At 54.3% G+C, this 102,038-nt stretch overlaps 1 protein-coding gene across 1 annotated transcript; it reads right to left on the bottom strand.

Annotated features, from left to right (window-relative positions):
- Positions 1-7,902: 7,902 nt before the first annotated feature.
- Positions 7,903-70,198, bottom strand: LRRN2 (leucine rich repeat neuronal 2). The gene is made up of 2 exons (XM_045787550.2): positions 69,772-70,198; positions 7,903-10,986 (listed from the first exon to the last, which is right to left on the bottom strand). The coding sequence occupies exon 2, from the start codon at positions 10,747-10,749 to the stop codon at positions 8,611-8,613; it is 2,139 nt and encodes a 712-aa protein (XP_045643506.1). The 5' UTR covers positions 10,750-10,986; positions 69,772-70,198; the 3' UTR covers positions 7,903-8,610.
- Positions 70,199-102,038: the final 31,840 nt, after the last annotated feature.

Raw genomic sequence — 102,038 nt, 5'->3', positions numbered from 1 at the left:
CGCACTCCACACTCGCGGGCTTCGGTCCTCTGGGGTGGAGCCCAGCAATCTGGGTTTTGACCATCCCCCAGGTGGTCGAGAGCGTGCTCAGTTCTCCATGAGGACCAGGGTGAGGTCCTCATTCACAGCTGGGGTGCATGGTACCCTCACGAGTAAGGATCACAGCGGGGATCCGAATCCAGGTGTATTCCTCTGTGCAGACCTGAGCGTCCTCCCTTTTACATATGCGCCTCTATGGTCGATGCCAAGACACACCGCACGGCCTGTGGGGAAGGGACTGGGGTCTCCTGCTAGCCCTGGGTCGATTCTTTCTCCTCTTCCCTTGGTGCCAATATGCGGCTCCGGCTGGAGCCCAACTGCTCTTGCCCTAGGGAAGCAAAGGGCAGTATACCCCAAGATTCATTCTAAAACGGTTTTATTAGGTGCTTCAAATAGCTTCCAGCAGTTGGTGTGTAGCATGGGGGACTGGAGCAGAGCTGCAAGTGACATTTACAAAGCTGGGTGTGTTGGTGCAAGCACACGCATGGGTGCATGTGCACACAGCTGGTGTGTGTACACGCAGGGTCGGGAGGGCTTGTCAGAGACATTGAAGAACCGTGGATGGGGACATACAGGAGAAGTAGAACAGGAGGAATGGTTCTAATCTGCCTAAGATTAAAGAGAAAGGCTCGAGACTGGCTTTCTCAAGGCACCTGGGGGAATCCCGTGCCAGCCATGGGCACACAGGAGCCAGGAAGGTGCTGACTGGCTGAGGGATCTCTAAGGTGGCTCTTGGGGTTGGGGAACCCATGGAGTTGGCATGGGGCTGAAGCAGAGTTCCAGGAGGCTTGTTGATTTTGATGAGCTGAGAGCCTGAAGTTGATTGAAGGTTAGGGGCAGACACGGGAGTCCCTGCTTTGCAAATGCAAACGCTGGGAATTAATTTTCTTCATATTAAAGGAAACGCGTGTCTACGCGTGTAAATCCGGATCCCATTTGGGTGCAGACATAGCGGATGCTCGTCAATCGGGTCCTCCCTGACCGGTGGGGGTGTCCCTGTTTCCCCTGGCAACTCCCCGCGGTACTCCTAAGGCTTCGTACTTGTGAGTGTGACTCTCAGAACTTCTAATGTGGTAATTCTTTATTTTTCTGGTTTTGGACCCATTTCAGAGTCCAAGGTGTCCTCACTCCAGAAAATTTCACCATCACATGCACAGAAAAATTTGTCAGCAATTCATAGGAGCCCATGGACTCTCCAAGTCCACCTTTGAGCCACTGGCTCTAGGGGAGGGTCCCAGGGAGGGTGGATCAGCCCAGCCCTGCCCTGAGCCAGGACGCTAGAGTGCTAGCTAGTTCCCTTGCACCCCTCGCTAGCTAGTTCCCTTGCACCCCTCGCTGTGATGCGAATGGAGATAATGACATTGAAGCCATGAGAAGGCAGGGGCCTGAGTCGGATGACTCTGTGGTTTCAGCTGCAAGAATTGGGACTTCAGCAAGTGGTAGCCGGTGGCCACCGAGCTCTGAAACTAAGACCCGCCGCAGCTCACTCTCTCTGTTGAGGCTCCTCTGCGCGGTCAGCTCCACTCCCACGAGGCCTGGGGCTCTTGCTCCTGTCCACCACGCACGCCTTCCTTTCATCCTCGCCAGTACAAGTGATCGTGTCTTCTTTTTATCCTCTGTAGTTAGTGCCTGATTATGGCCATCTAGCACCGCAGACCCCTGAGAGGAGTGTACTCCCCTCACTTCCTTGTTTTCCATGCAGAAGATGGTGTGGGTAGGTGGACAGAGCATGGGAATTGGGAATTAGCATTCCAGCTCTACCCTTATCAGTTGTGTGACCTTGGGTAAGTTATTTAAATTGTCCAAGCCTCAGTCTCCTTACCTGTAAAATGGGGATACTAGTCTTATCTGTGCTGTCTAACTCCTTGAGTTATTTCTAAGAGCAGAGGAGAAAGTAGATATCCAGGAGCTTACTAATGGGCCACAACAGGCTGCACATTATTCTTATCATGAGCTTGAGCCTGAGCTCCTTCTTCCCTCCTTATGGGCTGACCACCTGGCCCTTTTTGATTTCCGACGACGGCCATGAGGGGATGAAGTACAGCGCCTTAGCACCACGTCAACCTACTAGTGTCCTCTTGTTGCCGAGGGAGCTGCCATTTTTCAATGATGGCTCTTTAGAGCGCCAAGACATCCTCCAGCAAGACGACCTCTGTCTGCACAGCGGTGCTGAAAGTGGGAGTGAGGGACCGTGGGGATTGGAAATATCTACAAGCAAGGCAGAGCGGAACTCTGGGGTCCTTGGTGGGGGGCTGCAGGAAAGAGACCCTGGAGGGACACAAAGACGCTGAGTGTGTGCTGGGGACAGAGTGGGGTGCTGATTCATGACTGTAGCCGGGCCATGGAAGGTCACAAGCAGCAGAACCAGCTTTTGGAGGAAGATAACAGGAGAATGGCTCAGGCGAGCATTGTGGTAGGGCAGTGATCCAGGCCACTTGGCCAGAAGGAGGCCACGGGGACCACATTTTCTAATCGATGCGATAACATGGGTGCGAAGGCCAGATGAAGCAGCGACGGGTCCTCCTGCCTTCTCGATACTTGCTTGGTGCATTGCTGGGCTCAGTGTTGAGTCTGTGAAGAGCTCCTGACTGGCCCAGCTGCCATCTGGGCTCAGAAGCAATGGAAACCCACTGGCAAAGCTGCTCCGGACGTAATTCTGACCGACAACAAAGAACTGGTTGGCGAGGGGGGAGATCAGACCCCCTGGGCGAAGCCACTGTGCAGTTCTAGAGTTCACGGTATCTAAGGAAGGGAAGGATGAGGGGGCAAAGATCAGACACACGCCCCCTGACTTCCATGAAGCATGTTTCAAAATTCAGAGAAAGGAAGCAAAACTATGATTCTCAAGAGAACGGAGTTCAAGAGATTTTAAAACTGAAGTCCTGACAATGAAGTCACAGATTATCCTGAGTGTAAAAGAAAGAAAGAAAGAAAGAAAGAAAGAAAGAAAGAAAGAAAGAAAGAAAGAAAGAAAGAAAGAAAGAAAAAGAGGGCAGCATCTAAAAATAAAGGTGGCCGCACAGGGGAGCTCTTCAGTGCACGCAGATTTTAGAAGTTCTCATGTTCTCGAAAAACTACTGACATACTTTTAAAGTATATGAATTTGAAAATAGTCGAGCAGGGTGGTTAAAACCGAGCCCTGGGATTCTGAGTGTGAATCCCAACTCTGCCACCTACTAGCTGTGTGGCCTTGGATGAGTCATTTAACCTCTCTGAGCTCTGATTTGTAAATCTGTCAATTTGTAAAATGGGGGTAGTGGTATCCCCTCTATAAGGAAATGACATGAAAGGGGGCATGTGAATGCTGATCAGAGGGGCTGGCACCGAGGAAATGCTTAGTAGCCACAATTATTCGCGTTCTATAAAAAATACGGGAGGTGCTCCTAACCAGGGGGCAACTGCAAAAGGATCAGGCCAAAGGGTTGGAATTGTATGGGGAAGGTTAAAGACAGGTTGATCTGACACTTGGGAAACCTCTGTGGGACACACCAGGGTTCTCTTGGGAAAGTCATCAAGAAGGAAGGCAGACGTCAGGCCTGGAACAGCCAATGCACTGTCAGTTGCCAACAGAGGAAGGGCAGGGTAGGGACTCCTGCTGTCCCTGCAGCTTCTCAGAGGGACGTGCCTGATAACAAACACGAGGTGGGACTGAAGGCCAGTCAAGGTCATTCCTCACTCCCTTGAAGGAGTCCCACTGGCTGTTGCAGGCAGGGCGCTGACAGAACCCGCACTGCTGGTAGAGCTCCTTTGAAGAATCACCTGGAAAGCCGAGGGGTCAGGAGTCAGCTACAGTGCCAGTGTGGCTTTGATTTTCAAACATGGGGAGGATAGATTTAGAAAACACAGAGGTGCACTTAGTGGCCATACCCGGCAGAGTTCTAGAAGGGGTGACGAAGTGGAGGGGTGGGCCCACCTGGCCTCTCTGCTTCTGCCCTCTGCCACCGCACACCCATGCTCTTCTCAGTGTAGCAGCCAGAGGGATCCCCTCAAGTCCAATCATGCCATGTCTGCCCACAACCCTGCTGTGGCTCCCCTTCTAACTGGAGGAAGAGCCCAAGCCCTTCCAGGGGCCCTACAAGGCCCCACCTGACACCCTCCACCCTCCCCAACCCTGCTTCTTGTCTGAGCTCAAGTCTCACGGTTGTCTTTCCCTCTCTTGCCGTGGCCACACGAAGCTCCTCGCTCTTGGCCTTCACCCTTACTGTTCTCTCTGCCTGGATCACTCTTCCCCAGACAACCGCTTGGTTCCCTCCCCCAAGGCTTTGCTCAAAATTCAGCTTCTCCGTGAAGCCTTCCCGGAGCACCCCATGCAAGGCCCCAGCCTCCCACCGATCCTCTTCCCTGACTTGCGTTTTTCTCCACGGTCCTCATTGCCACCCTACGTACTATAGATTCTTTCTCGTGGGCCCTGCTCACCAACTCCCTCCACTCGCGAACATGCAAGGTCCATGGGCTCAGGGATTTGTACCTGCGTCCCCGTTTCCTGCCCCTGTGCGGCCCACATAGTTATGTTCATTCACTATTTGTTGGTTGGGAAGGAGGGAAGGAGAGGAAAGGAGGAAGGAAGGAAGGGAGGGAGGGAAGAAGGAGGGAGGGAGGGAAGGAAGGAAGGAAAGGGAGGAAGGAAGAAACAGGCCACAGTGAGAAAGAGGCTGCTAGACTAGGGTGACCAACCATCCCAGTTTGTCCAGGACTAGGAGAGGTCCTGAAACAAAGGGTTTTCGGTGCTGAGACCAGTAACATTCTAATTGGTCACCTGCACTCACTTAGCCAAGTTTACGTCTCTGATGCGGGGACTAGGCTGCTAGCTCCCAGGAATGCCTCCAGCTCACTCTCTCCGTGTTTCACACAGCCTCCCACAAAGTCTGTCTGGGGGAGGACGCAGAAACGTGGGTTGCAAGATAGTGTGTTTGCGCAGTGTGTAGTTGGCCGAGTGGCCATGCCAGACGTGCTGATTGATGGAGCCCGTCGGGATGGTGGGGAGGCTGCGCGGTGGGCCACGGAACTGTGTCCCGGCTCCGCAGTCTGAGCCGTGGATGAGCACGTGGAAGGCCGGGGACTCTCGAAGGGGCATGTACTAGGGAGGAAAGCTAACATGCTCAACGACTGGGCCGGGTTTTGAAATCGGCTCGATAGTTGGAAATGACAGGCCCTATGTAACAACTTAAAATGTAAAGGGAAAGAAATATTGCTTTCTACTTAGGGTTAAAAAAAGGGCCATCTTAAATGTACAGAAGAGACCAGGCTTAATAGCTGTTTTGTTGGTTTTAGACCCAGCATGTGAGATGCCCACACACTCGGTCCAGTGTGAAAGCGGCATCTCCCCACAGAGACAGTGGCTAAACCGTCTCGGCGGACTCCTGTCCTCCTGCCGGGCCCACGCCCCTGAGCCAACTATCCAGCTCAGTACCAGGGGAGAGGCTGCTTTCGCTCTTTCGCGTGGCTTCTAGCTATTCCAGGACACAGCGCCCCGCAAAGCGCACCACTTCCTTCCTTTCCCCAGTCGGCTATGGCCCCGCGGTGGCATCTGTGTGACAGAGAAGGGACCACTCCCTCCCTCCTCTTCCAGCTCACCTAATTTCTCTGGGATAGCCACATGCTCAGGACTGGGGTTCAGCTGAGAGATAGGTTCATGTAACTGCAACTGTTTCTCCCCCCAAGAAAGAGGGATGCATTGTCAAGGGTGCAAGCAGCATAAGCCCCATGGCAACCGGGAGGCAGCAGTGCGTTGAGTCCCAGGAACTGTGAAGACGGAGCCAGGACCTCATCCCCTTTCCCTGGGTGGGGAGCTCACGGCTCCCACCATTCCTGCAGGGCTTCCTGCCTGCCACTGAGAAGGCTGTGCGAAAGGAAGGTTGCGAAGAGGTCTTCTGCCTTCCAACCTCAGACACGGTTCCTGGTGTTCTGAGCTGCCAGGTCGAAGGCCCTGGGCCCCAGCTGGGCAGGCGACCGCTCTCTGGGTTGCTAGGACCCAGGCGCAGGGCTGGTAGGAAAGTTCTTGGGTGGCGGTGGAGGTGGTGATGGGAGGGGGCTGCAGGGCTCCCCAGGCTTCCCAGGGCTCTGGGGGCTGATTTAGGGGAACTGCACCTTCATTCTTCATGCCACGTGGGCCTGTCAAGAAAGGCAGCCAGGGCCCATTGTCCTAGAGGAAAGGGAGAGGCATCGATTTCCGACTCCCCTTTTTCGTGCTCAGCACAGGCCCTACCCCACGTCTTCCCCACAGAGCTCTGCATCAGGGTAACCCTCACCAAGGGAGAACAAGCTAGAACCCACAGGCCGGCTCCAGTCAGTGGGCCGGGCTGCCCGGAGTAGCTAACAAGATCCCAAAGTTCATCAGGAGGGAACACCTTGGGGCATTAGGAGTGTTGGTCATGGGTGCCCAAAGGGGAGGGGGAGCCAGTGGGTCCCGTCTCTGCTTTCGCAGCCCCCTCCCCTAAAGAGCACATGACTGGCCCATGGGAAAAAGCAGGCATGAATGGGGCCTGCTGACCTCAGGGCAGAGGGAGGTCATTTCATTACGGGGAGGGGGGCAGGGGGGGGGGCGGCGAGCAGCCCACCCGTGGAGGGGGAGGGGCGGACACACCATCCTCCCACCCCTTTCCTCACTCTCCCGGGTCAGAACCTACCCATTACCCATAAACTTGCCGGGGGGCCTGCAGCGGAGGGAGTGAAACATTCCAGCCCCCACAGGCCAGACTCCAGGTTCTCAGAGGGTGGTCCCCGGACCCACAGCATCAGCGTCCCCTGAACACTTCTTAGAAACCCAAATTCCCAGGTCCTCCCAGATCTAGAGCGGAGAGTGGCGGTGGGCCCAGCCACCTGTGTTCTGCTAGCCCTCTGGGGGTCGTGACGTGGGCCCATGCGGGAGCCCCTGCCTGACAGAAAGAAGGCCTCTAGACGAGCTGCCACCGAAGGACTGCGGAGGGGAGCCCCGCCTGCGGGCTTGGGGTGCGTGTCCTCTTTCCAGGTTCCGTGGGCCTGGCGCTCTGTCCCCACCTGTGCGCACACTTGCCATCTCCACTGTGGCTTGGAGCCGACTCGCAGCAAGTCCGCATCTGTGTCTGGAGCGCACGGGTGCTCAGCCTCACGTGGGGCTTCTTCAGTCTCAGGAGACCCGCGGCTGTTCCAGCTCCTTCCAGAAACAAGAGCTGTGCCCCAGCGGCCTCTGCTCTGGAGCTGCCGCCCCCCTGACCAGCCACAGCAGCCCCTTCCCCTGGGCTCTTCTGACAGACGCTCCTCTTCACATTTGGTCCTAAGAAGTCAATCTGTCCTTAAAAAAAAAAAATACTGCAAAAGCAAACTAGGCTCATTGCAAATGATACTGAAACGGACCAGAAGGATCAATGCAGCAATTTCTTTCTCGCACGGTCCTCCCCTCCCCAAATCCTCTATCACCCCCACCCCCTTCTGCCCCAGTGAGCCGAAGTTCTCCCTGTCTTGATGATTTGCAATTCTCTGCATGACTCTGCCTCTTGGGTTTGTTTAATTAGAAATAGGCCGGGAAGTGCTTCCTAGGCACTGGCATGTTAATTGCTTATCAGGGAAAGAGAAGGGGTGACAATGTTTGGTGATGGAAATTTCCACTCTCTCCACCTCTCTGAGCTTTTCTCCGTTTTCCTCTCCCACCCTCTCCTTGCCTCCTGTGATTCCTCCCTCTCCCACTCTCTGCCCTTCTGCCCCCAGCTCTCCCGTTCACAGTTACAGGGACTCTGGGGAGCAGGCCCGGATTCAGACCTCCCGGGAACACCTGTGCCCTCTGTCACCATCTCCCTCTCCCCTCCGGTCCTGTCCCAGCCCCTCCCCCTGCCAGCCTCTGGGCCTGCAGAGATCCCAGAGCCGGGGCTTTACAGGCACACTTAGTATTCAAAGATGACATTCCTTTTGTTTCCTTTCCCCCCTTATTATTGTTATTCTTGTTTATTTTTATTTTTTACAAAACAGGAGAAAAGAGTGAAGTCGGTCGGGGGGAGGTGACACATTTCTCCACAAAGGTACAAAATTGCCTATAGAAAGTCAACTTCGCAGTGCCCACCTGGGCTTGCCAAGATGAGGCATCCCTGGGCATCCCTCTCCCCAAACGTCTTTCAGATCCGGCTGGGACCCACCGTGGGAGCGGTCCCCCAAGGTGGGGAGGAGAGGCCTCCCTCAGCCCTTGCCCAGGAGGGGAAAGAGCAAGCAACTGAGACTGTACAAAGGAAGAGAAGAGGAGGGGGCGCGTCCTGTGGGCCAAGGGCCTGGGAACACAGGCAGGGGACATCCAAGCAGAGGCCCAGGAACCTCTGGGCGCACAGACAACTAGGGAGAGGGGAGGCTCCAGTCAGAGTCCTTCCTGTTCCTCGGAGATGCTTGTCAGAATGTCAGCAGACAGGCCCCCAGAAGGTAACGGTGACTTTTTGGAGGCGGTGGGAGCAGCCCCTGGCGCTACAAAGCCCCGTCTGTCTTGGTCCGGCTGCCAGGCCTCAAGCACGAGGGTCCGTGTTGCTTCCCCGGCAGGGCATCTGGCCCAGACTGCTTCTCTTTCAGTAAAAAGGAGTCCTAGTTATTTGTCTACTGCGGAGAGGAGGCTGAGCTTCAGGAATTTTGTAGCAATGGTGGGGACAGTGTTTCCCCTTCTGAAGACCTGGACAGCTTCCTTCCTGGATTCCAGGGCAGGACGAGGGGCGCAGACACCACTCGGACCGAGGGGGCACTCCAGCCCCAGAAAGCCCAGGCCGGAAGGAGAGGCCGCCCACCCACCCCCTGCCTGGGCTGACCAGTGCCAAGGTGGGCGGCTAGCCCGGCTGCCAGCAAGAGGACAGCAAGAGCCAGCATGGCTATGAGCCCGGGCCGGTCCCCTAAGGCTCTGTGGCAAGGAGCGGCCTCCTTAGTCCTGGTCCATACGCATGCCAACTGGGTGTGGGCATCAGCAAAGGCCACTTGCAGGCAGGCCCAGTACTCCGTGGCCTGAAGGAGGCGGGTGATGTTGTAGCTGTGGGTGCCCCTTGGCAGGCGGGCCAGAGCAGGGGTGCCCTGGCCCCGGAGGGAGGAGGCGCTGGACCAGGTGAGGTTGGTAGAGACTGTGTTGGGTGGAGGGACCCAAGACAGTAGGATGTGATACGGGTGGGTCTCCTGCACCCGGAGCTCCAGCCCCCATCCCTTGTGCCGGCCTGGCTGCAGGGGGGCCCGGGCAACCACCACACTAACGGTCTTACTGTCAGCCCCCACCAGGTTCTGGGCCACACAGGTGTACAGCCCCGCCTCCTCGGCCGTCACCCTCCGCAGCTCGAGGGTCCCCTCGGGGTACACCCGGTACTTCCTGCCAGCACGGGCGGCCGTTAGTCGAACCCCGGCCGGGGTGACCCAGTAGATCTCGGGTTCCGGCTCGGCCAGCGCCCGGCAGTGCAGCACCAGGCTCTCTCCGCTGGCCACCTGGACGCTGGGGGGGAAGCTGCGGGGGGAGATGAGGGGCAGGCAGCGGTCCGTCATCTCCCGGAAGGGCACCTCGCGGACGGGGCGGCGCTGCAGGTCCGGCGGCTCAGCACACAGGGTAGACTGTGGCTCGATGAAGCGGACACGGGTGCCCGTGGCGTTGGCCCAGCGGATGACGCAATCGCAGCGGATGGGGTTGCCATGGAGACCCACCTCCTGCAGGTTGGGCAGGGACTCCACCGTCTGCTGGTGCAAGGCACTGAGAGCGTTGTTGTTGAGCATGAGGGTCTCCATCTGGGGCAGGTGGTGGAAGGCGCGGGGGTGGATGAAGGACAGCCGGGGGTTGTTGGTGACGTCCAGCTTGGTCAGCTCGGGGAGGTTGACCAGGGCGAACTTGTCGATGGAAACCAGCTCCTCCATGTTGTTCAGCCCCAGCTCCTTGAGGTGCAGCATGTTGGCGAAGTCCCCGGGCCCCACCCGCTGGAGCGGGTTCTTGTTCAGGTCCAGGAACTTGAGCCCGGGCACCTGCTCCAGGGCGCGCCTGGGCACCCGGGCCAGCTGGTTGTCATAGAAGGAGAGGCTCTCCAGGCTTTGCAAGCCCTCCAGGGCGTAGGCAGAGATCTCCCGAAGGTTCATGCCGGCCAGCACCAGGCTGCGCAAATTGGCCAGCGGCCGGAAGTTCATGTCCAGGATGGCGTCCACCCTGTTGCCACCGATCATGAGGATCTCTAGGCTGGGCAGCATCTCGAACCAGCGGCTGTCGATGGCCCTCAGCAGGTTGGAGTTGAGGTGCAGCCGCAGCAAGTTGCCGAGGCCGGCGAAGGCCCCGGGGGCAATGCGGTAGAGCTGGTTGTGGTTGAGATAGAGTTCCTGCAGGCTGGCCAGCCCTGCGAAGCTGTGGTCCTCCAGCTGGGTCAGCTGGTTCTCCTCCAGGTGCAGGCTCAGCAGCTGGGGCAGGGCCCGGAAGTCGCAGTCCCGAGCGTCCGAAAAGCTGTTCTGGGACAGGTCCAGCTCTGTGAGGTTGGCCAGGTAGTTGAGCTCACTCTGGTCCACGCGGACGATGCCGTTGCTCTGCAGCAGCAAGGTCTGTGTGCCTGCGGGCAGCCCGGGGGGCACGGCTGTCAGGAACAGGTCGTTGCAGTCCACGGTGGTGGCCTCGCGGTAGGATGATCGGGGCGTATACCAGGGCCGGATCTGGCAGGCGCACTGAGGGGGGCAGGGCACGCGCCAGGGTACCACGGGCACGGCAGCGGTGGCGCCAGCCACCCAGGCCAGCAAGAGGGGGGCCACGAGGAGCCTCATGATGGAGCTGCAGGCTAGGGGACCATCCACAAGGAGAGTCTGGGGTCCTTGCACTCTGAGCAGTTCGCAGGCTGAGGGTCAGCAGCCCTGCCAGGGCCTGGGGAACCAACCTCCCAGGACAGTCATTCTACGTGGGGATGCATGGGCATCGCTTCTTACCCTCCCTGGTAGGGCTCTCCATCCTTGTCCGCTGGGGCTGGGCCGGCTCATTCATTGCCACGCCCCATCAGCACAGCCCTGGAAGAAGAGGGGGCAGAGTGAAGAGGTGGCGGAGAAGCGGAACCCATTCCCTCCGCCCGTGTCACCCGTTTGACTCTAGAGGGCAAAGGAGCTGAGATAGGTGGGCTGGGCCACAGCCAGGGCTCCTGGGTTCTGTCCTACAGCCCTCAGGCTTTATTTTATTTTTTAAAACTTATTTGTCAGAGAGAGAGAGAGAAGAGAGAGAGCTCACATAAGCAGGGGCAGCAGCAGAGGGAAAGGGAGAAGCAGGCTCCCGCTGAGCAGGGAGCCCGGTTCGAGACTCGATCCCAGGACCCTGGGATCATGACCTGAGCCAAAGGCAGATGCTTAACTGAGCCACCCAGGTGTCCTACTCTTAGGCTTTAGTGTCCTTTTCTATTATCTGCTGGAGGAGTGAATCTTCATGGAAGGAGGGAAAGATTGAAACAAAAAGCTTCCAGGATAACTCAGGAAGGGGTGTATGTGCATGTGTGCGTGTCTGCAGAGGAGAGGGGATGCTGGCATTCCCTCATCTTCCCAGTCCTTCTGAGCTGAGACATGTGGGAAAGATTCTCCGACCTTTCTCACATCTCCCCGGCTCCCTCCTTGGCTCACCGGGTAAATGGGTAAATGGAAAATAAAGCGAGAGCTTCCAGGCATCCCCCTGAGCAGTGTGGGTAGGGGGTGGTGGAAACAGTACAGATTCTAAATTCAGGGTGGATTCTCAGGACTCTGGAAGAAGAAAGGCAGTGGTCCCTGAGCCCACACCCAGACCAGCTGGGGAAGTAGCTGGTCCTGCCTGGGGTCTGCTTGGGCTCTCCTCGTGCATGGCTTTGGTTTTTTCCCACTCTCCCTGCCCAACAGCCTGGCTGAGATCCCCGGAAGGAGGAGGGAGTTAAGAAGCCTAGGTCTGGGCTCCTCAGTGCTGCAGGTAAGGTACATGATCTGGCCCTAGCCCATCTCCTGGCTTCTCTTGCTGTTCTCCCACTTATCCACTGTGCACAACACTTTTGAGCTGAAGTTACCCTGACACGCCCCCCTTCCCATGTCTCCTCACTGGCTCCTAGACAAGGCCTTCTTGTTCTTCAAGCCTCAACTCAAGGTCAGTCACCTCCTACAGAAGCTTCTTCCAAACCTCCGCACCCTTGGCGGGTCTAAGGGGCCCTCCCTATGCTCTCAGAGCGCCCCATGCTCCCCTCTGCCCTAGCCCAGACCACATCTCATGGAAATGGCTCCCCAGCTGTGAACCTGTCTTGGTCATCACTGCGTTGGGAGCACATAGCAGGTGCCCAGTGAACGCTTACTGTATGAATCAATCTCTGTGGCCCCAGGGCCCAATCCCCCAGGAGGTCTCCCCCACCCCCAGTCTAGAATCTAAGCCACTGCTCTTTCCCACCTCCCAGGTATGGCTCATCCAGGCTCTCCCACAGACCCCAAGGCCAGGCGGCATTGCCCTGGAGGCAAGTCCAGCCTTGGCCTACAACCAACATGGGGGAGAAACCAGGGGGCCTTGCTGGGCCCGGTCCCCTCCGGAGCAGAGGTCCCATTTAGGTCATCTTCCACATGCGGGTGTCAGGGAAGCAGCCCAGCACTTGCTGAGCACCGGAGATCCGCCTGGACTCTTCGAAGACTCTAAATATCTTATTTTGTGTAACCGTCATAACGAGTCGGCAAGATGAACATTAATACCCCCAGTTTGCAGATGAAGAAATTGAGGTTCAGTAGAGGTTAAAGAACTTAGCTCAAGACACATAGCTGGTAAGCGGCAGGAGACGGGAATCTACCCAAGGCCAGAGTTTGGGCCATTTACACCACACTTCCTCGTCCACAGGCCTGGCTGCTGGGGCGGGAGGCTGGGTGCCCATTCTTGTCCCCTGGGGCAATGTCTGCTGCCACCTTCTAGGCAGGTGCCTCTCGGCTGGCCAGAGGGGCTCTGTGCCACCTCACCCTGATTCCAGGATGCTGGGGCTGGGGAGGGGAGCAGCTGGAGGCGGGATCCCGTCCCCTGAGCAGGAGAGCGGTTTGCCTGTTTACGTTGGACTACTTCCCACCTTCCTCGGCAGCTATTTCTGAAGGTGGGAAAACAACCGTGACTTAAAATGCACAGAGGTTTTGCGTGGGGGCGTGTGTGCCCTGACGCATAAAACTCAGAGCAAACAAACACACGTGTACACACGCATGCACGCCCGCATACATGTGCGGAGGGGAGCTCAGCGCACTTGGCCACCCAAGCCAGGGCCCGGAGGGCAGGAAGAGGGTAGGGGATTCTGTAGTCTGCTGTGTGGGTGGAGAGGCACAGGAACCAGCTAAGATCCAGGACGGCCCTGTCACGGGGCTGGACCTAGGCCAGTGGTCCTGCCGCACATACATACCAGAGGCCCCTGCCTCCTGCCTAGACCTGGCACGAGGGAGCAGAACCCACCAGCAAAGAGCTCTTACTATTACTTAGCCCTTCCTACCAGGGCACGCTGGGAAAAAGTACTGACTTCTCAGAGCATCTGCTCCTTATGTCTAAAATGAGGTTGTCATTAGGACAAGGGAGCTGAGTTTGGCACACACAGAAAGAGCTCAATAAATGCGAGTTCTTGTCCGGCTCCAGTCACCCCCGAGGGCTGGGAGACTCTGCAGCGACCGGACTTCTCAGGGGCAACACAAATTGGATCCTGTTGCTGAACGAGCCCCTACTGACCCTGCCCACTGTGGCCCAGCGTGGCCGCCAGGTGGCATGGGGAAGCAACGAGCAGAGATAAACTGTCACGTCTTTACAGGGTGACACCCCCCCCCCGCCCCTGGGCAGGACTGAAAAATGCAAAATGATCAGAAGAGCCCAGGACAGTCCAGAAGCACAGAGAAGCCTGCAGGGGGTGGGGAGGGGTCTTCCACGAGGCCGGAGCATCCTCCTGGCTTCGAGGCCACTGACTGAGCCACAGGTGTCTCTCCTCCAGCACCTTTGTTCTAACAACACCTTTGTTCTACAGATGCTCAGCTGTGTGCAGGGGATGGAGGAACCACTTAAAACTTAATTAAAAACCTCCCGAGACCCGCCTTTCCCTCTACCCCAGGCATCACCCTCCTCCTCGCCCCCGCTGGCTGGGCAGGGGGGTGAGGCAGAGTGCCTGCTCCTCAGCCAGGAGTCCAGGACTGGGGTTCGGCACCCAGAGAGAGGCAGTGGCTGGATGACTCACGTTTGGCCGCACCTCTGATCCCAAGGCTTGGCAAAGGCCCAGACAAGTTCTCCCTGTCGCTGCGGAGCGTGCAGCCCCTTCCAGGGAGGAGCACGGAGCTGCCCACTCACCTGCCAACACGGGTTCAGGCCGTCTTGCACATGCCCACTCATGCCCACTCACGCCAGCTGATTAGCTATCTCTGCTGGGAGCTGCAGAGAAAGCTAATTATCTTTTACCTATAATCTGTGGGGTGAGTAGGAGTTCAGATGAGTGTGTGGACATTTTCCCCAACTGGATTACAAGCTTCCTGCGGCAAGGGCTACGTCTTACACGCTTTTTGTGACCCCAAAGCACCGAATGCAGGGCTGGGCACGCAGAGGGTACTTGTAAATGACACCAGCGATGAAAACAGATGACCCTCCCATCAGCCCCGTGTGGAGGCGGAGAAGGGATTATTCAGTCCGGTCCTGCAGTGGAAGCACCTGAGGCTCAGAGGGCTTACGGGACTTCTCACAGTTTACACAGCTTCCACGGGTCAGAATTCGAACCTAGGTCTAGGATTCCAGAACCTCAGCCACCAGCCCGGCCAAGGCTTGCTGCCTGGCGGATCCGAGTCAGCCTTATAAGGAGCAGAGCGCAGGGCAGCCCGGGGCGGGGAGGGGGGGCTGCCTCAGGTGCAAATCCCTTCAGAGCTGACCTGGGTCCTCAGTTCCTCCTCCCCCACAGCCACCTGATGCCCCTCCCTCCCGCAGACACCACTCCTCGATTTCAGGCTAAGAGTGACACCCCCTCCCCACTTGGACAGTACGGGGAAGACACTGTCCCTGTGTGAGTGGGGCTGGCCCTGGCACCACAGGGACAAACAGAGCCATCAGGCTGCTCATGGACCTCTCAGCCTGCCTTCTGATTGGGGACTGGGGGCTGCTGGCCAGCCTTGGCCTTCAGAGATGGGAGACTGAAAGTCCTGGGGCCACAGTCAGGGAAGCAGGGCTATCCACTCCAGGGGCAAAGTTTCCCTTGCAAAAGCTGGCTCTGCAAGCTATGTGGGACCCACCTCCTCCAGGCAGCTGCTCTGGATTTAGTATTAAGTGTGGAATGGTCCCTTACATTCCCTATTAAACTCAGACCCTTGGCAAAGCTCTGAATGAAGAGTTTGGGAGAAGCTGTTGTCAAAGGCTGCGCCTTCTCCCGCCCCGCCCCCCCCCCCCCCCGCTCCGTCCCGCCCCGCCCCCGGCTCCGTCCCGCCCCGCCCCCCGGATCAGTCCCGTCGGGTCCCCAGCTCAGTCCCCGCGCTTTTGCAGGTTGTGACAGTGCGCTCCTCCAGGTGGTTAGTGGACGCGGAGTCTCTCCCTCCCCTCCCTCCTCTCCCCTTCCAGGCAGTCTCCACCCAGCCTCCCAGAGCCAGAACCAAGGGTCCGGAGGGAGGAGCGGTGGTGGTGATCGATGGCCTGGCCTTCGCCGCTTCAGTGCCAGGTCCCCCTGAGCTACGGAGACAGATGGGCAGCATAATTGAGTGTAGCGTTGATAAACTCCGGCCTCCTCACCGGCAGATAAGCGCTGGGTGGGAGGGGCGCGCGGGCAGGGAGGCCGGCCCTCCATCTGCGCACCTGGCCTCCTGCTCCTCCTGGGAGGTGAGCCGGGCTCCTCACTCCCACCTCTCACTGAATCACAGACAAGCAGGACCTCAGAGCCGAGGAGAACTGAGCGTTTATCTTGCCTTGCAGAGTCTGAATTCCATAAATAACTTATGCAAAGGAGGAGCGGTGGAGCGGAAGGAGCCTGGGCTTTGGCATCAGAGTCTGAGCCTGGCTCTGCTGCTTGCTGTGTGACCTAGGGCCAAGCAGGCAACCTTCTGAGCCTCAGATGCCTGAGCTGAGAAGTGGGGGTAACACGCTCCTCCCAGAACCGCTGGGAGGAGCGCAGGAGGTCAGGTGTACAAAGCGCTGTTCGTTCCCTTCGTTCGCCCCCCTCCCAGCTGCCTCTCATTCCATCTTACCACCTACTTCTCAGCTCTCACCTTTTGTGATAAACTTAAAAAAATATTTTGAAGTGTAACATATGTACAGGAGAGTGTGTACATGGCACTGTCCCAAGCGCACAGCTCCATGAATTTCCCCATTAGTAGGTACCCGACAGCCACCGAGCAACACAGGTGTAAAGATTTCCACCGCTCCAGAAGGATCCCAGGGCCCCCCCCCAGTCAATATCCAGCCCCCACATGCACTTAACCATTGTCCTGACTTCCATCACCATCAATCAGTTTCATCTCTTAAACCCAGAATTCCCCTTCCTTCTCCATCACAACTTGGGACCTGGGTCTTTGGGAACGCTTGACTCGGGCTTTAGGGAACTCCAGAACTTCAGACCTGAAGTTCCCTTACGTCATCTTCCTGTGTCAAAGTGGGCTACGTTTCTCAAAGTCTCACACTATTCTTTTTTTTTTTTTTTTTTTTAGGGAGAGAGCGAGAGAGCGAGCACATAGAGTGTGCATGCGAGCAAGCAGGGGAGGGGCAGACGGAGAGGGAGAGAGAGAATCCCAAGCAGGTTCTGTGTCCAGCGTGGAGCCCAATGCGGGCACAGGGTCTTACACTTAATCAGCCATCCCCAGGAAAGCAGGGAGCCTGCTTCCTATTCCCCTTTCTTGTTCTACAATTCCCAAATCTGGATATTGCTCTACACCTTAGGTCCCCCACTCCGGTTGAGTCCTCAGGGCCGGGCCAGTGAGTGCCATGTGCCCAAGGCAGGGAAGATTGCAGGATGATGTCCCGCCCCACGCACCCCTGGCCGCCCTGTGCCTCTCCTCCAGCCTCCCTTCCCCAAAGCCCTGCAGGGGTGGCCCTAATGCTTCATTTCCACCACCAAACTCCTAGGTCTTCTCTTTACAGAGAGTGTGGCACCAGCACGAGGACAAATGTGGGGATGGCCAGGAAGGAGAGGCCCAGACTCGCTGCTAACTGTCCCCGGCCCTCTTCCACTCAACTTGTCCCACATCCAACTTCCACCTTCTCCTGCTCTAGCTTCTGCCTTCCCACGTCTGTCCCTCAGCACCGCCGTCCAGCAGTCTCCAAGACCGCACAGCTCCACCACCTTGACCTGTCCCTCTCCCCCACCCGCCACAGTGTCTGCGCTTACTTTCCCCTCTCATTTCTTGTTGTGACCCTTACTTCAGCCTCTTGGGGTGCCTCCCATTCACCTCTCCGCGGCTGTCCCATTCCCAGACACCCCATGCTCCCAAGAAACTGGACTTGCTGTTTCCTTCCACACGCGGGGGCCCCTCACTTGGCAAAGCCCTTCTCCAACTCCAACTGTGAGGTCCTCTTCAGCCATAAAAGCCCGTCCCCAATGCCGCCTCCTCTGTGACACTTTCCACAGGTTTGACTCTCCCACCGCACCGCAGTCCCCGAGACTCTTAGAATAGACCTCCTCCCGATAGCACCCTCCTTACGGTCAGTCTGTGAGTCTGTCTTCCCAGCCCGGCAGTGAGCTCCTGGAGGAAAGGGGGCTTTGTTATAGGTTCATGTGTCCTCGGAGCCCCGTGCGGGGCACACGGTCCCTGTGGCGGTTGGAGGTGTTCTACCGGGTGCACTGTGAATCTCAACCCGTGTAGTGGATCAGGAGAACAACTGAAAGTGAGTCACAATCCGCATTAAAAAAAATGAAATACTATAGAAACTATCATTGAATGTGGCTAGACTAAGCACTGTTTTGAGAAGTTTTATCTCTGTTTTACACGCACACACCCACGCTTGTGCAGAGTCAGGAACATGATGCAAAAACATGCATTTTTTTGCCCTTGGGTCACCGTGATAAAACCTGGAAAACCATTATTCTCCTGAGCATCTCTCTTCGGTAAGGTGAGTCCCTTCCGCTCTGGCTGATGCCGCTGGAAGGAGGACATAAAGCAGAGTCTCGGAAGAAAGGTGGGACATTCCTGAGCACCCGCTCTGTGCCAGGATTTCTAGCGGCTCCCAACAACCTGAGCGCTGGGTCCTGGACAGACCGGGAAGTTCAAGCTCGGTGGAGCTGTGGGGTCCGACCAAGGCCCGCAGCTGGAATGTGGGAAGCCCAGAGGGGAATCCAGGGGGTCATTGCCAGCCCTTTCTATGTCTGTGGCTCTGGTTCCAGAAGCTGATTTCTGAGAGTGGGTGGAGGAGGGTAGGGAGGGAAGTAGGAGGGCACCTCCCTGGGAAAGGATGAGGGGCTCTCTATTCCACCCCTGCCCTCCCCTCCCTCTGCAGTGTGAGGAGTCAGCATTCCAGGAAAAACCCCTCCCTGGCCCTGGCCCTTGTCCCAGGCCGCCTAAGTCTCTTCATTCCCCGTCTCCTGGCTGGCCTGGGCAGAGGGTGCTAGAATTCTGGTGTCTGGAAGGGTGCCTGCCTCGTTCTTTCTTAATTAGCAGCGGAGGGTGCCAGGAGGTAGCGCGTGGCCATTGCTGTCTGGTTGCTCTGCACTGCAGGGGAGCGGGTAGCAGTGCAGGCTGAGTCTGCCACCACCCTGTGCTGTCCGGTTCTGCTGATCAGCTGCCCACCCACAGGACGCCTGCTCTGACCCCTTGACCCCTCTCCCGGCTCCCACGGTGCCCCAGCATCCCTCCATCACGCACTGCTGGTTCCCTTCAGTCTGTCTCTCCCACCAGACCATGAGCCCCTGGGGAGAGGGTGCTGTGCTCTGAGTTGCCGGTTCCTCCCACAGTCTGGCCCACAGTAGGAGCTCAGGGAGCACCTGCAGAAGGACAGCAAGAGGGAGGGCAGGTGAGGCAGAGCAGGGGGAGAGGGCGGCTGCTTGCGCCAGAGCTCCTGGAGACCAGGCCGGTCAGGGTCTGCGCTTAGGCCCTTCTGATCTCCTTTCTCGCCACCGGGAAGGAGACGCACGCTGCTGCTGGGGTCTGTATTCGGCACGCACCCTGCCTCCCCTGCCCCTGGCTTGGGCCATCCCGTCCCTTCGGTGGAGAAGGCGCTTCTGTCTGCCTCTGGATTCGGCGTGATCCCACGATGATCCTCGCCCTTCTAGAGCTCTCCCAGGCTCCCCCTCCGGAAATCCTGGGGACTCCACCAAGCTCTCTGAGAGCTTAGGGTAGTGGTTCAGGGTGGGCTTTAACGCAGCTCTGCACCTGAATCCTGCTGCTGGCTGTGTGACTTTGAGCATCGTCACTCGGGTTCTTCCTCTGCGCATGGGGAGAGAGCCTACCGCAGGGGGAGCCTGAGAAAGATGACGTCTATAAAGTGCCTAGTGTTCAGTAGAGCCCGCCTTCCTGTTTTGTCTACCTCAGTTTGTCTGAGGCCCGGTCCCTGGCTTCTAGACCATCTATGCACCAAGCCAGCGCTGGACTGACCCGTCGGTGGTCGTGTGGCCTCTAAGGCAGGCACCCTCTCCTAGGGACCCTTCCACCACAGGCTGCCTCTCCTCCCCTGTGCAGCTAGCTGCCCCCACCTGGGGCCTCCAACTGGGGTCCTGTTTCTAGTCTCCAGGACAGCTCTGGGACTCAGCTCATTTATAGGTCGCTGATGTCTGACACAACTCTCACCCAATAAACAGTGTGGGTCCTCCTGGCTTAGAGGAGCGGTGCCTCTGTTTCCCCCAGATGCTCCCTGGAAGCTGGGAGAGGGCCCCTCCTAGCAGCAGAGTTCTAGATGTCCCAGCCTGACAGCAGCCCATGGTCATTCCACACTGGCTGTGGATCCTCACAAGTCAGAGGGGTGGCCAAGCCCAGCTGCTGACCCATGAGCCTCTCCAGCCTCCCTCCCTGTCGTTCTCCTTGGCCCTCCTACAATCAAGTGGGGGTGCTGGGCAGTACTTGCATGCTCTGGAGAGGCTCCCCCCACCCCCTCGCAGCCAGGGCCCCAGAACATCCCAGTAGATCCGTGGGAGCTAGGTGCAAGGACAAGGGGAAGAGGTGAGGGGGGGGAGGGGGGGGAGATTTCCAAGAGATGCAAGCCATTCTCTCTCCTGCCCCCGAGCCTTTGCACAAGCAAGGACCTTGCCTGGAAGGCCCTTTCCTCACCTGTGTACCTTGGAACGTCCTTCCCATCCCTGAAGTCTCCCCTGACTGTGACCTCTCCTACAAATATATCAGTCCCTTGCTGCTTCCCCCATCCTGAGAACTCCCACCTCTTCTCTCAGGCTGTGAGCTGTCCCAGCGCAGCTCTGTGGCTTGTGGCCCCGGAAAGAAGAGAGGGGATCAGCATTGTCCGAGGCAAATGGGGAGCTAGACGAGGAGGTTGCTCTCTCCACGGTGTTGGGGCACACTGGGGGTCAGGGGAGATGCCCAGGGCGGGGTGGGGAGGGTTTGGGGCCCGGAGAAAGGGAGAGGAAAGGGAGAGGAAAGGGGGGGGAAAGGGAGGAAAAAGGGGAGGGGAAAAGGGAGGGGGAAAGGGAGAGGAAAACGGAGGGGAAAGGGAGAGGAAGGGGAGGGGAAAGGGAGAGGAAGGGGAGGGGGAAAGGGAGGGGAAGGGGGGAAAGGGAGGGGAAGGGGGGGAAAGGGAGGGGGAAGGGGAGGAGAAAGGGAGGGGAAAGGGAGGAGAAAGGAGGAGAAAGGGAGGGGGAAAGGGAGGAGAAAGGAGGAGAAAGGGAGGCAGGGTGAATGGGCAGCAGGTCAGTGAAGCAAGGAGAAAGTCCAAACCTTCTAAGGGAAAAGGAAAATGAAATCAGCATGAAAATTGACGAGGCGGGAAAAGGAGCCTCATTTCATCAGCAGGTTCGCCAGACGAAGCTGGGAGATAAATCACGCGGCGGAAGGAGCCTCGGTCCGGGAGCGGGGCTCGCCGCCTTCCCCTCTGTCGGCTGCCTGGGGCGGCCTGCGGGATAAATGGCTGCGGCTGAGGCCCCGCCGGTGGGTGACAATGGCCTGTAGGCCTCAGCACCTCCTGCGGGTCCCTCCCCAGTGCCCCCGGCCTCTCCCTCCGCAGCCCCGGTCTGGCCCAGGAGGAGCGCTTCTCAGAAGCTCTACCCAGCCTTCTCCGCCCCTCGCCCATGTTCTCCGAGGCCCGGAGCAGGGAGCAGAGGTCAGGGCCCGGGAACCGGTGGTAGAGGACACAGGACAGGAGCGGGCTGGGTTCTAGTCTCAGCTTGGGGACAGACCTTGGGACAGGTCCTCTCACTTCTCTAAGCCCGGGGCTTCTCATCTGTGAAACGAGGTGGTTGGGTTGGGGCAGCGGCTCTCCACCTGGGGTCCCCGGATGGGCCGTGGCAGCGTCACCTAGGAACTTGTCACAAATGCGGGTCCTTGACCCCAGCCCAAGGAGGGCTACAGAACCAGGAGCTCAGAGGGTGGGCCCTGGTAACCCAGGACTGAACAAGCCCTCCGCCGGGTGATTCTGACGGATGCTCCTGTCCGAGAATCGCTGGGCCGGATCATCTGTAAGGCCCCTCCAGCTGCGATCAGAACCCCATAAACAGGAACGGCGCAAGCTGGGAAAGCTCAGTTGCAGCCACGTGGATGACGAGCTTCTTATCACTACACTGACAGTTAAGACTCGGGTATCCCAGACCCCCTCACCCTTTCTGTCCTGGCTGCAAGGAAACGCTTTACCCAGTGAGCATTAATAGAGCCCTGACTGTATGCTGGCGCTGTGAGGGGTAGGGATGCAAGGTTATGGGAAGGGCAGGCAGAGAGTCACAGATAAAAAAAAAACAACCCTGATCTACGAACATTCGATAAAAGCGGTCACAGATGTATATACTGAGAGCAGGAGGGGCACAGCCTAGAGGAGAGAACACGATTCTGCCGCATGCGGGAAGCTGGGCAAATGTACTCAAAATCACTGAATTGTACATTAAAAATAGGTGGAGGTGATGGTATGCAAGTTGTATTTTAATAAGTTATTCGAAGCAAATTCACAGAGCCAGCGTGGCCCGCATCGGCAGGTCAGGAGACACACAGATGGTGGGAGGCATTCTATGCCCATCGGGGACACCAGGAGCTAAGGTCCTGGAAGAAAAACATATGACGTGGATTCCAAGAATAGCGTGGTCCCCCTTAGGGCCTGAGAAGGTGGGTGATGTGGCGAAGAGGCTGGAGCGGTGGGCTGGAGCCAGAACGTTCTGGACGTGATACTGCACGCAGAGTATGGCCAAAGGGGCACCCAGGCAGCGGCGGCCGGGCTGTCAATAATGGTCTGTCAGGACCAGATGCCCCTCGCAACCTCAATTCTTCCGTATTTGTGATCCTGTGTGATTCTCACTATAGCTCTGGGACGTCAGAGGTGTCACTACCCCTTTTTAAAAAAAGATTTTATTTATTTTAGAGAGAAAGAGCAAGAGCAGGGGAGGGGCAGAAGGAGAGGGAGAGAGAATCCCAAGCAGACTCCCTGCTGAGCATGGAACCCAACGCCAGGCTCGATCCCATGACCCTGAGATCACGATGTGAGCCGAAATCAAGAGTCAGCTGCCTAACCGACTGAGCCACCCAGGAGCCCCGAGTCATTACACCGTTTTGCTGGAAAGAATATTAAAGGACTCGCCCAAGGTCACAGAGCGAGGAAGTACTAGAGCCAGGGCTGGAAGATACACTGTGCTTCCGAGGCTGGTCCTGACTTTCCCGGTGGGACAGCAACGCCGCTAATGGCAGCTGTTGATTGAAAACTGACTGTGAGCCCGGCCTCGAGCCAGCGGCCTGACGTGAGCCTGCGCTGAGGGCTCGGAGGCACACTATGAGAGAGGGTTAGAGCCCCATTTCACAGATGTGAGAGGGTAGGGACCCTGCTCAAGAGACAGGACTCAGGCGAGGTTCTGGCTGGTGCCGAAGCCTAAACTCTGCTCTAGAACTTGTGCTCTAGACCCTGACCCCACATCCTCCTCCTCCACCCCCCACTGCCCAGTTCTCCGAGGACCCAGAATGCAATGGGTGGGGGAGATTTCCAGTGACTTCTTTTTTTTTTTTAAAGGTTTTATTTATTTATTTGACACAGAGACAGCCAGCGAGAGAGGGAACACAAGCAGGGGGAGTGGGAGAGGAAGAAGCAGGCTCCCCAAAGAGGAGCCTGATGTGGGGCTCAATCCCAGGACCCCGGGATCACGCCCTGAGCCAAAGGCAGACACTTAACGACTGAGCCACCCAGGCGCCCCAATTTCCAGTGACTTCTTTTTTTTTTTTAAGATTTTATTTATTTATTCGACAGAGATAGAGACAGCCAGCGAGAGAGGGAACACAAGCAGGGGGAGTGGGAGAGGAAGAAGCAGGCTCATAGCAGAGGAGCCTGATGTGGGGCTCGATCCCAGGACCCCGGGATCACACCCTGAGCCAAAGGCAGACACTTAACGACTGAGCCACCCAGGCGCCCCAATTTCCAGTGACTTCTTATTCAACTTCCCTTGGTGTGGGCCAACGCGAGAGAAAGAAACTGGCCCCTGGCCTATGCTGAGCAGTCCTCCTTCCTTGGAAAGGGAAGGTCCTTTCCAATCCGGCAGAGGCACCCTCCCCTCCAAGCCTGTCCACGCCTTCTGAGCCCAGTGCACCTGCTGGGGGACCAAGGGCTCCCAGAGACCTCAGAGCCCAGTGGATGGAAATGCTTTCATCTGTGATCAATAACGGGCATAACTCAGTGACTGCGGCAAGTACAAAGGAGTGTAGGTTAAATCAATATTTAGAAGCTTCAAAATTAAACTAATTAGGAACAAGTCTTAATGATTTTTACTGTCTGGGAATAAAAAAGATAAAAAGCCCACCTATATTTCACGATTCTACCTTAGTAGCTTGAAATACTTTGGGAAGAGCAGAGGATGAAGCATGCCCCTAGCCAGCCCCCCTTTCTGCATTGCAGGAGAGGGGAGCACCTTGTCCTTGGTGGCACACAGGGAAGACAGAGGGGGCGGGATGGAGCACAGCATGCAGACAGCACGCTGTAGAAGGCCACCGCCTTGGGATAGGGACCACTGTGGGTTGAACTGTGACTCCCCCCCCCCAAAGATAGATTTAAGTCCTAACTCCCAGTACCAGTGAATGTGATCTTTTTTTTTTTTTTAAAGATTTTATTTATTTATTTGACAGAGATAGAGACAGCCAGCGAGAGAGGGAACACAAGCAGGGGGAGTGGGAGAGGAAGAAGCAGGCTCATAACGGAGGAGCCTGATGTGGGGCTCGATTCCAGAACGCTGGGATCATTCCCTGAGCTGAAGGCAGACGCTTAACCGCTGTGCCACCCAGGCGCCCCCAGTGAATGTGATCTTGATCTGGAAATCGGGTCTTTGCAGGTGTAATCAAGTTAAGATGAGTTCATACTGCATTTGGGTGGGCCCTCCTCCAGGGACTGGTGTCCTTATAAAAGGAGGGAAGTTTGGAAGCAAAGAGGCACAGAGAGAGTTCCATGTGATAAGGCAGACAGAGACGGAAGTCCTGCAGCTGTGAGCCCAGCCCCGGGGGAGCTCGGAGGAGGTGAGCAAGGAGTCTCCCCCGGGGTTTCAGAGGGGGCGTGGCCCTGCCGCACCTTGACTCCAGATTGCTGGCCTCCAGAACTGAGACGATACATTTCTATTGTTTTCAAGCGCCCCCGGTGTGTGGTTCTTTGAGATGGCAGCCCCGGCACACACGGGTACAGGGCACTGGGATTCTAGTCCCCGCTCTGCTATTTACTAACTGTGCAAGCTTGGCAAGATGCTTCACTCCCTGAAAAACAGCGATAAGACTAGGACCTTCTGTCTTTAGTGCAGAGATATGGTGCAGAGGAAGTGAAAACGTGAGTGTGTCAGGTGCACCCTGAGCTGTCCATGCTACACACACGTCACGTAAGGTTCATGGCTGGCGGGAAGAATCTGGAAAGGGCCCAGGGACCGTCTGTCAGACGGGCAGGAAGTTCCTGCCAGCTCGTTGGCCTGGTCTAAAAACCCAGTGGGATCCCAGGCGTGAGATGTCTGCATCGTTAGAGATAGTACAGCCACGAAGGGTATTTTTATTGTTGTTCTCAACGCTACTGCATTTGCTGCCCATTGGCCCTGGTTTGCTCATTTGTAAAATGAAAGGGCTGGACAACATTATTTTATAGGTATTTTCCAGCATCGTTCTCTGGGCTTATTTAGGTATATATTTTAAAAGGATAGTATGTCTTAGCAGCCCAACCTCGTTCTCATCCTTAAGCATCTCTTGGAGACAGTTCAGAGGGACGCCAACTAAGGGCCGTAAGGAGAGATCAGGAGTGTTCTGGGGCTTTGCGCCCCTCTGCCCCTACGGCCTGCGTTAACTGACGGGGACCCAGAGCGCTTTTCCTCTGGGTCTTCCCCTCGAGTGTACCAGGCGTGAAAGGAACAGAAAACCACGTAGGCAGCAGATAAAATCTCTGTCGATCATGAGACGGCTGGCTTCCCAATCCGGCTGGCTCCCAGGACTGTTCGTCTTAAATACACGTTCCAAAAGATCCCCCTGTGCTTCCTACGGGAGCGGTGCCTTGCTGAAGTGCGATGGGACGGGGTGGCTGAGCACGGAGCTGCTGCCACTCTGCCGGGGCCTCTTCCAGCTCTCCGGGGGCAGAAAAGGTTCTCAGGCAGCTTCTCTGACTCTTGGAAGGAGCTGCACCTTGCCGCAGTGGGGTTCTTAAATAGGGGGACCAACCTTCCCACCCAACATTCTTCCCAGACGGTACTAGTGTGCAGAAGGAGCACCTGTTTGCACACTGCCCTCACGGGATAGGTGACACCAGCAGCATCACCATGACAATGACTGCCACAGCGCCCTGCCCTGAGATTCACCACTGCGCCATCACGGTGGCTGCCCCACCCACAGCCTTCCATCTCCGCCAGTAGCACGAGCCCCACCGTGCCGCCCTGGCTGCCATCACCACACCCCATCACCGCCTCCAGCCACCGCCACGTCATAAGTACCCTATTCATCATAGGAAAATCTGTATGGTTTCATCACTGTGACAGGTGCGGAATCTGAAACAGCTATGGATTTTGCCACTGGAAATACATGTGAGACGGTGAGACCCTCTAATGCTAACACGAGAATGAGTGGATTCACGTGGACACAGAGGTCCCCCAAACAAAGCAGGGACATGGTTGTACGATGCACACATGGTGAGCACTAGGAAAGGGAAGCGGGCGGGGCACCTCCACTTCCTGCTTGGGGGAAATAAAAACGACAGTCCGTTGCTTCTTATTATCTCTGTGTTTCTCAACTCTGGCTGCGCCATCGAATCAGAGAGGGATTTTTTATTTTATTATTTAAAAATTTTTTTTAAAGTAACTCCATGCTGGGAAGCTGCCCAGTGTGGGGAACTCACCACCCTGAGATCAAGACCTGAGCTGAGACCAAGAGTTGGACGCTTAACTGACTGAACTGCCCAAGTGCCCCCATACAGGGATCTTTTAAAATGTTCTGATGCCTACATCCCACTCTAGTCCAGTGAAATCGGTGTCTGGGGGTATGATGCAGGCATGGTATTTAAACAACAACTCTCCAGGATTTCTTTGTGTGTAAATCTTACATCAAAAGAGAAAACCCTGTAAACTGAAATTGAACTCCATTGTCGTTGATGCTGAAGTATTCAAGGAAACGTGTGCTGATGTCTGCAATTTCCTTTGAAATGCACCAAAAATAAGATGGATGGATGGATAGATGGGAGAGGGAGGTGAGAACAAGTCTAGGAGAAGGGTAAGGGTAGAATCTAGATGGTGGGAATATGGTTGTTCTCTGTAAAACTCCTTCAACTTTGCCGTATATTTCAAATGTTTCATAATAAAATATAGGAGAAAAAAATCCCCACGTGGTTTAATAGAAGCCAGGACTGAGAACCACTGCATCTGATGGAAAAATCCATACGCATGTGTGTTTCTCTTTCTTTCACCCTCCTTGTGTGAAAGAACACCCCCCCAACCCTGCCCGCCCCTCTCATCAAACCAATCCGAATCTCGCCCAGTACTTCCCAGCCCTTCTTAGGTCGGGGCACGCACACTGTATTTGTACGGTGCACCCGGGGGCTGCCTGCAGCAGGAAAGAGGGCCCGGGAGGGGCCAGGCTGCTCCAAGCCTCACGGGGTGGCCCTGAGTGCCCACGCCTGTGCCTGGGACCCTCCGAGGCCCTGCTGGTCGGCTGGCTCTGCTCTGCTCAAATGCCCCTGAGTGCCCCCTTTCTAAAGCCCTGGCTCAGCACTACTAGCAAGGATTCAATCTTTCCCAGAAAAAGCAGAGCAGACGGTGCGCGTGCGCGTGCATGCCCGTGTGTGTATGCGTGTGTGTGTGTGCGCGCGTGCGTGCGTGTGCACACTAGTGGCGGGGAGGCTGCTGCGGGCAGGGCTGAGCTCGTGCCTCATCTGCATGCCCCTCCACAGCCCTGCCGCCCTGGGGGGGGGAGCGCCATGGCAACACCGTGTCCTTTAAACACGGGCGTCTGTGCTGCCGTCGCAAAGCAGCATTAGGCAATTTAATTAAGGAGCTGGCAGCAGACAAACTTTGTGAGTTAAAGGCATTTTATTAAATCCCATTGTATTATGCAGCTCAGATCCCCCAGGAGCTGCAGAGCTGGGGGAGGACAGAGAATTTGCTGGGGTTTTCTTTTCTCTTCTCTGCTTTTTCTGGCCTCCCTTCTGCTTCATGAAAGCATTCGCTGAGCGTAGGGGCCCCGGCTGTGACTGCCACCACCCCTCCCCCCTTGGGCCTGGGCCTAGGTCTGCAGGCAGCAGTCTGGGGACCATGATCAGCAGCACGGACCCCGAGTGTCGCCGCTGACAGAGCGCCTTGACACTCAGTCCCTTTGGGGCCAGGCCTCCGACCCCGCTTCAGGACCCACGACACACGCCGCATGTTGCCCGCACCCAGCTCTGTGCTTCCCAGGCATTATCTCACCAAATCCTCCCACGCCCTCGGAGTAGAAACTGCTGGCATTCCCGTTTCATAGCAAGAGAAACTGAGGCTTACAGATGCTAAGCAGCTGGCCCAAGATCTCATAAGTACAATGGGTAGTGGAGAAGCAAGCCCTTCTCCACTCTCCAAGTGCAGAGGCCGGCCATGGTTTAAAACATGATCCCCTGCTACCCCTCCCCCCCAAGGCTGGGGATCTTCTCCTCTTTCGCCCTGCAGAATGGGTTCCACTCCAGCCACCCAGCCAGGAAAACAATTCCAGGGTGAAGGTGGGTGGGAGTGGGGGTTCCAGGACCCTGACCTCCTAACCCACCAGGCCTAGAATGTGTGAAGTTGTCTCATGACAGGTTACACCCAGACCCCAGGAACTTGCCGACATGCTCCGAGGGTCCAACCCCTCTTCCTGGCCGCCCATCTTCGTCTAGGACCCAAAGTCAGACAACCAGATGAAGAACCCTAGGACGCAGGTGAGAGGCAGGTGGGAATGGGGAAAGTGGGACTTGCCAAGAAACCTGCCCTAAGTGGAACACAGCTTTGGGCCTGTCTATGGGGGCCTGCCACCAGGCTCCTGCTCCCGGGCTGGGGAAGGGTCTCTGGGGTTCTGCGAACCCACCAAAGGACCCCGTCCTGGGCCTCCAGGGCCTCCTTAACCTCCCCAGTTGGTCAGCCAAGCCTGCGGGGAGAGCCCTGGCAGGGGGAAATGCCTCTCCCCGCGCAGACATTCCCTGCACCCCGTCCCGGGCACAGCACCACAGGGATGAGTAAGACAGTGCCTGCCCTCCAGATCTCTCCTGGGGGACGGTCCTCTTGGGCTCAGTGTCCTCCATTCTAAAATGGGGGCGATGATATATGCCCTGTAAGCTAAAACAGATGCAAAAAACCTAGCTAATTTCATTAAGGCCGCCAGGGACTCGCCCCTCATCTTTTACTCCTCATAGTAACTCTATTAGCCCCATTATATAGATGACAAAGCTGAGGCTAAAAGAAGTGAAGCCTCTTTCCCAAGGTCATACAGCTCGTAAAGGGCAAGAACCAGTGCTCTTAACACACATCTATATAAAACATACACATGGATGCATATACACATATCATGTGTACGTATTACACGATTATATATTTTAATAACGGCTTTGAGATATAATTCATGTACCATAAACTCACAATCACATTACATCTGAAAACTAAATTTAATAGCTGGATTTGCCACCAGGCTTAAAGATCTGTTCTTGTCTGATAGGAACACACAGGTTTTGCAAACGTGGGCTGCATCGTCCTGGAAGGGACCCTTGGGAGCTGTAGTGAGCCCTGCTGCTCCAGGAGGCCTGTATCCTCTGCCCCTCCACCACCCTTGCTCTTCGTCCATCACATGCTCTCCCTGCCCCTGCCAGGCCCTCAGTTTCCACCCAGCTCCAGGGTCTCCCCTACCTGTCCCCATTGTCTCGCTCCACCTAGCAGAGACTGAGCCACGGCTGAGGGTCCTAGACCTGGTGACCCCATGGAGAAGTTCCTGGAGGGGTGGCCATGTGTGTGGTGGCGGGGGGAGGGGGGATGCCATCCAGGGAGGACAGAGCTGGCTGCTGGGGAGGGCCAAAGGGCCAATTCAAGGGACCTCAGTTCCATACCGCCACCAAGTCTCCTAGGGAAAATCCGCCTCTGAGGGCTTTGGCCGTAAGAGATCTGGTCTGGGTGGAAATTCAGAGGTTCTAATCCCAGCTCCATCACTTACCAACTTTGGGACAATCTCACTGAACCTGATTCTTCTCATCTGTCAAATGGTGACAAGAATGTCTTGAATTTCAGTAGATAGCATTTATTGAATGCTTACCATGCGCTGGGCCTTTTACAAAGCTTATTTCTTATTTAGTCCACACAACACCACCACTCCGCCGCCCCCCCTCCCCGCCCCACGCCATGAGAGTGAAAGGGAAGTGATGGCTCAGAGAAGTTAAGCAACTAACCTGAGATCACACAGCTAGTACCTGCGGAAGCCGTGACTCAAGTCTGGTGCTCTGCAATGCTGAAGCCCTCAAGGGCCAGGCTGGGAGGGAGCCTAGAGAACGATGTGTGAAAGTGCTTGTGAACAGAAATCTCCAGAACAACGAAAGCAGGGGGTCTTTCTGTGGACCCTCACGCGGCTCTCTACATAGAGCTTCGCCAGCTTTCTTCCAGTGAGTAAGAACGAGTGTTCAGGGTCTACTCACCCTTCCCTCTGCTGGAGCAGCGTGGGCAGTACACATGCGGATGTGTGCATGTGTGAGCGTGTGTGTGTGTATCTTGCACAAGCATGCCTGTGTGGTGGGGAAGGCGGCGGGCAGAGAGGTGTGTGCCCAGCTAGGTGAACCAACTGGGGGGAGTGGATTTTGTACTTTGCCAGTGCTTGCTCTCTTGGGCACAAGGCCTGGGTGGTGCCAAGTTGTTTTCATGGCCATTTTCCCAGGGAATTAACAGGGGAACATTCTCCTCTGTAATAAGGATAAAAATAATAATAATTAACACAGCTGTAGCTTCTATTTCTCCAGCATCTCTCTCCCCAGACCGCAAAACTCTCGGCAAACAGTAAAGCCGCTGGCATTATAGCCTCTCCCCAGGACCCGGAAAACCTCAGCATTGCCATGCTTTCCAACTCCTCCAGCTGGGAGGTCAGGGCAGGTGCACACGAGACTGACCTGTCCCGGGAGCTGCCCTTTGAGTGCCACGGCAGGGCTGGGAAATGACCCCGGGCCTCCCCACTCCATCCCCCTCGCGTTCTGGGATGCCCTTGCGCCCAGAAGTAGGAGAGAGGGTCGGGGAGGGAGCAAGGTGTCAGCCGTCTTTGTCAAACCTCCAAAAGGCTCCCCCTCCTCCATCAACCCCTGGACTCCCGCACATAGCCAGCTCTGCCTCGGGGAGCACTGTTGCCCTGCTCCTACAGCCAGTGGGGACACAGCCAGCAGGTCTGGTCCCCACAGAGGATGGCTGATAGCTTTCTCTGGTCCCAGCCAGGAGTCACTATGCACCAAAGGTCTAGTTTAAACAGATGATAAGGCTGCTTTATTCAGAGTGCACGTGCTTTCAGCCAGGCAGGGACAGAAGCTTCCAGGGGTGGCCAGGGTGGGGGGGACACTGCCGCAACGGGCTCTTCTCCTCCAAAGCATTTTCCAGTGAATTTAATGCAAGGTGGAGCTCCCAGGGTCCCGAGCGGTGGGGAGCTGGACCGAGTTTCAAACAGACAGCCCACGACACATTGCCCAGGCAGCCTACCCGCTCCCTGACCGACACAGAGAACGACAAGCAACTTAAATACGCAGAGAAGACAAGGCTCTCATGCGGCCAGGGGCTTCGACCTCGCCACACACACTCTTGAAAACAATTACGAGACCTCGGTTCCATTTCCTTTGCTTTCTCCAAACACTGCAGGACAAAGAAGGGGCCAGCGGGGGAGACACGGTCAGGAACTGCATTTATCGGGCGCCTGGGTAGCGCAGTCGTTAAGCGTCTGCCTTCGGCTCAGGGCGTGATCCCGGCATTCCGGGATCGAGTCCCACATCGGGCTCCTCCGCTGGGAGCCTGCTTCTTCCTCTCCCACTCCCCCTGCTTGTGTTCCCTCTCTCTCTGGCTGTCTCTCTGTCACATAAATAAAATAAAAAATCTTAAAAAAAAAAAAAAAAAAGGAACTGCATTTATCATGACTGTATCCCCCCAGCATCTCCAGAGAGAAAGCCCACTGGATCTCGAGTCCACAGATGGACTGAAGAGTGTAGAAGTACCTACAACGTGTGCAAACACGTGTGTGTGTGTTTTCTCCTGGAAAGAAAGGCCAGCACTTGCCTCGAATCCTCAGGGAGGCCCACGAGCTCAACATGTTAAGAACTGCCGCTCTCTTCCTTGGTTGGTTCTGACGACAATGGGCTGGCCAACTTGTCCATAAAGGTGACTTCATCTTTCGGAATGCAGAAGTGGATTTTGAGGCCTGGATTCCACCGGCTTGAAGTGGGGGGAGGGCTAGGACGAGTCTGGGGGCACGGCTAAAGCAGAATGATGACAGTCTCTTGCCAGGCAGAGCGTGGCTGCCTCTAAGCCAGAGGGAGTGATGAAGTGCCTTCCCCCTCACCTCATTTTTCTCATTGTGACAGCTCCGTATCTACTGCTCCCTGTCACCCTAGTGACAGCCTTCTAATGATGAAGGCAGCATCAATGTCATATAAATTCCTCCAGAACCCCAGGGCTAAAAGGAGATCAGGTTCAGGAAGCTGGGAACCAAGCGCTCTGCACAGCGGCGTGGAAAGAACAAAGCCTTTAGCATATGCAAGACCAGAGTTCGTATCCTACTTCTGTCTCTTACTAGCTGTGTGACCTTGAACAGATTACTTAACCTCTCTGTCAGTTTCTCTATCTGTAAAATGGGAACAATACCTCACGGGGTTATCCTGACGACTAAATGAGGTAATGCCGACAATCTGGCACAGTGCAGGCACACAGAAGGAGCTCAGCACAAGAGTTCTCCCCCCCGCCCCCCGGCAGGCACGGGTGGGGACCTGCACACCTCCATCCGTCTGCTGCATCACTACCATATCAGAGAAAAGGGCGCTCCAGGTGCCTGGCTGCTTGGTAACATGGGAATGGCAATCAGAGGCCACATTCCCCACATCGACCAGATCCTTCGTGGCTCGCCTGGGGCCCCTCCTCCTCCATGAAGTGTCCCTTACAGTGCTCTGCCCTGACATTCCGCAACTGCCACCTGCATATCCTGTCTGGACCACACAGTCCATTCCATCTCTTTCCCTGTGATAAGAGAGATCACTGCTCCCCTCGATTGAAGGGCAGAGCCCTTGGCTCCTCCAGCAGTAGCTGCCCCCCCAGTCCCATCCCTGCCTTCCTCTCCAGGCCCTCCCCTCCTCTTCTCTTTCCCCAAACTCTATAGGGACTGGCTGCTCTTTTCTGTGCTTTTGGGTTTTTGAACTTGTTGTTCTGGAATGTCCTTCCATTCTCTGCTAGGAGAGCTCTTAATTATCCTCCAAGTGCCATAGCTCAATTGTCAAACTCCTCTGTGACACATTCTCTCCCTCCTCTTGCTCCCGCAGCACCCACCCCAGTTTAGCAGGTGTCACGGAGTGGCCACCCGCCTCCCTAGTCTGAGCTTCTGCAGAGCACGGGCTGGGCCTGCTCCATCCCGGCTTCCCCTGCACCTCGCGCAGGGTCTGGCAAGCAGTCCGTGGTCAATAAATGTGGGCTGGGGTAAAATAACAAATGGTGTGCTCGTCCATGGCTGGCAGTGGGGTCCCCCCTGAACAGAAGGCTTCCTGTGAAGGGGGCACTCCGTCCTCAAGAGTGGCTAGCTTGGGTCCTACTGCCACACGGCCCAACCCTGTGTCCAGACTAGACGCGTAGGCAGGTGACAGTTCGGGCCTGACGTGCGTATCCCATTTGGATTCCACACTTGGCTACTCCAAGCCACGAGGCAAGGGCAGAGGGAGCCTGGAACCTTCTCCACCTCATACCTGCATGGGAGAGGGAGAGGCTGGGGAGGGGATGGGGGTGGGTGCTGACAGTTATGAGCACCGGCACTGTTAGGTCTAGCTCTAGGAGACTGGCATCCCTGGCCCATCTCACAGATGAGGACACTGAGGCTCAGCAGTGGCTTCCTTGCAGAGAGCCATGCGCGAAGTGGTACAGAGCCAAGATCAGAGCCAGGCCGATTCAGCTCTGGACGGAGCGCTCTTTTCTTTACAAGACGCTGTCTTCTGCAGAAACCATCACACAGCACCCAGAAGAAACAGGAACGGGAGAAAGGCTCACACTGAAAAACTGTGTGTGCGTGTGCACGTGTGTGTGTGCCTGCACGCTCAGGTGGTGTTTCTTCTTCACCGATGACAAAGACAAAGAGAATGGTTGGAGGACGGTGTGAATCAGTTGCCCAAGTGGTTTTGGACAGACATCCAACATGTCTGGATGTGGGTCAGAGGATCTCACACCGGGGTTTATGTCTATAAGGTAAAGCTCTAAACAGATATGTGGCTATTTTAGCATAGCGATTTCTTTTCTTTTTCTTTCCTTCTTTCTTTTTTAAAGATTTATTTATTTATTTTGGAGAGAGAGAGAGCACAAGCAGGGGTGGGGCAGAGGAAGAGGGAGAGAGAGAATCTCCTGCAGACTCCACTGAGTGTGGAGCCCCATGCAGGGCCCAAGCTCATGACCCCGAGACCATGACCTGAGCTGAAACCAAGAGTCCAATGCTTAACTGACTGAGCAACCCAGGCGCCCAGCACAGCGATTTCTTCCTCTAACTCAGTGACAACTCAGGAGACTTTGTCCCGCCCATTTCTAACCCACCATGTTTGGTTACTTGCACTATTTGGCCAAAGCCTCAACCCCCCCAAAGGGTGGGGAGAAAGTGCAGGGAGGGTGGGCGAGAAAGCCCTCCAGAGTGAGAAAAGAGGAGGGACTTCAGACACCAGGGTGAAACGGGGGAAAGGGCCAGGAGCAGGCTGCTTGGACCGAACCAGCCCATCTCATCAGGGACTTGAGCGGCCTTTATTTTTGATCAGAAATATGTGATCTGAAAAACTTGGGACTTATTTCTCTGCTTTTTTGAGTTTTTTCCCCCCATGTGTCTTATCGTTTTTCTTTAGTTTTTAGTGAATGTTCCTTTCCCAAAACCTACTCCTGTGGGGGTGCCACGAGGGTGGCTGGCTTGACTCCTAGGGGTGGGAGAGGAGGTGCCCGAGAGCGTGGCCTGCAGTAATTGGAAGATTCTACCTCCAGGTGGGAGAGGAGGCTGGAAAGCGAAGGCAAAAGAAGCCCTTGAGGAGCCTGGTGTGGCAAGGTTAAGAGTTTCTTTCCTTCAAGAGAGATTTCATGCCACGTTGAATAAATAAAATACTACGCGATTGCGAAAGACGCATTTTGCAGTGTATTAGATGCCACCACACCGTTACCCGTCTGTCAGCCGCCATCAGGGTGACTGATGACTTATCAAAGGCCACTCTGACATTTCCAAATGAGATGTTTTGATAGAGGTGCCATTCAACGGGGCCAAAAATGCCAGAGAGAACCTGAATGTAAATGAGGGACATTTGTCACCTTTGTCTCACCTATTTAAAGGTTTCTTGTCTGACAACAAGGCCTTCTCCAGGAGAGAGCTAAGGGGGGAGAGGGGATGAATGAGACAGGAGGTGTACTGGAAGAACGGCGGATGAGAGGGAAGGGAAGAAGAGCACAATCTGGAGAGAACCCGGAGGAAGGGAGGGGCTGCTTCCTGAGGACAGCAGGAAGTCAGGGGCAGCAGAGCCAGGGGAGATGGCTCCCAGTTTTACGCTGAGTCACCCTGTCCAATATGGCGGCCCCCATATGTGGTCATCCGGCTTTGGGAATGCGGCCAAAGTGACATGCGCTCTACATGCAAATGCACACCAGCCTGAGAAGACTCAATGTGGACAAAGAAGGCAAAACACCTCATTCATAAGTTACGCTGATTAAATTTTGAAATGAGCATTTTGGGGATATAGTGGGTTAAATAATGGTATTAATTTCACCTGTTACTTGTTACTTGTGGCTCCGGGAATATTAAAATCACACATATGGTTTGCATTATAGTTCTACTCAACAGCGCTAGCACGGACTGGGTCAGAAGACTTTGGTTCAATCCCACCTCCACCCCTTACTCAAGGATTCTTGGTTGAGTCGTCTGATCTGTCCAAGTCCCAACTTCCTCATCTCGTCAAATGTGAAATTGTGGTAGTGTGTTCTCGGGAGGTTGGTGTGAGGACAGAATTACGGGATGTGTGGGACACACGTGACCTGACACCAGCTACACGGATGCCCCCGCCCCCGGTTCCTGAGGGCCAGGACTGAATGCTCTTCTAGCCTCATCACTGATTAGCTGCACGCTTCGGTCTTCTGCTCTCTGTGAGAATCTGGGAAACCACTACCCTGTGTAGACCTCTGTTTTCTCGACTGTAAAATGAAAGGATTGGGGTATGTGCCTTGAGTCCTCCCGAAAGTTAGACTCTTAATATGCATTACCTCACCCCGGGAGCCTGTTTCCTCACCTGGGTCATTCTGAGGGGCAAGCAGCCGTAGTGGCCCGGGGAGGGGGGCAGCACTGGTGCTCCTGTGCGTCCTAAGGTGACAGGATGTGCTCGTGCCTTCCGGCAAAGACACCACTGCCCTCTGGGGTGGGGTCTGAAACCAGCCAGGGGCTGTGTGTAGCACAGGGGCTCCCATAGCATCTGTATCCGACACCTGGGGCTGTGACCGGCTGAGTGAGCCCAGGCGAAGAATTCAAAGTGCTCCGATCACAGGTGTGTCTACAGAGCGCGCGAGAGAGGCCTTAAAACCTCCCGCCAGGTACAGGACAGCACTGCCTTATCCCAGAGGAAAGAAAGATCCTTCCCACAGAGATTGCCCCTGCTCCCAGCTGCCTCCCCCAACCAGCCCCTGTCCTCTCTGGTGGCTTCCACTCTTCAGCCAGTGCCTTGGGGACGCAGGTCAGGATTACCAGGGGCGAGCAAGGCAGGACATGGAAAACCTAGGGTCAGCCAGTCCTCGGGGCCTCTGACAGGGCCAGAGCGGGGAGCTGATGGTTTCGCTCTCTGACTCCAAGGCCTGAAAGGGCACGAGACAAGAGCTCCTCTGGGTGGATCCAGACGAATGTTTCACAGAGGGTGGTCCATGGTCCCCCTGAGCCATAAACACGCAGCCAGAGCGCCCGTCAATCATGAAGATTCCTGGAATCCACCCCAGGCTCCCAGCACTGGTCTCTCTGAGGTCAGACCCAGGAACCTTTGTGCTTAACACACTCTGGAGGTGTTCTTCGATAGCCCCCGAGGGAGATCCCAGGTCTAGTGACCCTGAGGAGGGCTTCTAACCCTCGCCGCCCATCCCAGCCCACTCCTCCACGGAGCAGGCTGCCTTTCCTTCGACCCCCTCAGCAGCTGGCGGTGAGATGTTGGAGCAGAAGTGCAAGACCAGGTGTGCATTATGAGGGGAGGGAAAGCTGGGGGGGTGACTGCACACCTGGACACTTGGAGGTCACGCTCACGCTGCAGGGGTTGCCGTAGGAACGCCCGCCATGAGGCGGCAGCCACACTGGAGCGACGAGTTCTTTGGTGACAAGAGATAGGCGTTATGACGCTGGGTTCTCAGCTCCCTGTGAGCGCACCCGGTAAGGAGGCTGTGGACCTGACCTCCCAACACCCCGCCCTCGGGCCAGGCCAAGGAACGGCGGGAGGGAGGTGTGGAGCTGCAGCAGGGGTGGGGGCAGCGTAGGGAGGGGAGGAATTCGAGGCAGGTGGCCCCGCTAAAGCCACCAAAGCCGTGGGGCAGACAGAGGGGCTGGAACTGGATGGGTCAAGGCCTGGGGGTGTACGAGAGGAGGGGGAGATGATGGAGAAAATGTAAAGAGAAGGAGAACGTTGGAGAAGCACAGCCTTCCCCCAGGGCACAGCAAAAGGGGCCCGTTGGGCATAGATGACGCTGCGAGCTCGCACAAGCTGCCCTCACTGTCGCAGGAGTCTGCCCTGCGGGGTTGGGGGCGCCAGGGTGAGCAGCCTGAGACATGACCCAGTCCAGCGGCTCCGAGAAGCTGAGGCTCAGAGACTGGAAAGCCCTTCCTCTCCCAGTTCCCAGTTCCGTGTGCCTTCTCCCTCCCCACCTGCCTCCAGTGGGTTGAAGCGTGGCTCCCAGGGGCAGCTGGGACCGTCAGGGCACGCCCACGCCACCCACCTACGTGCCACGGCGGGGTTTCCTCCTGGGGTCACGTGGGGACTTGGGCTTGTTCTCTGCTCTGTGAGCACTTGCGCCTGTGTGGAGTTGAGAGCACGCAGCACACTCTTGTCACCACCTTCCCCACTCTGCAGATGAGGAAGGGGAGGCCCAGGGATTCCGGGCTACCGGGCGGTGGCGGCAGGCCTGGACTGTGCCTCCACTAGTGCGTGAGGCGGGGGAAGGTTCTGTCAGAGGCCCAGGCCCCAGAGGTAAGGCTGCAGAGCCCAGGGCCCTGGCTTCGGGATGGGGGAGCCCAGGCAAGGGATGTGTGTGAGGCCACAGAGCAAACCAAGGAGAAAGCCGGGACGAGAGCTCCCAATTCCCGACTCCAAACTTACTCAAAGACGTGGGCGAGCTGAGGGCTGCCCCCCAGCCGGGGCAGAAGCCAGGAGCTAGGGCTGATTCCCTTGCCAGCTGCTGCTCAGGACCTGGGGGGTCAGTTCTCCCTGAAGAGCCATCTACTGAGGGCTTGGGGCCCAGGGCTGAACCGCTAGACTAGTGAGGCCCTTGAGGGCAGGCTGGGTCTCACTGGTCTCTGGCTCCCAGCCCCTGGTATGGCTCCCAGTGCACTGCGACAGCAGGGAACAAAGAATGAATGATGTGTGAATGAGTGAGTGAAACCAGCTTAACCAGAGCTGAGGCTAAGGGCGGGGACAGGTGTGGTAGGAGGACACAGACTAGGACTCCGGAGTTCGCATTCTTCCTTCTTTCCTGCATCTGCAGTACGCCAGGCATTGTGCTGGGTGCCAAACCTGGGGCATGAGAGGAAGGAAGTGTCCGGGGAGGGAGGGTGGGTTTCAGCAATAATAACAAAGCAGGACAGACCTCTGTGTGACTTAGAGCAAGTCCCTTCCCCCTCTAGGCCTTTGTCTGCTTACTGGGAATCCGCATTAGACCACCCACTCGACCCCCATGACGAGCAGGTGGTGGGCCTGCGAGCCCTCTCCAGCTGCAGAGAATCGCACCCTCGCTGCACCAGAGCAGTGGGGTGCCTGGGGAAGAGCAAGGCGAGGCAGAGGCGCCTTGGCCCAAGGGAGGCAGCCGGACGCTCCTGGAAGTGGGTCCCCGGAGACTGTGCAGCCAGAGTTAACTGGCTGTGACAGAGGAGTGAGCCAGTAGTCAATTCTGTTCAATAAAACTTTGATTGCCTAGGAGCCTTGTAAACAGGCAGCTCCCCTGTGGGCGGGAGGCACTCTCTTCTTCCCTCCCCCCTGCCAGCACCTGCTTTCTCCTGCTCAGCCCAGCCACAGCCCCAGGCCAGCCCAAAAAACGTCCCTCGGCCACAGGCACGGTGCAAGGTGGGCAGCTAAGGATTAAGTGTCACCCAGCCGGAGGTGAGGACCCAGGGCCACAGGGCAGTGTGGGGGGGAGGAGGAAGCCAGAATCACTTAGCCCTCATTAGTCCAAATTAAAATCAGGAGTGAGATGACAATTACAATTTGCAGTGGGCTAATTGTTTTCCCTCTGAAGCTGATCGTTTTGCAGATTGGGGAAATTAATTGTTTGAAGTCCCAGGTGGATTGGCTTTGAACCCAGACGAGGCATGGCAATCTCGGCCTCTTCCTGGACTGGTCCTCCACCTCTTCACCATCCTCAGGGCAGCCACCCAGCCTCGGGTTTCCGCCCTTTGGGATCCTCCAGCAGGGAGAGACTGAGGGTCTGGGGGGTCCCGGGGGAAGGAGGGGAGAACATGTCAGAAAGGCAGGGCTGGGGAAGCAGCTGGTCAGGAGGTACAGCGGCTCAGAAGCCTGCAGCGCTCAGGGCTTCCAGCCCAGCTGCCAGGAGGGGGCGCTCTAGCCTTCAGGTGTCTCTTTGCCTAACCGCGCATTCCGACTGCTGAGGGCTGGGCTCTGGGAAGCCTCCTTCCACTTGCCAGAAGTTCTCATTTCTCCTGAGCATTCAACAGCCCTTGCAACATTCATTCATTCAACAAACACCAATGGCCTACTGTGTGCCAGTTTAAGGAGCATTAGGAACACTGTCGTGAATGACACAGACACAATCCCTTCTCTCATGGAGCTTATGATAGTGGAGCAGGACGGACAACATGTAAGTAAATATGACATCAGGTAGGGCCAAGGACTCTGAAGGAACACGGGAAGCAGCGTGGCCCTCCAAAGACGTCCACGCCCTCATCCCTGGAACCTGTCGGATTTGTTACCCTTAACACAGCAAAAGGAACAGTGCAGATGCAATTAAGTTTAAGGAGCTCAAGATTAGAAAGAGTGTCCTGGATTATCTGGATGGGAGAAATCCAATCGCATGAGCCCTGAAAAGTAGAGACCTTTCTCCAGGGGGAAGCAGAAGACAGGTCCCAAGCAGTCAAGCATTTCACATCCTGTTGCTGGTTCTGAGATGTACACACAGGGAAGAAGGAGAGGCCTCTAGGAGCTGAGAGCCAGCGAGGAAACAGGGACCTCGTCCTGTAACCTCAGAGAACAGAATTCCACCAGCCACCTGCGTGAACTCGGAAGCAGTTCTCTCCAGAGCAGACACTGGATTTTGGCCTGAGAAACCAGCGAGCCAACCCAGACGGACTTCTGACCTATAGAACTGTGAGATGCCACGTCGGTGTTGTTTCTAAGCTGCTAAATTTACGATAAATGTATGGCAATAATAGAAAACAAGTTCCGGAACTAAACACTGAGTTAGGGTAGACGTGGTACCATTTTCCTCTGAGCGGCCAGGGAAGGCCTCTTTGAGGAGGGGACAACGTGTGGATAGAGACCTGAATGAGGAGGAGGCAGGGTCAGGTGACTCATTCCTCCCCATTTCCTAGAGTTAACATTTAAATCCTGAATCCCCCCAAAACCCGCTCCAGTTCCGGCAAGCCAGATGGTTGGTCACTGTGACGCAGAGGGAACAGGCAGCAAAGGCTCTGAGGTGGGCGCCTCTCAGGGGAACCGCCACAGAGTCTAATACGGGAGCAGGTGACAGGACGATGGGGAATCTCACTCAGAAAACTCTTTAGAAGGGGGACCTGGCAGTTCTGGCTAAGGCGTGTTGGGGGCGGGTGAGAGCTCCTGGCACCCCCCTCCTGCCCAACGCGAGGCTTCTGAATGACTGCTTGCTACCTGTTACCCTGCTCCACCCCCTTCCCCAGCTGGCCTCCCTCGGTGCGGTGCCCAGGTGTCTCCCGGTGTTAGGGTACCAGGTGCCACGGCCGCCCTCCCCAGCGGGCTGCGGGCCAGCGCACAGCCAGCCGCTCGCAGCAGGGGGAAGGATTCCAGGCAGCTTTAATTAGGGAGACAACAGGAGGCTGGGAAGGAGGGAAGACGGAGGTTGTGGGCGCCTCACGCCCGAGAGGGAGAGGGACAGGGAAAAGCAGAGATGGGCAGTGGGCCTCCCGCTGGCTCGGCTCCTGCTCCTTCCCTGCAGGGCAGCTCTGCATTTACGTGCCCCCTCCCCCTCCAAACGCCGGAGGCGGGCAGGAAGCGGCTGTTTAGGCGCGTATCAGGTGCCCGGGTTACCTGTCGGAGGAGCAAAGGACCGGAGTTCACAGTTTTGGCTCTTTGTCTGGTTAGCTGCGTGATGTTTGGCAAGTTAATTGCTCTGGGTCTCAGTTTTCTCTTCTGTACAATTGCAGTAATGATACCTACTTTACAGGGCGGTTGTTGTAAAGAGTAGAGATGTCAAAAAGTGCCCCTCATGGAGCAGGTACTGGAGAAATGGTAGTTATTTCAATTATGAGCACTGAACCTCCTCTCCCAAATTCCAGGCCCCTTAATCCGACATTTCTCAAATCCACATGCCCCCAGGATCACCTGGAGCGGGTGTGAACGTGCAAATGCCCATCCCACTCCTCTGGTCGCTGAGCCCAGGAAACTGCAGGGTGAACTTGTTCCCAAGCAGGTGAATCTGACCCAGGCAGCTGGGGGCACACTTACTGTCCCAGGCCAGTGTCTGCCTCCTGGGGGGAAAAACAGGCCTCAGGCTGTTCTGCACCCGTATCCGTTTCAGAAGCTGCTGGCGCCCATGGAAAGAGCTGGCTGGGAGGCGAAGCCTTCCCCCCACCTTCTACCCTCGCCTGGGGCTCTGTGCCTGGAGCGGCTTCCCCACCCAAGCCAGGTGAGCTGGTTCTCTGTTTCCTGGGATGTTGTAGAGCTTGGGAAGGTCAGAGGTGGAAGGCAGCTGCACGTCCGCCTCACCTTCCTTATTTTATAAGGGAAGAAACTGAGGCCCAGAGCAGGGAAGTGACTTGTACAAGGTCATACTGGAACTCCGGGCTTCTGGCTCTGATACGCAAGGTGAAAGTACTCAGCCACGTGAAAGCTAGTCCCTCTCAACTCTGAAGTCCTATGTTGGAGGGATGATCCCCTCTAGGAGTTGGCTCCTCTGGCCCCAGGTTGGGGAGCCCTGAGGGAAGCCCAAGGCTGGTCACTTGCCTTGATCACTAGCCAACCTGACTTCCCAGCCAGGAGGTCTATAAAAACTTGACGGCATCCCGACCCGGGGCAGGGGCGGGGGGTCTCATTCAGTTTGTGGTCTACCTTTGGTGGAGGGTTTCTCTTTCCTGCCTTTCTTTTTTCCTCCTCCCTCCCTCTCTACATTCACTGAAGCACAGATCTTGTGCCTGCTCTCTGCAAGGCGCTGGGGATAAATGAGATGAACGAGACCCTGCTCTGTCCTGGGGCTGCTCTCAGCCTAGCGCCGCAGACAGACACTCAGATCTGATGCGGGCCGGGAGCTGGGAGAGGTGTCCGGGGTGCCGGCAGTGCAGGGCAGCGGTGGTGAGAGCAGCCTGCTGGCCCTCAGAACAGCAAGTCTTTTCCCGGCACCGCTCCCACCTCGGGCGCTCTGTATCCCTATCTGCCAACAAACAGACAGTAATTTGGGTACAATACAGCATTATTATTGAAAAATTAGGAAATATGGAAAAACATATGGAGAAAATGTAAACCGTATTTTTTTTTTTTTTTTTTGAGAGAGAGAGTACATGGGGTGGGTGGAGGGGATGGGATGGGGCAGAGGGAGAGAATCTTAAGCAGGCTCCATGCTCCGCGCAGAGCCCAATGCAGGACTCGATCTCACAACCTTGAGATCACGACCTGAGCCGAATCAAAACTTGGGATGCTCAAGAGACTGAGCCGCCCGGGCTGCGCCCCCAGCGATCTCCTCTTCCACCGCCTCGCGCTACCCACTGCTCTGTTGGTGCGTGTCCTTCCATGCTTTCTCCTACGGTGGTAAATACTCTGCTGGTCTCTCTCCCTGGGTTCAGGTCACCCTTCTCATTTTGGTGCAGCACACCCTTTAGTTATTTTGGAAAAAGAAGTGAGTTTCTTGAAAATCTGCATGTTTGAAAATGTCTTTAATTGTTCTCCATAATTAATTGACAGGTTGACTAGAAATACAATTTTAGATTAAAAATAACTTTCCCTCGCAGGTTTGAAGGCATTTTTTTCCCACTATCTGCCTGCTTCCAGGGTACTGGGGAGAAGTCTGCTGCTACCCTAAGGCCTGTGTCTTTCTTCCTAGATGGTTGTAGAATCTTCTCTTTATCCCTGCTGTTCTGAAATTTCAAAATGTGTCTTTGAGAGGGTCTATTTTCACTCATTGTGCTGGGCACCTAGTGGATCCTTGCAATTTGGAAATAATCATTTTCATTTAAGGAAGCAGAATATATATATGTTCAACTCATAAGAGCTCAGTCTTGTTCTCCACATTTTCCTTAAAAAACAAAAATCCTCCAAATGTCCATCGAGTGATAAATGGATGAAACACATGGGAAACAGCCATACAATGCAGTATAGTTCAACCGTAAGAAGACATGAAGTGTTGATCCGTGCCACGGCACGAATGTGACTTGAAAACACGACGCCGAGTGCAAGAACCTGTCACAAAGGCCACTCATGAAATGTCTAGAACAGGCGAAGGTCCGGAGACAGAAGGTAGATTAGTGGTTGCCAGGGGCTGGGGGAGGAAAGAGTGGGGAGGGACTGTTTACGGGTATGAGGTTTCTTTTGGGGATGATGAAAATGTTCTGGAATTAGGTAGTGGTGATGGGTGTACAGCCTTGTAAATAGATGGAAAACCACTAAACTGTATATTTTAAAAGGGTGAATTTTATGGTATGTGAATTATTTCTCAAAATTTTAAAAAGACCCCTGGGATGTTCTGAGGGCATCAAATCCTCTCCTCTCCCTGAGGATGTCCAGGGTGGTGGTGGTGGTGTTTCTGTTTTCTTCAGCTGCTTGCATAGGACTTGCTTCTTCAAGTTGTTTTCTGTTTACTTTGGCTTATGCTTGTTTTTAATATTTGACGCTTTCCTCAAAAATCTAGTAATCCTTGGCCGCCAGTTCACATTGACGAGTGAGGCATTTCGAAGGTGCCCAGAAGCTCTGCTTACATGGTCAGAGCCTGTTAACTGCTAGTCTCACCCCGGGGGGGGGGGGAGTGGTTTCGGGGGAACCCCCAGATGTGGCCATTTGCCTGGCCGCCAGCATTTCTAAAGCCAGCAAGAGGAAATGGGCAAGAGGCTCCCCCACTGTCTTGCAAACTTGCAGCAAATCCCCAGTTTTCAATATAGTGTCTCATCTCCACCCATACATGTCCCCAAGTCCCCAAGCCAGCGCTTGCTGGGGTTAGTGCCCTGATGAATAAGGTTCTCCCTAGGGGGCTGTTAGGGTAAATCAGGGACAGCGTCTGTGGTGAAATGGGGTGAGGAATCCCCCAGGGATCACCCTCCTGCTTTGGGCCCTACTCTATACCCCATTTTCAGATGTCACCAATTTCTGAGCCTTTCTGTGGTTCTAGGGCAAGAATCTGCCCATTTCTCATTGGTTCCTCCATCGGGGTCTCCAGGGGTTTCTCTATCAACCCAAGTCAGTTAGCTTCTCAACTCGCAAAATTGTATAGGCGTTGCTGATTGGCTGTGCCCTCCTCTCCCTTGCCCTTGTGGGCCTGCATGTTTTCACTCCTTCGCTCTATGTGGGTGTGGTAGCAGACGGGAACACGGATGCGTTCAGTCTACCCTGTTTAATCAAAGTCCCTCTTTGCTTTGTCGTTTGAAAAGCAGAAGACGGTTGGCATGGTCGGCTTGCTCATAAACTGATTTCTCCTGTAACAGGCAAACCCTACATGACGCGAGACAGCGTGTCGTGTTGAGCTACACGGGCCGGGAGCCTGATCCCGAGAAATGTCCCGGCGAGCTGAGTTTGATGACTCTGCCCTCGCTAGCCACCCCACTGCAGCTCTCAGTCTTACCTGGCTGCCTTTTATGGGGAAAATTACATGGCAGTGTCCACTCCATGGATCCATGAAGGGCTGTGATGGATCCCTCAAGATGTCAAGGGTCTGGTGTACCTCTGTCGCTATGGAAACTAGTTCCCTGGTGACAATCAGGCTTAGTGCCATCCACAATGATGTGACGCATGTGGATTCTGGCTCTGATGATGGGCGGAGAGCAGTCCTTAGAGAGAGGGCCACGCTCACCCTCATGACCAGCCATCGCCTTCAGGACGTCTCCTGGGTCCCTCTCTCCCTGAGCACCCAGGGTGGGGCCTCGCTTGGAGCACCTCAGCTCAGAGTATGAGGACGAGGATGGGGAGGGAGAGGGTGACTCTCTGGCTCAAGATCTGGAACATTCGAGTGCCCCTGGAGCTGCTTCCAAACCTAGTCCCCCAGGACTTCAGCGTCATGGTCACCCAAGCGAGAGAGAGTGGGCTCAGAGCTTTTAGTGGTCAGCTTTCTTCGTGTGTGTGTGTGTGTGTGTGTGCGTGTGTGTGTGCGTGCGTGCGCATATTGGGCTGGGGTCAGAGGAGATAGATAATTCAAAAGTCACTTGTGTTTGGCTTTGAAATGTAATAGTATTCCCCTTCCCCCCACATATTTACTATGCAAATGAATTAATACAAGTTAAGTGCTTAGAACAGCCTGGCTCATGGTAAGTGCTTTATAAGTGTTTGCTATTATTTTTATTATTATTATTATATTACGAAAATTGTGTTTAGCTTGGATCCATACGAAAACAAATTTGCATGCGCTGCCTCTCTGCAACCCCCTGGACTCAGAAAGTGCATGACACCCAGGGATTGAGAACTCTTGCGTTTTTGACTCCTCTTTACACAATATGGAATACATCCCCATCCAAATAGTTTGCTTATTGTTTCATCCCATTCACTAGCTCGGGAAGCTCACTCCTTGTCACTTTACCAAGAACCAATTAGCTGTTTGTGAGGTCTCTCTCTCCAGGCTGCTCTCATGGTTGTCCCTCCCTGGTGCAGGGGTGAGAGGCAGGCCCAGCTGCTCCTCCTTCCAGTGCCTTCCTCCCTGCTTTGTATCTACCGCTCTAGAACATCCCTGAAATGGCCTTGGCTTGCCCGGGGTGGGGGTGGGGCATGCTCTCGCTCCTCCTTTCCAGCTGTGTGCACCCACTGCCCTCCATGTGTCCTGCCTTCTCTGTCCTCCTCATGCCTTCTTTTCTCTCTCTCTCCTTCTCCTGGGCCGGGAGCCCCTTAAGGGCAAGTTTTGTCCGTCTTTGCAGTCTGAACACCCAGCTCAGGGCCTGGCACATAGCAGATGCTCGAAGTATTTGTTTCCCTTCTTTTTGGAATGACAGACCCTCTTTCTATATTGTCCCATTTCTGTTTTTGCTTTGTGTCCTCTCCTGTCCCCCCATATGCCCCCCACACTCCGCAAGCTGCCCCACAAAGCCTCCCGGGCTGCTGCTCTGCCTGGCCGGGCGTGAAGGGGATGGGGTTTCCCACGGCCCGGAAGCCTGTCTGACCTCGGCTGCAGGAAAGGCCGGAAGAGGGGGCTTCGCTCAGCATGTCAGGACTGATACCTCCTGATGAGAAGTAGGCTTGTTCTGGGCAATTTCCATCTCATTTGTCTTTTCATTTGTACCTTAAATTGGCCAATTTCATCTGGAATGTGCTTGGACTCTCTGGCAGTCCGCACACGGCAAATGAGGGGCCCCAGCAGCTGACAGAGAGACTGGCAGGGGAACGGGCCTCGGTCCTCCGTGGCCGCAGGAGTACTAATGCTTGAAGGCCGGTGGCCAAACGTGATCTCCACAAGGCTGGGGGAGGGGAGGACAGAGGGGAAGCTGCAACAAGAGGGGTTTAAGGTGAGGACCTGGAAAAATCGGTTTTCTTTCTTTTTTTCATTTGTTCCTATCTATCTGCAGGCCTGCCTACCTACCTATCAGGGGAAAGGTAAGTGCAGGGAATGGAAGAGAAGTTGTTTGGGTTTTTAGGCTTAGGTAAGATGAAATAACACTGAGTGAAAGAAGTAAAGTACTCCAATCGTATGAAATTCCGAAACAGTGAAACTAACCCATGTTGCTGGAACTGTGACTAGCGGCCACCTCTCCAGGTGTTAGCTGAACATAAGGGTGTGTGAGGGAGCCTTCGGGGCGGGGTGGTGGTGGTTTCTGCTGCGGTCACACGGGGGTATCGCAAACCCCGTGTACAAACGCATCACGCTGCACACTTAACGATCTGCGTACTTCGCTATATGGGTTCCACCCCAATAAAAATGAGAAAAAAAGAGACACCAGTGGTTTTCAAATGTTACTGTGCATGAGAAAGAAAACGCAGAGTGCCAGCTGCCCTGGAATCCGTTTAGCTGGTCTGGAGAGCTGTCTGGGAATGTGCGTTGGTCACATCCCCATCCCCCCCCCCCCCCAGGGTGATTGGAGACAGGCGCTCCACAGACAAGACGACACAGGGGCTTGGGCATCTGCCCAGTCAAATGGCCTAAATGCCATCCTGCTGGGAGCCATGAGGGGTGGCTGGGTGGTTAAGGACTCCCAGACGCCCTTGGCAGGGAGGGTAAGAGGTTGGCCACACGGCAGCATAGAGGAAGCAGTTGTGGGAAAGGGGGGACAGCTCTCTGGGCCAAGAAGATTCAGGACAGGGGTGCCGGGGTGGCTCAGTCCATGAAGCGTCTGCCTTCGGCTCAGGTCATGATCAATCCCAGGGTCATGGGATCGAGCCCTGCATCAGGCTCCCTGCTCAGTGGGGAGTCTGCTTCTCCCTCTCCCCCTGCTCGTTCTCTCTCTCTCTCTCTCTCTGTCTCGCTTGCTCACTCTCCCTCAAATAAATAAAATCTTAAAAAAAAAAAAAGGATCAGGACAGGGAGTGCACGTCCTCATCAGGGAGAAGCATTATCCTGAGCAAGGAGCCCTCTCCGCTCTCCCGGCCCCCGGGCACCCTCAGAACTGCAGTGGCTCGGGAAGCAGAGGTGAAGCACCATGGACGGCCCACTGCCTCGACAGGGGCTGGGGACTGGGTATGCGCACTCGTGCATTCCTCAGCAAGCACCTGTGCCTTGACTGGAAGAAGGAACCCAAGCCCGGAAGAACAGGTGGCTAAAGGGGAGACTCTGGGGAGGCTGCAGACGGGGTGGGATTTCCACAGCTAAACGCCAGGACGGGCTGAATGCCTGAAAACAGAGGCAAAGGATGTCTTTGGAGCTGACCTTGACTTGAAGGCCTGGGAGGGCTGAGGTACAGGGAGGGGAGCCACGTTTGGGGAGCATTTATCCTGTGCCTGACCCCTTACAAACACCATGTCACCTGACCCTCACGATAGTTCCCTGATCTGGCTTACTTATGTCCGCCTTACAGAAGATGAAACCAAGAGGAAGACACGTTCACCAACTCCAGGCCACAGACTCCCAAACAGCTGGACGGGGAACTCTGGTCCGTAGGACTCAAGCCCCTCGATCTTTCCCTGTTCCCTGCTACCCCACCCTCTCAACCTCTACGAGTGACAGCAGATGTAAGAATTTGCAAAAACGCTTTCTCACACATTATCTTATTAGATTTTCGCAAACATCTTGTGTTAGACAGGTATGAGTCTTATGGATGAAAAAGTGACCTTCAGGGAAAGGATAACCTGCTCAAGGTCAAACAACTGATAAATAGCTGGGAATGAGGCCTTCAACATAGGTCAGATGGCTCAAAATTTGCCACTGTCCTTTGTCTGGACCCTAAGAGAAATAGCCCAGACCTGTCAGAAGTCATCTGGGGGGGTCTGGGAATGCCAGTGCCTAGGGCACAGCTTGGTTTCATGATAACTGGAAACTGGTTTTCCAAACCTCCCCCATTTAGGGACCGAGATGGAAAGCTGACCTTAGCAGGGGCGTGGAGGCCCCGGAAGCTTCGGTGAGCTGCTCGAGATAACACAGGACGCCAAGGCCAGAGCGGAGACCAGAACCCATGTTTGCTCAACTGGATCATTTCCAGAAGCCTTTTGGGAGGTCCCTTCCATCTCGGGTGCTTCGCCTCAGAGGCCCTCCCCTTCGTCCTTCACTTGGACCATGAACTAGCTGATGCCAAAGGTGCAAAGACAGCATCAGCCGATGTCGGCGGGGGTGGGGGTGGGGGCAGAGCAGTGGCCCCTGGCACTTTGGCAAAGAGCACCCAGACACATCAGCCCATGGACCTGGGGCACATCAGCAAGGTACGGGTAGGGACTGGGATAGCACACTGGATTGCTGCCCTGAGCCCCACCCAGTTAACATGACCATTAAGGGGTCGACCCACAACATGCGAGGAACACGCTTCTTAAGGAGCTACGTTCTGGGGTGACCTGTGGCATGTGGACTGCTCCGGTGGGTCAAGTCTTACAGTGGCAGCCGTCATGGACCCTCCATTCTGCTCATGTGTGCCCTAGAGGATTATTCGCTTGGTGGCTTCTTTCCAGCAAATATTCTTCGCCCATCCTGGTTTCTTCTCACTGCCTACTTTGCTCTGGGAAATGCAACCAGCATTCTTGAAGTCAGACCTAATTAGACGAGCAAATCAGTGGCACTGAGCTCATCACAGCACACACCAAGCACGCGTGGCAACAGTCTGGATTATCCTGCAAGCTGCTCCTTGTGCCTATTTGTCTCCTTGGCTTCTCCATTCTCTGTTTCCCGCCTTCCATCACCTCCCTAATGGAGAGGCAGGACGCAGTCCCCCACAGGCTGGCATTCATCTTCCCAGTCTGACCCTCTTGCAGGCTATTAAGCTGCGGCTGCAAGATCGAGGAGGGGAGAAAAATGAGAACAGCGCAGAGAGAGCCGTGGAGGGCAAATGGGACTCTTTTAGAACCGGGCCCATTGATAAGTCAGGCCAAGAAGAAATGGCCTCAAGCTCTGAGAAGTGGAGAGCTCCCCAGACGGCAAGGCCAGGCGAACGGACTTCCTCGCGGGGCTGTGCACAGGAGGAGGCCAGGCTGGGAGGCGCGCTCTGCAGAAGGCTGGGCAGTGTGGGAAACAGGCCACGGCTGCCCCGTCTCAATGAGAAACTTTGCAGTTCTCCCCACCCGCCTCGGGTCCTCTCCTCCCCAAGCATTGCAGGAGTATGGAAGCCGGCAGCCCAGCCCGATTATAGATTCAGGATTCTAGCGTCAGCCGCCCTCTCTGCTGCAATCCGTTCCTTCCTCTCCCGCTGGCGCCCTGGCACGCATTGCAGAGCCCTTTTCTATAGCTGCTGCTCACTGTGCTCCCATCCGCACCCTGTCCTCCGCAGTGATGACCTGGCTGGCCTCGTGGGGCTGGTGCACTGGGCAGATGTGACCTCCTGTGCCCACCTCCTCGCTACCCCCTCCTTCTTGCTTCCCTCTGCCGTGGGAGAGAGGTTTCCTCCCTGGAAACACCACCCTCTTCCCAACCCCCGACCTCGGGAGACCTAGTCCTTCACTTACCGTCTCCCCTCCTTTGAAAACCACCATCACAATGCCTCTTCTGTCTGTTACTCCCTCTAAACACGGAGCCTCCTGCAGATACTCCCATGAGCTGCTTCTCAATCTCCCAGCTAAGCGCCACCCGGAGTGTTCCTCGGTGAGGCGCTCTGGACCTCTGGCCAGAATCACCCCACATGGCTAAATCCCTTCCTTCTGGGAGCTCTCTCCTGGGAGCCTGTGCCTCCAGCGCTCACCTTCCGTCTGGGGCCAGCTTCTCCTCACTCTTCCACGGCCACCTCTCCTTATGGCCTCATGTAGCCACCTGTCCCCTTGGCAGCTCTACCCCCGTCACGTCAGGGGTAACGTCTCCCCCTTCGGTTCCCTGCAGTACTGAACCTCCACCTGAGTCCTTAGAACACGGGTCCTGAATCACACACACCTTGGCCTCGCTTCTTCACTTGCCCTTTACCCAGCAGACCCTCTGCCACCCCAACTACCCCTGACCGTGGGTCAACTCTTTTTCGGCTCTTCCTTCCAAGTGCCTCCGACAACAGAGAGTAGTCATGCATTCCTGGGGGTCTGAGGACACAATCCCAGATGGCCTGCCGAGAGGTCAAAGTTACTTTGAAGTCCTATTTTATGCCTCTTTGTAAATGTCCCCCTAGCTCCGTATTTGCTTTCCGCCAACAGTTCCTCCCCGAGTCTGAGTCACCGGGGTGGCAGGCTTATTCTTCGGCTCGGGCATGCGTCTCACCTCCTCCAGGACACTTTCTCCAATTAACACGGTCTGTCATTTCCACCAACTACCACTGGCTTTAGGGCCGGTACAATTTAGTTTGGCGTTTAATGATTTCTTAATTGCTTTGAGGCTAGGTCAACCCATTAGCAGTTCCTGGAGGGCAGCACCTACCCCTCTTTATGTGACTCTCTAACCCACGACCCTTGGTAAGGCCTTGATTGGAATAAAACCACAGGTTCCCTTGGAGGCTCTGGGACACGTTTCCCCAACATTCTCTGTGAGAATCCCAGTCCGGACACCCCCCTTATGTCCAATGTGTTGCTGGAGGCTGCGGCGGGCTCCCTGCGACCTCACCTCTCCCAACAGGGGGACGGCAGGGGTGCTTAAGCAAGCCCATCTCCTGGGCACCGTGCCCACGAGCGACACTAGTCCGACTTGTGGTTCCTTTCCAATCACTTAATCGCATTTGGCTCTCCACACCTGAGGTTGAGGACTTCCAACAGCTCCACAAATCCTCCTTAATTAAGCCTCCGGAGGCCCCTGCCGAGTGGCAATAACTCGGCTCCTCTTCTACAGGCGAAAACGGCCTGGCGGGCTTTTCAGCTTCAGGTGGCACGTTCAGGACCCAGCCCGCTATTTCTGCGGGCGGCCCCAGCACAACCTGACCCAGGAGCAGCACTGCCTGGCCCAGGGAATGGCGGTGAGGGCAGTGGTGGGAAGAAGCAGGAGCCCGGGAGGGTTTCTCCGCATTGTGCTAAAATGAGCAACCTGCAAATTCGATGCAAAATAACCGCGCAAGTGTGGCTTATATTAATTTGGAACAAATGGCTTTGGGCACTTTAGGCAGCGAAGTGCCAGCCTGTATATGATCGTGTTTACTGCCCCAGTTTTCCTTTTCTGAGATGCTCAGAAACACCGAAAGTGCGCTTCTGTTAAGACACGGAGAGGGACCTACCGCCTCTCTCGCGAATGCCTAGGCACAGGGATACGTTCGAAGTGGCTGCTGCCTGGTCAATGTAAGATGTCATCTCCGCGTGCTCACCGGCAAGCCTCTACGGAGCACCTGCTCGGTGCAACACGCCAGAGAAGAGCGTGACGTGTCCTCAATGAGTTGAGCTTGGTACAATCAACATCTATTAGGTGCTTATTACTAAACGTATATTAAGTGCCCCTTCCTAGCTGTGCGACCCCAGGCAAGTTCGTTTCCTCCCTTGAAACGGTTGGGGGGGGGTAACGCCAACATGCTGTGGGGCGTGAAGAGTTAAACTGCAGGACTTCCCTAGCACACGATGCTGCCCAGCAACAGAGGGGGGCGAACTATCGATACAGCCAGCAACCTGCATGACCCTCGAGGAAATGACACTGATGGAAAAACAATGCCGGTAACGAAAGATGATAGAGTGTGTGATTCCATTTATGTAACATTTGTGAACTAACATAACCACAGATGTGGAGGGCGGATGAGGGGGTTCCTGGGGTTAGGGATGGGGGTGTGTGACTCTAAAGGTTGGCACAGGGAGCCTGGTGAGGGTCCAGGTGAGTAATCTTGACTGTAGTGGTGGTTACGACAAAGCCACACACACACACACACGAATGCAGGTATGACCGGTGCAATGTGGGCGAGCTCTCTCAATGACATCAGCGTGAGTGTCCTGGTTTTGATAGTGCGCTATAGTCGGGTACGGTGTTAATACGGGAAGGGCTGGAGGGAGGGTACGCAGGACTTCCTTGGACATTTCTTTGCAGTTCCAGTGATCCTATGCATATTTTAAAATAAAAAGTTTTTAAAAAATAGCCTACAGTACCTATAGCATAGGGCTATTTTTGAGGTCTGATGAGTTCATATCAAGCTCGTCACATAGCGTCTAGCACATCCTAAGCCTTCGTTATATATTGTTGTTGTGACGACGACACGCCAGGCACCGGAGGGCTGAAAGTCACAGTCTGTGTCCTTGAGGAGCTTCCTATCCAGCAGAAGAGGAAGACACAGCAAAGAGAGATTCTTTAATAGGATATGCTGAGTGTGCCCAGTACCTGGGAGGAGTTCTGTGGGTTTGGGGGAAGTTTTCCTGGACAAGATGTCATTAGAGCCAAGTATGGAAGCATGGCGAGAGTCAGCCAGGTGAAGAGCCTGTGAAGGGCGCCCAGGCAGAAGGAACGGTCTGAGCACAACGGAGAGGTATGAGCAGCACGGGACGGCTGAGAAACCAGGGGCAGTTGGTTTTACTTGGGCCTTTGGGGGGCAAAGAACGGCAGGGGAAGAGGCTGGCGAGGTAGGTCTAAGTCAAGCCAGGGAACCCGTGTATGTCTCAAGAGCCCAGACTCTGTCCTTTAGCAGGGGTGAGGAGCCTCTGTCCTCCGTCAGCCTCAACCACCCTTGCTCTTGACTCTGTGGATTCCCTGGGTGCTCTTGCTGCTGGGCCCCAGACAGGGTGGGATCAGTGCCTCTCTGCCAGCCTTGAATGAGGTGCTGTAAGTACCTGGGAAAGTGAGAGGCCTGGCACAGCCTCTGCAAAGCCAACCCGGACTGGCCTTAATTACACAGGACGTAAGTCTACTGCAGACGAAGTGCATGCCACCTTCCAGCCCCTTCTTCCCACCCTACATGGGTTTTGGTTTTTTGTGGACTTTTTTGGGACCACTCCTCCTTCCACTACTGAGGATAATCCCGCTCTTCTTTTCTACGAGCCTGTGCACAGAGCGGCGCAGAGAGCATGGAAGCAGGGCCACACACACCAGGTTCAAGTCTACCCGCTCACTGACCAACCCCGCCTGTGGGAAAGCCACCAAAGCTTCCCGAGCTCTAAATTCCCCCACCGCGAAACAAGGGTTCCTAAGATACCAGAAGCTGGGGTGTGGCTCCAGGGACACAGAAAAATCAAACACCGTAATGTATGTGAAAGAGCTTTGCAGGTTGTAAGATATGAGTGACTATTGTTATTGCTCCTGAAAGAACTATTGGTTCTTTCAACCTGCACCTCTGGTTGGAAAATCAAAGTAAATCCCTTTTGAATCTGGGCAAAATCTTCAGTGAGGGAAGGACAGAGAGAGGAAAGGAAAAGAGAGAGGAGCAGGGGCCAGGCAGCAGTTATCTGGTCTACCAAAACCACACTCAGGGGGTAGCTTTTCCCATGAGATCCTTTTTGTATCTAAAGATCTTTCACGAATGAATTCACTCCCCAAATATTTTGGGGGGAACACCTAATAGGTGCCAGGCACCAGTGCCACAACGGTGAACTGCACGGACAGGGCCTTCACTCTCATGGGGTCACAGTCTACTGGCAAAGACAGACATTTATCTAATAAACACCCAATTAGATATCATGGTGCACGTTATGGGAAGGAAGCATCCAGGACATTGTGAGCGTGTCTACCATGGGCCTGATTAAGATTCTGGAGGTATCCTAGGGCAGCTTTTCAAAGGAAAGGCTATTTGGCGGAGATGTGAAAGATCACAAGAATTTAGGGAGGATGAGTATGGGTGGAAAGAGTGACTAAGGGCCAGGAAACGGCATGAGTAAAGGCCGTGAGGCCAAAAAGAACCTAGCAGTCAAAGAACGGGAAGAAGCCAGTGTGCAGAGTGCAGAGTAGGGGAGGGCACTGGGAACCACTGAAGTGTTTTGACAGAATGAGAGATGGTGACCAGATCAGACCTGCATCTTTAGAAGGTCATTCTGGTGGCTATTTGGAGACAGGACTTGAAGTGCAAGGGGAGATGCTCACATGCCAGTCGCAAGGTGACCCCAGGGGTGCAGACTGGGGTAAAGTGGAGACGGGGAGGAGTGGCCAGGTCTTGGTGCAGTCCGGGGATCAGACAGGCACTGGTGAGGGACTGGACGCGGGGTGCGGGGGGTACGGGGAAGCATGGACACTGGCTCCCAGAGCACACAACTGGCTGGAGGAGGGGCCATTCACAAACACAGGTGATGCTGGAGGGGGATCCGGCAGGGGGTGGAGGAGGCAGTGAGAGGTTCAGGGGGAGAATCATGACTCTGTCTTCAGATAATGCCAAGTCTGAGGTTTCCCCAGATATCCAACTGAGTCAACTAGGCGGGCGGATGGAAGGACACCAACGGAGATGAAAAGCTGCAGGCTAGAGGCGTACTTCTGGGTGTCGCTTGCAGGGGGCTGATAACAGAAGCCTTTCATGAGATGGCCTAGGGACAAGTGTCTAGTCGGAAGAGAATGCCTTGAACCAGACCAGACGGAACGCCAACGTTTAGAGATGGAGAAGGGAAGGATGAGTCAGCAAGATGACTTGGGAGGGAGCAGTGAAGCCAGGAATATGGGGCCAGAGAAGCCAAGGGAAAGGAAAGTGTCAGAAAGGAGTGAAAAATGCTTCTGAGAACTAAAATATGCTCCCTGGTGTAGAGCTGTTTCGGGAGAGCGATGGGGGAGGAAGCTGGGCCGAAGTGGGGCAGAGGAAGAAGCCGGAGGTGCTGACGTGAGGAGTGCTAGGGTAGTCAGCTCTTCCAAGAGACCTGGCTCGGAAGGAGAAAGGACACAAGGTGCGAGAAGGGAGTGGAGCTGGGCTTGAAGAAAGCTTTTGCTTTTGTTGCTGAAGATGGGAGAAGCTTGAGCACAGCGGGAAGGATGTTCCCGAGGAGACCAGAGGGTGGGATCAAGAGCACAGGTTGGGGGAGAATTGGACTGGGATGGAACGTGGCCTCCTCGGCTAGAACAGGAGGCGAGGAATGAGGACTGGCGCTGAGGCAGGTGTGTGTGTGTGTGTTGGGGAGAGTTGGTGCGATGAGTTGAGGGGTCTTGCCTGATGACTTGTATTTCTCTGGCAAGTGGGAGGTGAGGTCCTCCGCGGAGAGTGAGGGCGTAGGTAGAGGTCTGGGGCAGAAGGTGGGAAATGGGCATTGTGGAGAGTCAGGAGAGAGACAGTCAGGGGAATGCGGTGGGAACACCAGGCACTTCTGAAGAAGGTGGGTTAGTTACGGTCATTTTCTGGACGTACCGATCTGCCTTATTTTGTGCCTTTTTCTAAGTGGGCTGAGTTATTTGGATGCAGGTGGAAAGCAGCGGATAGTGATTAATCCAGAACTGGGGCTTTGCCAGACTGGGGCTGTAACAAGACAGAGGGTCAAGAGAGTCTGGGATATTGGAGGGGGCCATTCTTAAAATGAACGTATTTGGACTCGGAGAAGGGAAGGCAGTAGAAGGCGATAGTGGCAAGGGAGGAGAGGGGCTGAGGGGGCCAGTGGACCGAAGATCCCCAGGAGGCCATAGAATGGCTGTTCAGGAGTCACTGGACGAGCAAGCTTGGTGACCTGGAGGAGGTGACCAGAAAGCAGGTCACTCCACCAGGTGATCTCCAGGTGATGGCCGATTTTCAGGTGACTGGCTGAGGTGGGAAGGGCTGATGGTCTGGGATGGTAAGAGCAGCCCACGGAGTCACTGGTATCAACGAGGACGATGGACGGACCGGGAAAGAGGAGGTGCCTGTGGGCAGATGCCAAAGGCTTCACTGCACGAGGACAGTGGCTGGTGATGATGGGGGGGGGGAATGCAGCTGATTTTATGAGATTTGGGGAATAACAGTCTCTTAGAGAAATTATATTCTCTTGCATCTGAAGTCCATTCTCCAGAGTGAAAGTTCAGGAAAGAAAATGGGAGGAGTCGTAAGAAGAGGTGATAGATACAGCACAGGGTCAGAAGTTAGAAGACCCGTAGGTAGTCCTGACAAGACTAACATGCTGTGTGACCTTGGGCAAGTCTTTTTCCCTCCTGGAATCTCAGATTTCTCATCAATAAAAATAGGTCGGGGGGATTGGCTAAACTAGACTCGCCCAGATGATGTTAGGGAGCCACAAATGGGTTCAGGTGTGCTGAGAATTGACCCCACCCCCAACCCAGCCCTTGGTTCGGAGTCCCTGAGCCATCACCACTGTGTATGTGTGCTCTAATGTGAATGAGAAGGTGGGGAAGTGTGGGCCAGACGCTCTCCAGGACCCCCACCGTGTCTGACGTCCCGTTGTGCGCATCTCTGCTGCTCGGGCTTGGAGGGGGCTGCGGGGAGGTTGAGAGAAGAACAGACAGACTCCTGCTGCAGGCAGAAGTCCATCTGCTGGCAGAGATGGTAGCCAAGTCTCCCAGCTCCCCCTGCTTCTCTTGCCTCCCGCCCAGCACCAGCAGACGGAGCCGTGATCTGCTCAGGTGCCCAGGTGAGGGTAGGGGCATCTGCCCCTCTTCTGTCTGGTGGCTGGGTGGTCCCTGGTGGCTCCCTCGAGCCTCAGCAGTGGCTTATGAAAGTGGAGGAACAGCCACCCACTGGCTCTTTCACCCACTTTCCAGTTTCAAAAACAGACTCAGTGCTTCTGTGGAGTCAGGCAGCGGTCTGTCTGCACAGGACCCAGACAGAGCCTTCACGATGCACACCTTTCTCTTGGGGCTAGCCACTTCTCAGAAATCCACGGAAGATCCACTTATGTGGCTGACCTTGGACCCACCCTCCCGCAGCCACTGGCCTCCTGGGCCTCCCTCTCCTTCCACGTCCCGTTGGATGCGATAAGCTTAGAGAAGGTACACGCAGCCTAATTCCACCCCAATCACAAAATATCAGGAAAGACCCCGCACTTGACCCAGTACTTTGTACACAGTAGATACTCAATAAATATTACTGAATAAATGAAGACTACTCTCAAATATTTAAAAAAGAAAACCCTACCAAGCCCACCCGAGTTTTTAAAATCACTGATCACATTGCCCCTATTTATTTGCAAAGATAAAGGATCAGTTTCAAAATTCTTTAGTATTAATTGGTGCTTATTAGGCGCCAAGCATTTTACAAGTATGAGCTGGTTTCCTTTCCACAACCTGTGAGATGGAACCCCATCTTACAGATAAGCACACTAAGGCTCAAAGAGAGGTAAAGAAACACGTCCAAGGTCATAGAGCCGGTAAGCAGTGGCCACAGGACCCTAACCCAGAGGTATCCAACTTTAGAGATGGTGATCTTCGCGGCATACCAGGCCGCCTCTAACGGTGCACGAATAGAACAGAATGGAGAGAGACGGACGCAAAGGGGAGGCAGAGAAGTACACAGGAAGGCTGTAGCAACCCAGTTGGAGTCTGCCTGCTGCCTTACCCTGGGGAACTGCTTTTGAGGTTGGGTGAGTTTTGCTGAAGAAAAGTGAAGAGGGTCAGGCCCTCGCTCATCTCGCCCCCCTTCGATTTTTGGGCTAGTTCGCCCACTACCTGGGCAACCTGGAATTTCATTCAGTGCTGCTGGGCTTGGTTCTCTGAGCCTGCGAAGGCCAGGGAGCTGCAAGGACGCGTCCTGGCGACAGACGTTCCCTGCTTCCCTCCCCACGAGTGAGAAGGACTAGTGGGCCCAGGGGGCTGGCAGCATTGCATCAGGAAACACAAGCGCTCTGACCTGCCAGGGAGGAACACGGCTGTTGGCCGCCCCCCCCATGCATGCCCGCTTCTGCCTGACAGGTGAACAGCTGTGCTCTACATCTGTCTGTCCATCTGTCTTGCTCTCAGGGGCCGGGAGAGAGCTGATGCTCCTGAGAGAGGTGGCCCTGGACCTGAAGCAGCTCCCTGACTCTGGAGATTGGTCAGCAGGGACTAGAAAGGTGGGGCTGGAGGAAGAGCATGCCTCTCTCTCCATCCAAAACCCCGCCCCCTCCCCACCGCCATGGCCCTCTCGCTGTCCCCCCCCCTTCCTCACTGGCTCCCCCAACTCTGCCTGCCAAGCTCTGCAAATTACCACACATGCCAATAAGTCATTAGAAACCAGAACGGCAAATGCGGGATTGCCATGGAGACCGATACCAGGAGCCAGCAGCCCCGGCCGGGCCGTGGCTCAGGTGTGCTGTGGGGAGAGCTGGGAGGGCCCACATGCCTGGCAGAGGGGAGATAAGGTGCTCTGCTCTCAGGGTGCTGATTCCGGGCCTTGGCCCCCACCCCCACCCCTGGCCTGGCCCTGCACCCCTGCAGAGAGTCAGGTGCTGCGGGAGGGCAGGTGCGCAGGGGTGGGGGGGGACAGGGGGCTGAGCCCCACCCTTCATGGAGGTGTGCCTGCACCCTGAGGAGGTGGCTGTGATGGGGCCCAGCTGGGGCCTGGCCCTGGGGCCCCCTAAGCAACCTGGGCTGACGGCCTGGGTTTAGAGGAAACTGAGCTCGGGAGGGGCTGCAGGCAGGACCAGCACTCAGCAACACTCGCTCCTCTTCCGGAGCTTGGAAGTCACTTTTGCTTCTGCCCGGGCTCAGCACAGCACCGGGTCTTTGCAGGGAAACACACACACATAACATTTGTTGAAAACAGATGAGTGGACGAGCAAATGCATGTAAGCACCCGAGATTTCTGACAAGACAGGAGCCCCTGCCCTTCCACTAGCTCGGTGTGGCCTCTGACACAGGCCCTTCTCTCGGGCCTCAGTTTCATTATCTGGAAAATAACTGGATCGTGTTTGACACACAGTGTATTTCCAACCGAGCAGCCCAGAGCTTCCAAGTTATGAAGGGGTTCCTCTGTGGTTAGGGGCCGGGAGGAGGCCGAGGCGTGGAACTCTGGTCCGCGGGCTTTGCTCCACCGACAGCAGCCTTATTAGTAATCTCCTGCTGCCGCTGCCACGTACTACACAAATTTGGGGCTTCAAACAACCCATTTTGTTATCTTACAGTTCAGACGGCCGGAAGTCCAAAATGGGTCTCGCTGGGCTAAAACCAGAGTGTCGGGCAGCTCTGTGCTCCTTCTGGAGGCTCTGAGGGGAGGATCTGCTTCCTTGCCTTCTCCAGCTTCTACAGCTGGCCACGTTCCTTGGCTCACGGCCCCTTCCATCTTCTCAAGAGGCAAGTCTCATCAGGTCTTTTCTCACCTCTCACTGCTCTAACAACGACTTCTGTCTCCCTTTTCCACCTTCGAAGGACCCTTGTGATCGATTACATTGGACCAACCTGATTAATTCAGGATAATCTCTTTATTTGAAGGGCAGCTGATTAGCAATCTTAATTCCACCTGCAACCATAACGCTCTGCCATATAACATAACATAGTCACAGGTTCTGGGGATTCGTAGGCGAACGTCTTCAGGACGCCATGAGTCTGCCTACCACACACATACCGTTGACCACAGAATTCAATGCATTGACCCACCCGTCCCTACCATGCTCCCTTAAAAATCCATGTATAATTTTTGACTCTCCCAAATCTCAAAAACTGAACTACTAATAGCCTACTGCTGACTTTCCAGAAGCCTTTCTGGTAACATGAACTGCTGACTAACACGTATTTTGCACGTTATACGTATTATATACTGTATTACAATAAAGTAAACTAGAGAAAAGATGTTGTTAAGAATGTCATAAAAGGGGGTGCCTGGGTGGCTCCGTCAGTTAAGCGTCCAACTCTTGATCTCAGCTCAGGTCGATCTCACGGTTGTGAGATCAAGCCCTGTGTTGGGCTCCATGCTGGGGGTGGAGTCTACTTGAAAAGAAAAAAAAAGTCAAAAGGAAGAGAGAATATATTTACAGCGCTGTACTGTATTTATTGATACTGTAAGTTTTTGTCATTTGTTTATAAGATGAATCATCTGTCAGTACCAATATCGATACCGTCTTACATGATAAAAAGTGCCGTAGGAGTAGCACGTGTTACTAACGCTGGACATCAAAAATGAGAAGGATAGGACAAAGAAATTCATATTTATTTACAAAACAGTTTTTCCGATATATTTATTGAAAAACACCCCCATATAAGCAGATCTGCACGGTTCACACCTGTGCTATTCAAGGGTCAGCTGTTTGTTTTGAAAAAAAAAAAAATGGATCAATTTCTAGAAATGTTTGAAAGCCACATGACCAGAGGACTCTCAGTTGCCACCAGTTTTAAAGTGCTTTGACCTGGACGCCTTCTTTCCTCCCTGGGGGATCCTTGCAAGGAAATCCAGGGGAACTCTGCAGACTGCCCCTTGAGCGTGAATGTTGACAGGCTCAGGCTGTCCCAAGGGGGTGTGCAGAGAGATGGGTCTCCGTGTCCACCAGACAAGAAGGAAAGCGTGAGGGATGTTTTGGGGGAACCCACCTGTCTCCTCACCATTCCGTAAGCACCCCTCTATTCAGACTCCTCTGCCGTCATCTGTTCTTATTTTTATTTCCAGGGAAGGTCAGAGGAAACCGTGTGCGCAGCGCACGGTCTCTCCCATCAGAGTGAAAGTTCCCTGAGGCCATGACCTTATTCTTTGTTGCCCATTATCCAATTCCATCTCTTGGCACTGCACCTGGTGCAGAAGAGATACTGATTTCATAGTCATAAAGTTGAGATAGCATCCTTCTTTCCCGCACCCTGACCTTCAATACTGTCTGTCTTCTTCCTGGATTTATCCAGAGGAGTCCCCAGATTATTTATAACACACTCCGGAAACAGTACGCAAGTTCTTTTGCAGGTGGGACAGGCCCTGACTTGCCCCTGGGGAACGTGGTGGCCTCAGCTCCTCCCACACTGCATGGCCTCTGTTCTCCCCTCTGCAAGACACCCTCTGCTGACCACCGGTGACCCAGTACAGTGAAACAACGAAACTCTTACAAGAAAGGTGCCCTGGGTGTTCATCACGGCCCTGGTGTGTGAAGACTTCATGCAAATTCCTCACCCTCTCTCAGCCTTATTTTTACCCTTGGTATAAGCCGACAGCTCCTTCTCATCGCTCCCTCTGTACGTCCCAGGGGAGGCTGGAAAAGAAATGCGATGTGGTGGGGAAAGCTATTCTTTGGAGGAGTGGCCCTGGGGACATGGAGGAGGGAAGGAACTCGCATTCACTGAGCGTCTACTTTGTAGCAGGCACTTTACACAGATTAGCTCGTTTAATGTGGTGCTTGAGAACCAGGGCTCTGGCGTCGGAAAGGTTTGGGGCTGAATTCTGGCTCTGCCACTCGCCGGCTGCGTGTGGCCTCTGGCAAGTTACTTAATGGTTCCCAGCTTGGTTTCCTCAACTGTAAAATGGGGGAAAACCATATCTACTTCACAGCGTTCTGTGGATTAAATGAGATAAATGAGGTGAAGCCTTTGGCACACCCTCAGTGCCCCCCAAGGTTAGCTTTTGCTCTTAACAACCCCAAGAAGTGGGTACTATTAACCCGGATTTACAGATAAAGAAACAGAGGCTCAGAGAGGTTAGGTCAAACGCGCAAAGGCCTGTGGCGAGGGAAGGGGCTCTAACACAGCTCTGATTCCAGCCCCCTCCGGACTGAGCCATGAGGAGCTTCGGGCTTAGGCCTGCGTTTTCCAGGTGGTTGTGCCAGGAGCCTCCGGGGTGAGCTGCTGGGCTCTCCTTTCTCAGGCTGCCCATGGACCAGAGGAGGGGGAGAAGGCTGTTGAGCAGACGGCTTTGCCCACATGACCCTTGGCTCTTGCTCTTTGGCCCGCGGCTGGGGCGGGGAGGGTCCGCCTGTGTCTCGGGTGGGCGAGGGCACAATCAATGGATCCCACTCCACTGCAGAGCAATCTCTCCCCACGTAACAGGACTGAGCTCCAACTGCCAAGCCCCAGGCAGCCTCTCTCCAAGGGTGAGGACAGACTCACAGTCCCCACGGGGGAATGTTTGCTCCCTTCGGCACAACTTTATTTTCAGTTCACTCCAAGTGAACTAACTGGAATGGCCTAGGACTAACCCACCCGACAGGAATGCAGGCAGTGAGGGGAAGGGAGGCAAGAAGCTGGCTGAAGACCGGGTAGAAAAATGGAGCTCCTGGGAATTCCAGAGAACCAGCCCGGGGCACGGGGCAGGGGTGGAGGGGTCGGGGTGGGGGGAGGCTGGTGGATGGCAGCAGACCAGGAGAGTGCAGATATATGAAAACAGCTGGAGAGCTGGAAACAGGGCCTTCTCAAAGCAAGAGGGCTTCACACGACAGAGGTGGCTGGCTCTGCAGAGGACAGGGCAAGAGCACAGGAGAGTGGTTTTCATTCTCTAAAGGGCTGCTCTCCCGTCCCGGGACGGTGGGGTCAGGGCTATGCCAGCCACTGAGGGCCTGCCCTTGGGAGCTTACACACTGCCTTCCTCCCATGCGTGCCCCTGCCTCGGTCACCCTTCTCCCCCTCCCGCTCCCCGAGCTGCAAGCTCCCCACGGGAGAGCCCTCCCCTCTGCAGAGCCACACCGCACCCCCTTTCCCAGGCCCAAGTCAGACGCACCTCCTCGAGCAAGCGTTCCTATACACTCCCACACAGAGCTTGCAGTTCTGATAACATTTATAGTCTAAATCACACAGTTTAGCACTTGGTTTTAAATAACTGTCTGGTATTATTCCCTCGTTATTGCTTGTGAGTGTAGTTTTGCCTCCCTAACTGACTGGTGATTGTCCTTACCAGTAAAGATCATGTCTTAGGCTTCTTTACATTCTCCCCCACCCCACAGCCCACCCTGCCTAGGAGACAGTCCCCGTGAAAAGGGGACTTAGTGAGTAAGGACTGATGGACCACATTGGCTTCGATGGCTGGAGAACTTTCTGACCAGCCACCCACGGAAACACTGAAATGGACAGCGGAAACCTCAGGTTTTAAAGGGTCGGGTCCTGTCACCCCTGCCCTAATCCCTGCAAAGGCTCCCCATCTGGCTCTGAGGAAAACTCTTCACTCCAACTCCAGGGAGCTCCAGGATCTGGGCTCCTAGTGTCCCTCAGACCCAGCAGGCACAGCCCCGCCTCTGAGCCCCTGCACCTGCTGCTTCCTCTGCGTGGAGCGCCCTTCCCATCTTACTTCCACTTCATCTTTATTCACGTGTCACCTTCTCAGCAAGGTCTCCCCGGGCCACCCTGCACAGAATTACAAACTCTCCTCTTCCTAACACAGACTCTCCCACCGCCCCCCTCCTTGCTTTATTTATTTATTTATTTTTTAGCACTTGCCATTCTCAAACACACTATTCATTTTACTGTATTCCCCAGACCATAAAGTATAAGCTTTACAAGGGCAGAGGTCTCTGGTTGCTCACTGTTGTCGGTCCCCCCAGTGCCTGGCACAGATGCTTAATAAATACTTGCTGAATGAAGAGACCCCAGTTCCACCCTGTGTCTGAGACGGCTCAGAGATGGGCCATGGACAGGAAAATTCTGGAAGTCCCTTCTAGAAGCGGGATGCCAGCATTCCACTCCTGGCCCAATTCCGGGGAAGCACCTTCTGAAGTTCAGAGGCCTGGAGCTGTGTGAGCCCCAGCTACCTTCATCTCACTGGGAGGTCTGTCCAAAAGTGGGGGGGGGCACTGCCAGGCAAGGTCAAGTGTCAAGTCCAACCACCTCCTGATACACAGCTTTTACATTTCTGGCTTGCTCAGCAGCTGTCCCTCTGTGGTCGCTCCCTCCCCTGGATGTCACACGACTGCCCTCCCAGGCCAGACACTTCATCACCTGCCTTTGAATGTTCATTTCGAGAACACTTTGTAGAGGAACATAACCTTTTCTGCCTTTCTTCTCTCCTCCTCCTTTGTCTTTAAAAAGACGGGGTCAGGTAAGACAGAGCCGCTGTTCCTGGGGGACCCATGCTGGCCGCCCAATACTGCTGCCCCTTCTGGCAAATGTGTTTTTCCTGGATGATCCATCTGGGACGTGTGTGTAAATATGAAGGATTGTACTTGTTCCTCCCAAGACCCATGGGTCTCCCTCGTTAGAGACACCCCACTGACAGCACTAACTCCCAGCCATCCATACCTAATCTGCCTAATCTGGGGTTTGCACCCCATCCTCACATCTCCCAGAAGTCACCTTCATATCGGTTACCACTACTGTGGCTGTGGGGCCTGGCTCTTAGGGTCCCCCTTCTCTGAGGCCATGGCTCTCTGCGGCCCCAGAGGCACTTAGCTGAAACAGAAGGAAACAATGTTGGCTCTCGAAGAACCGTGACCTACAGGGGCAAGAGAGGGGAGACCCTCTCTGACGGTCCCCTAAAGGGGATGGGCAGTTCCTAGCTGGGACAGGACTTGGGAAATTTTCACTCTAGGGAGGGAAGGGAATGGGCAAGATGCCCCGAGAATGTTCCAGGTCCAAGGGGCACTGGATTCTGGAAGTCGTTCAGGAGCAGCAGCCCTCGGGTCAGAGAGAAGATTAACTCCTCTGTTTTGTTCTTTTTTTTTTTCTAGCTGCGCTCCTTGAGCAAGTTACCGAACCTAAGTCTTGCTTTCCTTGCATTTAAATTCAAGATAAAAGTAAAAGTACCCACCTCATAGGGGAGGATTTAATGGGCAACCGTCCGTAAAGCACTTGACACAGCGCCGGGCACATAGTAAGTGCTCAATAAATGCTTGCAGCTATCATGAGTGCCATTTCAGTGTGAGTGGTGGCGGCTGAGACACAGGTGTTGCCCCAGGAACCCCTTGCCTCCCCTTCAACTCAGGGCCCACTTCGAGTCCATCAAATGCTGATTAGCAGGAAGGAGTGCATGGAAGAGAAACTGAGTTCTAAACCAAACCTGGTTCTACTCACCTCCTAAAAGGCAGCTCCCTCGGCCCATGTGACCATCCGGAAGGCCATGGTCGTGAGACCCATCCCAGCAGGGCTACTCCAGATCCCTTGCCCAAAGGCCAGCCATGTTAGGCTGAAAAGGGTGGGGATGTTCCGGGCAACCTGCCAGCCCCCCTGGAAGCTCGGCTCTGAGCCCTGGAGACAAAAAGCCCAAGGCGGGACGTGTCCAAGGTGTTCCTGCTAGTCACACAGGGCAACGTGCATATGGTGCGGCACCTTTTCATCCACGACTCCGGGGACCCAGGCCCCTCGGCAGCATGGTCCCTGTCCTTTGAGAGCCACTTCCTAACCCGCAGACAGGGCCAGTTCACCTCTCTACCTGCGCACCTCTCTATTATAACACCTGCTTCACTGTTGCGGGACTGACCCCCACTCAATGGTAACAGTGGTCACACAGCACTTACTGTGCCAGGCACGGTTCTGAGCTCGCCACGTGGATTCACTCATTTCATCATCATAACGACCCTGCGAAGTAGGTACTGCGATTATCCCGTTCAGATACAAGGAAACTGCGGCGCAGAGAGGTTAGGTGACATGTTCACCGTCACTCAGCGAGAAGGGGAGCTCCAGCCAGGTGGAGCCTGGATTTGAACCCTCGCGGTGTGGCTCCACATTCTATACTCTTACCGTCAACTCCTGGAAGGCAGGGGCGACGTCTGAGGAGTCTCTGTCCCTAGCACCTAGCAAGGGGCTGGGCACACAGTAGGTGCTTAGAAAAGACAGGCTGACTGCATAAGCCAATGCCTGTTTAAGACTAACTTGGTGAATATTCCAGCCTCTGAGCTGCAGGACGGAGAAACCAAGACTCCCAGGGACACAGAAGATAAAGGTGCCCTTCTTACTCGCTCTTAGCGTGCCCACCGCACAGCCTGTCTGCCCTCTCTGCTTATGTCCTGTCTCTTGCCTTGCTTTTTTTTGTTTCTTGGTTTATCTTCTGCCTTCGTGCTCCTCCCCTTTTGTTCCTGATCACTCTCCCCCTTTCCCGCCCCATCCAGCCCCTGCCAGTTGTCCTTCCCGGTAGCTCTTGCGTGCTTCAAAGCCTCCCACTCCCATTCTTGGCCTTGGAGTTTTATAGAGCCCAGACTAGCCCCAGGAGGCTGAGAACGCCAGTGATATTGACTCATTACACTGGCCAGGGACCAAGCTCCTTCACCCTGACCCTGAATGAAAACAGCAGTTTCCCATCAATTCTACCTGGACGCAAAGTGGGGTGCGGGTGGAGGGTGGCTGCCTGCCTACGCTTGTCACCCATCCGTGTGGGATGACACAGATCCACTGCCCTCCCTGCCTCCTCTCTCAGGGTCCCACCTCCTCTAGGAAGCTCTCCTGGAGCCCTTGAGAAAGCTTATTCATGCAACCATACAGCAGATCCTTATATATTCTAATACTCTGAGGAGAGGAGACATGCTTCTGAAAAATTCGGTTACAATGTAACTTTGGACAGCTGTGCAAGTGGCCATATGTCACAGACATCACAGAGGCCAAAGGAACTGCAGACAATCCGTGATTTCAAAACAGAGACCTATGTGACCTGGGGCAAGCAGTTTATGCTCTCTGGTCCTCAATGTTCTAGCTATGAAGAAGGGCACGGTGATCTCGACCTTAGGTTGTCAGGAGCATTGAATGGGATAATTTCTGTAAAGCTCCTGACAGATCGGTGCTCACTAGGTGCTAAGTAACACATTTGTTTCTTTCTCCGCTCTCGGTCTAAAACACTGGCCCTCCGCTCCACCTCTCAGATAACTGGTGAGATATGAACCGTCCAGCCTTTCAGATCAGACATGTCTTAAGGACAGGATGACCCTGGGTCTGTAAGCTCTGTGGTAAGTGGTATGCTGTAAGGAGCTGGGCCTGTCCTGTGAGAGAGGTCACTCACTATGATGATGATGACAGTTCACTAGGATTGTTCACACTACCCTCCCCGGCCCCCAGGCAGTGGGTCTTTGAAAAAGCCTGGTAGGCACAGAACTAATCTGCTGGGAAGTCCAAATACAAGTTCAGTTCTGCCCTGAGACGTGGAAGGTTTGTTTAATTGCTATATCCTCAGATCTTAAAATAGCCAGGCACATAGGTGCTTAATAAATTGCTGAACGGTTTTTTTTTTTTTTAAAGCAGTGGATTTTCTTTTTCTTTCAAATAAAAAGATGGATGGGGTTGGGCTATGAGGGGTAAAAGGCAGGGGATGGGGGCATGCCAAGGAAATGCAGCTGTCAGGCCCACCAGCCCAGGCTCCTCCTCTGAAAAGGGGATACAGCAAAGCCAACAGTGCGTGTGTCCCTACCTTCAGGACGTTTGGGAACCGAGCGCACATGCCTGGTTTGTGGTTTATGCTGCAGTTTTCAGAAGAGAAGGGGGGCAAAGGTGGAGACAGAGATCAGGAAGGGAAGGAGGGAGAGGTCTTGGAGAGCAGTGTGAGGGAAAGGGAGACAGGAGATGCCTGTGGAAGAAAGAGCAAGGGGAGGAGAGAAAGAGGAAGAAGGAGGGAGGCACAGGGAGAAAAGAACGGAAGTGGGGAGCAATCGTGGATAGTTACAGAGGAAAGCTGCTGTCTCAGCCCATGGGGGAATTCATCTCAGCTGACCCCTGAGTTCCCACTGTCTCTGCTGGCTCCTTGGGGTCAGGCCGTGCCAGGGGGAGGGTGTGCATTTGGGGGTGCTCTTAGATAGCAGGTGCCCACCAGGCCCTGGGCAGGTTTCCATCCTTGAAGCACTGGACCCTTAGTTCTATCCAGAGAATGAGGTCCCATCCAGGTCCAGAGGGACCCCCTAAGCAAGAAGGAGGACACTCGGTGTGAACCACCCAGGGGGAAGGAAAAGGGCCTGGAAGGCTCAGACCCCTAGCTGTGCCCTTCTCTTTCCTCTTCTCCACACAAGGGCACCTGGCCAGCCGGGAAAGTGGGTCAGGCCACCTACACCTGACTTTTTTTTTTTTTTTCTGGTAACAACAGGCAAGGGGGGGAGCTCAGGGCCCTAGACACAGCCCTTGCCCACCCCATGCCCAGTGATCTTTGTTGGTGAGACCTTTAAGAAGCAGGGGGCAGTGGGAACCGATCCTGGCCTTCTCACTCAGGAAGAAGACAGGGGCGAGAGCCCATCCCAGGCGGGCCGGGAAGAGGAAGTCTGCCCTGGGCCTGGGTACATGGAAAGACCCAAATCTCAATGATGGTGACCAAGCTGCTAGGGAGCTGCCTCCATTCCCCAGACCCAGGAAGGCTGTTCTCTCTACCATCCCACCACCTGGGGTCTTCAAACTGCGCAGTGACCGGTCCATCTCTGGCCACTGAAGCTGTGCCCAGCCCACCCCCCTCCCGACCCTGCCGGTCGCCCAATTAGAAGCTGCGTTGGCTCCGACAGATGGGAGCTGCGGCAGCCTGAGGAACAGTGCACAAAGCCCAGCTGACATTTTCCTTCCTGTTCTTTCGGCGGGGGAGGAAAACAGGGACGGGGGGGGGTGCGCAGCAACACCCCGAGGGCCCACCCCCAGTGCCCAGGTCTCCTGCACCTCTCTAGCTTCTCAGCTCAGCCCTAAATGGAGGTCGGTTCCCCCTCACCCAGCGGTTCCTCGCCGGCTGGGCAGCCAGAGCCTGCGCCGCCCTTCGCCTTCAGGACAGACGGACCACCTGTGGCTGGCCAACCCCTCCTATCTCCTGGGTGCCACGGTGGGCCCAGAGCTGTCCTTCCGAAGCCACTTCCCACTCCCAGAGCCCCCAGGCCCGGCCCAAGGCCGGCCCATCCCCCACCCCAAATGTCCCATCTCAGGCTGCGGACCGAGCCCTGCCGGCCCGGGAGAAGCCTGGCTCCTGGTTCCAGATACTTCGGACAGACACCAAGGCCACCGTGTCCCTCCGCAGGGGCACCCGAGCTCCAAGCAAGGGGAGGTCCCCGCGGCCCCAGAGAGCTTCCACCCCGCCAGTCAGCCCCTGTCCCACCCTCCCTATCCCCTCTGCCACCTCGCGGCTCCCCGACCTCTCCGGGCGCCGCTCTATCCAGCAACAGTTTGGGGCGGCTCGGGCCTCCCCGGGGGGATTAAGGCCCAGCCGCCCCCTCCCCCGCCGCCTCGGGTGCTGCCGCCTTCTTTACCTTCCCCAGCCCTGCCTCCGTCTGCCCCAGCGGCCACCTCCCTCCCCGAGTCCCCGGCTCCCGAGCCGGCGTCCCCGCGGCCGCCCCTCCCCCAGCCCCCGGCCGACCCCGGGAGGGAAACGGGGCGGCGGGGACCCCCGGGGCCGGCCGCTCCCGCCGCCACGCCGACGGCCCCCCCGCGCCGCCCGGGGTTCAGTCCGGGACTGCACACTCACCCGCGGGCGCCGTCCGGGCTCCCGGGAACGTCGTCCGCCGCCCGCACCTCCGCGCCCCGCTCGGCTCCGGCTTCGGCCCCGGGCTGGGCTGGGGGAGGCCGGGGCGCGCCCTCCCTCCGCGCCGCCGCCGGCGCAGGCCGGGCAGGGTCGCGGGCGCCTTCCCCGCCGCCGAGTCGTCCGGGGAGCGGTCCTGGGCCTCGGCCGGGCGAGCGCGGCCGCAGAATCGCAGTCCTCGCCGCCCCCGCCCGCGCCGTCCGCGCCCCGGGCTCCGCGCCGCCCTGCGCGTCGTGGCCGGAGGCTGGCGGGCGACAGCCGGGCGCTTCCTCCGCGCCGCGCGGCCGCAAGTGCACAGAGCAGGCCCTCGCGCGCCCCGCGCCCTTCCGCGCGCCCCTCCTCCCGGCTTCGCGCTCAACCTGCCCGCCCGCTTCGCCGCCGCTCTCCCAACCTCCGCGGCCCGCTCCGGTCGCCTCCTCCCCGTCTGCATGCCACGCCACCCCCCCCCCGCTCCAGTCCCGCTGCCAGTTTAACTCCTGAGTGGCCGGAGGCCCCCTCTCCCTAGCGCGCACACGCACCCCGGAGGGAGGAGTTGGGTGGGGCCGATGGTGAGGCTGGAGTCGCTGGGGCCGGGGGTGGTCCTGTGCCTTTGGACGCCAGGCTTGGCTGAGAGAAGGGGGCCGGGCGCCCGAATCTGAGGGGGAAAAGGGATGGGGTTCTGATACTGCCTCGCCTCTTGCAAAGGCCAGGAGCACAGAGGGGGAAATTCAGCAGCTTTTAGAGGACAGGTGCATGTCGCAGACATAGCGTGCTCCGAGGAGCACATTTTTGCTACCCTCTCAGGTTAACAGCGGACTGAGGAATGCAATGAGTGGGTTAGAACTTGTTCCTGGGCACAGGCACCTCTCATCCTAAAGAATGAAGTGGAATACTCACTCCACCCACCCCCCACCCCCCACCAGTTTTCACCCCCTTCCAGCATTGCCCCCTGAACTGGCAGCTCTGGAAGATCCCATCATGACCCCAAGTGAAGGATGGTAACCTACATAGGTGTTAGGCAGGAACTGGCAAGTCTGCTGCGGGGCTTGGCTTTGGGGGATGCCTGTTCTGCTGGCTGTGCTGTGAACACTGGGAAAGGAGAGCAGGAGCTGATCGGTGCTGAGGGTGGGTGCTGGGCTGCTGCCCGATGCCTTAGAAAAGCTGGGTCACTATCACTGGCTGGGGCTTAGGAGAGTGAGTCTTTGGCTAGAAGCAGCTGCTTGAGGCCCTTGCCTTGGTGGGGCCTTCAGCCTGGATCACTCAGAATGCACCCAGCCTCAGCTCCATGATAGGCCACACCCCGCTGATGGGTTTTGAGGAGGTCCTGCAGAACCAGCCCTTGGGGGTGGGCGAGGGGGAGCCCAAGGTATAGGGAGTCCCCCCCGGAGCCTCATCCATCCAGTCTGGCTTCCTTCTTTTGGGGCTTGAGCTCAATGCCTCCTGTGAGCTGAGCTCCGGACAGAACACTGACAGAGCTTTCTGGTTCTGTCTTTTCCAAGGGCACAGCCAGTGGTAACTCCATGCCTGGAGGCTTTTATAAAGTCAGCTTGCAAGACTGCGTGTTCTGTATGCACAGAGGGGGTTCTCACTCTCCTGTAGCCAATAAGCCCGTATTAAGTTCCCATTGTACCTCCTGAACCAGCCCTACCCCCCACCCTCCACCCCTGCCGTGGGACATAGTGGTCTCAAGGAGCTTAGGAGGATGAGTTGGAGGTATATGAAACAAATTTTAACATTTTGAGGCAATGGAAATGCCATAGAAATACAGAATGAAAAAGCCATTATTGGCTAGGGTTTATTCACGGAAGGTTTTATGGAGGAGTTGAGATTCAAGTTGAGTCCAGATGGTAGGATAGGATTTGAAGTGACAGAGAAAACAGGGACCAGCGAAGGCAGGGAAGTGGAGACAAGCAGCGTAGAACGGCTTGTGTGGAGGCTAGGGGGCGAGAGGGAATGCAGAGAGCTAGTGTTAGAGGCCAGGCATTTTCACATAGTTCTCCAATTTCCCCCTCTTAGTTGCTTCTTACCCCGTTGAACAGACAGGAGAATGGAGGCTCAGAGATCTACAGGCAGCATTTGAACCCTCTCCTAGAAACACACGATGCCCCTGCTACACACCGTATTGGAGATACGCATGCAGAGCGGGGGCCGCTGACGAGCCTGAATTGCCAGGTTGAGCAGTTCAGCTGTGGCTCAGGGCACAAGGGATTTGGGGTAAAAGAGGCAGGAAGGTGGGAGACCAGAGAGGAGGCTGTGCTAGGAGCGATGGGGAGGGAGCTGTGAGCGTGGAGAGTAAATGCTGTGGGCCTTTGTCAGGAAGACCTAGCAGAACTCTAACGCTGACTAATTGAGTGAAAGAGGTCAAAACTTGCCTCCAGGCTTTTGAGCAGGAGTGTTTGGGTCCTGCATCAATTCATTGGAGCCACCTCGCCTTCCTGAGGTCAGTGTATTCACAGACTGATCCTGAAAAGGAGGAAATGTCACCAGTCCTTTCCTCTCTCACTGACCTGAGCGTTCAATCGGGTGCCCGCCCCCCGTGGTACCTGTGCGTGCTGCCAGGGGTGTCCTCCGCTCCCGTCCCGACGGTGCGCCTCTGGCGGACGGAGACCATCCGGTGCAGCCTCACATCAAGGCTAGTGCCTGCCAGTAAATGCTGGACAACCAACTGCTGATGAACATTGGTGTTTGCCAAGGGGCTGGGTCCTAAGGGACAACCCCGTAAGACACACGGCGGGTAAGGGATAAGGGAATCACATTCCCTGTGGGGAGAGAATGAGGCAACGTTCTCTTGAGCTGACTCTCAATTTCACATAACCCAATGGGACAGAGGAAAGAACATAGGTGTTCGAGCCAGACGTTCGAAACTACTTATCACTTACTTTGTGTTGTGTCAGGAAAAATGCTTAACTTCTCTGAGCTCTAATTCTTTCCTACGTAAAAATATTAATTCAAGTGGTAGCAGTGAATGCCTGTTGAATACCAACCTGGAAGACACGATGCTAAGGCATTTATGCGTCAGCTCGTTGAGAAGTCCACCAACCCCAGGACTCTGGAGGTAAGGGGAGAACGTTTCATATTTACATACCTGGTAATCCTAGAGCTGAGATCTAAACCCAGGGCTCTCTGATGGCCAAGTCCAAGCACTGGACTCCCACCTAGCCACACTTCTTCAAAATGAGGGTAGCAACAAGAGCGTTCCTTCATACTCACAGGACTGTAGCGGGATGTAACAGGTTGCACGCATCTGGCATTGAGCACCTGTCTGGCACATAGCACGCCTCAGTAAGTGGGAGCCTCTCTCCCTCCCTCCCTTTCTCTCTCTCTCTCAACCTGGCTCCCATGGTGGCCACTCTGAGCCAGACACTTTGCTGGGAAAAGATGGGGACTCAGTTCAGTCTTTTGGAAGCTCTTAGGTAATTACCAGAGGACTTAATGGCCCTGTTACTGGCCTTTTGCACTGTAAGTTTAATCTCTAGGCTTAGCCATGCATAACTCCCTGCCAGGAAGGCTGGGACTCGTGACACCACAGTGTCTCTGGAGAAAGATGCTGGGTACACGCCCTTACAAGTGATCCTCACTCGTGATCCCCCACTGGGCTCTTAAAGTAGGGGTCAGACACGGAGCTAGTAGGCATGCTTTTGTGTGGTGGGGTGGTGAGGAGAGGAGGGCTTCTCCTGGCACCTGGCAGGTGAGCCGAGTCAAGGGAGGAAGGCTGGGAGTGTGGGGCCGCCTCCTGCTGTGGGCGTTCCACTGTGGAAGACAAGATGGCCTCTGCCCAGCCCCCACCTCAGGAGACCCTGGATGGGGCCTTTGGCATCACCGAGGACTGTTGCACCACCAGGGCCCCTAGCAGGTAGGGAGTGTGGCTCAAGCAGTGGTCCTTGGGCATCAGCTTCACCTAATGCATGTGTACAAATGCAAGACCCACTGGTCAGGGCGCCTGGATGGCTCAGTCGTTAAGCGTCTGCCTTCGGCTCAGGGCATGATCCCGGCGTCCTGGGATCAAGCCCCACATCAGGCTCCTCCTCTGGGAGCCTGCTTCTTCCTCTCCCACTCCCCCTGCCTGTGTTCCCTGTCTCTCTGGCTGTCTTTCTCTCTGTCAAATAAATAAATAAAATCTTTAAAAAAAAAATAAAAGAGCCACTGGTCTTCCTGAGAGCCAGATTCTGCAGTTCTCGGAATCTACATTTTGGCAAACTCTCCAGGTGATTCTGACTCAGGTCAGTGGAGGAACCCTGTTTTGAGACACGCTGGCCCAAGGTGCCCGTTGCTCCCTGACCGCTCCCTGCTTGAGCTCAGCGAGTACCAAGCCCCGTTCTAGCTGTTGGGAAAACAGTAAAAGGTGAACACAGGGTCCCTACCAGACGTGAGTTTGGGGGAAAGTTGATGAAGCTTAAACCGTAGGGTGGCTCTCTTGTGGCATGAGTGGAGAAAGCTCGGAGTTGTAGAGTGTTCTAGGTGGGGAGAAGAGGCCATTTTGCAAATAGAAAGCATTTTTATGTAAGCATTTCTGATCCACTGAATGAAGAGACATCAGAAGAAAGGGATCTGAGTTTCCAAAGCTTGTTTGCATTGCTGTGATTTCTCTAGTGCTAAAGAAATAGTACCATTGGATTGAATTTTCTATGGGCTCCTTTTCTTGAGAGACCCCCACAAAACCTGGCTCTTCCCTGGCCCCTGCCTTCAGGGAGTTTGCAGGATCCACAGATAGCCTGGGAACACAGAGGGCAGGAGGACACTGCAGATGGCAGAGCTGTGCGGAGCAGCAGGAGACCTCCGATTCCTGGAAAAGGCACTGCAGGTAAAAATGACGGAGGTTGAATCTGTTTTTGCCCAGAAACAATGTGATAATGGACATTCCTCACCAAGGTCCTGGTGCCTAATTTTCTATAGGAGTAAGTATACATACCATAAACACCACATTTAATCAACGGTAAATGATACACTTGTGCTCTGTTACTTTGAATCTGAGTATACAGAACAGCTCACCTGGGCAATATGGTAACCAAATCCCATTCTGTTTAATTTAATGTATTCAAAAGATTCCCAGGAGAACTGCTATTTTGGGGGGAATGCAGGAGGGAGTGGTGGAGAGGATCAGAGAGACTCCCCCTTCCCTCCATACGGAACCTGCATCGGCAAGAGGGAGACTCTCAGAAGTCCAAAGCTGGGGGACAAGATTTCGTACCCCATGGCGCGTCTGAAAAGAAACCAGCCAGGCAGCATCCTTCGTGGGCACACCTGGCTGATGCTGATGTGCATGTCTGTAAGTCAAGCACTGCCTACATACACCCCAGGAATGGGAGACATTTAAGATGGCTTGGGGTGCTTGAAATGGGATGAGGCTGATCTGGAATGATCTTTCTGAAGGACTACGTTTTTGAGAAGACACTTGAAGGCAGGCGCAGAAAATGGTTAGGTTTCTTGAGAGATTAGCACGAGGCATGCACAGGACATATTCATTTGACTTTTGACCCACCTCACTGTGACCCACGGGCTGTCAACAAGCCTTCGTCCCTAAGTGTTCATTTCCCACCTCGCATCTACTTCAATGTTTCTCAAACTGCCGGTGGAGACCCAATGAGTGGGTTACAATAAGAACTTGTTTTAAAACATGAAATAGAATAGGAGAAGACATACTTCATTAGTACTTCCATTCAGTTTCATGGAAACATATGTGTGTACTGAGTCATGGTGTTCAGTGTGTTTCTTACCATGGGTCTTGATCAAACCTGGGTTATTTATTCCCAAAGCCTGCAAATAAGATACACATGGGGTATCTCACACATAAAGAATAAAGTGTTACTTCTTGGCATTACTTTTGTTGCTTGTCTTCTTTTCCAATCAGACTCTATTCATTTCTGAACATTGCATTTCAGAACTGGTTCACAGGGCAAAGAAACTGGGACTTCATGTATCCGGATCCAGTCCTTTTCTCTTTGTACTATCTCTGACCCCCCTATTTTCCTTCTTAGTTTCTCTTAGAGAAGGAAGTCTTTGTGGTCTTACTTCCAATATTTGGATTAATTCCAACATAGATCTTAGAGCTCATAGGGCTCTCCAAAAAATCTTCCCCAAGGTCTGTCCCAGCAGCCACCACCTGGGTCTATTTTTGCTTTCTAAACTCATGCTTCCGAGGCTGGGTGTGCAAAAGAACCCCTGGGGAACTGATTAAAACGTAGTTTCCCGGATGCCACCTAGTAGGGCCGAAGTGGGGCTCTTGAACTGCATTTTTTACTAGCTTCCCCAAGTGATTCTGAGGACCACACTTTGAAGAACATTATTAATAAACCATGGAGAAAATTCCACTCTTTCCAGGATTCCTTCATCCCCCCACTCTTCCCCCATTCACTCCTGATTCTGATCACTCCACTCTGTTTCCCTTCTGCAGGAATAGTCTCGGTTTATGCCACTATGTTTATTTGCAGTCATTTGCACTCTGTCCAAGAAGTTACCTTATCTGGATATCCCGCCTTCCTACTTGAATTATAAACTCCCCCAAGGAACTGTATCATTCATTACTATTTCCCCAGAGCACACAGCAGAAGACCTTACTTCTGGCAGACTTCCCATAAGCTCTCTGTGCACAGGACAGAATCCTCCCATATATCCCCCTGCCCCTCCCGGCCCCTGGCCTCTGGGTGGGGGTTCCCATCCAGGAGTTTTTAGGGCAGGGGTAAGTGACTGGGTTGTTCTCTGTACATTGATTGGGTGATTTTGGCTCTGTCTGACTTTGTCCTTTTCATCTCACCTCCATGGATTTAGGGAGAAGTGAATCGGTAAAAACTTATGAGTCCAGGTGACCACCCTGGTTGTAGCTTCATCAAGGGCCATTATATTCTTCAGTTCTGGAAATGCATCGAACAGCAAAGGCAGAGGGCTGAACAGCAAGGCTAAAAAAGAATGAGGCAAGCCAGTGCCTTTACGGAAGCAGTCACTCTCAGGAGCTGACCCCACACTTGCAGGGCCCCGAGAGTGCGTGCCTTTATACATTTCGGCTCTAGGGGCTTCCCTGCCTCACCTTAGTGCCAGCGCAGTCCCAGCCTAGCTGCAGCCTAAAGCAAGCGCCCTGGGCCCTAAGTCCGACTGTCAGGCCTTACAATGGGCAGACGGAGAGAGGACTGAGGATTAACGGCTCTTCAGGTAGAGGTCGGCCTGGTCCATTTCCCTGCCCTGAGGAGCTGTCCTGCATGATAAGAGGCTTGGGTGAAAGGAACACCGAGCCCCTGAGTCTCTGCCAGGAGCATGCCAGGTGTTGTCTCAGTCCTTACGAGGCTCACGAGGCTGGGCTCCCAGCTAGGAGGAGGCCCCAGGTTCTCTGATGGAAGGCCACTGGATTTGTTTGTTTGTTTGCTTTTTTCCTTTCTACTCCCTCCATAACTCCCTTGCCTCTTGTGGGAAAGAGATCCCACAATCCCCAGGAGCCACTTTGACAAGTGGGGATTAAAATGTCCACCTTTGGAAATCTCATCTTTAGGCTTTATCCCTATTGTTCCTTCTGCCAGGAGTCACGTTTCTGCCCATTTAACCCCCAGGGGAGATGATGAACTGCCTGTCATTGGGCACGGCCTCTCTATGTAGGGACCCCGGGGCCTTTTGGTTCATAAAGTCTTTTTTGTGCTCTTTTTCTTCAGGCACTATAAACTCATCTCCTTTGCTGGGGGCTTTCTTTTCTGTTCTGGAAGAAGAAAAATTATAAGGAGAGCAAAAAGAAAAGCAGGAGGGAGAAGAGAGCTGAGGACATAATTCATGCCATGGCTCCCTGAACTGAGGGGGACCGATCTGCCTGAAGGCAGGACATGGGGAGATGGCCCCCCAGGTACTGTGCTCCTTAGAGGCCAGGACCCGTGGCAGAGAATCCAGGAGCTTGGGCCACTTCTGTGTATTTCTGCACAAGTAGCTCATGGTCCAAATCCCTTCACAGACCCCAGACCCCTGCCATGGTTGGGTGGGTCTCGCCCTGGATGTCTGGTACACAGAGAAGTGGAACTTTCAGCCTCCACATGGGAGGACAGAAAGCTGAAGACTGGGCTCAGGCACCCAGCCCCTCTCCTTCCCTGCCCCGCTGCCATCTCAGGGATGGTCTCTGCACCCACTGACTTGGGTGGCTGGAGTGGATGACTAATGCATGTCATTTTCAAGATGCTCTCTCTGCACAGGAAAGTACATTCAGATCCAGGTTTTAATTGTGTGTGATTTTAGCTGAGATGGCGTTAATTTATTTCCTTTGCTACTTCAGCAGTTCTTCATCATGGTGAAATTATCTGGAATGTATCTTTTTTTTATTTCTTAAGGACAAAGAGAAGAAGCTGATCTTGCTCCTTTCCCACTGATTGAGGTTTAGAACATTCTAGGGGCTGCCAGATGCTGTTTAGGGAGGGCTTCAGGTTGGAGACCCTATGGTCTCCCACTACCTAGTCTCCCTGCCTCTTCCAGCTGCCAGATTTCCCAAAGGGAATGCTTGCTGTGCAGGATATTTACCACTCAGACAGACTCTCAATAGAGTGGATTTTTCAGGCAGGGCTGGCCCCAGTTTCCAGAATGAGAGATGCTTTCTTCTTGGGCAACTTTTAGAGAAAAGGGGAACAACTTGACATCTACAAAGGGCTTCTTGCAGGAAAGGGACAGTGTTAATCAAAGAAGGATGGTGCAGGAGGGACTGAAGGCTCCCAAGTGGAATTTCGAAGCTCTTGCTTTCTGACCAGTTGAGAAAGAGGGTCTGTCATGTGGGTAGGGCCAGTTCGGATATGATAACCCCCTAGAACAACTTGGTGGGATGGTTTCTTCTTCACTCAAACTCTCTTTGTGATGGGCATAAAAATAGCACACAGGCCTTCAGAGATTCTGCTTCTTCTGGCCCCAGAACTTTGCCCTCCTCGAGAATTCTCCTTTTCCATGGATCTGCATTAGCCTGACTTATCAAGCCTGACTTACTCTAGTTTTTACTATAAAAGTAAAAGAATGTTTTATTTTAATGTAGAATTATAGTATCATTTCGAATATGCTCTTCAATCTCTATTTAAGTTCTAAATTGGAGGTTAAACTTCCCTCCCCACCCCTCCCCACTGGAGAATCACTGAATCATTGCTCAAATATCCAGCACAGGAAATCAGAAAAGCATTGACTAAGCCACACTAGGACTATTCTAGGACACGTTTGCCTCTTGTCACTCTCCCCATCCTGTGAAATGAGCATCTTCTTTGGTCATTCTGGCACATAGTAGGAAATTCAGGAAGGACCTGTTGCATGACTCTTATAGTATTAAAATATTATCAAGTGCTTGGCCCAGCCCTGGTGCCTAACAAGGTGTTCAGTAAGTGTTAGCCATTGTTCCTAAGGTCCCACACCCACATGTCCTGGATTCCGCCTTTTTTAAGAAGCTCCAGCTGATGGAGATGCTTATGTTCTTTTTTTTTCTTTTTTTAAGAGAGAGATGCTTTATTTATTTTTTAATTTTTTTAAAAAAACCTCTTAGAGAAAGAGGGAGAGCACAAGTGGTAGTGGACAGAGGAGAGGGAGAGAGAATCTTAGGCAGGCTCCACACACAGCATGGCGGAGCCCTATGCGGGGCTCGATCCCATGACCCTAAGATCATGACCTGAGCTGAAATCAAGACTCAGACACCCAATGGACTGAGCCACCCAGGTGCCCCAAGGAGATGCTTCTATTCTTAAGGTCCCCTGGGACAGCCCTCAACACCCTCTTATTCTGCAGAACTTCTAAATGGTTGCTGCTTGTCCAGATACCAGCTTCTTCTGGTAAAGACAGAAGCCCAGCACGGTGCTATGCACGTGGAAGGGCCTCAGGGAATGTCTGCTGAGGGAGAGAGTGAAGGGTCAGGGGCCCTCCCCTGGCAGCCCCTCTCCTCTGGTCAGGGGAGCCTGGGGCTGGACCACACATCTAGGGGTTTATGGGAGGCTAGTATCACTCTGCTGTTCACAATTTGTTTCTGACTTCTCCCTAGATTGCTTTGAATAGCTTTGGAGCTCAAACAGCTCTTCCTTCCAGTTGCCTTTGGTCATTTCCTAGCCATGGCCCCTGCAGTCAGTGTACGTTCCTTTCCCAGCCTGCTGTTCCCACACGTGTCTGTCTGTCCATTCGCCCTCCCACGTGCTGTTTCTTAAACACTAAGCATATACTTGCTATGTGATCCTGCACTCCCCTTCCTAGGCATGTGTCCCAGCAAAATGAAAACTTAACATCTACATAAAATCTTGTACTTAAATGCTCATAGTAGTTTTATTTGTAATAGCCCCAAATTGGAAACAGCCCAAATGTTCTTCAGTGGATGAATGGTTAGACAAACTGTGGTACATCCATGCCATGGAATACGAGCCAGCAACAAAAAAAAGGAATGAACTATGGATACGTGCAACAATCTGGATGGATCTCCAGGGCATTATGTTGAGTGAAAAAAGCCAATTTCAAAAGGTCACATACTGCATGATTCCATTTATATGACATTCTCAAAGTGACAAAATTATACAGATGGAGAACAGATTAGTGGTTGCCAGAGTTTGGGGAGGAGGGCTGGTTAAAAAGGAGAAGCAGGGTATGGCGTTACTATAAAGGGATAGCAGGAGGGATCTTTGTTCTATGTCTTGCTTATAGTGGTGGTTACACGAATCTACACCTGGGATGGAATTGCACAGAGCCACACACGCATGCACACATATGAGTGCACGTGAAGCCTGTGTGGTCCCTATAAGGTCCATGGATTGTCCCAATGTCCATCTCCTGGTTTTTGTTTTCATTTTACAAAAAAAGAAACTTCAGCTTTTGTTACCACCATTTGTCAGCCTCTGGTCTCCCTTTGATCTCGGGCGTGAGGCTCGGAATAGGTTTGGGAGGGCTAGATTCTCTTTGGCGTTCTCCAATATTAGGAATATAGCTAAAATACTTTAGTTCTTCTAACCTACAATGAATCCATTTTCCCAGAATCATTATAGTCTCATCTGGGAGCTCTACGGGTGTGTTTCCAGCCTGTGCCTCCTCGTGGGGTATTGTATTCTAAGTGGATTATCTACCCTGTGAAGTAGGACTATAAACTTATTTTGTTTATTTGATTATCCTAAGCCTAATCAGCTTCACCTTCAAGTTTAAGGAGGATCCTGAATTCAATTACCATAGGACTTGGTTGTGCGGCTGCTTTATTTTGGGGCCAAGTCTCTGAACCCATGGTGGGCTCCTGGTGATCTGAGGCCCCACCCCACAGTTGTCCTGGGGTACCCAGTGCTGTCTGCCTTCGGAGGCTTCCAGGGGAGGGGGTATGAAAGAACCATTCTAAGACTTGATTCATTCAACCTCCCTCACTCCCTCCCCAGGAGCTCTGCCCTCTCTCCCCTCCTAAACCTCGGGAAGGGAAAGATGGCTTTGCCCTGTCTTGGTTGTACTTCTCCTCCCTACTGCTCTTCTAGGCCCATCCCCACCCACCTTTTGCGTCCTGATCTTCTGGGGCTCCCAGGATGGTGGACAATCAGCTGGGAGAGAATCTCACCCCCTTTCCTATCTCCTTGGAAACAGACTAGGCTTGCCTGGACAGAGCCCCTCCTTTTGTGGGTGAAGACCCCGAGACCCTGCGGTGGTTAATGGCCCAGCTCATCTACAGCCCACCGTGGTACTTCATGCAGCCTCTCTTGGAGAACGAGTTCCGTACATTTATTTCTGGTTGGCAGTCCTGGTTTGCTAACCGGGGGGGTTTGGGTGGCAAGAGATGCAGGACTTCACCCGAGCAGCCCCGGCAGTAACTTAGAGCCAGCCACGCTCTGTGGCCCCACCCACTATTTCCCCTGGGAGCAGATCTTCAAAAGGGGCTGATGGGCTGGGGAAAGATCAGGAAGAGGAGATGCTCTGGCTCTTCTGGGGGCTCCATTGCTTTTTGGTGCTCTAGCTTTTTGGAGAACCGGGTTTACACTCTGAAGGATCAGCCCCTTCTAGGGCAGGAAGGCCGAGCATAGGAGGGTGTGGGCAGGTGGAGTGATGCTGGGGAGCGCTGTGGGCAGACTAGACAGCAGCCATCAATTGGTTAAACAAACACCCTCCTCCCCCCAAGCCATGCACACATGCACACACGCGCTAGCAGGGGATTTAAGCATACTTCTTCCTGACTTTCAATATGGTGAATGACGGAGGACACAAAGGTTAAGACCCATATGACCTGGTGTGAATCTCAATTCTGCCACTTCCTGGCCATGGGACCCAGCAAGTCTCGTAAATACTCCTAGACTCCATTTGTTCATCTCTAAATAGGGGTAATGAATAGCACCTCTCTCATAGGAATGTTGTAAGTATTAGAAGAGAACATATGTAAAGTACCCAATCTAGTCCCTGGTACTTAGCGAGGGCTCAATAAATGTAAGTTATTTTGACAATGCTGATCATGATGATAGTGAATGTGAATGTTTCTAAATCATTCTGTATTTGTGTCCCTCATGTTTCAGCTTAGACACCACTTCCTATAGACAACCTTGCCCGGCCCTGCAAGAATGGAGGAAGGGCCCCTCCTCTGGCTCCTCTAGCAACCTAGACTTGTCTACCTTAATATTTTTACCTTGTCTCGTCGGTTTTGCCAACCAGACTGAGTCTGAGAGCAGTGTCCACACTTGGCTGATCTCTCGATCCCCAGGGTTTAGCACAATGCCTGGCGAATAGCAGGTGCTCAAGAAAGATGTGTTGAATGAAAGGATGAATGAAGAGATGGATGAGTGAATGCAAAGATGATACAAAAAGGTGGGACTCAGTGTGCCCTCTCCACACCGAGACTAGTCCCACCTGTGGGGCTTCGCGCATTCCATTTCCACCTTTCGGAACGTCTATCCCTACCTTTCCATTTTTCTTGAACGTGCCCATCCTTCGAGGCCCAGCTGGACTCCATGCGTCCTCTGTAAAGTCTTCCCTGATTACTCCAACCCGCTGTGACCCTCCTGGCTAGGAAATCACGTGGGATTCTATGGCGTTGATTTGACTATCGGTTACCTTTTTATATTTATGTCCTCTCGGCCCAAACGCTACATTCGTAGAGGGCAAGGATTTCACCTTCGTCTCTCTATAGCCTCTGTGTAACTTCATAAACCTCAGGAGCTCAATAAATGCGTGTGGCTGAGAGTCAGAGGAGCTGCGTGTGAGGCAGAGGGGCCAGGAGAGCCACAGGCAGGACTGCAGGGCTGGACGCCTGGTGGTGCTTCTCCCGCCCGCCCCCGTTCTCCAGGCCGCCTGGGGCAAGTGACTCATGTTCTTCAGCTGTACCCACAAGCCAAGTGCTTACTCACAGGGTGGAAGGGAGAAAGCGCACGCGGAGCTCTGGCCACAGTCGCGGTAAGCCGCCATTACTGCTCTTCCTTCTTCTGGACTCCCCCCTCCCCACACTACCATCTACTGAATTCACTCTGTGGGCCTGCACTTTACATAGTCTTACTCTGACCTTTATGGGAGCCCTGTAAGCCACGCATTGTTTCCCTTGTTTGAAAAAGGAATAAACTGAGATTCAGACATATTAGGTAACTTTTCCAAGGTCACACGGCTAGGAAATGGCAGAACCAGAACTCAAGGCCTGGTCTGTGTGATGCCAAGTCTGTACATATTACAATATAATTCTGGAAAAGGCATGAAAGTCTAGCCCTGCTCTGCCACCAGCTTGCCCTGTGACCTTCTCCCACTTCCTTACTGTAAGGTCGTTGGGCTGGGTGGCCTTTGCCATCACTCCTGACTCTCATGCCAGAATTTTCTACCCAACTGTGAGCTCCTCAAGGGTAGAGTTGAGAAACCACTCCAGGCTCCCTCCCCAGCATCTCCCATTCTCCTTACATTGAGAAGGCCCTCACTGCTTGTGGAATGACAGACTAGCTGAACTGTGGGGTTCAGGGGAAGGGGGTGCTGGTTGAGAGTGAGGGGTGTGATGGAGTTGCACCAGTGGAGGGTGGCCTGGCCTGGGCAGGAGAGACAAGGAGGAGGCTTCTGTGGTCTGTCTCTGTCTGGGTTAAAGAACATGGACGGGGTGTCGCTTAGGCTGGCAGTTCTACCAAAGGTATTTCCGCCAAGTGGGTCTAGGTGAGCTTGTGGTTTGGGTGGCTGTGGAGAGAAGGTGGTCTTGACTCAGAGCTGTGGCTGCCCCTGGTTGTCTGTGCTGAACCAGAGCAAACAGGATTCAGCACCTGAGTTACCATGACCTACCCCGCTCTCCACAGCTGTCTTCTCCTCCAGCGAGGAAACTCAGCCCTCAGGACTCAGCTCTGTGACACGCTGCTGGATGCCCCGGGAGAAGCGATCCCTCTTCTCTGCGCCCCTTGCGTGGTTAATGAGAGGCCTTGCCTTGACATTTCTCACTGCAGAAGGGGCCATCTGAGGCCCTCAGCACCTACCCAAACAGTCGATGTGTTTGAGGCCCACCAGAGAGCAGTGGCTGTCAGAAAGTGCCAGTTCCTCCTGGCTCCCCTCCCCGGAGTCCAGTGGGAGGGTCCGTAGTGGTTACCAACTCCTCCCTGGGGGGGGCCCCTTGCACTACCTCCCAGCCCCCTCCCTCGTGGGCTTTTGCCCCCTTTCCCTCCCAGAATCATGCTGTTTCATCCGTCACATACGTATCCATCGCCTGCATGCCATGGGCCCTGCCCGGGAGTGACAAGAAGGGGGCCTCAAAGCTGTCTAGAGTATCATTTTATAGAAGACACTATTCCCCACGAGGGAACAGCACCGCACACTCAAGGGCTAGTCCGGAGGCCATCCATTATGGACCCTGAGGGCTGTGGGCCGGCAGAGTGATGATGGCTGGGCTGTCCCTGGAGGGGGGATAGCATGGAGCCCTGGGGTGATGACATTATCACCACCTTCTTTCTGCCAAACATCCTCTCTGGCCCTGGTCCTCTCGGCACCACGGAGAAGCTGGCGAGGGAGCCACATAAAGGGTCAGAGAGCGGGTTCCAGGTAGGCTCAGCCAGGAGGCAGCGAGGTGGGGGCAGGTCCTCGGTTCCCTCTGGAGGGGGCCGGGGAGCACTCCACTGGGGGGAGCATTCCGCTGAGGTGTTCCAACATGGCGGCGAGCCAGCTTTGGTGTCCCCACCAACCTCCCCCAGTATGTCTCCCGTCCTAACCGGGCCCAGGGGGAGTCACTTTAGATGGTCTGTCACAGAGGACGTTGGCTCCTCAGCTCTTGAGACAGAGGCCCTGACACAGCAGACAGCCTGGGAGGGCCCAGGCAGAGGGGAGACATTGTTCCTTCGGCTACTTTATTTCTTTGGTTTGTGGCTGTTTGACAACAGCAGTAAAAACAGCTTATAAATTAGGTGCCCGGCCGTAACCGCAGACACAGCGGTGGTACAGGGAGCAGAAGAGCCCTCCTCCCGGTCTCCCGGCGCGCTCCCCAAGCCGGCCAACAGCCCATCTGCAGCGGCACCCCCAGGCCCCGGGGCGGGTAGGGCCAGCAGGCCTGGCGTCTCTGACCTCCAGCGCTTTCCCGATCGAGGCCCGGCCCGGAGCTGCCGTCGGTTCCTCAGGGGGCTCTTCAAACAGAGAGATGTTTATATCTTTTCGGTGCGGTCCAAATTACAAGCAGGAAACTGGAGCCTAGGGAACATAAACCAGGGGATACAAGGTAGGGATTTTTTTTTTAAGTTTGATTTAAATCAACCTCCAGAAGATCTCAAATGAAGCCAGCGGGGAGGAAGAGCTGCACGAAGGCAAGGAGGCCCGGCGGTCGGTTGAGTGTGACCCGGTGCGCGCGTCCTCTATGTTTCCTCCTCTGTGCGGTGGCTTCTCCCTCCCAGCTTGTTCAGAAGGCCATTATTGTCAGGGAGGACCCGCTGGAATGGAGGAGGCGTGCTGGTGCAGCTCTGTGGCTGGGCCGGGACAGGCCTGGCTTTCTCTGGCCCCAGGAGGTGGCTGGCCCAGCCCTCTGCGGAAGCACCTCCGGTCTGCCCCTTGCTGGGGACGAGGGCTGGTCTCTTGCCACTTCACCTTCCTGCTCCAGACCCCAGGGGAGCCTCAGGACCTGGGTCAGAGCCTGTGAGGTCTAAGCACCCCCCGCTCCTGCCAGGAGTGCTCATTGCAGACTATACGTGGAAGGGCCTCAGGACTTACATACCGACCAGAGCTTAGCCTGAGAGTTAGTTCCCCAACACAGAACACAGCTGTTTGGACCCAGCACCCCCAGGGGGGCCTCTCGGCTCATTGCACCCACCCCCTGGTGTGGCCCTGCGAAGCTCCTGCAGCTGGCTCAGTCCCCCGCTTGTGTTTGCTTTCTTTGCCTGTGTCAAGTCATCGGGTGTGTGTGTGTGTGTGTGTGTGTGTGTGTGTGTGTGTGTGTATATCCTGCCCATATGAGCAGAGCTTGGAGAGCAGTGAGGAGGGCTGCTCCCCCTTCTCGATCGGGGATTCTGCTCTGGGAGCAGGCCTGGCCACAAGGATGCCAAGAGGCAGGGAGAGGACATGTGGGGCACCCCGGGAGAGGACGCCCAGGTAATGGGAGCGTGTGCAAATAAGTTGACATTGAGCCGCAGGTCGCAAGTCTTGTGGGAGCTGCCTTTTTTCAAGAATTTTAGTCTTTTATTTATGGTCTTATCTTGTCAGGCAGCTGTTCACATACCCCACCCTGGCCCAAGCCCGGAAGGTCTTACAGGGGCAAGTTCCTGGGCTGTATTAGACCAATGTTAGACCTGATGTATGTTAGACCAATGAGCCACAAAGCAAAGTGCTGTCTTTTTTTTGAAAAACAAGACATTTCTGACCCACTGGAAACATCAAATGTTAAATCTAATAAGCTGTGTGATCTTAGGCAAGTTACTGAAACTCTCTGACTTCAGAGCTTTCTATCTTGGGAGTTAGGAAGGTGATCCTTGTGAAATTGCGGTGAAGATCAAAGGAGATAAGGGACGAGAAAGCTCTGAGAAGTTGAAGTGTTCAAGACTGTCACAACAACCGCTATGATCAGCGGGTACAAACTGGTGAACACCAGGAGAAGCACGGGGCTCCAGAGGCCTCTCTGAGTCTGCGTGCTTACCACCTGTGCTTGCTGGCCAGGTCCTGTCTCTTCTCTCTCTGCGTGGTGTGTGTGTTTCGGTCATTTCACACACATACATACACACACACACACACATACACACACACATGTACAGTTCTATGTGCTGCTGAGTGATTGTTGACACCCCAACCCCAGACACTTGGGGCACCCAGAATCCGTCTTTCCCCCACAGTGTGGGGCCCTGGACTAGGAGTAAAGGCTCTTGGGGTGACAGTCCACTCCTCACCATCCACAGTCCACACTCTAGGATCTAGGAGACACTTGGGTGACTCTGGATATAAATCTGGATCCATTTGGAGGAACTTCAGGGCCAGCAGTTCCCTTGGGGGGCCCAGGGTGACATTCTGGGACACTCTTTGGCTAGCTCTGCGCCTAGTGTAGCTATGTCTAGGTGGGGAGAACCCCTTGGTGGGTAGTTGGCCACCGCCCCCCCCCCAAGATAAGGGTCTGTGAGCCTCAGGAAATATGTTTATGGACCATAAGTAACAGCTTCTATCTCATTGGGTGGGTTTACAACTAAAGAGCATTTCTAGTTTAGCAGAATGGGAATCAAAGGACCTTCTTTATTATTGAACTTTAGTTTCTGTTCTGGAGAAAATCGGGACACCACACATGTCCACACCAGACATTCAGGCCAACCCGTGTCCCCCTTCCCAGCCCCAGGTCTTGGGCCATCTAGCACACAAGCCTAGCATAACTGTTCCAGCAACTCTGGGAGCTCCCCAGAGCAGGAACCCAGCAGCCCCCCCTTCCTTAGTCCATCAGTATATGACTCTGTACGTGGAGGCTTATGGGTGGCTTTAACAAACGCAGAATACCTAGAATTTCTGTGGGGCTGGGCCCAACATGAACCACACTTAGGAAAGTTCCAGTTTCCCCATGAGTCTAGAATCACAATGATCTGCAGTGTGGCATGGCAGTGTGGGGCCCCTCTCTCCTTCCTTGTCTCCTGCTGTCAGGGAGGGACAGTGTTGGGTTGGGTGCAGGTTGTGAGTGCCAGGGGTGCGTGGGTGACCTGCGTCCCCATGGTAATGCCTCTCGGGATCTCGGCTCTGGTGCTACTGTGGCAGGAAGCAAAAAGCCTACCGCTAAAGCCTTCTTCCCTGCTGTCCCCAGCGCTGTATTTTTCCACCTACTCCTCTGGCTTTGGTATTGATTTAAATAGAGAAGGCAGGTGGGGGGGGTCGAGTGGGGAGAGGACCTGGGGAACAAGAGGCAGACTGAAGCAGAGCAGGGAAGAGGAAGAGGAGAGAAAAGCAGGGTGGGCGGGCAGAGAGGCAGGGCAGGCAGGAAAGAAGGGGAGAGCTGCAAAGGAAGTTGAGCAGAGGATAGGGGAACCAGGGGATAAAAAGGGAGGGAGCCAAGGGTGGGGAAGGGAACATAGCTTCCCTGGTGGTCAGCGAGACTCCTCCCAGGCCACCCCTCCCCAAGCCAGCTGGAGGGATCCGCCCTCCTGGGATTCATCCGGAGCCCAGCACCCCATCCCAGGGAGAATGCGGCAGGGACCGCGTCCTGGCCACGATCCCCTGTGGCTTTGTGGAATATGTGTGGGCAGAGCTGTGCCAGCTTCTGGCCCACCTGATGGGAAACCTCTCCCCTGCCCCCACAGCCCCGCTGGTCCTAGTGCGTAAACCGTGTGCCTAATTATCGGGTCCATTTCTATTAGATGAAGGTCCTTTGCTTTCGGGGCTTTCCTCTGTCTGCTCCAAGGGGAGAGGTGACCTCTGAAAGGAGCCCTTCATTCCTGCCCCTGTTGGGGGTCCCTGGGTCCCTGTGTGGGGCCCAGCCATGCTGGGTGCAAGCTCTTTGGGGGTGATCCCCATACCCCGGGCTCTGTTGTCCCCCTTCCTTTCTGTCCTGGAGCTTTGGCTTAGAAACAGACTCACACACAGTGGTGTTTACGGGCACAGTTGGATTTGTCTGTGTTGCCATGACAACAGTGAGGGCTGCCCCTGTTCTCTCTCCACCCCATACTCTGCTCCTTTCACAGGCTAAAAACCTCTCTCTGTCTCTGTCTCTCCATCTTTCTCGATTTCCCTGCCCCCCACCATTATTCCTAATTTCCATGGGACTTAAATCTCCCTCCCCTGTCTCTCCCTCTGGAAGGAGTGAGGCTGTGCCTATTTCTCCTCAGTCCTTCTAAGATTGTAGGTTCCTAAGAACTGGTCCCAACCACTGATGGGGGTAGTGTCTCCGCATTATTACTGGGGGCAGAGGGGAGAAGGGCCCTGAGGTTTGTGGGAATGGCAGATTCTTAGGTCTCTGAGTATTCCTGCAATGCACCCCGTCCCTGTCCCCGGGGCATCTGAAAGGAGCCCTCAGTCTCCTCTGTGCCCCCAAGACCTGTTGCCCCCTGATTTCCAGCTCCCGGTCAAGATGCACCACCCCTGTATGTGTTCCCTATTTCACTCCATCTGACCTCAAGTGCCAGGATCGCCCCAGCACTTAAGTGGCCTCTGGGGTATCTGCACTTGCTTCTGTGCTACGTGCCCACAGCTACATTCTGGGCTGTGAACTGAGGGCACTTTAGCTACGGGCTTCCAGGGGCACCTTTCCCACCACGTGCAAAGGGACCAGCAAAAGGCAGGAAGCAGTGTCATGACTAATAGATTTATCCATCATCCTGGGAGCTTCTTGAGGGCAAGGCATGCGTCACCTCTCCCAGATTGGAGCTCCCCGGGGGCGGGAGCTGGGTTCCCCCATGGAACGGGGAGCTCCTCAGAGCAGGAGTGTTTCTTAAGCAGGTGAGGTACTCAAGTCTTAGTCGTTTAATTGGTAAAATATCAGGCCTTTAGGGCTCGTCATCCGGGGTTTAATTCCTTATTTGGATAACTTTATAAAACTCGCATCTGTGTATAGACCCCACCTGGGAGGCACCTGTCTTGTTCACCAAACAAGGTGCTGAGTCTAAAGAGGGAGACAGGCTGGGCGACCTCTGCCCTTGGGGATTTGGTGGATCGTGTGTGGGTTCTGCCAGACACACTTAGGGCATCCAGCAGGGGGCATTGGGGGAAGTGGCCACACCGTGTGAGGGCAGGGCTGGCACGAGCCTTTGTCAGCCGGGCTGCCGGAGAAGGACATTGCAGTCTGAGGTAGCAGCCTTGGCAGAGACACGAGGTGGGAACCAGCCTCCGGGCCTGGGAGCTGCAGGTGGGTGCTAGGTGTGGCAGAGACGGTGGGGCCGACTCACCCTGGTGCTCAGGGACGTCATTCTTACCCCTCCTCTCCTGGACCCTCCCCTCCTGGAAGCCTCTTCAGCTGCTGGCCTGTGCGGGCCTTCAGGGCAGGGCAGGTAGACATGCTGGGCCCCACGCTGCCAGGCATCACCCTCCTTAGCCCTCGCCCTCAGGTTACCATGGGTCAGAACTCATCGTCACAAGTCCCGGCAACCAACTCTATCAGAAGCATAAATAAAATGTGAAATTATCGAAAGATAACGGGGTGATGTGCTTTCTCAGCTCAGGGTACAAATCAGGTCACGGATGTTTTTGATACTTAACGTTAATCCTTTAAGCATCCATCTGCCAGATTTAGTGAGAAGCCCAGGATCTCTTTCTCGATGTTCCTGTCTTCCTCCCCAATGCTTGCCCCTTGCACTTGTTAGAAAAGTCCTTGGGCTTGGGCAGTGGGAAGGGACCTGTGAGCAGATCCCTGGAGGGCCTGAGCAGCCCATGCTTTTGTCCCTGCTAAGGAAACAATGGCCCACGTTGGGCTCACACGGTCCATTGGGCTTTCCGTTGCTGGTCAGACTCCTGCACCGCCCCGCACAGGAGTGTTCCGGTCTCGGACCCTGACATACCGCAAATGAGTGTCTACTCACAGGGTCAGCCACGGTCCCCAAAGATGGCCAGCTCCGTAGCTGGGTCTGGGAGAGTTTCCAGCCATAGAAGCAGCCACTCTGCCACCAAGATATTCTAGACTCCAGTGTGAAGGCCAGATAGCGTAGGTCAGTGTGTCCCGAAGTGTGTTGTGTATCACAATTTCCTGCAGAGCTTGTCGGAGCACAGATGTGGGGCTGCGCCTTCAGAGATGCTGACTGAGCAGGTTTGGGATGGGGGGCCTAACGATGTACCTTTCTGACAAGCCCCCACAGAGTGCCGGGGCTGCAGTCCGGGGACCCCAATGCAGAGCCTTGTCTAAATTCTCCTCGGTGTCCATTCCCGCCAGTGACGTTCAAGGTCACCATCTCAGTCCGTGAGGACTGACTGAGTCTGAGCAAACAGGAGCTCAAACAAGGGGTTCCTTGGGCCCTCTGCGAAATGTCTATTCCTCACTGGCTACTTTGGACCCACCTTTACCTTTAGTTCTCCAAGTGGGGTTCCTGGACCGACAGCATAAACATCACCTGGGAACTTGTTAGAAGTTCAACTTCTCGGGCCTCACCCACACCTACTATACTTTGTTCTTTTATGCGATGGTCGGTCAGATGCGGCCAAAGAAGAGACGCAGGAGGAGCTCAGGAAAACAAGTTTATCACACTCACAGATTCCAGAAACGGGAGGCACACCATGCAGGACCATGTGGGGCCACCCCAGTGTTGTCAGGAGGCGGAGGAGCAGAAGAAAAGAGGGGAGCCTGGCCCGCAGCCTTTATTGGGGTTTCTGAGGGAAAGGCAGAGCCGAGCAAACAGGTTATGATTGGCTAGTTCGACTAATCTCGGTGGGCTCTCAGGGGTAGGGGTGGTCCCTGACAGCCAGGTTCCTTGCCCTGGGATGGTTAAGGCAGAGTATTGCCTCCCAGAGTGAGTGGGGTCAGGATGGGTGGCTCGGGGTGAGTTTGCATATCAAAGGCATGCTCCCCTGAACTCTGGGCTATCTCTAGGAATTGGTTAGTCCTAGAAGGGGCAGTGTCTCTCCCCAACCAGAAAGGTTTTCTGTTTGTTTGTTTGTTTGTTTTTAAAGATTTTATTAACTTATTTGAGAGAGAGAGAGAGTGAGCAGGGGAAGGAGCAGAGGGAGAGGGACAAGCAGACTCTGTGCTGAGTGCATAGGCCAGCCGCCGGGCTCGATCCCACCACTCTGAGATCATGACTTCAGCCGAAATCAAGAGTTGGACGCTTCACCCACTGAGCCACTCAGGCGCCCCCAGAAAGGTTTTAATGATGTCAAAGCGTCATATACAGAAAGCAAAAAATATCAACAAAACACGCACTGACTCAGAAAGCCCAGCGAGGGGCTCAGACTCTATTTTAACACCTCTCCAGGTGGTTCAGGCGCACAGGGACGTGCAAGAACCATCGCTCTCTATAGACCAAGAGGTATTAGAAAGGCAGCCATTGTGGAGCCAGAGAATAGATCCGTTAGGTGTTTCCACAAGGGAGTCCCCTCCCCCAGCGTTACCGAAGCAGGGACGGCTCACCCTACTCTCCTCAGGTGTCAGCCCTGTCAGCGGCAGCTGCCAACGGCGCAGCCTGGGGCCTGGGGGCAGGGGCTGCGTAGCCCGTGGGGGCTGTCGAGCCCCTTCCAGCCCGCCCTACCCCTCCCTGCTATGTGTCTCTGGGCTCCTCTCCCCCTTCTTTGTGTCTCCTCAGCACAATGTGGAACAGAATGGATGCTCTGGAAAGTTTCTTCAGGCCTGCCTCTGCTGGCTTCTCCTTATCACTCCTCCACGTGCTCAGCTGCGGCCCAGAGATAATGCCCACCCCTGGGATCACAGGGACGGGGAAATGGGGTGATATGGGGGGAAGTGCCCAACTTGTGGTCGGGGCCTGATAAATGTTTGCTGATTCTTAAATCACTCTCTTGTCCTCCCAGTTTTGTTAAAACCTCTTCTTACTCCTTTATTTCTGCCGTAGGCTGTGCTTTGGTCAGGCCTTGGGGGACTTCCCTTCTCTTTATAGAATTAGCGTCTTTATACCCCATCAGTAGTTGGGGGAGAGGAGCCCCTGTATACTGCCACAAGGATCAGGTGATGGAGAGAAGAATGGGTCACGCGGTATCAGCAGGTACCCAGCAGACGGAAGGCCTCGAGCGCACGACGGAGCCGGCCTGCTCCGGTCCTCTGCTCTGTGGCTTCCTGCTAAACCCAAATTCCCCTTCCTCTTTCGGGCCTCAACTAGCACCTCCGAGCAGCAGCTCAGAGTATCTGAGCCCCGAGCCCCGAGCCTGAAGGATACCCCTAAGTTTCTTCCCTGCCCGTCACCACCTCCCTCTGTCTCCTCCCCCACCCCCCGCCCCCGCCCTCCCTTCCAGGGTGCCTCTGCCAACGGCTGGTTATTTATATCCCTGAGCAGCTGCTGACAGACAGCTGGGAGCTGGGAGGCGGCTGACAGGGATGAGCTCGGCAGAGATGACAGGGTGGTAGGCGGTGCTGTCACTCTTTGCAGGACGGCTGGGCAGAGCCTCCTCCCCTTCACCCAGGAGGTGAGCCTTAGGCAGGGCTGGCGGGGGCATCTGGGGAGGGGCCCCTCAAAGGCAGCAAGGACTATGAACTGTGGGAAGGGGAGGCAACTGGGACTGGAGGACTGAAGAGCTTTGTCCCTGTTGACCTTTCTCAGAAGGGAGGGATCAGCTCTGGCTTCATTCTCTGGGCACGTGCCCTGGCACCTGCTGCTCGCATGCTGGATGACCTTGGGCATGTCACTTCCTTACGCTGGGTAAGGTGAGATGGTTGGAGAAGATGATCTCTGACTTCTCTTGGGCCACGTTAGCGTAGAGGTTGCAGACATAAACCCCGGAGTCTGAATCTCGGCTCTGCTGCTCGCTTGCGGTGTGACCTTGGACAATATCCTTAACCACTTTGTGCCTCTCTTTCCCTTTCTGTGAAATGGGGGCTTTTAATCCATCTACATCAAAGGCTTTCTGTAAGGATGCAATGAGTTAATTAATACCTGTGATGGCATGAGAGTGGTGTCTGGAACATGGTCATCTAGTCTAAACAGAACCTCAAGTCTATGGTTCTTTGGATCTGTCCCCTTGCTCTAAGAAGGTAACTATATTGGAAAATATTAAGAGAAAAGTGTGGGGTCCTTTATATATATAGTGCAGGGGGGAGGGGTGGTGTGGGTTCTTATACTTTGTGCCATCAAGTGATAGCCTGGATGCTGGCAAACATTTGACCAAAGGCTACATGGGTTCTGAGCCTGACCTTGTCTTCTGCGACCTCTGGGGACTGTGTTTGCTCAAAATAGCAAAAGGTCAAAAGGTTATTGTGCTCTTTTTCCAGCTTTGTCTCTCTGTCATTCTTCCTAGGTATCTTTGCCTCTCTCCAGCTCCTGTCTTCCTTCCAATCCCTTGCCGCCCTTCTATTTTAAAAACTAATACCTGGTCTTGGAGAGAACAGAATCCCAAGTGTGTAATTAAGTCCCTGGGCACAGCTGCGCCTACAGCACCAGCCTGGCTGTCAGGGTGGGGCGGGGGCTGAACAGGAATGGGGGGGTGACCTTGGAGACCGAAGCCCATCAGTCCACGCACCCACCTGAGCCTGGCTGCAGGCAGACAGGCACATGGGGTTTAGAGCAACACCCCTTCGGCCGCGGGGTCTGGAAGCAGAGGATGCTGGTGTGGGCAATGGCTCCTTCTCTCTCACTAACCTCCCGGTTAGACTAAACCTCTCCCGGTTAGAAAGGGAGTCCTTTCCGCAACAGAGGAGGGGGAGAGAGCGAAGCAAAGGAAGCTGATGGGTTACCACGGCAACCAGCTGAACACAAACTCTTAGCTTCAGCTAACACTTGACTTGCACAACTACTTCCATAACCACAACTTAAAAGAAAACACACACACATATAACCCTGTGAAAGGAGAGCAATTGTTGACGCATTCTTCTCTAATCATAGCAATTAGTTTCTAATGTTGGGGTCCAGAGGAGACTTGAGGATGAGAGGAATTTCTTCCCTCTTAGAGAAGCCCCGTGCCGTGCACTCTCTTCTTGGAAAACGGAGGCATTGCTTCCAACATCCTAACGTTGCCCAGGAGTCACTTATGGAGGATTACATCCCCAAATCCCTTAATCCTTTGCTGAGTCATGCCGGTTGTAGACCTAAGTCAAGATTTCTGGTTTCAGAGAGTCTCCTGCCTTTGGCCAATGCCACAGCCGCGGGGAAGAAGGGACAGTCAAAAATGGTTAGTCATTCATTCAGCATTTCCTGATCGCCCACTATGTGCCAAATGCCAGGAAATAGAAGTGATAATAAACATAATAAAAATCTGGTCCCCGTCATCAAGGAGCTCGTAACCCAGGCACAAATTACCTGTTACTACCGATAAGGGATCCACATTTGCAAATGAGTTTTATATATGCGCCAATGTGCTTTCAAGGTGACCCCCGATGCACGCTATCTTCATGAGAGAGAGTGGGAACTGGGAGGGACAGGGTGAGAGCTGGATGGAAGACCATGGTCCCTAGCACCTCGAGGCCTTCCGCCTCCTCCAGCTTTGCTCACAGTCCCTCTGCAGCCATCCGGGCCGCCAGAAGACTGCCAAGCTCCTTCCCTCTCTGGGCAAACCGCCTTCTCAAACACATAAAAGCTACCTCCTCGCGCAGGGAGTCACGCTTGTGTCCTCCTGGAAGAGACATAGTGGCTGGAAGGGCCACACCGGGAAGATGCCTTTCAAAGAAGCACACTGTCCGCACGTTTAACCCGCACTGCGTGGCGTCTCGCGTAACCACTATCTCACGTAACACGGGTGTGCTGCTGGGCCTCGGAGAGGTCCGTTGTGCGCAAGGTTTAGAGTAGATCCTGAGATCATCGTATAAACACTTTCCGTCCTGGCCCCGACAAGCTGAAGAGCCGGGTGGCTGGGTGGAATCAGGCCCCGGCGGCCAGCTCCCTTTGCGCAGAGCTCTGCTCAGATGTCCCTTCCCTGCCTCCCTTTTCCAAACTGCATCGTCCCCAGCACTCTCCATCCCCTTCATCCTGGGTTTTCTTCCTGATGCTCCTCGCCATCTGATCTGTCTGTCTGTCTGTTTGTGTGCCGTCTGTGTCCTCATTAGATCAGAAGCTCGTGTCTAATTTGTTCACTGCTATATGTGCCGTACCTAGAATATCACCTGGCATACAGCAGGCACTCAGTTTGTTTGTTGAGTGAGTGAATGAATGAAAAAAATGGAAGCTCAAGCAGATCTCCTTACCTCCTGCTCTGCCCACTTTGGGGAAGACACCGAGGGCCACCAGGAGAAGGCATCTGAGGAAGCAGTCCGGGACCATCCCCAGGGCAGTAAGCTGGCCGCCTCCCGGGGACCCGGGAAGCACAGAGGCCACGGCCAAGGCTGCGCGACAGGGACAGCTTCCCAGCAGCCCCTGCTCAGAGACAAGATCACATGTGCAACGGTTTGGGATTTGGGGTTTGGCGCTGCTTCCCATTCCCCCCCGCCCCCCGCACCCCGCATCACATCGGCGCAGGCCCTCCGGCTGCAGAGGGCCCAGTTCTCCCGCGGTCTCCGCTCCTATTCCCAGAGCCAACTTCCTCCCGCCCCACACTGACACTCCTAGAGCTCATCTGGAACCTTCTGATTTGCATCTCCAAAGAAATAAAATAAATTTCACTAAGTGCTGTTTATTTTTCCTTCTGTTTGCCCCAAGGCGGGCCTAGTGTGGCTCTTGGGATCTGGAGTGGGAAATCAAGGTGATTTCCGTGGTTTGGGGAGCCAGGGACCTCAGGGGCCTTCATGATAAAAAAAAAAAAGGGAATTGCAAACTTCAGTTTGAAGTGGGGGTGGGGGGAGACGCAGGCGGAGGGAAGATAAAACGGCAACAAAACCTGCCTGACACAATTACAGCCACATTTGCATAACAGAGACCTCGGAGAGCTCTCTTAGAAGGAGTGGTAATGAGATTCTCCGGTGATTAGGGACACTTTCCAAAAGTGGGGAGAGGAGATGGAAATGCAACCTTGAAGTGGAAAAAGAATGAACAGAGATGGATGGCTATAGCAGGTGGCGGCCCAGAAGGGACTCCAGACCAGGAAACTAAGGGACTCCAGGCCTCCCCCTGCCCGCAGGTAACGGTTTCCCACCCAGATCTTCTGTCTGCCCAGACCCAAGGTGGGGGAGGTGTTGAAGACCCAAAAACCTGTTCTCTGGGAAAAGTTTCCCAAAGGGAAGGGTAGAAACGCAGAGTCTGGGCAAACACATCTGGGTGGTCAGGAACCATGAGGAGTCCTGTGGCGGGAGCTGGGGGAGCAAGGGGAGGGTGGGAGGAGAGATTAGAGCTCAGGGAGTCCTTGAGCATCATCTCCGGGTCTTGGATTTTACTCCGAGTGAGAGAGAGGCCGTTGGAGGGCTGGAGAAAAGCAGTGACATGGCACGATTTTGCATAAAGACAATTCCTCTGCTGTTTGGCAGATGGGCCAGTGCCAGGCTAGAAGCGGGGAAACCCAGCTCAGAGCCCAGACGCGGTAGTCAGACCGTCTAGGTGGTAGCAACGGACTTGGCAGGACACGTGGTGGAGCCAACAGAATTGGTTGCTGGATTGGATGTAGAATATGAAACAAAGGGTTTGGGGATGGCAGCCAAGATTTCAGCCTGAGCGGTTGCAGCTACCCTTGACTCAGATGAGAAAGAGTGCAGATAAAAGTCCAGATAAAGATAGAAATTCTGTCTGGGAGATGTTAGGTTTAAGATGCTTGTTAGGTATCCACGTGGAGAGGTCGAGAAGGAAGCTGGAAATTGGAGGCTGGAGTTTAGAAGAGGTCTGGGCTGGAGCTGCATATCTGCATACAGGCAGCACTTAGAGTCAGGAGAACAGAGGAGATGCCTCGGGAGTGCTCGCCAGGGGTGAGGAAAGGTCTGAGAATGAGCCCCGAAGCAGAACGGTGTAGAGGGTCTTTCTGGCAGACTGGTGGAAGAGGAGAGGTAAACTGGGTAAACTGAGGCCTCGGTTTCAAGCATCCTATCCCCTCCACCCCCACTCCTGAAAAACTCTCAAGCCCAGTGTCACTGCAGGAAACAGAGACAGGACAGAGCTAATTGTGACCTGGACGAGTCCCTTTCCCTCCCCAGGCCTCAGTTCGCTCCCCTGTAAAAGGAGGGGCCAATGCTTGGGCTCCAAGGGCCCTTTCAGCCACCTCCAGAAAGTCTAGGGCACTCAAGAAATAGAACTGACCCCAGGGAACTGTTGAGTTGGTATCCCGCTCCCTCATCTGGCTCTTATTATGTACAATATGGAGTTGATCCTTATTATCTGTGGATTCTGTATTGCAAATTCATTTAGTCGTTAGAATTTGCTTGTAATACTAAAATCAGCACTTGGGGACCTTGGGTTGTCATTCACAGAAACGTGTAGAATGGTGAGAAGTTTCAGTTGACCAAGGTGCTTGTTCCCGGGTGAGGTCAAAGGAGGAGCCCTCTGCCTTCTTGTCTCCGCTCTCAGACTGTACATAAGGGCCCATTTCATGGTCTATTTAGTGCCATATTTTCCACACCTGTGTGCTTTTTGGTGGTGATTTCACTGTTTAAAATGGCCCCCAAGCGTAGCACTAAAATACTGTCTGGTGTTTCTAACCTCAAGAAGGCTGTGATGTGTCTTACGGAGAAAATATGTGTTTAGATAAGCCGCATTCAGGCGTGAGTTATAGTGCTGTTGGCTGTGAGTTCGATGTTAATGGATCAACAATATGTATTAAATTAGGTGTCTTTACGCAGAAACACACATAAAACAAGGTTCTGGATTGATTGATGGATGGATTGATGAAAACACTGTGACAGGGGCTCACAGGAACCTCACCCTGTATTTCCCTTAGGAGCAATGGTTCAGTATTTTCTAATTCAGTGTTTGCAGAGATTTGTAGACCATAACTACTGTGAATAAGGAGAATCGACTATATTTAGTTGTTTGTTAAACCCTAGTATGCACACACATGACATAGTTTCAGAACTGCTAACCCACACCCCTGTGAGAAGCAAATTTACCAACTGGAGTAGAGAACCTGTGGACAGTTCTCTTTGTCTTTAGACTGTCCGGTCAAAACTGCTTTCCAGAATATCTTGGTTCTTTTCTTTCCCATCCCCTTCAGTGTGGGTAATACGATTCATGTATAACACAGTTTGGTTTATCTCTTAGTGTGTATTCCATGGTGGGTTCTCCTGACATTCTGGCTTTTTAAAAAAATTTACATACAGTGAAATTCACTCTTGGTGAATTACAAGGTAAGAGGTCTTGACAAATGCAGAGTCATGTATCCACCACCACAGACATGATACAGAACAATTCCATTACTCCAGAAATTCCCTTGTTCTTCTCCTTTGCAGTTGGCCCCTCTCCCCAACTCTAACCCTGGCAACCACCAGTCTCCTTGTTGTCCCTGTAGTTGTGCCTTTTCCAGAATGCCTTATAAGTGCCATGGTGCAATGATAGCTATCTAGATCTGACTTCCTTCACATTGTAAGATGCATTAAGACTCATCCACATAGGGGCGCCTGGGTGGCGCAGTCATTAAGCATCTGCCTTCGGCTCAGGGCATGACCCCGGCGTTCTGGGATCGAGCCCCACGTCAGGCTCCTCCGCCGGGAGCCTGCTTCTTCCTCTCCCACTCCCCCTGCTTGTGTTCCCTCTCTCACTGGCAGTCTCTATCTCTGTCAAATAAATAAATAAAATCTTAAAAAAAAGAAAAGGCTCATCCACATGGTGTGTCAATCCGTAATTTGCTCCTGTCTACCGCTGAGGCTTACTGCACTCTGTGGAGGTACCACACTGGGATTATCCATTTGCTGGTTAAAGAACATGTGGGTTGCTCCGGCTTTTGGTGGTTTTCAGTAAAGCTGCTATAAACACTCAGGAACGGGTTTTGGTGTGAACGCGAGTTTCTGTTGCTCTTAAGCAAAGAAAAGTGGGGCTATAGGGGTCATACAGTAGACGTGTGTTTAACTGTATATGGAGCTGCCACACTGGTTCCCCAAGTGGCCATTCCATCAGCAGTCTCACTGGCAGGGTGGGAGAGCTTCTGTTGTTCTACAATCTTCCCCCCACTTGGTTTGGTCAGAGTTTTAAAAAAAATTTTAGCCATTCTAATAGGTTCGTAGTGGTATCTCATTGTGGTTTTAAGGTAACAGTTCCCTAATGACAAGTGGTGTCTAATCTTTTTCCACATGCTCTTTGCCATCTCTGTATCTTCTCTGGAGAACTGTCTGTTTTAATTTTTGGTCCATTTTCTTACTGGGCATTTGTTTGCTTATTATTGAATTTTGAGGGTTTTTTGTATAGTGTATGATTCAAGTCCTTTGTCAAAAATGTGATGTGCAAATATTTTCTCCCCATCTGTGGCTTGTATTTCTATTCTCTTAATGGTGTCATTTGCAGAACAAAAGTTTTGAATTTTAAAGAATATCTAATTTATCATTTTTTTCTTTAAGGAATGATGGTTTTGGCATTATAGCGAAAAACTCCTCACTTAATCAAGGGCACAAAGATTTTCTCCTACGCTTTCTTCTAGAAGTTTTACAGTTTTATGTTTTATGCAAAATGACCCAAAGATCCATTAATTAATTTTGAGTTAATTTTTGTATGCAGTGTGAAGTATGGGTTGTGATTCATTTTTTTGGCTATGTTTGTCCCATTGTTCTAGCTCCATAGTTGTGAAGACTAACCTTTGCGTAGTCTTTTTTAGTCCTTTGAGGAAAAAACTGAATTTCCCAATGGGCTGAAACTGTCCAATTCTGACACCAATTTCAATGTTTGTTTGTTTGTTTTCAGCATCACCACGTAATTAACTCAATAATGACACTGTCCACCTGGAGATAGGATCAGATCCCACAAATTAAGGGCTCAGTCCCACAAGACTGCCCCACCCTCTCCCTGCAGGGGCCAATCACAAGTCCAGATTGTCACCTGTGCATCTGACTGGCTATGAATCAGAGGTTCCCGTGGCCCCTTCCTTTGGTTCCATTCATTTGCTGGGGCCGTTCATACAACTGGAAGTAATAGAACGTCACACAGGAAATTATAGAAAGTCTTTGGACTTTGCACAAGTCATTACGGTGGGGAAGGGCTGTTGAGCCAACTTCAGGCAGCCCTTCTAGGGAAGGGTGAGAGCCTAGCTGACGTCCAAGCACCCCCAGCAGGGACATGCATCTCTCTCCCGCGTTCTGGCTCCTCAGCATGGTGTGGACGGGTGAGGCAGCTGCTGCAGCCTGGCTGGAAGCCAGGTGGACTCACTGGCCCAGGGTGAGCGTCTAGCGGAAAGCTTGCTTTGTCTGCCCTCGCAGGGAGCCCCACTGCTATAACAGCACCAAGGTGTCCCTGTGCTTTGACTGCTCCCTCCCTGGACTCCTAATGGAGATTGACAGAATCTAGAGTCCCAGGTAATTCTAGTGTCAGTTTCAGCAGCCTCCTGTACCTCATTAGACAAAAGTGGCGAGAAATGAGCAAAGAAGGCATGTCAGCGCCAGAGCAGAGGGGGCCTGTTAGAGCAGGCAGCTTTCAAGAGATGACAAGGTAGTGAGGAAATGATCCGGGCCTTCCCACCAGCCCCTCCAGGCTCTGGGTGGGAAACTGGGACATTTGCGATGACGATCTGCAAAGCTGTTTAGTTTCAGCCACAGGCCTTGCTCACTGAGGGACAGATGAGAGGAGGCTGAGAAAGACTGCCTTCTGGATCGTCCAGCCCTTGGGTCAGTGGCTCCTCCGGGTAGTGGGACTCCTTAGGGAGGGGTCCCCGGGTGGCTTGGGTATGAGCAGCGAGTGGATGCATTTGGGGGTCAAAGCCTTATTTGATATATTTAGACCTTTAGGGTTTTACGCAGGCTGGATAAATGGTAACAGATCGTGGGAGACAGAATCCTAGGCCTTTAGGAAAATAGGAATCCTGCGATTGCCCTCAACCCCGGCCAGAAGCACAGCCAGACTTATGCAGATGCACACATCCCAGGCCAGCATTCACACACAGAACCTTATGTACAGATACGTACAACACTCATCCATGTACTCGGACACGCTTGGAAGCACACAGAACATTAGACCAGACCTATAGGCCCATGGCAAGTACGGACAACACACACAGATTCCTGCTGAAAGCAGTCATCTGCAAAGTTTTTGTCTGTGGCTTATGGCATCAGCCTCTCTGCCATCTATTTACGTCTTGGATATGTACAGCTCACACACACATTCACACCCACCCACCATTCTCACAACACACAGCACGCACTCAAACGCCAATGCCACAAACACATTCACATGCACACAAACATACGTGCCTCTTCCATTTCCCCCATGCACGAGAGCTCCTGCCCGGACCCGGCCGCCCTGATGCCTGCTCACGCTCCACGCGTGGACACGCAGGTACTCTCACTGTCT

Source organism: Ursus americanus, chromosome 2 (assembly GCF_024610735.1).
Source record: "Ursus americanus isolate L20-20 chromosome 2, mUrsAme1.1.p, whole genome shotgun sequence".
NCBI lineage: Eukaryota > Metazoa > Chordata > Mammalia > Carnivora > Ursidae > Ursus > Ursus americanus.
This window is presented reverse-complemented; position numbering and strand designations above follow the sequence as displayed.

What these genes read in the sequence shown, in the direction of transcription:
- LRRN2 (XM_045787550.2), bottom strand. Translation starts at nt 10,749, where the DNA reads ATGAGGCTCCTCGTGGCCCCCCTCTTGCTGGCCTGGGTGGCTGGCGCC.